Consider the following 144,179-nt stretch of genomic DNA (forward strand, 5'->3'; position numbering starts at 1 on the left):
GCTGTGAGTTGGGGAGGGAGGGGGCGTCTTTACTGGCTGGCATGAGTAGCTGGTGACTTTAGTTCGTCTTGGCCAATACTTGCTGATGCAGGTGACACACTCATTAGGATGTTTGCTTGCGAATCGCCCAGGTGATGAAGGGAAGAGGGTGAAGGCGTTGGCTCAGGCTCCATGCACGTGCCCAAGGTGGTGATGGGGACCTGGGAGGGCTGACGGGGCTCGGCCTGGCACTGCAGCCGCCCCGGGGGCTAGATGAATTCTGGCTTGGACATGACCTGCATTTCGTGCCTGCTGACTCTCTCCCGCTGTCTCACTCTGGAATCCCATGATCTTTGCTTCCTAGAGAAAGAATAAAGCAGACAGGGAAAATAATTATACTTAATGAAAAGGGAAGCAGGAATGTTAAGAAAGAACGGTTATGGAGAATGTGTTAAGGATCAGACACTGCTAAGTGCTTCCTGCATAATACCATTGACCTTCCTTCCCCACCAATCACATCCCTCCTTCCCTCTGGTCAGATCAGAGCCCTGTGAACAGACATCACTGGCCCGGAAGTAGGTACTGCTGTTAGCCCCATTTTTACAGGTGAGTAAACTGAGGTTTGTGGCAGTTCAATAACCTGTCCAAGGTCACAGGTAGCTATGGATCCACAATGCCAGTATTGGAAACTCAGCCCCTGGGATCAAACCCAGCCTTAAAACATTCTATTGTTCTATTTCCTCTGAGCTTCCCTGTCTCCTTCCTGTAGCTTGTGCAGGCAGAGAGCTGAAAACCAGCGAAAGGATCGTAGAGTTGTGGGAGGGGCTCCTGTCAGCTCTGCTGCTCATTATTCCTGTAACCTCAGGAATGTCACTTCACCGGGGGAGCCTTCATATGTTTTTCTGTGATGTGGTACTCATCCTCGGTGTCCTGCTGTGTGTGGAGGCACCTCACCTGGAGATGCTGTGAACGCAAGGGAGGTCTTCTCGGGGGGACCTAATGAAGATGATCGCTGTCGAAGGTGGCGCGCTCCAGGACAGAGAGCAGGGGCCATGGCCCGGGCCTGGGCTGTCACACCAGCGGGACCTTTCTGGCCCTCCTGTGTCAGCTGCCTGCCTGGAGTGCTGGGAGGAGGAAGACACCTGTGGGAGTGGCCGGCGCGCCCCTCACCGGCAGGGGAAGCCCACGTTGCTGCTGAACATGAAGTAGATGAGAGGGTTGATGGCGCTATTCAGGGCGGGCAGGTTCTGAATGATCACAGAGGCGTGGACACGCTCCCGGGTGTCTGGAAGGAGGCTGAAGTTGTCCAACATGTCGAAGAGGAAGTACGGACTCCAACAGCAGATGAAGGCTGGGTGGGGGGAGACAGCCATTAGCACCCCAAGAGGCCACACCCCAGGGGTGTTCCTCAGCACCCGGGATCCCTCAGAAATATTTAAAACTGGTGTGTGAGAGCCTTCATGCCATGTTTACTTAAATGTACACAGAGACGCACATTTTGTTCACCTGCTCGGAAAACCGAGTCACGGCTTTGTTCCTGTCTCCATGGAAGCACACCTGTATTGCTTTGTTTTTGTGGTTGTTACTACATCTGGCAGACTGCTTCACTGCTCCTCCGGTGGAGCTGTGCCCAAGTCTTCAAATAATGAAATCTATTGGTTTATTATGAATTATTTTCTTTCTGTGCCTTTTTTATAGGATCATATATTGATTGTTTACAAATTATGTTAGGTCCATGTATTATGTACACATTTGGTTTCAGGATGGAAAGGGGCATTGTGCAATGTTTGTTCTAGAAAGGGCTGTCTTGGTCTGATTGGGTCGTTGACACTGGCTGGCCCTTTGTGGGCTTCCCTGCTCTCGGACTAAAAGACGTCCCAGGCCGGAGCCCGTGGCCCGTGGTCACAGAGGGCTATGTTGGCGCTGGAATGCACGTATGTGTAAGATATGCTTCCTAATGCCCCATCCAGGAAGTGCGCGTCTGTGCGTCCCTTTGTCTGGGAAGGCGCAGGAGACCGAGGTACTGCAGAGGCCTCTGGGACTGGATTCTGAGCCCTGGTGGGCGGCCTGTGCTTCATCCCGGGGCTGCAGCACTGCTGTTCTGCATCTGGATTCTGCTGGCGGAGTCTCACTGCGTGTGGTCTGTTTGGCATTTTGCTGTTGTGTTTTAAAAGGTGAGATCGACTGTTCTAGTGATTTGACATTCAGCTCACAGGAGGGCTGTGCTCTCAGAGCTCCAGAGGGCCGCAGGAGGGGTCAGGAGGGGTAGTATCTGAGCTACAAAAGCAAGAAATGGCACAAATCCCCCTCCTTCTTGGATATCCTCATTTATTCGTTCGTTCAACAAATATTAACCAAGCACCTAGTGTTGGGGGCGGGGGCCCTGCTTAAGGCCTTGGTGATAGTGTTGTAGGGAACATGAGCAGGACAATCGTCGCTCTCATGGGATTATTACTCCAGCAGATCAACACACATCTTATAACGTCAGATGGAAGTAGCAACATGAAGGAAAAAGAGGCGGGGTGAAGGCTGCAGGAGGGCTATTCAAGACTGGTCAAGAGGCCCTTCTCAGGAGGTGGCTTTGTTGGGGAACAATGATGGGAAGGACTGAGCTGTGCCACCATCTAAGGCAGAGTGTTGCAGGCTGGGAAACAGGGCAGAGTCCTCCAGGTGAGGACAAGGTAACATTCGGAAGAAGTAGCAAGAAGACCAGAGTGACTGCTATTGATGGGGGGCTCAAATATTGGAAAACTTTTAGTTTCAGGTAGTAGCTAATACACTTAGTAATCAATGCATGTGAAAAGCTATTGTTTCAGGAACTGAAGGTATGACCCACCCTGACTCCAGGGGACCCTAAGCAGTTTCACCTTTGTGCCCCAGGAGGACTGCAAGCCATCAGGATGGTATCTGAGCCACTGTGCTCCAGGGAGAGATGCCTACCGCCTAGGACACAGATGAAAGAATGCTGCAGCTTTTATCTGATTGAATTTTTCCCTGAATTCCAAACCTCTTACCTACACTTTTCTTCTCCTTATGAAAAGGGGCTGTTTGAAATGGAATGTAAGATGGTCTGTTAGGGTACAAACCCACCATCTTCTTGCATTGCTGACCATCTGAATAAAGTACCCATAAAGATCCAATCCCTGTCTCTGCCTGTTGGGTCTGGTAGGTGACAGGAAGGACAAATGCTGGCTTTTCTGGTTTCAGTATAGAGTGAGCAAGGAGGAGCATGGTGGGGGTGAGGCTGGAGACTGGGCAGGGGGACCGATCAGCAGCCTTGTAAGACATGGAATGAAGGTTGTGCTTCGGTCCAGCACCGTGGGAAGCCACAGGTGGGTCTGCAAGACAGTGACAGCATCTGGTTTACATTTTGAACAATCACATCTGTAGATACAGAAAGGGCTGTGTGGCAGAGAAGGAACACGAGGAGACCCACGCGGAAGCTGGTGGATGCTGTGGTCAAGGACATTGTTGTAGAGATGGTGAGGAGGGCTGGACTCGAGATCTGTCTTGTAGGGAGAACCTCCATCCCTTGTGCACGGACTAGATATGTGGGGTATGAAAGAAATACAATAATGCCAGATGGATAACCCTTAGATTTGCAGTGTGGGCACAAGATGGTGTCATTTATTGAATTGGAGGCATGGGAGTCCAGAACGAGCCACCCCAGGATGTGCCCCTGTGGTGGCAGGTTGTTCTGAGCTAAAGGCAACTTTAGCCACAGGCTCAAGAGAAACTTCTGCCCTGCTCCCCGCAACCCCCCAACTACCTAGAAGAATTTGAATTAGAGGCATTGCTCATAAGCGTTTATCAGAGGGGTTCCCTTACACATGTATGCATTACATTTGGTTATTTTGTGTTGCTAATCTGCTCATGTCTATTTGATTATTACACCAGCCCGGAGAACCTTGAAGGTAGAGGAAAGTTGGCTCATCCCCGACAGGGACAACACGGGGAAGAATCCCTTTGCAGGGGGCAGAGCCTGCCGAGACATCTGGCTTGCCATGCCGAGTTTGAGAAGCTTGTTGGAAATAACAATTCGAACTCTGGAGTGGAAATAACAGACATCACTTCTAAGCAAAGAAAGTGAAGGAGGAGCCAATCAACTGTTGCTCAGAAGTCAAATGAGATGCAGAGCAATGATTGACATTTGACATTTTGGAGGTTGTGGTGACGCTGATGAGGGTGGTTTTACTGGAGTGATGCTAGCAGAAATAGGCTCCAGGGAACGAGAGGTAAGAAGTGGAGAACTAGTGATAGCAAAGAGTGAGGGGAGGTGGGCCTGTTACAAAGTAGGTCCTTAAGGAGGCTCTTACAGTTCATTTATGTGCGTGCGACCCAGTCAAGGGAAAGCTGTCAGGGGCGGGGGGAGGTCACTGGAGGAACAAAGTTCTCGAGTCTGCAGGAAGGGATGGGATTTGGGCTCAGGAGAACAATGTGGATGTAGAGAGAATCAGTGCCAGTGTATCCCCTGTCAGAGGAGAAAGGACAGAGCCCGTGGTAGAGATTCATCCCATCTGTGCATGTAAGAGAAAGAGAATAACGAGGACATTCTATTCTGCTTAGATGCACTTTCTTAGTGAGATAGGAATCGAGGTCATTAGCTGAGAGGGCCTCAGAAAGAGGCAGTTTTGAAGGTTTGAGGGTAACAAAGAACACAGACTAAACTGACACAGATTAGGTGCTCCAGAAATACCCTTTTTTTTTCCCTTAGATAAGGTAACTTTATGGGTTGTAACAATAGAAAGAAAGGAAACGGGAGGGAGAGAGAAGATTCGGGAGGAATTTATAGTGACCTGGAAAGGAACTGTCCAGGAGAAATGAAACGTCCTCCAGTCTTCCTTTTGCTCGTCCACTTTAGCCCTGGGGGAGAGTGTGTATTAAAGAAAGCAACTGGGCCAGCTGGGTGACGGTGGGCATCCGCTTCAGCAAGTCATCAGATTTTCTCCAAATTCTGCACCCCAGGGCCTTGGTGGACAGCTACACTAATGAAGAGAGAGGTTAGGAAGCAAATGTCATCCTTCGAAGGAGCCACACACAGAGAGACTGACAAGTCCTACACATCCCCCTCCAATTGGACAAGGTCCCTTCTCCCGTGGGCTCTCCACCACCAGGCCCCAGGTACTAGTTTGCTTTCGGAGTGTCCACTCAGTGCTGCCACACAAGGAGGGACGTTGCTCACCAAGAACGATGACCATGCTGTACTTGATGGCCTTGACTTTTGCCTTTGAGAGGAGCCCTCGGTTGTAACTGGTGCACAGCTTCCCATCTGTAGACACAGAAAAGGGAGACAGCAGAGTGTAGAGCTGTTTCTGCCAATGCGAACATCACAAGTTAGTCCCACAGCCTTCGTGGGACCACTCAGATCCTGCTCACCCATGCCCAGGAGGACCTCCCTGGACATTTTCAGAGTAACGATGGCTCTGGGATGGGTGTTGGAAACTGCTCAGTGTGCAGCTTAATAGAGAATGCAAACGTATTGGGCCATCCAGACTCTCTCAAGAGGCTGTCTGGATGCCCTGAGTCGGCTGAGGCTGGGATTAGCCACCTGACTACCCGTCTGGTTGCCCCAGCAACCTCGGGCACAGCCGTTTTCTTAGAATGGTTACCCCAGACTAACTCATTCATCTAACTCAGAAATGCCACTCTTGGCAAAAGCTCAAACCAGGGAGATTAAAAAATAAAAACAGAAACATCCCAGAGCATAAATATAAGAATCCATTAGGAATATCAGCTTGATGGAGGCAAACTTTATTTTCCACTCCTGTATCCTCTGAACTTCGTGTGTAATTAATATTTGTTGGATGAATCCATACAAACCTCTCTCTAGTGGAGAAGTGGTAAAGGACAGGGTGACGGGGATGGGCAGAGCTCAGTGCAATGGCGCTCAGGAGCAGAGAGCTGGCAAACAGGGGGGTGGGGTGGAGATGTTGGGTGCAAGGGCCCCTGGTGCTGTGGAAGAACTTTTACTGTCAGGGCCTCTGCCTGTCAGCCCATGGGGTGCTGCTGTGAACACTGGGGAAGGCGCCCTCTCTCGGCATGCACTCGGCCCTGTCCCGAGCACCCCCCAGTGGGGCAGCACGGAGAGGCTGCCAGCCCACGCACTTCCAGTGGGTTGCCGCTGATTGGGGCTCAGCAGGCATGAGCTCAGTGGTAGCCCAGGCCAACTACTGTGCTCATGGGTCCCCACTCCATTGTTCGGATTTCACGATGAAAATGTGTTTTAATCTCCTTGGGAACTGGTACATTTACCTTTGCACTATTCTGTCCCCTCTCCAGTTCAGTTCAGCCCAAACCAACAAGCCCAGCACATCTGCTAAGAGAGAAGCACTGAACAAAATAGGCTAAAAGACAGTTCTCATTCTCCAGGAACTTTCAATCTGGCGTGAAGGATCACACACGCCCCACAAAGCTGGAGGACATGAGAGAGACAAAAGCCAAGGACAGACAGAGAAGAGCCGCCCCCCAACTTCTATCAGGAATAACAGGGACATGGGGCTTTTTCATGTGTCATGAGCTGAAATACTAATTATAATTCATTTTTTATTTCTTAATGCATACCCTGTAAGACCACTCCTAGACCTTCAAATTATTCTGTGCGTTTCTCGGAGCTGTGAAACTTCCGTGGTAGAAGCTTCAGAAGCATTTACAGCGGTGGTTCTCAACTGGGAGCAATATTGCCCCTGGAGGTTATTTTGACAATGTCTGGACACATTTTCATTTGTCACGTGGGGGAGAGGTTACTACTGGCATCTAGTAGGTAGGAGCCAAGAATTCTGCTAAACATCCTTCAATGCACAGAACAGCCCTCCCCGCAACACGCTCACACAGAGAGTTATCCGGTCCAAAACCCCGATAGTGTGAAGGTTGCAAAACCCTGGTTGCTATGGTGGTGTCTTGGGAAAGATACAGGCTTCAGAGTGTGACCTGAATGCATTCCCAGCTATACTAATTACGGACTGTGAAACTATATGCGAACTGCCTAATGTTCCCAGCCTCGGTCTCCCAATTTTAAAAATGAGATGTGAAACACCAAATTCACAGTTATTTTGAGGATTGAAATAAAATAATGTCGTCAAGATGTCAAGCCCCATGCTGAGCATGTCAATTCCCTTGTTAGTTGGGATGAATGAGGTTTTAGCTATTTTGGGAATATGAGCTGCCTTTATGGAAGTGAACAGAAGGTATTACAACATTTAGACAGATTATTATACACTGTTGTTATCTGTGTATAGGAATTATATTACATCCAAAAATTATCAGGGGTATTAGACCTACCAGAGGCAAGTAAAAAAGATAGCAGACCAAATTGTATCCTTGCAAAGGATCCTCATTTGCTGGAGTATCAGCTGACTCCTGAACTGAACGGCTCTAAAGACTTGGTTTTTCAGAAAAGTTCTCCAGAATGACACTTGTGCTCTGAATTCTGCTTAAAACGGAAACTTTCAGTCCTTCTCACAGGGCAACGCGCGACAATGAAATCAATTCCTTGCCCTTCCACCTCCCAACGAGATCAGCGAAAAGCATCTTTAATCTGACCACTCTAGGAAATGCAAAGCCTCCCTCTCCCAAAGAAGCTTCTTCAGAGACAGCCGGGCTACAAAATGCCGGTAATTCTCCTTTATTGGGAGATAAAAGGATTAATTCCACCCCGGCCCTGGGGCGAGCTGGAGTGGAAAGCAGTTAAATTCAGTTGTCATTGTGCATTAATGGCTGGAGGAGCCTACAAGCAGCAGGTCCATTAGATTCAGCAAACTGCCTTAGGCTGTTTTAGTCCAAGTGTGAGTCCCGAGGGGGCCCAGGCTGGAAATTAGTCTCCAAGTGGCCAGTGCCTGCTCCTCACCTTCCCCAGCTTGGTGCAGACACTGGGAATCCATTTTTCTGGGCGGAACCCTGGAAGTGAGGGCTGGCGGGAAACAGCTGTTATCCTGGCATTTTAAAATGAGGCAGAATTTGTTCGTGAACCATCTGTGGACTATAATGAGTGCAGGTGACTTGTTTGTTAACAGGGAAGTCTACCTAGTAATATTTTAGAATAAATATTTTTCATATGTTAGGAACTTTACATACCTCAGGATAATTCAAAAAAATTAAACATTTTTAGAAGGTATGTCTGATTTCTAAAATTTTTTTAACTTGATTTTTTGATTTCTGATCTTTGATGGCCTCTTTACCTATAAATATAACCTGCATGTTATATATTTTTTAGCACATTATATCTCATCTGGTTAACTGTAGAATTTTGACCATTTCCTCCCCTTGGGTTTTTTTGTTTTTAACCTTCTGGCAAACCAGTGGTCACAGCTACTATGAGAAGGTATGACCTAACTCACCTCACTCACCTAACTCACAGCCTTTTCTATTCCTCAGCTCCTCAGCTCAGGCAGAACTGAGACCCCTGATAGCCCTAAAATCATTGTGGCAGGAACAGGGTAGCTTTCATCAAATCCTTTCCTTTTCCCTTGGGCACACAAGTAAACTACATTTCCCAGCTCTCCTTTCAGCAGGGTGTAGTCACATGACTAAGATCTGCTTATGGTAACATGGAAAGAACCCTCATATACCAGACCCAGGCCTAGCTTAAACAAACCGCCTGGGCAATCCTCCACTCTCTCTTGTCCCCACTCCGCTGGCGGGATGTTGATGCCGAGGGACATCTTAGTGGCCTTCTGTTCTGGGTGGCAGAATATTCATCTGCTTGAGTCTTTGAAAAACTGTGCAACAGTACCCTTCCCTTTGACCTTTGTTAGCACTTGGACATCAACGGAGCAAAAAACAAACTTCTGTGAAGGCTACTGTATTTGGGGTTTCTCTGTTGTAGCTGCTGGTGTTTCCTTAACGAAAGCAGAAACTGGTTCCTCATGGGAAGTGCTGTCACCACAAGCACCTAATACTTGTGGCAGTGGTCTAGTGGGCTGGCCGCGGTGGCCAGAAACCTGAGGTTGGAAGCTGGTACACCAGGGATCCCTTTGGTGGGGGCGTCGCACATGATGCCTGGGAAGGCAGGTTGTGTGTCTCCTGAGCCCCAAACCCCAAGGACAAGGTTGGTGCAGCAGTCCGTGCTCGGCACCAGAGAAACGAAACCCGTAGGAAATACACAGGGAGAGGTCTCAGGGTCGCAGGTGCAGGGCGGCAGAAGCGAGGGCTGCTTGAGTGCGGCTGGGAGGGTACGTGAGTGTCTCACATGAGCTGGACAGCAGTTGGAACATTCCACCTAAAATGTCATAGGGTGCGCTTGAGTGTGATAGTGTCATGTTACAGAATCCCATGCTTCTGATTTTGTGATAAAAAAGGGGCATTGCTTGTGCTGGGCCCTGTGTATATAATGGCAATGAAGCTGGCCCTGGTCCACAAGTTAAGCCATGACATTGTGAGGTTGTGACCAGCAAAGATACATTATGAGTCATTCCCGAGACAAAGAGCAGACTGGGGACGTAGCCTCTCACCTGCTTCTGATGGCCTCAGGCAAGCAGAAAGGGCCAGGGTAAGGGAGCACAGGCCAAGTCAGACCTGAGGGTGGTGGTGATAAAGACTATGGTTCCCCAGACAGGAAACTGACGGGAAGCAAGTAGACCAGAAGCCTACTAAGCTTTTGAAAATAATATTGCCAAATAAACCGTGATCTTTATATCTTTGTCAACACAGAAACATCAGACTTTAAAATTGTTATTAATCCTGTGGGTAGAAAAGTATATCTAACTAAGATTTGAATGAGTTCTTTTCTGATTATCAGTGAGGTTGAAAATCTTATTTTGGGCCATTGCTCTTTTCCTTTCTGTAAGATGCCTGTGTCTGGCTCATTTTTTCCTATTTAGCTTTCAATTTTTTTCTTTATTCATTTTTAGGTATTCTAAAAAATTCTGAATAATAATGTTTTCCCAGGTAATACGTTACACAAATTTCTCCCCCTTTGTGGTCTGACTTTTTAAATACTAACAGAGTCAAATTTATCCATCATTCCTTTTGTGGCTTCATGTACCTTGTACCTTGTTTAAGAAACTCTTCCTTACTCCAGTATCATAAAGGTATCACCTTTTTTTTGTTTTACAAGTTTTAAAAGTCATGTATTTCATATTTAAGTCTCGAATTGACCTGGAATTTGTTTTGCCTATGAATTGAGGTGAAAGTCCGATTTCATTCCGTTCCTATGATCTTCTGACGTCTATGGAGTTCTGGTCTCTGTGTTGGTCTGTCTGCCTTGGGGCTGTTTTATTTTCTAGTTGCCTGTGGTATTGTGTCAATACCACATCCTATTAATCACTCTGACTTTAGGATAAATCTTAATATTTAGTACAGTAAACCTCTCTATCCAGCTCTACTTCACCAGGGGTGCCCTAGCGATTCTTGGCTCCTGAAATTTCCAGGTATCTTTCAAAACTGGTTTGTCAAGCTCAATAAAATGTCCCATTTCAATTTTGATCGGAACTGTAGATTAAGTGGGGACCTGACATGTTTATGCTATTGAGTCTTACTATCAATGAACGTTTTGTAAGAGTCATTTATTTATGTCTTTATATCTTTTCCACGGTGTTTTTTATGTCTTTTGCTAAATGTAGTTGTCTGCAGAGAAGCCATTTTACCCACACGCACCGATGAAAAAAGGTGCTTGGGGCTGGTCATTGGGCTTGTCTTTTTTTATTTTGGATTTTTTTTTTTTTTTCAGAGAGAAAGAGAGGCAGAAAAACATGGATGTGAGAGAGAAACATCAATTGGCTGCTCTCCATACGTGCCCCAGCTGGGGACTGAACCCACAACCCAGGCATGTGCCCTGACTGGGAATCAAACTGGCGACCTTTCGTTTTGTGTGACGACGCCCACCCCACTAAGCCACTCCGGCGGGGGCAATGGGCATATCTTAAGCTCATTCAGCTAGAAGTCAGTAGGACCCAAACCCAGTTCCTATTCCAAAGCTCTTCTCTCCACCTCATTCTACTTCATTTAACATGCAATTTGGATACAGCGAGAATCATGTCATGGCTTCCAAGTCATAATGGCCAGATACAGTTATATCCAGATGTTACACTTTGTCCCTTCCCTGGGTGTGGCTCCCTCACCTCCTGCCCCCATGCACTAAACCCTCTATTCCGCAGGAGCAGACAGATACCCTGGGCGTTCAGAACATGCCGGCTCCTGAAAGATAGCAACACACAAGCTTGGAAACCTCCTCTTCCTACCTCTTGTCCTCCACGCTTATTTGTGGGAAAGTCTTCCGATCATTTATTAGTTATTTCTTTCTCTCTGACAGCCTTTCAGAGGGAGAAACTAGACACGTTTGCCAGTGAGAAGAGTGGTTGTCAAACTAATGACGACTTGAATTTTGCAGCCCGTGTTTACAAAGTGAGCTTCTGTTCACACTGCTTATGGCTGACGTCCCTGTTGCCGAGCCGTCCTCCTGGCGTGCTAACGCCACTGGGGAGCCCGACTCCCAGCCAACACCAGAGCTGCTTGGCTGTGATGCCAGATAGGAAGTGAAGCGTGTTCCATTTGTGAATAAGATACAGAGAGTATACGGGCTTCTCAGACTACCATCTGCTCTGCACTCCAGCAGGGGCGTCGCTGATGGTGACAGGAAGATATGGACAACAGAAATATAGGTAGAAGGGAGACACACATTTGTGTTAAAGAGTGAAAACGGACGGTCTCCCCTTCCACCTTTGGGAAGGGGGAATGGTGTACTGTGTGCCAGTGGGGAAACTGGCCTCCACGTGGCTTTGCACTACTTCAGACCCGTGACGATGGGGGACCCAACAGCACAGGGGCAGGAAAATCTAGTGGCAGGGCCAGGGGGACACTGGGGAGGAACCAGGGTCCTGCCACACTGACGAAAGGTCTGCCGAGAATGGGGTGCGGGTGGTGGGAGATACCCTGGGTGGTGGGGTAGTGGATACAGCATGGAAATGTGATGCCTCACACCTCCAGCAGCATTTGCTCTATTCATCCACTGGGGCTGAAGGAAAATGAGGTGGGTTCCACCGTGGTCCTTTGGACCGAGAGCAGGGGGATCAAAGAGCTGTAGGTGAGACAGTGAGGGTGAAAGCACAGAGCGACGGGCAGGGAGGGACACACCACCCCCCTGGAACTGGCACAGGACAGGGATTTAAACCAACCTGATCCCAGTCTGAAAGAACAGGAAGACCTCAGCCCACCTAAGAAATATCAGGCCCTGCACCTGTCTTTATCTGACATTGGATGGATGTGCTCATCCATCTTTATTTTTTTAGACAAATATTCTTACTTTTGGCTAGAGCCACTCACAATGAATAAAATAAATGCACTTGTATTTATCCTCTCGGACTGTTCTTGCTGTTCGAGAAAAACCAGGGCGCAGAGACCAGACAAGCAGGAGGTTCTTCACAGCTGGGCTATTTCCCAGCAGCCCTGTGTTGGCACAGCGTGCCAGGCTTGAAGTCCCCCAGCCTTCCCCCAGTTCCCAGGGAGGCCAGGTGGAGCAGGCAGGGCTGCCTGGGGCAGCCTTCAGGAGTCCCATCTGCCCGCTGGGCCCTAACATATCCAGAGCCCAAGCTCACATTTGGGTTACTCCCGGGACTCAGTGTGAGAGCCAGGTGCTGGTGACTGTGTCTCCTGCTGGACCAGAGGTTGTCAACCCTGGTTGTACAACAAGAGCATCTCAAGAGCTTTTCCAAAGTAAGGATGCCCAGACCACACACCAGGTGGAGTGAATCAGGATCGCTCTGGCAGTGGGGTCTGGATATCGTGTCTCGGAAAAGCTTCCCGACAATGCTCTTGTGCAGCGGGGGCTGAGACCCAGGGCACGAGACTGGAAGCTTCCTGTAGGAGGAACCAGGCTGTTTATTCAGTGGGCATAAACTGGAGAAGCAGGGCAGACCTCCAGGTGCTAGTGCATGCCGCCTAGCTGTTCTGGGTTCGGTTTTACTGAATGGACTTGGGGACCTTTAGTGGCCATCTCAGGCTCGGTCTGGTGGCAACTGGTGTATGGGGAGGGGAAGCACAGAACGTGCTTCAACTGGCTTGGGGTCCCAGATCTTTCTGTGGACTGATGGCAGCGAACTTAGCCCAATACGAATGTCTACTCGGGTGTTTTGGTGAATGATCGGTGTTTTCTTGGACAGGCCTCTCTTCATCCCAGCATCCTCCTCAGGCCCAGGCCTGAGAGACTGGGGCGGCCATGGACTCTGGTTCAAAGGCTGCTTAGCAGGACCCTGTGCTGGCACAGCGTGACCAGGCTTGAAGTCCCCCGTCCTTCCCCCAGTTCCCAGGGAGGTCAGGTGGAGAAGACAAGGCTGCCTGGGGCAGCCTTCAGGGGTCCCATCTGCCCGCTGGGCCCTGACGTAATGGTGCATATCCAGAGCCCAAGCTCATGTTTGCTGGGGAAAACCTCTGCAGAGGCAAAATGAGCCAAGAGCTGGGTGATTCAGATAAGAGATTTACCTGAGCAGTTGGAAATCACCGTCTCGTGGGCCTTGCTTTTTGTCCAAATGGTTCGGATCACAATGGCATAGATGACGCTGTGGAAAGGAGCACAGGTAACGTGAACGTGGTTGGTGGATCCCCATCGGGAAGACACAGAGAGAAGACCACTCCCACTCTCTGAGCATGAGGTAGGGAGGAGGGGTCGCTCTGTATTTGCGGATCACAGAATCACAGCAGGTGGACACTGAAAGCCCCCTGAAAGCAGCTCCTTCTTTTTTAAGCCAGAGGCTAAGACTGGTTGAGTTAAATTTCTGTAAGATGGCCCCAGTGGTTAGAGGTATCGCTGAGATTAGAACCCAGACACAGGGTTTAGGGTCAGAAAGATTTAGATTTGTAACCGGCTCTACTACTTGCTGGTTGTATGACCTTGAATTTACAGTCTTTACTATGGCCCCATAATTTTGGCCTCTGGGGGGCAGGCATTTATGTGGTCCTCTCCTGTTGCGTGTGACGGGGCCCATGACTCGATTCCAATCCATGCATTGGGATGAAGGTGATCAGCTGTGCGTGATTACATAAGAGTGTAGCATCTGCCTTGCTAGTGTCTGTTTCCATCACCGGCTTTGAAGGATCGATTAATTTCCTGGGGCTGCAGGATCATAAGTCCTACAGTCCCAGCAAATTAATTCTGCCAAGAACCCATGAGGGATGGGGAAAAGATCCTTCTCCAGGTGAGCCTCTGATGGGCACCCCGGGCCTGGCCGACACCTTAATCATCACCTTGCCTCAGCAGATGACCCAGAGAAGCCGTGTACAGATTCCTGATGCACAAGTACTGTGAGATAATAAAGTATGTTGTTCTAAATCACCAGGTCCATGATCATTCGTTATCAAGCAAGAGATAACGAATACACGGAGTGATACAGGCTGAATGTCTGTGTCCCTTCAAAACTCATGTTGAAATCCTAATGCCCAGGGTGATGGTGTTTGGGGGTGGGGTCTTTGTGAGGTGCTTTGTGAGGTGCCCCCACCTTTGTGAGGTGGGGCCCTCAGGACTGGGATTAGTGGCCTTGTGAAAGGGACCCTGGGGAGCATTCTCACCCCACAACGACACGGAGAAATCTGCAGCCTGGAGGAGGGCCCTCACTGAGCCCTGGTGGCAGCCTGGTTGCAGGCCTCCAGCCTCCAGAACCGGAAGTGAGAGGCACTTTGTCGTGTATAGTCTGTGTGCCTTGTCGTAGCCACGCGAATGAACAAAGACAGCGGGCCCCAGTTGAGACTGTAAAGTGGAATTAAAAATACAAACCTCTGGAGAGTTTTTAGGGATCAACTGTGACATCATTTAAAGTGCCAATCACAGTGCTTCAAAATTAGCAGAGACCCAGTGAATGTCAGTTCTGTCCCTCTTTCTTCCCCGTTTTTCACGTAATGTCACATCTACTCTCATGAGATATAATCTGCCTAGCAGGAAATCAATGTGTTAATGATTCAAAAGCATCAGCAAATTTTGTATCCTGTGTTCCCTTTGATAAATATAAAAATTAACACCTTCTTTCATGTTATTTGACATTTCAAATACATTGAGTATCTTGACTAAAAACTTGGAGAGAAAGCACTACTTTATTTTTTTAAAGGTTTTGTTTATTTACTTACTTTTTAGAGAGAGGGGAAGGGATGGAGAAAGAGAGGGAAAGAAACATCGATGTGAGAGAGAAATATCGATTGGTTGTTCTCAAAGGCGTCCCAACCAGGGACCAAACCTGCAACCCAGATATGTACCCTCACCGGGAAGCAAACCAGCAACCTTTTGCTCTGTGGGATGATGCCCAACCGAGTCACACCAGTCAGGGCAGCACCGATTTAGTTTAAAACCACACCAACTTCCCTCTTGAGAATCACTGGTTAAAAAAAAAAAATCCGAGCTCCAGTTTGCAGCCACTGACAAAGCACTAATTGTTTTTAATGAATTTTAGAATATAACTTAATTAATGACTGTTAAAATGCTCTGCTTCTTAATGCTTTTCCTGTCTCGTTCAGCTAACTCCTCCGAGTGCTCCAAGGAAGCTTGAGGCCTTTGTGGAACATACCCCCTTCTTTTCATACACCTGCCCAGGGATTTTTGTATGTCTACAGTAAAGAAGAAAATGAGAAAGAAAATTACTAATGAGTCTACTCTTTGCTTTGAGTATTTGTTAGAGCAGGGAAACTTGTCCCCAGGTAAAGGATATAAAAGGCATTTGTATTTCAAGTGCCTTGAAGTGCTGTGTGTTATAATTGCAAGCCCAGTACTTCATTGATCAATAATTCAAGTATTTATGGACCATTGACCACATGCATGAGGGAGATTAAGAACAGTCTTCTGTGTTAGGGGTTTGGGTCTAAGTCACCCCGGCCTCATCTTTAAAGGACCAAGCAAGTAGAAAGCCTGTGCCAACCTTATTACTAGCCCGGAAAATGCCCAGTAAGTAGGGCACCCTTTAATTTGTGGCCTGAATCAGGCCACATCTCAGAGTGTAACAGTCACGTACCAGAGACCTATGAATTATTTGTCTCCTCTTTCTTCTTCATTTCTTTCTTCTACTTAATCAGCAGGTTCCGTGGATTGCTCCTTCAAAACGTCTCTGCTGTCTATCCCTTCCTCTCCATTCCTGTTCTTCAGGACCCTTACAATCTCTTTTTGTCTATGTTGATGAGCTTTTATTGTGATACAGTAAATATAACACGAAATTGACCATTTTAACCGTTTCCATGTATAAGGTCCTGGGGCACTGAGCACATTTACACTGTTGTGTGACCGTCACCACCGGGCACTGCCAGAACATTGTCATCATTCCAGACGGAAACTCTGTATCCATTAAACACAAAAATAGGGAAAGCTTCATGGATGTATGTGTCATTCTTACCCAGAGGCCATACTAATCCCGGCATCACTCCAATGCTAGCGCACTTGCTGCTGAAGTGAGCGCCCCTTATGACCTCTTGCCTGATTATTGCCATAATCTTCTGAGGCCCCTGCTCTGCTACCATCTGGAAACCTCAGAGCCAATGCGCCGGGTGGAGAGCCATGCCCTGGCCTCAGGGCCCGCCAGTCCCTCCACTTCTCTACAAGAGAATGATATCCAGTCTCTTCTGCAGGGCACCCAAAGCCTCCTCTAGTCTTCCTCAGCCTCCCTCCCCTTGACCATTAGCATCCTGCCTGTATGACAGACTGTATGTACTTACAAAGGAGCCGATGCTATGAACATATAATGGAGGGTGACATGCGAATAAACGATAGGGGCCCTGACTTGTTCTGGGGTTCAGGGTCATCTTCCCAGAAGAGGGGAACTCTCAGCTAAGATCTGACAGAGAAACTGGTGTTTCAAATGCAGAGAAGGGTGATCATCCCATAGAGGGAACAGCATGTGCAAAGGCTCAGAGGCAGGAGGGAGCATGGCCCATGGGAAGAACTTAGAGAAAGCCAGTGTGGGCGAAGACTATGTGCAGGCGGTTTGTGTGACCCTAGGTGGGGGTGGCCTTGCGCACGGGGTTTGAGGCTTTGAACTTTATTCTGAAACAATGGAAATTTCCTGATGGGTGTTGATCAGGAAGGTGAAATGATTGATTAACATGGCTTTCAAAGATCAGACAGTTTTTGGTATGGATACATTGTTTCTATATAGGTATAGATGTCAGTATCTGAACTGAACAGTTCTGGGAAAGTATACAAAAAATTCTTAACAGCACTACCTCTGAGGAACAGGACAAGGGTGGGGGGAGTGGGAGGAATATTTTTATTTTTCATTTCATACTCTTTTGTATGCTTAGCAATTTTCCAAACAAAGTGATGGCTCTGGCTGTCGTATGGAATAGAAACTTAAAGGGGTAAGAGCAGATAGGAAGCTATTGCACTAGACAGAATGAAAGATGGTAATAACCCTGGGAGTATATACCGAATCAATCGTCCTTGAATTTTATTCCATCTCTTAGTGAAATGACTACTGTGGTGTGGCCTAATGATAGAGAGGACAGAATACGCTCCAGAAGCAGCTGAAGCCATGTGGTGCAGGCATCCTCAGATGGGAACAGAGTCCTGTGCCTCGCCTCTCGCCCCAGTGCCCACATAGGGGGCAGGCAGTGGGGTGGCAGCCAGCGTGGAGCCCTGCTCTGCACTTGTCCCTCTGCAAAGTGCCTGACACCTTGTGTCATCAACTCTGTTGGTTAACACGGGGCTGGGCGCCAGATGGTAACTACTTCCTCCATATTGATTTTGGTTTTTGTTCCCTACAAGTTCTTATTTTATGATTTTTATGATTTTGTATGTGATCAAAGGGAAGGAGAGTTTATTGTCCCCATTGTATGGATGCCAAGGCTGAAGTCCCATGACTAGGAAGTCTCAGAGACCAGAGTCCAATCCAGGTCTGCTGGCCACCGAAGCTCTCACAATGACATTACATGACAACAGCAGCGATTTGCTCACTACAACAGTCGACCAGTAATCGTGCCAAGCCCTTTACGGAAATGCTCTCATTTACTCTCTCCAGATACTTTACAGGGTTGGCCATAGCATTACTGCCGTTTTCTAGCGGGAAGGCTTTGGGTTTGAGAGCTTCCATGACCTGTCTGAGTGCACACAGCTGGCAGACAGCAGAGTGGGGCCACAGTCTGGGGCCCCTGGCTGCAGAGTCTTGTTCACCAGCAGGGGACACTGTCTCTCAGCAGGGGAGGTGCGCAGGCCCCTTTGTGGGCTGTGTTTGGGCTACACGTGCTATTGAATCTATGGTTCTCATTACTCCCTGAATGCTTTCTTTGATCTCAAGATCAGGCTAGCACCCCCTGCTCGGGTCCCCTGGGACTCTCTTGTACACTGCAATAACACTCAGCACCCTAGGTAATGACTCCTCTCTTAGTTGGCAGCCCCTGTGTCATACAAGAAGTTTCCTGGACTCGGACACTATGTATGTCTGGTCACTTCTGTCATCCCCTTGCCCAGCCCCACATCTGGCAGAAGGCTGGTGCCCTACAGGTATTTCTAGAAATAATGAGTGAATGGGCAGAGACGTAAAAGTAACAGCATATAAGAAGTCACCTCCTTCACTGATGTGGGGGGTCGCCACCCTCCTTGGTCTTGGACCCCATGCCCATGGCTGTGCTGGCCAGACCCCTGGCCCCCCTTTTTCCACCAATGGCCTTGTACTCCACTGGGCTGTAACCACCGCGGCATGGGGCTTTCCCAGTCTGAGCCCTGTTCCCTGAGCAAAATAAATGGATTTGTTTCATATAACACCAATCAGTGCTCCGTGACAAACAGGCCTTTTTCTACTTACTCCTTCGCAATTATCGGCCATGGATCTTTTCTGCTTCTACCTTGATCTCACAGAGACAAAAATGATAGGGGAGTGAGAAATCAGCTAGGTATCAAGAAAATAACCACAGCTAAAGCCAAGTAATTACACCAAGGGCTAATAACCACCCCCAGCGACGGTGAGACAGTTATGACAAGTGACTTTGGAAACAGCAGAAGCTGTGTTAACTCAGAAAAACATCGTACGGCCTTTGCTGTCGGTCACTGTGACTCCAAGTCCCGGAGCTGAATCCACTGATGACAGAACAGTGAAGTCTTTTTCTGTCCACCATCTCCTCACCAGTTTGCCGCGGACAATGCGGCTCCCTCCCTCCCTCCTCTCTCCTGCCTTTCTTTCCCCTCCCTTCTTCCCATCACTTGTATATCTGGAGGATCTACCACAGGCCAGAAGTGGGTCTGGGCACTAAATGGCCCATCATGTCCCTGTCAAGGGGGTGTGTGTGTACCAGTGGTGTGACTCCGGGGTCCTGCGACAGGAGCGGTGTGTCTGTCAGGCCTGTGTTGTTTATTCAACCCGACATGAACAAAGTGTCCCCGTGTGTTGGATTTGGAACCCAGACATTAAGAGACACCAGTTCTTGTACTCAGGAGCTATGGGCACACAGCAGGCGGTGACGACACTAGCTCAAAGCCTTCACAGTGACATGACAAGCTGAGGGTGGAGGTGAGCGGGTTAACCCGAAGCAGGATGTGGCCTCAGTTGGCAGGGACAGCTCCACACCCAGTGGCGTTTGATGTCAGAGCCGAAGAAGGGGGACTAGCCTGTCGGAAGCAAGGCCGGTGAGTTTGGAGGAGGTTCAGGCAGAGGGCAGATATGCAGAGAGGCTCGGGGCGACAGGAGTTGGGGGGGCACCCGGGAACGACAGATTATCTGTGGTGGCTGGAGGACTCGGGGCAAGGGGAGCGTGTCCCCAGCACCCCCTGGAACAGCCAGGAATCTTTGTGAGAGACAGCAGTCTCGTCCTAGCAGATGCCGATGTATATAAACCTACAGTAATTAAAACAATGCAGCGCTAGGGGCAGGAGAGCCGCTACTTCAGTTGTTTGTGTGTCCTCTCCTTCATTATGTCAACCGCTCTTAACTAAAAATTTTAAAAATACATGTTCAAAATTAGGCAGAAAATGGCAAACAGGGAAATATTTACAACACATAACAAAGGTGATTGTATAAGATATATCGCTAAAGGTGGAGCACACAGAAAATAAAAACAAAGTGAAGAGGATAAAAGTTCAGAAACAGAGTATTTATAATATAAATATCTATGATAGAATTGCCACTTCATACTATAGAGAAAAGATAGATTATTCAGTACGTGGTGTTGGGACAAATAATATAAATATGCACATGATAGAATCGCCACTTGATACCACAGAGAAAAGGCAGATTATCCCATAAGTGGTGTGGGGGCAAAGGGCCTGGCACTATGCAACAGAGTTAACAGACCTCTACTTCATCTCTACGCTATGCAACAGAGTTAACACATTTCTACTTCATCTCTACACTATGCAACAGAGTTAACAGATTTCTACTTCATCTCTGCACTATGCAACAGAGTTAACAGACCTCTACTTCATCTCTGCACTATGCAACAGAGTTAACACATTTCTACTTCATCTCTACACTATGCAACAGAGTTAACACATTTCTACTTCATCTCTGCACTATGCAACAGAGTTAACAGATTTCTACTTCGTCTCTGACATCAAAGGTAATTGTCATTGGTACAATTGGCAAGTCAAATCAAATGTACTTTTTAAAGTGATATTTTTAATGTGCTTCCAACACTAAGATAATTTTCAAATAATTCATATAATAAATCATAAAAGGTTAAATCAAAGCATAGATAAGTATGTGGAAGGGGGAATTCCCTGAAAAAGAAATGAAATGATAAAATGGAAACAGAAGCACGAGTAGATGTGAATACACTAAGCACTTCTAAACCTCTTTCATCTCAGGGCTCACATAAACGAATTACCAAAATTCTGTGACACGCCAAAAAACATATTCTGCTTTTTGCTGATCTGACCATAAAAAATAGGTATAATTTTGATTCATTCACACCAGCTGACTATTGTTGTGCTGGCCGTTGTCACTTTTTTCTTTGACAATCTGAGGGAAAAGAGGTCAGTGCCCCCGACTACACAGTCAGGTAGGGCAGGCTTTACAAATTCTTCCAGCGCACCTGTTGAAAGTTGCTTCACTAAAGTTTAAAATGTCTACATCCTACACAAAAGCCACATTCATTTCATTCATATGTTCACATGTTCTTATACAAAGTTTTGCAAAGTGCTTTTCTCTGATTCTTTTAACATTTTATTTGAATTTCTCATTTCCAACTTTGGTTATTCACGCTTCCTCTGCTTTTCTTAATTATGTCAGTCTTATGAACTGAAAGCAAAATAAAACCATATTCAACACAAAAAGGCAAAAGACAAATTAGGGAAATATTCTCAACACATAAAAACAGGAAGAGTTTATTATGTAAAAAAGAATATCTTTAGTTAAGAGGAAATAAAATAAAATAGAGAAATAATGGGTAAAAGAATATCAACTGGTAATTTATTTAAAAAACAAAAGTGGTAAATGTATAAAATGTGTTTGGTTTCAATGAAAATATGCAAATTAAAACAACCATATCTATATTTGCCTATGAATTTGGTAAGATATGTGTATATACACACAACATATACAATCCATGAGGGACAGTGAAGCACGAGACACGGTTAGTAAAGTGAGTGATACCCTCGTTTGAGTGTTGCCTACTCAGGCTCAGGATGGAGAGTTTCATGTTATCTAAAAGAACCACAAGCAACAGAATCAAGCAAAGGGAGCCAGAGTGTGGTCAGGGAAGAAAGAGTTGAACTTCAGTTCTGAGAGAGAGAAAATTGTAGCACCTTCTCCCAGGGATCAGTTGGAAAATTCGCTCTGAGCCTGGTCTTGTTTCAAGAAGGGCTGAGGAGGGGGCCATACGGCACCCCCATCCTCCCACCCCACCAGAGGAGACTGACCACAGAAGAGTGAAGGTCATGACTGAGCAGACAGGAAATGCTTCCGAGAAGCTCAAGGGTAGAGGGAGGCCACTCAGAGTATTTGCGGTTCAGCCTGGGCTGGAAGCAAGGAACAGGATTTAAGACGGTCTTTGCTTGATGAGGGCTTAGGGGGGCCCACTTTAGAAATCACCCTTCTAATCATCAAGTTCTGCTTTACTCTTTCCAAGGACAGCACAAAACCACACAAGCTGGGCTGTCAGCAAGTCTGAGGAGCCGTCCGGGGGGGAAGAAGTAGCTGAAATTAATGGGGACACTTCAGAGAGTAAAAGACCTGCAGGCCACATCCGGCTGGACAGCACCGTGGGAGCCATGTGGTCCATGCACGTATCCCCCCAGCTGAGCAAGGGTTTTGACTGATTTCAGAAGCTGATAGGAAATCAATCAGGAGAGAGGCAAGGACCTGCCCTGCCACCGAAATCGATCAGTCAGCTGCCTCCTTCCAGACACATCCTTGCGGCTGGGACAAGCTTCTCTCCTCACCCTCGTGCCCCTTCTGGCGTTGCTATAACTTCCCTTTGACTGGTTGTCTGCATAACCTTCATCTCTCCTCCAAGATTCCTCCCAAAGTCAGCGTGGTGGAGAGGAGCACAGGAAGTTGAGGAACTGCAGATGTTAATTTATTGACTGAGCAGAGATGACTGGGCAGTCTCCAGTCTCAGCAGGACTGAGGGGCTGGCTTACCTGCATCACTCCGCTCAGCCTGAGCTGTGATGGAAGGCAAGTCATTCCGCTTCTCTTAGCCCTGAGTCTGTTCTTGCGAAAACTTCAGGGGCTGAACTATGGGATGGAGAACATTTCTCTAGCTTTAGTATTTTCTGAGTCTAAAGGTGAGCAACAAGCAAGAGCAAGTGATTCCTGTAATACCAGACAGCCCTTGAAAAATGCCTAACCACTTAATGATCGAACAAAAGCATATCGGAACAACGAGATAATTTGTCTTTAAATTCTACAGTTGGCAATGATTTGATGAAGAAAGGGTACCACCTCCCATTGGGTCAGGGAGAAAAGTCGGAGTTCTCCTTTGCTACTGGCAGGCATACACCTTTCCCAGAGGACAGTTTATGAATATGCATCCGTCTTGGAATGAACTTCATGTTTGATCTAGCAATTCCGCTAGGATGAGTTCTGAGCAACAATCACAGACTCAAGTAACTCGAAGTGCAAGGATTTTTTTTTAATCACAGCATTATTTATAGTACCAAAAACCAAAGGCCGATCTTCCTTTGTTACAAATTACGTGACACACCACGGCAGGCTTGGGGACGCTCAGAGGATGCAGGACTGCAGGATCAGCATGGCTTGTGTGCACACCGAACACCCAGGTATCTGCCCGCGATCCCTTCCGGAGGTGACCCTGCCTTGTCCCGGTGGCTGCGGCCTTCTTCGCTGAAAGACCAGCTCTGGCCCACTGTTGGCCATGCGACAACGGGAACATCCTGTGGCTTGGTTGCTAAGGCCCTTCACAATCCAGCCTCACCCCACCCAGAAAGAACTTTTTGTCACCTTCTCTCCCTCTGGCTCTGCCCACCTGTCCTCTCCTGTCACCACACTCACATTGGCTTCCGGTCACCAGGGGCCACCTGTCTCTCCCACTTTCCCCTTCCCCTACCCGAATCCGTCCATCCTTCAATGGTGGCTTCCGAGAAACGCTCGCCGCCATTACCTGACCTCACTGCACACACGCTCTAGCATATTGGTGGTGTTACTTGTTCAGTTTTGTTTCAAGTGTGGCTCGCTTTTCAATGAGAAGATCTCTGACACTGGTACTAGTCTTATATTTGAAAGGCTGGAGAAAGAGCAGGGTATGAGACCAGACAGACCTGGGTTCAAATCCTGTGTGATGTTGGGTAAGTTACTTGACCTCTCTGAGCTTGAGGTTTATGTATTACATAAGGATAGCAGTAGTTATTTCAGAGAGCTGTAGCGTGCTTAATGGGGTAGCTGGTAGCCATTTCACACAATGCCCATCCCGTAGTACACACTCTGAAAATGTTAATTCCCGCCCCTTCCTGGACTTTGGAGCAGCTGGGCTTAGCACAAGCTTTAGATAAGAGTGCGTGGCCTGGCCAGTGGCCCCAAGAACACTAGGAGCAGGGAGTGATGGGCAGGGGAGGGGAGAGGCAGTGGGCAAACTGGCAGCGCTCCTGCGGGAGTCGGGCCTGGGGCCTCTCACCTGATGATGGTCAGAGGGATGAAGTACACCAGGCAGGCCACGATGGTCATGTACGGCGTCCAGTAGGAGTCATCGGGCCACAGGGCCCAGCACTGCACCTCGCCGTTGGACAGTTTCCTTTTCCCAAATATGATCAGGGTGGGGATGGAGAACAGGAACGAGAGGGTCCAGGCCGTTGCGATGAGCAGCTTGGCTTGCTTTTCTGCTCAAAGGAAAGAGAGGGAGGTGGGGCATCTGGGAACATGGCTGGGGAGCCCCCTGGAGTCTTGTGCAGAAGAGGCTCACTGTGTGATAGGAACTCCGGGCCCCTCGGAGCCTCCATTTCCCCATCTGTGAAATGGGGGTCGGAAACCCTGCGTTTAGGGCCGATGCAAGGATTAAAGAGAGAGGGTTCGCACAGAAACCAGCACGCTGCCTGGCATAGGTCTGCGCTCCCCAATTTCTGCTTCTCTCCCCTGTCCCAGATTTAACTGCCTGGCTTGTGCTCATTGGGGCATCTCTTCTCCTGGCCCCCACCCCTTCGCTCAGTCACATACAAGCCCAACCCAGCCCCTCACAGCTGCTGTGCCAAGCTTGTGTCCCTGTGAGCTGCTGTACCAAGAAGGCTGTAGCGTGGGGTCCCTCTCATGCCACATTCTCACCTACTACCTCACCCTGTAACCATGAGGACCTTTGCCACTTTCTACAAGGCCACCCAGCTTTCCGGGGGGGTGGCATCCTTGTTAAATCTGCCCCCTGTGCGCACCGGTGCCTTGAAGTTTCCGGTACTGGGATGGCTTCTCTCCTGGACCCCCGTCCCAGCCACAGGTCTTTCTGGCATTTGCGTTTCCTCCAGGACTTCCGTGGGGCTGGGCGGAGGAAGGGAAAACGGCTGAGGTCTGTTTCCTCGCTTGCATCTTTCCCGATGCTATTGGAAGTGACAGTTTTCCTAGTGCCTATGCGGAGCCTCTGTTCATTTTGTAGTGGGGAAACAAATGGCTTTACATACTGAAATGAGCACTACACTAATACCCGTCGCTGCCTTCCCCGTACTTTAGGGCACTCTTCAGAATATCATAGCTTGCCTCCCAGAACTCATCACATTTGCCCTGAGCTAAGCAGTGGATTGATTGATTTATTGACCCAGTGAATTTGGGGAGATGTGTAACCGGCCATGTTTCCCCCTTGGCGATGGGTCCCAGGCCCTCCGCCTCCAGCACAGGTCCTGAAACACCCCTCACATGTTTTCTGATGCTTACTTTTCTTCATCTCCTATTTCTTCACCCCTAAAGTACTCTGGTGCAGGAGACTTTTTGAATACCGCCCTCACTACTCCCTGCAGCCTGCTGGGCGTAAATAGACAGACGGATGAGCGAGTGTACCGCACCTCTGTGCTCACACCCCAGGGTCTCCTCCGATTCCCCTCATCCCACTCCCCGCCTCCTCCTGCACCACAGTCACCAGGGCCGAGCAGCGCCCAGAAAGTTCGATGCTGTTCGCAGACTCAGGCACGCACGCACAAGTAACCTAGAAAAAGCCTGAGAAACAGGTGTAAACTCTATTTTTAAGTTACTTTTAATTGCACACAACATATCAATATGTTTCTGTTTACACATTGCCTTGTTGCCTGTAAGTCCCTGCGGTCACTGTGGCTGGTCCAGCCCCCGCCCCCAGAAGTCCTTGCAGACCACTGTATACTATTCTGGGCTCTCTCCTTCCCGCGCACACTCTCCTCTGCCCGTCTCTCTCTCTGCACAATATCTAGCATTGCTTTGAGTTTTTCTGTGTGTTAGTTTTATCATCCTGCATGGATTATTCTGCATGTTCTTTTATGACAGAAAATGAGATGTAGTTTTTTTTTTTTGTAAATGCCCATGACGGCCCATGGGTCTACCACATCCTTGTTGAGAGAGCTAGGGCATGTACTAGTCAAGGGCAACTGAGCTAGACCCACACTGTCTGTGTTCAAATCCTGCCCCTGCACCTACTAGTTGCGTAACTTCGGGCAAGTTACTTTGACTTTCTGAATTGTAATTGCCCAGACCGGAAGATGCAGATAATAATAGAACCCACCTCGCAGAGCTGTTGTGAGGATTTGAGCGTCTAACATACGTAAAGAACTTCCAGTCATGAAAGGCACCCAGCATGCAATCGACACACCTGAGCATAGCTAGGCATCCTTCCAAGGTTAGCATCGAATTCCCTGCAACGCTAAGCCAACGCTGCAAGACGCAACGCATGTGTGCGCGCACATGAGGGTGCTTCTCCGGAGAGGGTACCAAGAAGTGGAATTTCTATTTGAAAGGGCTGCACATTTTATATTTAATTAGATCTTGTTAAGTTGCCATTCAAAGTATCTGTGCCCATGCTAGCTGATGTATTCCATGGTCTCTGATGATATTAATTCTACTTATTCTAAAATCCTGCTTGCTCTATGAACTTCGTTTGCTTAGGTGTAAATTCTGAAGAATGGTATTCTAAATATATTGCCTATTTTCCACAGTTTGGCTTTTGTCACATTTTTAAAAATGATATTTGATTGCACCTGTAGTCAAGATTTTATGTAAGGGTCTTTATCAGTTTTCACAGCCTGCTTGGAGCATGTGGTACGGGTTGCTAAATGTTGGGTTCTTACTTGCTTTGGGGGGTCATGGAGCAGAGCAGGCCCTACCTGTGGGTAGAGTAATGAAGAGTAGTCTGGTGACTAGGTACCCACTGTCCCTCCAGGGCACCTTTGCTCCCAGGAGTGCTGTTCTGCCTCTTCAGATCCAGCATCACCACTACTTGGAAGCAGAGATGAACCCTCCTCACAGTGCCCGGGACCCGCCCTGCCGGTTTCCTGGAGCCCTTCCTGCCCCAAGCACCTGCACGCTCTCTAGGAAGGGCTCTAGGAAGGGATCCAGGAAGTACTCTAAGCACGCGCCCACATTGCTGCTCCATCATCTGCAGGTATTATGGGCTGTTTGTGGTTTCAACCTTCCCTCCCTCCCCTCTGCTTCCTTCTTGCAGGAATACCTCACTATCCCTGGACCAAGGGGGAGGCTCCTTCTTTCCAGGATGATTATCAGTTAAAAACATCTCTCCAATTATTTCTATGGTTTGGGGGTAAAAAGGGCAAGGTGCTTGTTTCTGGAACTTGAACAAGTTGAAGCGGGAGCATTCCTTTCTTTGGACAGGTGTGTGTATCATCACGGCTCTGAAGGAAAAATCTGCAGGCATTAGCAGAAGGTGAATGGGCAGCAAACCACCTTCCCTAGTGGCTCCTGGCCATCCATGGGAACCACCAGCATTTTCCCAGGCACCAACCTTTATTTATGTATGTATGTATGTATGTATGTATGTATGTATGTATTTAGGACAATCAGACCCAGAATTGCAGGAGATGGAGGAGGAGAAGACAGGGGGAGGAAAAGAACCATTATTGAGTATAACTGTGAAAACAACCCCACCGTCCCCGGAGGATGATTCCCTAGGAAACAGCAGTTGGCTGAGGCAGCTCACCTCCTTGCAGGAACTTCATGGGGTAGACGATGGCGTGGTACCTGTCTATGCTGAGCGACACCAGGACATAGGTGGAGGCGTAGAGCAGCACAACCTGGGGACAGAAACAAGAGGAGCTGTGTGACCTCACACAGTGAGGGAAGGCACACAGTGGAAAGGTGAGTGTTTTGTGCGGTGGAGAACCCTGGGCGCTGAACCCAGAGAGGGATGGGAACTGGGTTGGGGAGAGGAAGACTGACTCCAGCCCCAGGATGCAGGTGCCTGCTCTTGCTGCTGCATTTGCATTGTTTGTGGGGACCACTGAGCATGCTCCCAGCTCACTCCTTGCTGCCTCGCTCCCTCAGCTTCTTGGAGGCTCTGCATTTCGGGACCAGCCCCTCTTTGGACATTCACATCGTACACTTGTTGGTGACTGACTTTGAAAGCTAAACTAATTGTCTCTGCCACAATGGACACCCCAGAATAATTAGAAACAGAGGTTTGTTTGCCTTGGATCAGCATGAGCCGTTGAGAGAGGAGGAAAGAAGGGTCTGGGTTTGGCAGGGCTGGTTTAAACCACTCCTCACCGTCTGCACTGACTGACAGCACCCCTGCCCCATCTACATCTCTGGCAGAGCCGTTCCCCACGGTAGGTCCTTGGGTCTCCTCTTCCTCCTCCCCACCCTCTCTTTTATTAACCTTACCCATGCCCTTTAATTATCCTGTTCGCAGTGTTATTTGCATACTTTGCAGAGAAGGAAATTAGGATATAAGACCTTCATATCTCTTATGTGAAGAGCACACTCAAAATGTAATTAAATGAAAAAGCTCTGAAAGGAGGGTCAAGGTGAAGAATCGTCAGCTAACTTTGGGCCTCTGTTTTTTAACCAGGAGTCCAGCCACATCTCTGCTTTGTAACCTTTGGGTCAAGTCCAGAGCACACTGAAGAGAAACACGAAGATTGAAGTCGGAAGGCAAGTGCCTGAATTTTTTTCTAAAATAGAAATAATGTGACTCTGGCAATAACCTCTGTCTGAATTTGTGCCTTTTGGTTTTTTTCCCCCTGGCTCAGAAAAATACCAAGCAACTGTACTGTTGTCCTTCCTCGTTTTTATTTCCATATCACTTCCGCAGATGTGTTACGGGGGACGGTTCTGAGGACAGATTGGAGATCGAAGCCTCCGTTAGGAGTGTAAGGAAAAATTCTCCTCTTGCTTAAACGGTGCCATAGGGACAGAACGAAAAATGACGGCCAAGTTTAACTCCCAAAACCCGACAACTGTCTCCCTAGAGAAAGTTGGGATTTCCGTGTGTGACCTACAAGTTCACAGTGGCTAAGGCAGGCCACCTGCAGCTGAGGAGGTGACAGCAGAGAGAGTTTTGCCCTTGAGAGCTCTCTTCCCCATCCCCTCTCTGATGTCACCTCCTCAACCATACACTGTTTAGAAGAAAAACCTCTAAAACCAAATGTCAACAATGATCAAAACCGAAGGCGACACATGGAATAATGTCCAAAGGTGTATCAAGCAAGTAGAAGGAGGCATTCATTACAATGCTACTCTTAGACAAATTAAATTCAAAGCGAGAGCACTATGTGGGATAAAGGGATTGTTTATATTAATAAAAAATATGTTATAGCAAGAAAATATAAAGAAACTTATACAAAATACAATACACTAAATATAAACTAGTGTACTAAAATGTTCATAGTTTTACAGAGGAAAAACATAGTAACACATAGAAAAAATTAAACAAACTTTAAAAATTATACATGATTATAAAATACCTAGGTAACATTTTAAAAATTGGTCATAAACTAAACTATGAAGAAAAAACCCTCACTAGATCCCAAAAAGTGGAACTTATACGATTTACATAGTTAAAACGAGCAGTAAAAGCTGAAGTTAGTATTATGTTTTTTAATCCTACTCGAAAATTTAGACACCCTTATAATTAAACTTGAGTCAAGGCGGAAATCAAAGTACAATTCTAGTCGATTCGTAAATGCCAACAATGAAAATTCCGCACATCAACAACATATGGGGCAGCATTTGCAGAACAGGCGGCAGTTTCAGGACATATGTTTGGGTTTTCGCTACCCCACCCCTCATCTCTGACAAAAATGACCCAGGAAATGTAAAACCAAATAAAATCTTAGAGATGTGAGACTTAAATAAAAGAAACTTAGAGAAATTTTATTTTTTAAATGCCAGACTGGATTCCTTTAAAGGAGGATTCCTGGACTAACTTTAAAGACATTTAATGTACATTATGTTTTTAGAACAATTTTAGATTTACAGAAAAAAAAATGAGCAGGTAGTTCAGAGAGTTCCCACATTAACCCTCCGCCCCCGCCCCTGCCCTACGCACTTTCCCTTATTTATGAACATCTTACATTAGTGAGGCTCAGTTTTACAGGTGGTGCACCAATATTGACACATTGTTATGAACTGAAGTCCATGGTTTACCCTGAAGTTCGCCCTTGGTGTCGAGCCTCATCCAGGGTTTGGCAAACGCATAATGTCAGGTACCCACCATCGCAGTATCGTACGGGAAACTGGCCTAAAAGTCCCCCACGCTTTGTACCTCATTCAATCCCTCCCAATCCCTGACAACCACTGATCTTTTTACTATCACCATAGTTTTTTGCCTTTTCCAGAATGTCGAATAGTTGTAAACACAGTAAAGTAGCCTTTACGGATTGGCGTCTTTCACTTAGCAATATACATTCAAGATTTCTCCATGGCCTTGCACATCTTGATAGCTTGTTTTGCATTGTGAAATAATATTCCATTATATGGACATGTCATAGTTTACTTAACCTCCATTTTTCTGTGGCTTGATAGCTTATTTTATTTTATTGCTGAATGCTATTTTATTGCATGGATGAACCAAAGTTTATCCATTCAGCTTTTGAGAAACATCTTGCTTGCAGTTTTTGGCAATTATGAATAAAACAGCTATAAAGATTCTTGTGCAGGTTTCTGTGTGGGATAAGTTGTCAGCTCAATTGGATGAATACCGAAAACACAATTGCTAATCACGCGGTAAGAGCATGTTCAATCTTATAAGAAAATGGCAAACTGTCTTCTAAAGGGCGGTACCATTGGCATTCCCACAAGGAATGACATTCCTGTTGCTACGCTTTCTCTCTAGCATTTCATGCGATCCGATTTTTTGGATTTTGTCTATTCTAAGCGGTATATAGTGGTATCTCATTGTCATTCTAATTTGCAATTCTCTAATGCCAGATGGTATTGAACTTCTTTCCATATGCATGTTCGCTACCTGTGTATTTCGTTAGTGAAGTGTCTGCTCAGATCTTTGCTCATTTTTAAGTGGGTTCTTCATTTTCTTATTGTTGAGTCTTAAGAGTTCCTTGTTTATTCTGCATGTAAAACCTTCTTCAAATAAGTGTTTTGCAGATATTTTTCTTACTGTGTGCCTTGTCTTCTTGGTCTCTTAACAGTGTCTTTCACAGAGAGGTTGGAAATTTTCATGAAATCCAACTTTTTGATTTTTGCTTTCAGGGGTTGTATCCACAAAGTCACGGAGGCACCTGAAGTCCCCAGGTTTTCTATGTTATCTCATAGTAGTTTTAAAGTAATGCATGTTTCGTCCAGGTCTATGGTCCATATTGAGTTAGTTTTTGTGAAAGGTGTAAGGTTAGGTCCTCCTCCACCCCTCCCTCCTCCTCTTCCTTCTTCTTCGTGTTGATGTCCAGTGACTGCAGCTCCATTGCTTGAACAGGTCCTATTCCTTCTCCACTGAATCGACTCTGTTCCTTTGCTGTATTTGTGTGCCTCTATTTCTGGGGTCCATTCCGTTGCATTGATCTGCTTGTCGATTCTTTCAGCAATTCCAGGCTGTCTGGGTTATTGTAGCTTTATAATAAGTCTTCAGATCAGATAGTGCCAGTCTTCCAAACTCGTTCTTCAGTATTGTGTTGGTTGTTCTGTGTCTTGCCTATCCTATAAACTTTAGTTTGTCTGTAGCTATAAAACACCCTGGTGGTGTTTTGATTGGGATTGCATCAAATTTATGAATCACATTGGAAAGAATTGACATCTTAACAACAGTGACTCTTCCTGTCTACGAACATGAAATATCTTCCCATTTGTTTAGGTGTTTGATTCCTCTCCTCCGAGTTTTGTAGGTTTTTAATATTTATCTTGCACACACTTTGTTAAATTTATATCTCAGCATTTCATATATTGGTGCTAACATAAAGGCGATTGTGTTTTTAATTTTAAATTCAAATTTTTATTGCTGATATATGATAAAAACAATGAACTTTCAGATACTAATTTTGTACTCTGAACCTTGCTATTTTCACTTAATAGTCCTTCAGATTTTTCTGTTATTTTGGGTTGTTTTTATAGGCAACCTTGTCATCTGTAAACCAAGTTATTTTTGTTTTGATTTTTCCAACCTGCATACTGGTATTTCCTTTCTTGTGTCCTGTGGACTGTGTCGCTGCGGTGCTGAATGGGCGTGGTGAGAGAACACCCCCTTGCCTTGTTCTCAGTCTCAGGAGGAAAGCTGCTCGTTTCTCACCATTAAGTATGAGGTTCTCCGTAGGTTTTCTGCGCATAGTCTTTATCGGGTTGAGGGAGTTTCCCACTCTGCATAGATTTCTGAGTAGTTTTTCTTTTTCTTCTTTTTTTTTTTAATCATAAATGGGTATTGAATTTTGTCAAATGCTGTTCTGTGTCAGTGGACTTGGCCATATAAATTTTCCTCACCTTTTTGATTAACAGACTATATTAATTAATTTTTTTACATGTCTTGTAATTGTCCCACAGTTCTTGGCTATTTTATTCCATTTTTTAAAATGCACTTCTTTAGCCTAGCTTTAAGTTCACAGCCAAACTGAGGGGAAGGTACAGAGACCTCCCATGAGCTCTCAGCCCTCACATAGCACAGCCTCCCTCATTATCAGAATCCCACACAGGAGGGTTCGAATCAACGAACAGGTGCCTGAGACCAGTATGTCTTCCTGTCACTGCCGAGAGTCTCTGTGGGAATGTGGGGGCATAGTTTTGACGCTCAGCCAGACAACCGATGGCTCTGCCTTTGCCTTCACTTCCTGCTTGCACGAAGCTTCAAGCTCAGCCAAAGGTAAGAGCTTTGTCCTCCAGTGTTTCTTCCCAAGCACCAGCCCAGTCCTGAGCCTGCTCTTGGCCTCCAGGTCCTCAGGGCTCTGTCAGAGGTTTTCAGAGCCTCTCTGAATATCTCACTACTCTGCTTATTTTTTCAAATGTGTTTCTTTTTCTAAATTTTATAAAATGTATTGGGGTGACATGGGGTAATGAGATTATATAAATTTCACAGGTGCAACTCTATGACACGTCATCTGTCTACTGCATTGTGTGCTCACCACCCAAAGCCAAGTCAGCTCCTGTTTTTAGGCTTCGGGTCAGTCTATTGTTTCCATCAACTCCTATCCAACACCTCAGGCGCTCACAAAGTTAATCCATCGCCTGTAATTGTTTTTGACAAATGCCTCCAGGGGAAGGCTTTTCTCAGTGGGTGAGTTTTGAATCGAGTGAAATACAGGCAGCTGGGCAAGTAGGGTCTTACAGAGAACCACCAGACAATCAAATAATGATGATTTCCCAGGAATGAGGTATTTAAAGAGCTCTGGCCCTCTTCTGCTCTCTAATGGCTGCTGGGCTATTTGTTTTCACTGTAAATGCAAGCTGTTAATTCCCAAGGCTGCCACAAAGCCGGAGACTGGGGGATGAGACCAGTGCAAACTAAAACACCACAATTACCATTTTCTTACTGAGATTCAGACATTTTACTGAATAAATGCTCTCTGGATTACTGCGAACCTTTGTTTAATTTCTAGAATGCTTACAATTTTGACTGACAGGTTTTTTTAAACAGTTTCTTTTGTCTTTACGGAGTAGAGAATTGTCAGAGTTTCCTATGTTAACTAGAATATATTTTATATAGAGTGTTGTTCTGATATTCATTACACAAACTATTAGAAGGAATATTACTGACCCAAATAACTCTGGATCTAAAGAGACATATTGAAGTTAGCTATTGGGAAAAACATAGGTTATTATATGTTTTTGAAAAATGTGAAGTTAAGCATGGCAGCCCTCCTCCAAGACGTCCCCAGGGACCCTTGCCTCCTGGCTTCACTCCCTTTTGTGGTTCCCTCATCTCCGTTGGGAATCAGGCCGGACTCCTGCCTGACTCTCGATAGAATAACTGGAGGTGATGACGTGTAACTTGTGGGATGAGTTCATATGGCTCTGCCACTGTGCTCCTCTGGGTCGCTGATTCCCAGGAATGCTGATTGCACGGTTGTGAGGACACAGGAGTATTTGTGGAGAGGCCCGGGGACAAAGAACAGAATGCCTGCTCTGTGAGTGGCCACCTGGAATGTGAATTGTGCAGAGTCCAGGTCAAACTTTCCAATGACTGCAGTCCTGCGCGGGCACCTGACGAACTTTGTGATAAGCCTTTAGATAGATCTGCCAGGTGAGGCTGCTCCTGAATTCTTGACTAACAGTCACTGGGAGATAATAAATGTGACTTGTTTTAAGCCACTAAGTATTGGTGTAATTTGTTTCTCATCAATTGATAGAATAAGCAGTTGAAAACATTTATCTACAAGGAAGCAAAAATCCTCAAGAAGAAATATGTTTTAAAACATTACCCCTGAGAAAATACCAGCCCCAGAAAGTAATAAGGGCTCTTTTATGTCTACTAAACTTTCAAGGGTAGGCCCAGAGCACAAAAGAAGATTTTTAATGGTAACTATTGTTTATTTTCTGAAGATGGAATAAGTCCATTACCGAGATCTGAAAATGATAGAACAAGTGAAAATCATAATGTCACTTATAAATATGATGCAAAGATTCTTAAAAAAAATCATACCAACAATTGGAATTTAATAGGATAGGGTTTTCCAGAAATGTATTATGCCCTATAAAGCTTCAATAATTTAGACATGAAGTACTGGCATCAGAAATAAAATGTATTAATGGAAATCATTTTAAGACCTCAGGAACAGAACACATCATCCTAATACCACTTATAAAATATTCATTCTTTCCATACTAAGTGGAAGTGTCTTAATCTATTTTAGACATGCATGATGTATTAATAATGAAATATATGTATACAGTACACAGGTAATATTTTACACCAAATATATATATTTTGCAATTATATTTTTACATTGAAAGTTTTTCAATAGGCAAAGTGTAAATGCCTTTAATCTAAAAATAGACATCAGCAATAACTGAGAAAATAAGTAGGCCAGTTGTTAAAGAATTGAAGAAGGATAATAAGCAACGTAAAGAACAAGAAATTCAATTCAATAGATACTTTAAAAGGTCCAATTTAGATGGTAATACCAGAAATGCAAGTTAAAACTACTAGAGTTAACACCTATTTTCTAACCAGCTGCTAACATTTTTTCAAAAAGAACAGTAGCCAGTATTGGGTTAGTTTGAAGGGGAAAAAAAAGAAAAAAAGACATTACAAATTTTTCTGGAGATTACTTAGTGCTGTGTATGGTCCGAATGTTTGGGTCTTCCCCACGTTCACTTGTTGGAATCCTAGAGCCCACAGTGATGGCATTAGGAGGCGGGGCCTTGGTGAGGTGACTAGGTCATGGGGGTGGAGCCCTTATGAATGGGATTAGTGTCCTTATCAAAGACAGCCCTGAGCTCCCCTGCTCCTTCTGCCACGTGAGGATACCTGGGAAGCCTGCATCCTGTAAAAGGGCCCTGACTGGACCACATTGGCCCACTGGTCTCAGACTTCCAGCCTCCAGAACCGTGAGAAATAAATGTTTGTTATTTATAAAGCCACCTACTCTGTAGTATTTTCGTTATCACACCCTGAATGTACTGAGACAGCCAGCCTATGTCGAAAGCCTTAACATTAGCATTAACATTCCATTAACATGGAAATTGTATTTAATGCTTGCATTATGAATGTTGATATTCTTATTATTGCTTGTTTGCATTTTCTTTATGTGTCTTATTTTTAGCCAAAGAAAAACATTTAAAAAATCTTACAAATGTTGCTTGTCCTTTCAACTAGAAGGAAGTGAGTGGTTTGTTGTACAGGAGTGTGAGCTTTTGTTATTTTCCCATGGAAATTCGCAGAGCTGATTTTGCTGCCAGTGTGTCTCATCACGTTTGGAAGGTGCCACCTGCCTGAAAATAGCGGACCACTCGACAAACCAGGTCGGGGGCCATGAAGTCTCCAGTGAATCGCCAAATAATATCCGTCAAGATGTTAACCAGTCCTGTGAAAGAGTCTGAAAAAAAAAACACAGAGATGATTAATTGTAGTCTCTTTCAGATTTGCAGCCATGCCACAGTAGAAATGAATTCCTGGGAGATTTCCCCCCTGATTTATCAGGAGGCTATTGAGGGAAAAGTAAGGTGAGGCAGGAGGCCCTTACTTGACCTTTGTTATTGGAGCTTGTTACCACTTAGATGTTGCCACCTAGGAAGGACTGAGGTAGTGACTGAAGAGGAATCATACTCATCGTGGAGTTGACATTTTACGACACAGAAGAGAAGACTTAAGAGGGGTCAGACCAGTGCTAAAACAAGGACTCTGTGTGGGTGAATAAAAGGCAAAATTGAGCAAAGAAAAATATTTATCTTCAAAAAGCCCCTCAAAATTCTCTTTTTTGTACCCACTATTTTACAACTTGGACTTCTTATTACCTCCCTACCACCCATTGCAGCACCTCTCTTCCTAGGTGCCTCTGCTTTCTTTCCTTTTTTAATATCTGCCCTTGGAAAAAGTGAAGCACGTGATCTACCAATTTAATTCACTTGGTCAAATTAGAGAGGAACCAAGGCCAAGGTCAGAGCCTTTGTGCTCTGTGATCATCTTACTCAACCCTATATTTGCAGACTGTAGAAGATGCACAGATGTCTGCGGTAGAAATAGTAAGATATGGATGTCTAGAAGCTCTCTCTCTCCCCTTTATGACAGATATCACTGTGGATCATGTGACCCAGCATCTTCCTCAAAATAGTGCCGCAGGGATTCTCTGCTGATTGATGGATAGGACTGGAACTTCAAACTGGATAAGCAAGAATTCACTGACATGGGGCCACTTTCTTGGGACATGGGATATAATACTGTCAAGGACCCAAGAACCAGGGCAAACTCATTGCTAGGGTAGGTCTTAGAAGCTTGGGGAGAGCAATGATCTTTCCTAAACACAATGGAAATGCCTGGGTTGGCCTGGTAGACAGTGGAGAAATGAATAAATAGGCCAAGGGAAATGGACATGCTGCAATTGATATATCCTGTGAAGCCGGAAGTCCCACCAGAGAATTGTCTTCCCTGGAAAGTCTCAGAAGACACACCATTCCCCAAGTTCACCAGGAAAGTACTGGGGAGAGGGGTACCGGCATTATGAGGAAGCTCAGTGGTGGCTCCCACTCAGAGGCCAGAGCAGCTGGTGGGAGAGGTGGTCATAGAGTCGGGTCTACGTACTATAATGATTACCCTCGTCCTTCCCCAAAGGCACCTGTTGCTACTTATCTGAGTGACTTTACACTGAGGGAAGATGAATGTTTAGATATTTTGAGGAGTGTCAAGCAAAGGGTCTATGTTGAGACCCGGAGTGTCATCACGGCCCCACTAAAGAGGAGACTCTCCTGGGGCCAGGTGCTGACCAGAATCCCGCTCGCAGTGGGATGCTCTGCTTGCTCTGAAGACCTATCACTGGCCATTTCCCCATCCTCCGAGTATTTAATTGGAATGGATACATTTGACAGTTGGAACAACCCCATGTTGGTTTCCCCATGATAGTGAGGAAGGCCAAGTGGAAGTCCTCAGTTCATTCGAGTCCTTCAGTTCATGTTTGGTGCCTGCAGAGATGGGATGGGTCCTGGAGGCTGACTGCAGACTCAGCAGCTCGGCCGCTTGGACAGACAGCGGTGCAGACCCTCACTCTGAAGTAAAGAGGATGCGTTTGGCTGGATCCGGGCCCTCACAAAATGGAACAGCTGCACGAAGAAACTCCCGCTTTGGGGACGAAGCTAGGGCACTCACACTTCCACTTCTAATGGTTTATGTTTATTGCTGTGCTTCTGCTAAAGCGGACTAGCAAAGCTGGAAAGTCACACTTAGTTACTCCAGCGAACAATGGAAAATGTGTTAATGTTAGAAGAGAAGGGAGGCCGGCATCCTGAGCAGCGTACGGCATGCAGTCGGTGCTCAAAACATACCCGTTGAGTGAGTTGTCGAAGTGGTTTGGCAAAGGCCCCAGGGCATTTTCTTTTAATTAAACTTTTTATTTTGAAAGAGACTCACAAGAAATTTCAAAATCATTACCGAGAGATTTCATGTACCTGTCACCCAACTTAGCCCAGTGGTGACATCTTACATAACTAGAGTTCTTCCCGTGGTTTAAAGGACAATTGTCACTCTCAGTCCACAAAGAGCAGACTCAAGCTCTTAAGGGATGTTACTAAGCAGTTATTCAATTCTCGGATACATGCTAAGTATTTGAAGTATTCAAGATTATTTAATCTAATAAAAAACTACAAAACGAGTCCCCCATTTTATGAATGAGTGAACTAAGTGAAGATAGAACATTGTCTTGAGATTTAATAGCGAGTTAGAGGCAAGTCAGGCTTGTAACCCAGACTTTTGGGTATCGGTGTCCATGGTCTTCACCACACACCTGCGGCTTCTTCCCTTTCTCTTTTTTCTCTTCTCTTACTTCCCCCTCCCTGACCTTCCCTCCTTCCCTCTTCTCTCTTTCTCCCCTTCCTCCCTCCTTCTCCTTCCTCCCTCCCTCCCTCCTCGCCCTTTCCTTCCTTCCTTCTTTCCTTCACCCCCCCTCCCTCCTTTCCTTTGTAATTCTCATTGTATCTGTTCTCTTTCATTCCCTAAGCTAAAGTGCAGGTGTAAGTCTTCCTTCCATCCCCTGTTCCTGCCCTGGCTGCCCTGATTTCTCTTTCGGTCCCTTCTACTTATAGGGCCACTCTACCCACAAATGTTGCTTTCATTCCTGTAGAGAACTGGGGAGGTAAATCTTCCCTTTATTCATCTTCACTGTGGACAGGATAATCTGAGCCAACCCACCCCCCACGCCTAGCCGGTCAGTATAAAAGCCTTCTCCACCATCTGGCCTTGCCAAATCCCCCACCTGGCCCTTTGGATTGGACACCATGTGGCCCACATATTTGTGTTTTCAGATACGCATCCCCTCTGCCCGGAATGGCCTCCCTCCACCGATCAGGTGATTGAATTCTTATCTAACTTTCACTGTCTAACTGATCTAACCGTCGTGTTCCCTTCCCCAGGCTCTTCCCTTGATCATTCACATGACAAAGTCTGTGCCAAAAGGGCGTTTGGCCCTCCCAGTCCTGTGCCTGTCTGTCCCTTCCTCTTCATTTCTCTGTAGGTAACAACAATTGGAAGCACTGGCAAGCCCATGGGGACTGCAACAAAGGTGTCAGAAGACTTGAGCAGGGTGTTCGAATTCTGGGTTGTGGCCAATCACATAGAAATTTCATGTCACTTTTCCTGGTAGGAATGGACTGGATGAATGGACCCTGGAGTAACTTGGATATTCTCTCTGGGTTTATTTATTCCTCAACTTAAAATAATGGGGGGAAAAAACCTTAAGCTTGTGTGTCTCCAGATCAAAGTGGCTATGTGAACAATTATAATGCATGCAGTGCAATTTCTTTTTCCCCCTGGAGCTCAGCCTTAAATAAACCCACACCTGGGAGAAGACTCTAAATGGAAATAAGCATTTGTTATTTGCTATTAAGCAAATGCTGCTCTACCTGATCAGTAGAAAGCTATTTAGTTACCTAACTAATTGAGTACATGGCAAATAAACCTTTCCTAAATGGTAATTAACAGGGCCTGGGGAACAAAAGGTACACTTTAAAGGCTTAATCACTTCTATGTTATTATTCCTGCTTTAAAAAATTTGTTCAGTCAAAGATCCTAGGAAACTAATACTCAGAGAAGCCAAAACAGGCTCACAGCAGGCTCTATCTTTGATGCAATTTCTTGCCAACGTGCGTGGGGGTCCCAGTTGGGCAAGAGTATGGGTGGAGTGTGGGGAAGTGCAGAAGGAAGCCTGACTCCTGAGCTGAGCCCTGAAGGGCCAGCAAGGACAGGTCAGGGGGAAAGGGAGCGAAAGACAGTGACTGTAGGCACAGGTGACAGCAGGAACAGAGCTCAGGGGGTGGGAGAAAGTGAGAGGAGAAACTAGACATGAAACAACCTGTGTTTGCTGCTGCTGCTGCCTCGAATAGGAGCGTGGCCATGGTGAGAAACGGGGCTGGAGAGAGAGGAACCCAGGCCTTTTCGGGTCCCGCATGCCAATGAAATGTGCTTGCATTTCTCCTGAATGCTATGGGGGCTGTGGAATGTCGATGTAGTCAAACATGTGTGTTGGATAGATTTCTTTAGTTACTGGTGGGGGGCAGGTCATTTTGGTGGATTCAATACTGAGATTACTATTATACCTGTCAGGGAACCGAGCAGACTTTCAGGAATGAGATATACAGAGGACATAGGTTTGAGATATACTTTATCAGGTAAAATGAGGAGGGGTTAGGGTTAGGGTTAGATGTTTTCAGCGTGAGGCAGAAGAGGACATCTGCAATGCATTATGGGCTCCTGGCTGGGGTGTCCCTGGTGGGGACTTGTGCCTCCTGAGAACACAGGAGAGAAGCTCATTGTGCAATATTTGGGTAGTTTTCAGTTTTGGGCTATTCCAAATAAAGCCGATAGGAACATTCATGTGTAGGAACTAAGTTTTATTCCCCAAGGACGGATACATCCCCAGCAGCAAGAGTGCTGGCCCATAGGGTAGGTGCGTGTTAAACGTCATAGGAGACTGCCCAGCAGCTTTCTGGAGCTCCTGCATCACTGTGTGTTCCCACAAAAAATAAAAAAGTAGTATGAGGGACGGAGTGGTTCTGCATCCCTGCCAGCACTTGAGACAGTTGTCCCCCTATCCACAGGGCACATGTTTGAAGACCCCCAGTGGGTGACTAAAACCACAGATAGTAATGAACCCTCATACACTGGGTTGGCCAAAAAGCCCCTTACATTTGTTCCCTACGATGGCTCTAGTAGCACTTACTTGTCTTTAACTTCACTCAAAACAATTTTGTTAGATTGTATTGTGACAGCTGGCATATCAGCATGCATTAAAAAAACGTATCAAAATGTGTGAATTTTTGTGCAGCCATTTTAATATTGAAGATGGAAGAAAACATGCAACATTTTGGCGCATTAAGCTTTATTATTTCAAGACAGGTAAAAACACAACTGAGACACAGCAAAAGATTTGTGCAGGGTATGGAGAAGGTGCTGGGTGCTGTGACTGATTGAATGTGTCAAAAGTGGTTTGCAAAGTTTCTTGGTTCTATTGACATTTTGGGCAAAGAATTTTTTGCTGAGGGGCTGTCTTATGCTTTGGAAGATGTTTAGCAGCACCCCTGGCCTCTACCCACTAGCAGCCAATAGCAGGAGATAGCTGACATACTCAAAATGCCCAAATCAATAAAGTTATTGGTGAAAATGAAAAATGTGTCTTTTATTTTATAGCAAAAACATAACAGCCTTCTTGGCCAACCCAATACTATGTTTTTCCAATACGTAGATACATAGGATACAGTTTAATTTATAAATCAGGCACAGTAAGAGATTAATAACAACAATTCATAATAAAAGGAACAATTATAACAATATACTGGAATCAAAGTCATGTGAATGGCTTTGGGGCCATCACCAAGTAGAATAACGGTACCGTGAGCGCAACACTGTGGCACTGTGGCAGCCAATTTGGTGACTGAGACAGCTAGGAAGTGTCTAAAGGGCGGGAGCTTGGTGCAAGATTTTATCGCACTCCGCAGAATAGTGTGAGATTTCCAGGTTATGAATGGTTTACTTCTGGAATTTGCTGCTTAATATTTTTAGATGGCAGTTGACTGTGGGTGACTGAACCTGCAGAAGATGACCCTGCAGATAAGGGGGACCCCTGGAGGGTCGGGCTGTTTCCTTTCTGTCACTCTCCCAGGTGTCTCCTGTCTCGCCTTGTGGCTTCCATTTGCATTTCCCTGCTGGTCAGTGATGGTGAACAGCTGTTCACGTGCATATTTGCCATCCCTATTCCTCTTTCATGAAGTGTTCTCTTCAAGTCTTTTCCCATTTTCCTAAAGAAGTCTCTGGAGATTCCAAATACAGCTGATACGACCATTCCCATCATTATTTCAGAGTTTCTATTTCATAGCTCCGACGTCTGAGCCAGCTCTCCGGTCCTGGTTCTGTTGACTACTGTGGCTCCTGACAGCAGGTGTCATTGCCTTTAGTGCCCCACACAAGTTGACTGAACGGTGGGCATTGTGTGTAGAAGATCGGGAGCGACTGAGATGCATAGCAGTTAGGGCTGGACACCGCACACGACTCTGAGGCCGCTGCGGCAGGGCGCTGAATCAATGCCCTCAGGAGCCTAGCTGGGCCTGGGTTTTGTGGCTGCTGCGGTTGTTGTCCGCCCCTACAGGCTTCAAATTCCTCTTTGGATGCTCTCTTGGGTGGGCGCCTGGGGGTCGGAGGGTTTTAAGGCTCCACTTTCCACTTTCAGCTGCGTTCTTGTTCCTGGTCCATTGCTGTTGTGGCCGCTCAAAGCTTCTGGGCTGGAGGTCGCAGGGCTCCGCCTTGTCCTGGCTCAGCCTCAGCCTGGCACAGACCTGTGTGCCTGGGCCTCAGGGCAGGGGCGTCCTCAGTGTTCCAATTCTCCCCTCTACGGCAGTCAAACACCTACCTTGCATCTGTGCGGGGCTTCGGTGGAAGAGAGTCTCATGCCTTCCTCCTGGGGGTGGAAGACTTCCAATGGAATCTATGTAGCATTCTGGGCCAGCGTCTGATGCCTCCATCTCCAAGAGTTGAGGGGTTTCTGTGGTTTATTTCCCTGTCTTTCCTTCTGCTCCAGGGCCACAGTACCTTGTCCCTCAGCGGTGTCAGGCTTTGTTGAGAGAAGGGATGGGGCAGAGGGCAGGGTCTCGCGACTTCCTGCAGGCATGGCCTCAACCTTCCTGTATTTATTCCTCCACAATGGCTGTGCAATGACTCCCCAACTCTGCTGTTGGAGCACAGCACCAGCCACGGGCAGTCCTTGGACTGAATGGGCATAACTGTGTCCCAATAAAACCTTACATATAAAAATAGGCTTCGGGCTGGATTTGGCCTGTAGGGTGGGGTTAGCCAACCCCTGGTCTGCACATGAACTCCAAAGTGGCTTGGGGACAAATGACTTTTGGAGTCCTCCTCAGCCTGATCTTTTCTCACCCTCCCCCAAATTCACACTATAAGAGAAACGCTTTCAACTAGCATATCCCTACTGGCAGCTGTTCAGCTGATGAAAACATTGATTAAAGGCAGAAGCACACACGCTCCCATTCAAACATTTGACTATAAAACGTTAATGTGCATTTATTTGTCCTTTATTGAAAGCAGGGCCAAGGCTTTGATTGGCTGCATCGTCTTTTTTTTGTGCATGAAAGAACCCCATAATTTCTGGTTTCGGTTTCTTTAAATTGGAGTGAGAAGCTGAGATATCAGCAAAGTAATTTGAGGTGGAATCTCATTGTAGGAGTTTTTGTCATTGTCCTTAATTCTTTCCTAGTTGCACTTGCTGAGTTTCATTCTACTGATACTTCTTTAAGTGACAGTAAAAACAGAGAAACAAATGAACTCAAGTCTTTCCAAATTATCCACATTAATTTTCACAGAAACAGCCACTCTTCAGTGTTCTCTATGTTAGTTATATAATTTCAATAACGAGTGCAACAGACATAACCTGGTTTGAGAACAACTGACTCATAGAACCTGGGAGGTGGGGACAGAAATGGATGGGCTCACTTAGGGACTATCCTGCTAATCCTGGGGGCTCAGCAGTCAGGGTGTTTGCAGAAAGAATGGAGGGTGTTGGTTAGTCCAGTGAGGCACGTAAGAAGAATGGCTGAGAGAGCTTCTGTTGGAACCCTTCCAGTTCCTTGACCAGCACCAGCTGTTCACTCTGCCATCCTCTTTGTTTATGTCGCTCCCTCGACTTGGAGGTTCTTTATACACCTCTACCTGAGATACCTCCTAACTCCTCTTTGGTTGAATTCAAGGTTACCTCCTTTATGAAGGCTTTTTTGACTATAGAGTTTGGCCGATTCCCTCCTCTGGGTCTCTCCCTACTGTTCTATTGAAGTACCTGTAACACATTAATACATTTTGTGTTCCTCTTTAGATCCACTACTATATGGAAGGATAGGGATGATTTTATATTCACCTCCTGTCTTTGGATCCTAACATTGTCTTGTGATGTAGTGAGAGCTTGGAAACTTCCTGTTAATGAGGGACCATGTTATTACCACAGTTGCTGGGTCGGTGGGAAGTGGCTGAGCCAGTTTCACAGAGCAGAATGAGCCATAGGACTGTTTTCTAATGTGGATTAAGATAATGATTACGAGTCAGGTGCTGGAAGAGGAACATGATTGGAAACTTTGATCCCCTAGCAGATTTTCAGAAGCGTGCTCTGGATTCTAAGGTCTCTGCTGGATTCTAAGTTCCTAGCTGGCAGGGACAGTGCTGTTCTCCTGTTTATAGTCTCATCTGTTTTCACAGGGTTGTGTGAGATGCTCATTGCTCGCTAAAGGAGGAAATGTTGGCCCACTCAACATTGGGAAACTTCTTAAAATGCAAGGTCGTTGGGGCAGAACTCACTCTGCATAGAGAGCAAGTTGAGGACCATTTCTTAGATTCCTACTTGCTCTCAGTTGATGTTTGAACTTTTCCACACAGAGCAGAACTGCAGGAATAATGAACAGCTAGCAAGCTGAGTAACTCTTTTTCTTGGCAAGCGAGTAGCACATGAACATTTATTGCACTAGGTAGGAGGCTATTGAATGCAAACACAACTTTTATGGCGACATTGATGTTTCTAATAACATAAGATCATTTTAGCTCTGACTTCAGAGAGCCTCTGGTTTTCGTGCAAGGCCATCGTGGGCAACAATGTCAACAGTGAACCTCCAGGGTGTACAATGCTCCCAGCTCAACTCAGTGTCTCCAGTGATGGTTTTGTTTCCAAAGCAAGGGTGTGATAATAGCCTGTACCCTTGCAGTTGCACAAGAAACTATTTTTGATGTTAAGGGTCTCTCCCTCTCCCACTTTTCAAACAACTGTATGCTTGAGGAGACTGTAAATGGAACAAGATTTGAAGACTTTATGCAAAAGTCTGTTTAATGATAGAATTCGCATTGCCCAATCTGATGTCAGGTACTCAGCTGCCAATTAAAATTATTTCTCAAAAACAGTACCTTCTTGTGTCTCTAACCTTTGGGCTCATTTTACAATAGCAGTATGATCCTGGCACTGGGCCCTTCACCAAGATTAAGTGCTGGCTGAGTCAGTGGCCCAACCTGTCAACTCCCCAACTCTTCATTAATCCCCAGAGAGTGGCTCATACCTCAGCCATCAATGCTCAGTTAGGTAAATAATAATCACATTCATTGTCATTAGAGAACTCTCTTCACAGAACGCTTTGTTCCTGAGATTTTGAATGAGTCTTATCAAGTCATAAATGTCATTAGTGTCTCTCCATTGCTCCGCCAAAAGTAAAAATCATGTATCTAATTTAAAAAACCCAAGTCCTCCTAAAACCTATTCTCTTTGCTTCTGTTGTGTGCAAAAGCTAAGAATCTCCCTGAATGAGGCCAACTGGCCAGCCTGGGACGTTGGTCACGGCAGAGTTGGCGAAGAACTCTTCCACCCGCGCAAACATGGGCTCAGCAAGAGCGAATGCTTCCTCAAAACGAGTGAAAATCAGGTGCTGAGTCACTACCGTTCCTCCTCACTCTGTTTGAAGGCGGACTTTCCTGAAGGTGGTCACGTACAGTCAGCCCCTCACAAAATGCAGCCCCCAGTGGTCTCTGAGCTTCAATAGAAGAAACGGACGACTCGTTTCCTCCTTTAATGAGATTTTTGGTTTCCTAGTAAAAAGAATTGAAGCCAATGGTCTGGGATGTTTAGAAATCCAAGTGAAGGAGAGGAGCATTCCATTGGTAATTACCCAAGAGATGAGTGCTTTGAATGTCTTTTTTTCTTTGCAGTTCTTGCCCAAGGACAGCTGCGTTGTAGCAGGCAGGGGCGGAAGTGGTAGACTGTGTGCGACAAGAAACCTTTGATTCGCATCTCACCTTGCTGCAGCCAGGAACGAGCTTGTGCACAGGGAGATGAGGCAGATGTGGGGAGATGCTGCTCAGACGTCCGCTGGAGAGAAAAACTCGCTGTCCAACTGCGAGTGTGGTTCTCGGGCACCCTCTGGCTGTTAGGTGCCTCAGGGTTAGCCTCAGCTTTCTAGCTGAGATCATGTATCATTAGTGCAAACTCAGACAATGATGGAGCGAGGTGCAGGGAGAAGGGTCTAGTCATTTCCATCCAACGTGGGAACCCTTTAACGAGCTGTCAGAGCCGGGTAGCTTGCCGTTGTGCCCTGGCGGCTCTCTCTCTCCTGTGTCTCCCCTTTTCTTTTCATAGGTGTCACTTTCCCCAAACCTGTTGCGTGGCTAATTCTGTGTTAGCATCTGTTTCCCAAAATATCCAACATGCGATAGGAGGTAAGGCAGAAAGGGACGCAGATCCTTCACTGTCTGGCGGCAGTCTTAAAGACAGCCTCTGCCTGATCTAAGATCTTAGCACAAATCTTATTTGCTCAAGAATAAAGCCACCACAAAAGCCACCAGGATCTGGGAACTACTATGGATGATAACTTCTGCGCTCAGAGCCCATCGGCCAAGCAGCCTGCCTGCCTGTGTGTAGGGACTGTGTTACCGGCCCCTGTTGTAGGTCTGTGAGAGTCTCTGACTCACCCATTGTAGGGATGTTGGTGAGGATATTTCATTGATGTGTTATCGAAGTCCTACATATAAAGCTCTGCAGATCCATGTTCATGATCAGGAAATGTCTGTCCGGGCATTTTTCCTTGAGGTTAGAATTGTATCTGATGAGTTTTTAAAAAATAATTCAGGTATTTTTATTTTTTAATTTTTTATCCTCACCCAAGGACATGCTTATTGATTTTAGAGAGAGGGGAAGGGAGGGAGCATGACAGGGAGAGAAACACTGATGCAAGAGAGAAACATTATGCGCTGCCTCTTGCACATCTCCTCACCAGAACCGAACCCGAAACTCTGGTTTATGGGGCAATGGTCCCACCATCCGAGCCACGCCGGCCAGGGCGGGATCTGCCGAGCTGTGCCCTTAGTCTCAGCCACGGGAAAGCACAGAATGAAATACGCTCGGCTGCAGTAGCTTGGCGGTGCCTCAAGCCTGACTCTTTGTCTCTGTAGTAGAGTTGAATATTTTCTGTGACCCTGTTGTCTTGCATTTTTCATTTGTTGGGTGTGATCTTGCATGTCGAAGCTGTGTGTACAGCGTGGGTCCTGGAGCCTGAGTGCAGGGTTTCAAATGCTGGCCCTGCCACACAGTCACTATGCCATCTTGGGTGTCTCACTAGCCACCCCAAAACAGCTTCTTGGTGAACATTTGAGAGTAAGAGCACCTGCTTTTCAGGGCTATGGCTCGGGTGAAATGAGCTAATGCATGTGAAATTCTTAGTAAGATGCTTGGAACATAAAACCTGGGGACGTGTTCTTGGTGCTAGTATAGGGAATAGAGCTGAATGACTAGACAGAGAACTGCACGGGCTGGAACGAGAGGGCCAGTTTCCCTGTCATCCCTGAGCTCCTAGCTAATGTGTTGGAAGATAGTTTTCTGGAAAAAAAAAATTTAAGTAAGAAGTGACATCTTTGTTTAAACTAGATCTATGATAAAGACTGGCTCTTTTATTTTTTATGATGCATGCTAGTTAATTTAACATGTTTGACATCTACTAAGAAAACAGTGGTGGTTAAATTAACTGATTGGCTGTTGAACCAAGCAAAACCTTGAGTGAACAGAACACAGAAAAAATCCTGAGTCATAGTGGCTACCTTAGAAACCCGAGATAAGTATACTTCCCATGTCAAGGTTAAATGTCATTTAAGTGTCTGGAACATAGAGGCTCTCAGTAATGTAAGCTTTCCTTCCTCCCTTCTCTTCACTTCCCTTCCTACCCCTTTCCTTGGAAGTTTTAAGAAGAAATTGCTGGAAAGAGAGCTTATGAAACAGGGAATGGGGGATTGTGAACATCTGTTGGCACTTGGGGAGAGGTAAATGGGTACATAAAGAGGAATTTGAAGACATTTTTCTGTGTTTCGTGCAGTTTGTCACCACTGATAGGTGCCAGAGCCTCTGAGGGATTTTGTGAAGACTGAAGTTGGGTGATTGTTTGGGGCACATCAGGCTGAGACTGGCCATAAGGGGACTCCGCTTTGCTGGGGTTGCCCATGCGGCAGAGAAAAGATAGGACACATTGATCCGGAAGAAGATCCAAGGTCACACTCTTGACCTTAGTGTATAATTCCCTAAGAGCTGTCACTTGGGAGAAACAATAGACTTCTGGCTAATTTGGTGCTGGGCTCAGGGTCTTTTCTCAGTGATACCTTGGTGCTTCCAAGTAGCTTGCTTTCAGGGGGAGGCGATTATTCCCATTGCTAGAAGGGATTATGTAAAGCTCCTCAGTCCATTTGTTAGGGATTCAGGCACTGGGGGGAGATGGATGCAGTGACCCAAGCCAAGTCTCACAGACCTTTGTCTGGTTCCATAATGACCCACTAGGTTCCTGTCCTGTGTCCCCCCTAGCCCCCAGGAAGAAGATTCCCAACACTGCAGTTAGCCTTCTCTCACCTGCCCCCACCTCCACGTCAGCCCTCCAAAACCAAAGAGCTCTTGGTTGTAAACAAATTTAACTGACTGAAAATTAGTCCTAAAATTCCAGGGCTAATGGCTAAAGCCACTTATTCTCTCAACAGCATTTTGATTTTAATGAGGGCATCAACCCTTGGCCCTGGAGAGACTGTCTAATGGAGGGATTCCAGGAAGTGTGAAATGCAGAGAGGAACAGCATGGGCTGGCAGCTTGCCCAAGGTCACACAGCAAGGTGGCGGCAGAGCTGTGACTACAACCTAGCTGTCCCAACTCCCAGCCGCCCACTGTTGCCCCCGCCTGAGCCTGCTGCCCGATGGGTCCCACTGGAGACTTTCCGCCTCATCCTCGAGCTGTGTTAGCGCGACTGTGGCCCAGCTCGAGTGTGAAGAGGCTGTGACGTGAGACCCCCACCATCCTCCCTCACTGCCAGAACCGCACAGGAAAAATAGGAGGAAGCTGGATCAATAGATATTATGCAAATGCCTAGAGCAATAACATTCCCTTCCATTACCAAGCTAACAGCCCCAGTAAAGAACATGCCTGGATGCTGACAGTTTTATTTTTCCTGGTCTGTCAAACTGAAATCAGGGCCTGACTGATGCCCATATGAAAGCATAAAAGGTACATGGCTGGCCGAGGCCCAGTTCCCTTCTCTCTGAATCAGAGGCCCTGGCTCCACGAGCTGGCAAGCGCCCCGGCTTTGTGCACATCAATTACGCTCTCTGGCTGAGAGCCTTGTGAGCAGAGCTAGGCGGGAATCATGCCTACAGCCACAATGGGCCTCATTGGAGATGTGGTCCCCATGGGGAGAAAGCAGCCAGGCGGTGGTACCCAGAACCCTTTCCTCCATCCCTGTTCACCCTCTCCCACTGGTCACTCGGGCTCAGGGATCCTGGAGTCTAAGCAGGCATGATGCTTTTGTTTGAAGCCGTATGAGAGCAACAATGTTTTTCGTCTTCTGAAACTGAAATTAATTGCTAGTATAAACTCCTACTCTGCTGGATGTCAAATACTTAATTGCAGACAAAAAATGCTATAAACAGAAAACAAACAGCAAAATGGCAGATGTAAATCTTTCCTTATCAGTAATTACTTTAAATGTAAATGGATTAAACTCCCCAATGAAAAGGCAAAGAATTGATAAAAGTCCTTATCCAACTATATCCTGTTTAAAAGAGACTCATTTTAGATTCAAAGACACAAATAGGATGAAAGTAAAAGGCTGTAAAAAGTATTCCTTGTGCCCTGGCGGTGTGACTCAGTGGATGGAGTGCTGGCCTGAGAATCGCAGGGTTGCAGGTTCCCGCTCAGGGCACATGCCTGCGTTGTGGGCCAGGTCCCCGGTAGGGGGTGCACGAGAGGCAGCCACACATGGATGTTTCTCTCCCTCTTTTTCTCCCGCCCTTCTCCTCTCTAAAATAAATAAATAAAACCTTAAAAAATATATTCCTTGCAAACAGCAACCAAAAGAGAGTTAGGTGGCGTTATTAATTCATTCACTCACCGAGTATTTCTTAAATGCCCACTATGTGCCAGGCATTCTTCTGAGTGTAGTGAATAAAATAGATAAAAATCTTCTGATGGAGTTTATACTCCAATGGTGGGGTATAGACAATAAACACAGCGTGTGTTGGACTTAGGAAACTTGAGCTCAAGAGAGAACTCCTGGGTGGAGGTAAAACTTGGGGCATCATTGGCACAAAGATATTTTAAAAGCCATGAGACAGGATGGTGCCACCAAATGCAGATCAAATCATTGATCTTAGAGCTGAAGGCATTCTATTGATGTGACACCAGAAGTAAGAGAAGGAGCCAAAAAAAGAGACTGAGAAGGAGCAGCCTTTAGGAGAGATGCAGAACCAGGAGATTTTTGTGGCTAGAAGCCAAGTAAAGAAGTATTTTCAGGAAGTGGTAATGATTAGTTGTGTGAAATACTACTGTAAGTTCAAATAAGTTGAAGCTTGGTAACTGGCCCCTAGGTTTAGAACACGAAGCTTATTGAGGAGACTTAATCCAAGCTGTTTTATAGGAGAGGCAAAAGCCTGCCTGGCATGGATTTGAGTGGGGATGGGAGGACAGGGATCCGTCGCCATGAGTATAGAAATACTCTTCTACAGCGCAGTGCAGAAACAGAGGAATGAGTGAGACGAATCAACTTTTTTGTGTGCTTTTTTTGTTGTTTGAGAAACAACAGCATTGCGAACGTTGATGGTTAATATCTAGCAGGTAGGGGAGAAGTAGCAGGGTGGAAGAAGTTGTCTGGAGTAACGAATGGGAGTAGTTATGTGATATCTGGAGCATGAGGGGTGGGTTAGCCCTGGGAACATGGGGAGGTCAGCCCCATCCCTGGGTGGGAGCAGAGCAGATACGGAGGCTGATGTTGGCAGCAGGTTGTAGACCCGCAGAGCACAAGGGGGAAGGTTCCTCCTGCCGCTTCTGCTTTCTGAGTGGAGCAGGATGCAAAGTCGCTTGTTGGTAGGGAGGCTGAGAGGGAAGGTGTTGGAAGTTGGAGGAGAGAGAAGGTAAGAGAGAGTTTAGGACAGTGAGCGATGTGGTATGAGATACCAACTTTCTTATCAGAAGGTCATATGAAAAACTGCAAATATTTTTAAAAATCTCATTACAATATTTGGTAGATATATGACATTTTAATTTTCATAATTGGGCATATGGCTGCCGGGCAGAATTAATAGCTTGTTTGAGTTCTGAGTTCTGAAACCAAGGAGAGTCAGCAGTATTGTGTGGTTTCGTTTTGTTTTTCCAGCCTGCTTCACCTAGAGATGGCAAAGCAATGGAAGATGAGATTGTACCAAGGTTGAGGTTTTGCCAAGCAATACGATAAAAAGAGGCAGGGTAGAGGGAATTGAGGATGTAAGAAAGATGAGTTAAAAATGTCTATGGCATTTACTTTTTTGATATAAGTGGAGTTCATTGTGTATGTATAATTTTCTGTCTTGCTTACCAGTTACTTTATGAAATATTTCTATATTGTTACAAATTTATTATTAACATTTTTAATGGCACATTACACGTTTTGAGGGGATGGATCATATGGTGTTTAACTGTCCATCCAGTGTTTACTGTTTAAGTTGTTCAGTTTTTTGCTGTTGGAAATAGCCCTGTGGTGAAAATCTTTGCAAAAAAGCCTCATCAGCAGTTTTAGATGTTTTCCTCAGGGTAGATTATCAAATCCTTAACTACTATTTCCAATAAATGAACATTTTTAAAGCTCTGTCTTGTGCTTTTGGAAATCAGCTCATTAAGCATTACTTTCATAGGCTTGTTTTGTTTTCTCTGGACCCTGAGTAGAAAGCTGTTACTTTTTCAGCTCTTGTATTCCCATAAACACTCAATATATATTTTAGAGAAAAGAAGGAAGTCTCATGTGGGGTTTGTGGGGAACATATGTGCAGGATCCAGATATATATTCATTCATTCCTTTGTTTATCAAAGTCAGCAAAACAGAGGCAAGGAACGGGCTCTGGGATTAGAGACAGGAGAAACGGCCCCGCCATGAATGGCACAAATTGGCAATTCTTTCTAGCTTTTACCACCATGGTGGTCTTTTCTCTGCAACTTCCTGAGCCTCGCCATGAACGCTGGCTGTCTGTGTCTTCACGCACGGCTATGCATGGGGTCCAGGGCGGGAGGGGAACACAGCGATCCGTGGGTCACTGCTGGGGTTCACCCGACCATGGTGAGACACACTGAAGTTTGCCTGGTCACCTGTTGTTTCTGCTTAACATACATTTGTGTCTTCTCTGGATGACAGTATCTCAATTATCCTTCCCCATCCAGGTCTTAATCTACAGGACTTGGGTGGTGTTCACTCAATCCCCCCTACCTAGGTTGAGCTCAGGACTCAGGCCTGGCCAGTCAGAGTGGTCCAGCCCACGGCCATAAGGACTGGGCATCCGCTCTAAGGATAATGGAAGCCTAGTGCTGCCGGGTCCCTCGTGGAGAGGTTGTGCCTGAGAGAAGCACCATCTCAGAGAAAAATACAACCATCAGACGCGGAGAGAGCAGCAAGGAAGAGCAGATAAGGCCAGGAGGAGATAGCAGAGACACACTTGTAGGTGGACATGGGTTTTCAAGAAGACTGAAATGTCAAAATGGCTGTGAAACTTTATTTAGACCAAGATGCTGAGAAACACGATCCTCTGAGGAGATGCAATCTCAGGTGGGAGCAAAATCCTCAAGATACAATGTTGCTCTTTCAATATCCAGATCTCCCTTGAGAACAGGCGTCTACAGTCAAACCATTTTTTTTGTATGACTTTTGAGCAGACATAATTTTTCCTACAGATGACAAAATGTTTTTCAAAAAATAGAGGCCTTCATTGCTAACGGCCACTCCAAATTTATAGGCTTATGGGGCAGGTTAGGTTTAGAAGAGACTCCATAGTACAGTATATTCAAAGCTTGAAGTGTGCTCAGCTTTGAGGAGGTCCTCCATATTTTCCATCTTACTAATGCTGCCTTCCCCCCTAAGCTGTGAAGTTGACATTTTGCACCTTGAAATTAGATGCTTCCCGTTCCTCCACTCCTGTTAGTCCCCATGAAGTCTTACCTCCTAAATGTTTTTTGAACATAGTCACATCTGTTGCCAGTGCCTGGTTGAGAGCAGCATTCTCAGCTCGCCTCTTGCATCAGAATCATCTGGGGAACTTTTACAAATGTTGTTGCCCAGCTGCCACCTTCAAAGATTCTGATATACTTGATGTGGGGTGGTTTTCAGGAACCTGTGGTTTCAAAAGCCCCCCAGCTGACTCTAACGTCCAGCCAGGGTTGAGAACCACTGGATTCCAGGCTAACTGCGATCCTTATCTTCTGGGGGGCTATTACAGTAGCCTCCTAAGTGGTCACCATGACTCCTCCAGTTGGGTTCCTTTACCTGTCTGTCTACCCCACCATTTCCAGGGGGCTCTTTTGGGGGGATTGGTCTCTGGGGGAGCCTGTCTAATTCTGTCACTCTCAAAACTGGGACTTTTCCACGACCCTAACCTGCAGGTGTGGCTTACAGCACAGCCTCATGGTGGGCTTCTCCCTCCCATCTTCTCCATATCAACTCCTGTGCCCTTCTCCCCACTAATCCTAACAGTGGCCCCCAATCTTTTCAGCACCAGGGACCAGTTTCATGGAAGACTGTTTTCCTATGGACTGGTGGCAGTGGGGGGATGGTTTGGGGATGATTCAAGTGTCTTATATTTAAGCTCACCTCCTGCTGTGTGGCCTGGTTCCTAACAGACCCCGAGGTTGGGGGCCTCTGCTCTAGTGCCCCAAAGTCATCTCATAAGAGAAAAATCTCTTGTGTTACTCATAAGAGAAATATCTTTACACAGTTGGGAAGCTATTTTCTTGAATGTCATATCGTTTCTTTTCATACAGTGCAGCACATAGTAACTGAAAAATCTGTGACTTCCGTGACTCTATAAATGCAGAACTGAGGTAATTTAAATAACACTGAGCGTTCTTTCTGTCATGAAAGTAACCTCCACACAACACTGCATCGCAGCTCTACAGCAGCACTAACTGAGAACGGTGAACAGGGTTCCTCGTCCCTATGAGTCCACATTGGTACAGAGGTGTGATTGAGGAGCCCTGTCCTCACAAAGGCCTGTTATCTAAATTCTGCAAAGAAAAAAATGTTTCCTAAAATGTCCAGCCAACACTCACTTTTCAGTCTGTGCTGTCAAAGCCTTAATGGAGCTTTTGTGGTGCCGGGTTCCTGCAGGGGCGCCCGCCTGCGGGCCACAGGCCACAGGCAGCCCGGGATGGCTGTGAATGCGGCCCAGCACAAAGTTGTAAATTTACTGAAAACATTTTGAGATTCTTTTTGTGATTACATGTTGCAGTGTATTTTTTAATGTGTGGTCCAAGACAACTGTCCTTCTTCCAGTGCAGCCCAGAGATGCCAGAATGTTGGACACCCCTGTGAGGCAGACACCTGCTAACACTCTGAGTCAAACTCCATTTCATCGCTCATTTATTTTACCTCTAACTGGATGAATGGTTTTTGAATTGGTTCAGGTAATCATGAAAACAGATTCAGGAGTCACCTTTGCTTCTTTCTAAATGCTAGACTTATTGTTCAGACTTTAACAAAGAGATGAGTGAATATTCTTCTTCTTTGTCATTTATCCAAAACTTCTTTTTTCTGCCCCAAAGCTATCACTCTCTTGCTCTTTAGGACCACCACTGGCGTTGGCAGTCAGCACCTTTTTGGTGCCTACTTCTCACAAATCACAGCCTCAGTATAAAAGTGTGCATGCTTACGTGCTGATAAATGCATGCAGAGATGTCTAGCAGAGACGTGCCTGCTGGGTGGCCCACCTGGCTAACTTGCTGGTTGAGTGACATACGCTGCACAGCACTCACAAAAGCACGGAGGTGTCAGAGACAGCCTCAGAAAAATTAAAATGAGTAAAATGTCATGGACCTCTAGGGTGGATAGCAGAAGGGCTGGAAAGTGACCTGGGGGTTCTGCTATGGATGAACAAAATGGCCCAAAAGCTACCCTAGGAATGCTCACCTAGTTATCTGGATGATGAGCCAGTGGGGAAGATGGATTTTTCCCATATCGGGAGGTGGGGCCCAACCTGAACTCAGCTTCCCTGGGGCCTCAAGCTGGCAGCTGGCTTCCCTGAACAACAGCTGTGAGCAACTGGCACCTGAGTCGCACTGCCTGGTGCCCCAAGCAGTCCTCCTTTTGTTGCTACCACTTCCTTCCCTCCCTGCCACGGATAAGCTTGCCCTATTCCTTAATAAATAAGAAAGGGGAGCAAGGGTAACCTGGGGCCCTTCCCCCCCGAAGATACATTCATGACCCGTCCCAGCTCCCCCCACCACGGTGACCGATTAGAGAAATGCCTTCTTCTTATTGATCCTTGCTTTGCAAATTTCATCAAAAAACTGTCTTTTACCCCTAACCAGTGAGGTGAACTTCACCTTGAGCCCTGTTACATGGTAAACTTCTAGTGTCTGTTGTGAGTTCTGGAAAGCGAGAATTCACTTGTGTTTAGTATGACATGACCAAGCCCCATGCCATCCTCTCTCTGTGCACATTGTATTCTTCCGCCAGCAAGTGCTTCCTCCTCTGGCCACATGGAAAACCTCCACTGGGACTTGGAGATCCACCTGGGCAGTGTGAGCTCTAGTCCCCTGGCCCTTCCCCACAGCACGGAAGGACCACCTCCTCCCCTGTGCCGCTGGAAGGGGTAGCATCGCCCCGCTCAGTTCTGTGACCACGATCCTCTGCACTAGGAGCCAGAGAGTTGGCACAACCCTTTATGTTTTATGCATAATTCCTGTTTTTACATAAGTAGTATTCATGAGTGAACAATTAGAAAGGGCGAAGCAGCAAGATACGTATGACCCAGACATGCTTTGTAGTGTTTTGTTGATACCATTTCAGATTTTGTTGAATAAAAACAGCATGACACCCTACCAATTTCTTGAAACCTACTGTCTTAATAGGCCGACATGGTGGTGCATTGTTATTTTTGTTTGCATGTATTTTGTTTGTGGTGACATGAAATATCAAGAAGATAGGTTTCCTGGTGAATTGCATTTCCTTTTTGCATCTTGCTCAATTGCTCAGCTCTGAAATCCCTCAAACCCTCTGCAGGGTGCTAATTCAGTTAGGAAGGCCCAGGAAGGCTCACGGAGGAGGGGACAGGAGTGGTTCTCGCACAGGGTAAGTGGCAGGGAGGGGAGGCCAGGAATATCTTTGGGGGAAGGCTGTTCGAGTCAGAGGGACAGCCGAGAACAGGGGGCTGTGGGCGGCACAGAGGCAGGTATGGGCAGGCAGGCAGGAGCCTCAGTCTGAGGGATCCCATGGGCTTCCGCTCTATTCCACCTCTTATTTTTCCCCGCGCGTTCATTTCAGAAGCACTTTCGTCTCTCCTAGAGTCTAATGTGCATTTGGTGTGTTTCTGGCCTTTCATTCTGTCCCCTCCCATTTCAGATGGTGAGCAGATACAGACTTGTTTTAAAGGGTAGCAGCTATATATTTCACTCAGTTTCTTTTTTAATGTGTGGGTTTATATATACTGCTTTTTATTATTTATTATTTTTAAGGTTTAAAAATTTTAAAAAAATTTTTCAATTAGTTTCCTTCTACTATTATTTTGTATTAGTTTTATTCACTGTTTTCCTATTTGCAAGTTTCTTAAAAATTATCATGAGTATGTTTCCGGACGTGCTTTAGAATATCTGCTAGTTTTAAAATGAACAATTCAGTGGGAGTCTTCATTCCGCTGCACTGCATGAAACTAAATTCTAGTTTGGGGATAATTGAAATCTTTACAATATAGTGAAGATTACAATTGACCACAATTGTAATATGGTAAATAGGTAATATGGCAAAAAACTGCAAATATTTCTTCTCACCAGAAACATTGAATGGATTTTCCATTGCTAATTTTTCTGTCATTCAGTTAACTTCTGTAGTTTTTTTTAATAACTCACTACATTTATTTCAAACTGTATTATGTGCATTTGGTGTTTTGGCTGCTAATAAAAATCCCATCTTTAGTTTTTATTATATTTGTAACAGGCTATTGCTAGTATATTAAAAAGCTAATTGCTTTTTATGTTTGTTGGTTTTATAATGAGCTATTTTAATAAAATAATCTTGGGTTTTCTTCTCAGTCACATCAATTGCAAACTGATGATTTCACTCATTTTTTTCACTTAAACCTTTTATTCTGTTGTTTTCGTATTGGATCGCGCTTCCATTCCTTGGAGAGTTTCCTTTTGAACTACAGAATCTTTGTACGTGCTCATGGATTCTTGTCTCAGAGGTTGGCTATTTTTTCCCCCCAAATGTTTTAATATTACAAAATGCAGAGCGACAACCCTTCTCTAGGATGGAACACACGTTGATTCTTTTATTCACAAGGAGATGGATTTCCAGGACACAAAGAGGCTGAGAGGGAGCAATCAGCGGGGTTGCTCTTTCTTTGCTCCCTCTACGGTGTCAGGTTAAGCCTCCAGGGGTCAGGGCCCTGCCCGCCTTCAGGCAGTGGCAATTCTTGCAGAGCCGGGGCCCTGCAGCTGACGGGACCCCTGAGAGAGGAGGACGGGCTCGGGTTGGTTTTCCTCAGCGCTGAGAGGGGGACACAGGCAGTGGTTCTTGCACAGGGTAAGTGGCAGGGGCCTGGGCACCCGGCTCCATTTCCTTGGATCAGAAACTGTGGGCATGCTATGAAATCGAATCCAACTTTCCCTGTCCTCTTGGGTGGTGGAAGAACACGTTCCTTTCTTCTCTTTCGTGGAAATAGAAACAGCAAGCAAAAATGCTCTCTCAACAAAGAGAAACTGTACTGAGGAATGTATAGTCATGTCATGCTCTCTCTTTGCTCCTATCTGCAGCTTATCTGGGAATCACCCCAGTCTTCAGGGCTGGGAGAAGAAACCCCATGTGTGGTGTTCAGGGGTCTCGCCCTACAGAGGGATTTTCCTGGGGGTCTGTCATAACACTAGACTTGGAGCTAGATTATTTCTTTCAGAGATGATGTCACTCTCGTTCCAATACTTCTGTAGTTCCTGAAAACCCTTTGGTGAGCAGACAAGAGGGGAGGGGGAATTTTTTCCACCAGTCCTGTTGACCAGATCAAATTCCAGTTATTTTTAGAAACTAAAACAAGAGCACTAACTCCACCTGGAGTGTTGGCGCCTTTTCAGGGTCTGAGGCACTGCTGCATCCCTTTACTTGGCTTCCCCACCCCAGGGAAGAAGGGGCTCCACAGGCGCACACCCCACTTCCACACCCCCATCCCCCACCCAGCCCGGCCTGCCTCCTGCCTGCCTCCTTCATCCCAGTGCAGACTGGGAGGCTGCCATGGTCCCCACGACACAGTCTGGTGCACTGCTCCTTGAGCTGGAACTTGGAGTAGCTCTTACTTGCAGCTCCTGGTTTGCTGACTTCTGGGACTGAGAATGGAAATTTGATGGGTGTCCTTCCACGTACTACAGAGACAGGTTCTTGCTTTTCTTCCCACGGGCTGGCTTTCCATCTTAACCAGTTCCGAGTCTGGGAAGAAAGCCTCGGTTTTGTTTTTGTTTTTGGAAGTCCTTTCCCTTTTTCGTTCCTTTGTGAAGGGGAATGTAGAGAGCTCATCCACGGGGGTGGCTTGGTTACGCATGTCGTCATCGCCGTTAGGTGTCTGTCTCACCTGGCCCCGCGGACAGCAGACATTTGGGGATTTGTGCTTCATTATCTCTGCCCAATAAAATGGAGGGTTTTGCTGCATACCATATACAGGACTACCTGTTTTGTACCTTACTATAATAGAATAATAATGATAATTACTTTCATTTGCTGATTACCTGCTGTAATCCAGACACTGTGCTAAGTGAGCACTTTGCCTATATACATGATCTCAGTAATTTTTCTATATTATCCCCACTTAGTAAATGGGGAAGCTGAGACTTAACTAACTGACTTGTCCAATCGGTGAGACGTAGAGCTGGGATCTGACCCCAGTTGCTATTTCTCTATGTCCATAGCCGCCATATGCATGCTGCCACCGAATCCTCCACTCCAAAGAGTCCCAGGGGTGTCCAACCTTGTGGCATCTCGGCACCACACTGGAAGAAGAAGAGTTGTCTTGGGCCACACATTAAATGCATTACGACACGTAATCACAAAAAAATTTCATAAGGTTTTAAGTAAACTTATGACTTTGTGTTGGGCCACATTCACAGCCATCCTGGGTTGCATGTGGCCCACGGGCCGCAGGTTGGACACCCCTGGCTCTAAACCATCGTTCTAAAAGCACCTGAGAGAAAGCTGCTTGATTTCTCTCCTTTTCTGATCACACCTTATCCCCACAAACCTTTTACACTCCATCAGAAGAAAGAAAGCATTCAGATCCTGGGAGGAGAAGACAGATGCCTGGAAGTGAAGTCCTGTGGGCTGACTGATAGAACCGATTGAGCTTATAGCCAATGATGGACAGAGGCTACCAAAGTGTGGGGGGAAAGCTTATACAGTGTCCTTTCTTTCTCTAGAGTTCCTTGGTTTATTTTTCTGAATCTGTTTCTGTGGCAATATGGCTATACTTGTTTAGAGGTTTTACTTTATGCTAGCTATACCATTTTTCCAGATCTAGATATAGGAGGTGTTGAAAAGGCAGTTGTCATTAATTACACTTTTGGAGAAACCAGCTAGTAATTCAGATTTAGATGACTTTGAGGGCCAAGGTCAAAGTGGAAGTTTAATGGTTCTTTCTGGAAAACAGCATATTCCTTAAAACAAAACTCTGACTTTTCAGTGTGGGGAGTAGATGGGTTTTGGTTCAACCAAATGGGTACATTTTCTCTCAGACACCTGGAGGAATTAGGTGACCTTCTTTGGTGACATTATGATAAAACGAGATGGTTTCACAGTAGGGTCTGGCAAACTAGCAAATGTTCAGATTGTTTTATCATGATGGTCAGTATTATTGCTATAAGCTGTAACTGGTAAGAAATGTTGACTAGATCAAGCGAGCAAGAAGTCTTCTGACAAAGAACTTCAGTGAAGTTTGCCATGGAAATCCCAATGACCCTTCCTACTTCAAACGTCTGCAAAAAGCTGGTAACTACAGGCTGCCTCACTTTGTGCCAGTGAGGGATGGGCGCCCCTTCATCCTTCAGTAAAAGGATGCTTTCGTCAAATTCTCAGGCATGTGGAGTCCTCAGGGAGAACCTGTCAGCGTGATGAATTCCACCGTCTGACAGGGCCTCAATCTGCTACATAGCATTTTGGAGCGGGTCCTTGGGGAAAGGACGCTGCGTTCCCAGTGAAGGTCACAGCGATTATTGCATGACAATGGAACATTGCTCTGCTATCATAAGTCACTGGGGTCAAATGAGAATCTCCTAGAACAGTAACAGGTGCCACGCTTGGCTGATCCAGAATTCCCAGGAGTTCCCCATTCAGGAGTAAATGAGGCACTTAGCAGAGAATACCCCATACTGCCAAGCCGCCTTGGGATGCATTGCCTGGGGACCGGCTGCCTGGGCCAGGACTGATGGATTCGCTCTGACTCAACAGGCTCAGAGCTTCCGGAGGGAATGGTGCTTTCCCCTCCCTTTGAAAATGATGGTTTAAATCAGGTGTTTGCAGCCTGGTCGGGAAAGACCACTGCGAGACAGGTCCTTACTGGGACATACTTCTGGTTGCAATGGCTTCCCCTCCCCTCCATCTGGCTGGCTCTCCCCTGTAGTTTAAAACGCAGTGATTATGTGTGGCTCACTCCCAGATCTGACTGGCCTCCCACCTCATCAACTGCTGTCTTTAGGCTCACTCAAGGCTGCCGCTGTCGGCTGGGGGTTGCCACCGCCCCTCACCAGATTTGCTTCAACTCTCCTGTCCCTTGTGCTGACCCAGCAGTCCTGTCTCCACCCTTGAAAATCTAATTATGTCACAGCTTTGTTTACATCTCTTACATGTAGCGTGCAGGAAACCTAGGAAGTCCACGTGAGCCAGAAACAAACCAACATGCGAAACAGAAAATAACAAGCATTCCACACGCTCGCCATCCAGTTAAAGAACAATTAACATTTAACTGTCGGCATTGCCAGACTTCATTTTCTATTTATATGCATCTCTATTTTTTCCGAAGTGGAGCTATATTGTAAATATTGGGTTTTAACTTGCTTTTTTTTTTTTTTTTGCATAACATATCACAGCGTATCACCCTTTCCTATCATCCTGTTCCTTTACTCACTCTGTCTTTTTGCTGATGACACTTCCTTTTTTAAAAAAATATTTTATTTACTTTATTTTTAGAGAAGGGAAGAGAGGGAGAAAGAGAGGGAGAGAAACATCAGTGTATTTTTGCCTCTCACGCACCCCCTACTGGGGACCTGGCCCACAACCCAGGCATGTGCCGTGACTGGGAATCGAACAGGCAGCCCTTTGGTTTGCAGGCCAGCGCTCCATTCACCGAGCCAATCCAGGCAGGGCCTAATGACACTTCCTAGTTGTGTCTTCCAACACCTTTGAATGACACAAAAACCTTTACGTAAAATCTCTTTTCCTGGTCATTGAGTATGTATTTCTTCAGAGCTATCCTTTCCTTCAGAGCCTTCCGTATATTGGGTTTTTTTGGGGGGTGTACAGAGTATGCTTCTATAGTTCCAAATTACTTGATGGCTACCTTGTTTCTGTTCAAGAAATGACTAGATTTCTTGCCAGATTTGATGATTAGAAGCAGATATGGGCAATGAGTTACTCTGCTCCTGTTCTCTGTTTGGCAGATGGAGACCAATGATAAAGATCGCCTTGGGAGGTCAGGTCAGTGTGCGTCACCCGCTCCAGGCCACTTCCATGTCTCTGATGGGTCTTCATGTCCTTTAACTGCCTGCTTCTTTGGAACTCAGTTATTATAGTTAAGTACACACACACACACGGTACTCCCCCTCCATGTACCGTATACACACACGTGCACACCTACAACCACTCACACTAACACATACACACAGCACTCCACCTCCATGTACTGTATACATACGTGTGCATGCCTACAACCACACATACTACATATGCATACATACCCTGCACCCACATACACACAGCATGTCCAACACATATGCACCACATGCATCATACCACACACACATACATCACACCCACACAAACCACACACAACTCCCAACAAAGCGCTGTTACCAGAGAACTTTCCACCCACACAGCCAGCTCTTTACTTGGGGAACTGCACATCCCATTACATCCTGAGCCTGCTCCCAGTGGGCATCCTGTCCCATTCTCCCGGGACTTGTATCCCTCTCCAGGAAGTAGTGAATGCGGTAAAGAGCCCGTCCTCTGCCTGCATTGCAGCCCGGCAGCATCTAAACACGAGCCCCTCCTTGCCCGGTGGGTCAGATGAGGCCTCAGGGGTGCCACTGTGTCGCATTTGCGGGCCGTCTGTTTTGTCAGACTAATCCAGGTGTGGAGCAGAGGGCTCCCTGGCTTGGTGATTCTCAGTGTAACTGCATCTCCTTAGAAATGGTTTTAATTCCTCGCTGATTCCGACATTAGATTGTCTGTCCGTGGTGGTTTTCAATAGTAACAAGTTTGCATTTATGTCCGCATGTGTTTAAAGTGAGAAAATGGGACAGGTTCCATGGAGGGCTGTGAGCCAAGGCACAGCCTTGAACTGGAAGTCCATTTAGATTTTTTACCTAAGAGAATGGAAACAATCTGTCTGTGATTGAGGAACACGCGGAGGCGGCAGCCTGAGAATACATTCTAAATCCTCATGAGAGAATCAGGTATGAAATATGCGTTTGTTAGCTACAGTGTCAGCTGTGGGAAAAACGCCTTTCTTGTTTCCACACCATTTCTGAGTATCATTATTCCACAGTGCATAGAGACGGAAAGTCATCCTTAGCTGGGGACAGCGCGCTCTGATTTTTCTCAGGGCAGGTCTTTTCTGGGTCACCTACTGCTTCAATGGCTCTGAGCAATGTAACAGGCAACCAGCTGATGCCATTCTCCTACCACGTCCTGAGAGAGAAGCCGCGTTGCAGCGAGTTATGCCAGGCGTCCGTGTCCACGCGGAGGGAGAGGGAGAGGTGCAGGGGTGGGGCGTTTGGTATCCGGCGCGTGTGTGCCCGGTGCAACGCAGTTATTCGGTACTGAGAGCTCACAAGCTCCACCATAGTTACCACGTATCTCGGGCTCTGGAGAAACTTCCAGAACAAACTCCATCCCCCGCCTTTCTCTGATCCCTGCTGATCCTGGATGCCTTCTCACCGAGCCTGGGAAAAGCATGGGCTTTGTGGTCCAAGGCTTCAACTTGGGTTCAAGTTTGTGTCTACTGGTACTTTGTCGAGGCAGCGGACTCATCTGTTGCGTTTATTCCTGGGCTTACCCTCCCCAGACGGCCACAACAGCCAGAGAATCCCAAATTCTTCCAGTGAGTGAGAGAGTAGGCATTGACATGTCTGATGCCACTCAAACTATGCCGTGCGGGACCTCTCCGAAGGAAAATGCCTTCAGTCCCAGAGCCCACACCTGCGGGAGGTGCACACCTCCTGGGCACTGATGAATGTCTGCAACGTGCTCTGAATCCCAGGACCTGATTGTCCCACTGAGCCTTCGGGTTCCTGTCTCATCTCGGGGCCTGCTGATCCAGAGCAGGGGTAAGAGGAACCTCTGCCCCAGATTTACCCCCAACATGGCCATCTCTGGGGTTCGGGGGGAAGTGATGCGATCCCTTCTGCTCACATTGCATCAGCTGGACCCCATTCAATAAGGAAGACTAGGAGATGGCATATAGCAAACTTGTGGCATTACTTCTGCCACAAGTTCAATGTAAGGGCACACAGAGTGTTCTGGAAGGCTGACTGACAGTTCCTTGGTAGAGGCTGCAAGGGTGGGAGGGTTTTCTGACTCTTAAATGCTTCCATGGGTGGGCTACTTCACAATCCCCTTGGGCTGATTGGCTGTCAGAAAGAGGGTTTCTTTGGGAGGAGGTCCTTAGGGAATCACAGTCCCCTTCGCTGCTTCCAAGAGCAATGCTGGCCTCTGGGACAACGTGGCCTTTACACGCTTGAGCTTCTAGGTTGTACTGAGTCAGGCTTTCTTTCGTTACTGCCTTCCAAGCAGACCAGAGCAGGAGGCCATCGTATCTCTGTTCTATTCTGAGGCGTCAATCAGCAGAAGGGAGCTGGCTGCAAAGCAGACCACCTGCCCTGACAGCTGGGCTCCTCCCAATCGCTTTCTCTCACCAGGTTCCTCAATTAATCGTCCTCCAGACACAAGTGCATGATGGGACTTGTCATCTGTGCTCCTCCAAGCACATGTCTCTGCTGTGAATTGTGCAGCCTGGGGCTCCTTTTCAGATATCCCTGAGGTGGGAGGTTTGTGACCCAAGTGCAGCTTCTAATGGGCATGCGTGTGCTCTTATGTCCTTCAAAATAAGAGCACAGTGTCATTCACTTGGCTCCTGGTCTCCATGGCATGCCTTGATGCATAGCTGAAGTCACTGGATAGCCCCCACCACCCTCTGACCCATCCAGCCCTGACCCAGCTCTGCTTCACGCCTGGGTCTTGGATGGGGAACCCCGTGGACCCCCACGTGGTCAGCCTTGGAGCTCCTATCCCAGGTCTTCTAAGGGTGGGGTCTACCTTCTGTCTGAATCTGTCCTCTGGGGGCCTGTGATTTTGGGGAACTCGGCGAGAGTCCTGTGGGTGCTCTCATGCACGGAGGTCCCTCTAGGGGGCAGCTTTATGCGTGCTTCTGAAGGGAACATCAGCTTCTCATGTTCCAAACCCATGTTTCTGTTCACGCAGGGGCTCCACAACCACAGCCAGGTACTGGCACGTAGTCCCGTTCCAGCAGTGGGGCCGCCTACTGCCATGTTTCATGTTATTCACATCCTTGTGTGGCCCCCTCTTCTAGAGTCCTGGCCGGGCTCTAACTCTTGCTTGACCAGTGGAAAGTGGCAGAAGTGATACTTTGTAACTTCTAAACTTGGGCCCTAGACTCCTTGAAGCTTCTGCCCTGTGCTCTTGAAACCCAGCTGCCACCTTTGAAGGAAGCTCTGAAGAGACCACGTGAAGAGGAACCGAGAGCCCTCAGTCCTGGCTAAGTCCCAGTGGTTAGCCGGCGTGCACACTCCAGCCATGCTGTTGAAGCCATTCCCGGATGTCACGGAGCTAAGAGCTGCCTCACTGTGCTCCGTCTGCTTTCCTGATCCTCAGAAACATGAGGGGAGATCCACTGATGTTTTAAGTCATGCTGCCATCGATGACCAGGAGAGGGACACTTGTTTATGTGAATAGTGTTCCCCGCAAGCATCCATGGATGTGGGCTCTGGCATGTGTGCGCAGTGAATTTGCGATGCTATTTCGTGAGGTTCCTATAGGTGGAGGGACTTGGGATGAGGCCTAGGACAGATGGCTGGCTTCCTAAACAGTGGGGAGACTTTCTGTTTCCCAGGTACATGTGCAGCCCCCCCAGTTCCAACTTTGCTCTGGGAGGCCAGTTCTGTGCTCTGACGCCTGGACCTCCCTGCAGAGATGTGGAAACACAGCCCCTACATGGTTCCCACTCTGTTCTGCAGAGCTCGCTCCCAGTGCCTCCCTGCCCAAGTGTTTGCTCTTTAATCCTGGCAGCTGGAGGTTCCACTTTCTGCCTTTGAGCTTGACTGTTAATCATTATTATTTAAAATATATGTTTTTTTCTTCTAGAAGTTCTAATTCGCAGTGGAGGGGAGGGTGGCATGCAAAGGGGGAAATTCCAAAGGCTGCTCCATCTGACTTTTTACCTTGAAGTCCCTACTTTCTCTCTAGAATATTTTGGGGGCATTTGTCCCCGTACATCACAACACAGTGCGAGCAAAGCCATGAACGTGCTCACTCCTTGCAAAGATGCAAGGTCACTCAGAAAAATGAAATCATGCTGTAGATGATTAAACTCACAGTTGTGTCCTATTGTTCCACCAAAATGGATTGGACCCTTGGAATTCTGTTGCTGTGGGGACGAGCAATGGTAACTACTGATCAGGGAGGACCCCACCCCCTCTGCTTTGCTCTAACCACCTCTGAAGAACTGTGTCCCTGGGCTCAGACCCACTGTAACCCATCTCCACTGCAGACAACAGCTCACAGGGCCAGACCGCCCACATGGGTCTCCCAGGTAGTACAGAGGGGCTTTTTTTTCCCTCTTAGATTTTGATAAAACTGGCAAATGGGAATTCAAGCTGCAAAGTTCAGCAAGATAACTAACATACTGAGATGTGACTCTTTGACAGATACTAAAATAAGTGTAAGGCTCTCAGGGCAAGGGAATGGAGAAAAAAATACTTATGGAAAGAAGGAAACTGGAAACGGAACTCAGATGATGATGTGAGTCATCTGAGCAATGAACAAACACTCTCTCGTAAGCCTCTAAACACCACCGTCTTTCTCCATGCATGTGGACAAGAGAGTTCCGGGAGTCATTAGTAGGCATCTGTTTTATAGGTTGAATTGTGACCTTCCCCCAGTTTATTTGTGTAAGTCCTAACTCCCAGTACCTGCAAATGTAATAGTATTTGGGGATATGACCTTTAAAAAACAGTTAAGGTAAAATGGGGTCCAATGGGTGGGACCTAATGCATACAACTAGTGTCCTTATAAGTAGAGGAGATTAGGACACAGACCTTCAGACGCACAGAGGGAAGACCTCGTGAGGACAAAGCCAGGTGACTGCCATCTAAAAGCCGAGGAAAGGAGCCTCAGAAAAAACCAAAGTTGACAACACTTGATCTGCTCCCTAAGCCACCCAGTCTGTGGTGTCTGTTGTGCAGCCCCAGCAGACTAATCCAGCATCATGTACCCAGGATGTGGAATAAGGTTAGGGTGTGCCTTCTACCATGCCAGAGACAGGGTCTTTGGCAGCATTGTGGAATGGCTAAAGCAAATCAAGCCAAGGCTTATTTTGCCATTGAACTTTGTGTGACAAAAGCAAAATTGTCCCCTTTATTGCTCTATTGTTTGAACTGCAACTTATAACCAAATGCCCCATTGTGCCCTTAGTACAATGCCTGGAACCATGCCCCGACACAGGAAGTGCTCAATAGTGTTTATTGAATGGCTAGAGGAATGAATGAATGAATGAATAGCCATGCATGGAGTTACAGTGTGTTGACCTGGGAAGCCCAGCAAGGAAGCAGGACCCAGGGGAGTGAGTCCACCTTCTCCTGCGCTGTTGGCCACACTCCTTCTGTGTGGGCCAGAAGCCAGATACCACCATCACTTTAGGATGGACGTAATTCCCAGAGGTGACAGGCAACCATTAGAGCAACAGTTTTTTAATTAGCAGACACCTGAAGATGTAAAATGTCCCCTCAATGTTTACAGCTGGAAATTTCTAATTAGAGACACGGGATTATTAAAAACAGATCACTTCTGGCCTCTTAAGACCATCCAGGTACCTTGGACACACCTCATTTTAGAGATGAGGAAACCAAGGCTTAGTGAAGCTCAGTGCCTCGTCCAGGTCACACGGTTGCTGATGTTGGAGCAAAGGCAGGGAAGATCAGGAAACCCAATTCTCTGAAAAAGAAAAAGCTTTTCTGGAAGAATAGTTCATTCCTTTCCATTACATTATTCCCACAGTGGTAGGATAATACCTTCCTCTCCTGCTCGAGGACCGTGGGTTTCCTTTGTGAACATACACGGTGTCTTCTCTTGTCGGGAACAACGAGGGCGCATTGTGTAGCTACGGTGTGAATCTTCTAAATGAAAGGCATGGGCATTAACACGGGTGTTAGCCAGTTAAACAATGTTTGGTGGAACAAATGAGTCATGTGGTAGAGAGATTCTGTAGCATTTTGAGTAAGTAGAAGCGAACACACAAATATCAGAAAAAATATATCCACTCAAAAAATTGTCTTTAGCTCAGGAAATAGGCCTAAATGTTAAGCAGTGTGTTTTGTGTTCTTTTTACACTTTATGGGAAAAAGGTGGAAGATAAGAATAAGACATTAGGCAGTTGTCAGAAGGGAAACACTGAGAAGCTGACAGAATGAAAAAGGTACTAGATGATGTAAAGAACGAATGTTTTGAAATTGTCATAATAAAAACAACCTTTAAGATATTTTAGAATTGACAAAAGTAGAGTTAATACTGCTAGTAATAGTGGAATAAAAAACAAATAAATGATTATGAAAAGCTTAAATAATTCTTCCAAATATAGAGCAATAGAACCAAAATATTTAAATGATGTCAGAGAAGCACCATAGTTACTGACTTGTGAAGTGTTCCTAAACACAAGGTCAGGACAAAGGGAAGAAAATAAATATTCAGACATAAATGGAAGGAGCTAAGACATCACTTTAATCCGCAGATCAAAAGAGCTTACTTGGCAAGTTGCAGAACTGATTGAACAGGTCAGTAAAGAGATACAACAACATAAAAGTATAAATCTTCAAAGAAAAAACATCTAGAAGCAAAAGACAAAATTTGATAACTTATAAAGAAAGAACTCCCAGGCTAACTTTAGATTTCTCCTTTGTAACATAAAATGCCAGGAGTCTAGACAGCAACACCTACGGAGTTTTGAGTTGTGAATTCAGCACACCTATGCATACACCATCGACTCATATTTGACAAGAGATCCAAGGACACTAGATGGAGAAAAGGAGAATCTTCAATAAATGGTGCTGCAAAAGAATGAAACTGGACCCCTATCTTACACCGCTCACAAAAATTAACTCGAGATATATTAAAGGCAAATGCAAGACCTGAAGCCATCAAACACCTAGTAGAATGCATAGCAGAACGTCTCCTTGCCATTGGCCTTGGCAGTGATTTAATGGCTACAACACCCAGAGCACAAACAACAAAAACAAAAAATCAACAAGTAGGACTGCATCAAACTAAAAAGTTTCTGGGGAGCCAAAGAAACAATCGACAAAATGAAAAGGCAACCTAGGAAACAGAAGAAAATATCTATAAACAATCTATTTGATAAGGGATTGATATCCAAAATACATGAAAAATTCATACAACTCAATAGCCAAAAAAAATAAAAAGAAAAGAAATAATCCATTTAAATTGTCATAGGACCCGAAGAGACATTTTTCCAAAGAGGGGATTCAAATGACCACAAGGTGCTCAACATTACTAACACCAGGGAAATGCACATCCAATCCACAGTGAGATCTCCCCTCATATACGATAGAAAGACTATGAACAAAAAGACAAGTGTTAGTCTTGTTAGCAAGTGTTAGTGGGGATGCAGAGAAAAGGGAAACCTCATACGTTGTTGGCGGTGATGTAAAGTAGTGTAGCCATGATGGATAAACAGTGTGGAAGTTCCTCAAAAGACTAAAAGTGGAACTAGCACATGATCCAACATTTTCACACTTTGGTATGTATCTGAAGAAAAGGAAGTCTTCATCTCAGGAGATATCTGCATCCTGCCCCCCACCCCCAGGTCATGGCAGTATTGTATACAGTAGCCAAGACATGAAAACAACCTAAGTGTCCATCAATGAGTGAGTGGATAAAGAATATTGAGTATATAGACACAATGGAATATTATTTGGTCATGAAAAAGGAGCATCTCCCATCTATGATGGCATAGAGAAATCTTGAGTGCAGTGTACTAAGTGAAGTCAGACAAATACTGTGTGACTTCATTGGTGTGTGGAATATATTAAAAAAAACCCAAACTCACAGAAACAGAGAACAGATTGGTAGTTGCCAAGGGCTGGGTTAGGGGAAATGGATAAGGTGGGTCAAAAGGTACAAACTTCTAGTTGTAAGATGAGTAAGTTCAGAGGCTATCAAGTACAACACAGTGATTATGGTAAACAATCTTTTGCTGTATATTTGAAAGTTGTGCAGAGAGAAGTTTTTAAACGTTCTTAACCCATGCACATAAATTGCAACTATGTGAGGGGATGGATACTAACTAAAATTATTACAATAACCATTTTTCAATGTTGCTCTGGACACCTTAAGCTTACACACGTTCTATGTCAATTTTATTTCAAAAAAAGTGAAAAATACAAAAATTAGAAAATGAAAGAGCAGAATTAAAATAAATGGAAGAATTAAGGATGCAATTCAAAACCCCAGGGGGAAAAGGGACTGAAATCAGCACACGACAGTGGTCTTGAACTCCCCATGTGGTCTGGAACACCTCGGCACTCCTGGCCTCACCTCTGTGCTGAACCTCTCAATTTTCTGTTTTCAGATAATTAACAGGAGGGTTTGCGGGTGAAGCATTCCTTAGTTCATTAGTAAATTGCTCTCCAGAAAATGCTTTGAGGCAAAGCTAATTTCTTTTACTAATAAAAGATTGGATCCTTTCAGAAAAAAGGATGTTATTTGGCTGTATGCCAAAAATATGTTTTCTGTTCTTCCTTTGTTAAATGTTCAGTAGGAGTTAACTCTCATTAGCTCTTCTTCTTTAGTGCATTTGAGTAAAGCAGACAAGTCGGTCTCGAAGATGATAAATGACTAATAAATTTAATTGGCACTTTAGCTCATAAAAATATAAACAGTCATTAAATTCATCCAGAAAATGGTTAGAATTGAAAGTGCTCAAATTGCAAGATGTGCAGAAATAACAACTTCAAGATCTTCTGGTTTCCCTCTATTCTCAAGAGTAATCCTACAGCTAGGATCCCTAATAGGTATAGAGAAGAACTGGTTAAGATGCCTCTGTTTGAATGGGTCAGAAATGTGGAGAAGAGGAAAGAGAGTTAAACAGGTGCAAAACTGAAACGCTTCCTCCACTCAAACATTCTGGTAAGAGGAGTATTCTTTGTTTTCGCAAATACATGAGCTCTGCTATAGTCACTCTGAGACAAAAAGAGACAAATCAGGTTTGGATTCTTCTCTGACATGCTGGCTATCATGGAAGAAAATGCTCCTTTCAACATAAGCAAATTACACTTGAGAATGTGTGTATCATTGACGGTACTCCTGCCTCAAGAAACTACTTAGGATTCTGTAACTACTGCAAGCCAACCTGGTTTTTGTTTTGGGGAGGTTTTCAAACACGACTCTCAGTATGGTTCTCTGTGGGTGGCTTCTAGAGCTTTTGCCTTATGACATTTTCCATCATCTTTTAGTCCAGGGTGACCCAAAGGGGCGTTGGCCAATTTGAAGGCCACAAAAGTGTCTTTCTTTGAGGCAGTAAGTCCACTTCTATAAACTTTTCTAAATAATAAATAATGCTCACAAGATTTAATTGTGAGATTATTGTTGTGGATTTGTTTGTAATAGCCAAAATACTTTTGGAAAAATATAAACAGCCAACAAGAGTTCACCTACATAATGGGCGACCATCTGGTGGTCTCCCCCATGGTATGCGAGATAAGAGGCCAGAAGAGAGTGTGGCTCCCTGGAGGAATATTCCCAGGGCTGGGGACTGGGTGGTCAAACTCCTTTGTCTGAACTTCTTTCTCAGTGGACGTGTTAAAGACACACCGTGCCAGGGACTGCTACTTCCCTCTATTCTCTCATCCTCCCCCAGGAAAAGAAGCCTGATTTTATTCGGGCATAGGCCCAGGTGAAAAACAAACAACAAACAAGCACACAAACAGCTTTTTCCTTCCGTTAGAAATGGCAAATGACATGCAAGCAAAAATCAATGGGTTGGAGTTGTAGGAATGCCATCGAAGAGGGGGACAGATAGCTGGCATGGCCCCCTCTTGTCCTTCCTCCTCTCTTCCTTCCTGTCGACTAGAACTTGGGCATGATGGCAGGAGTTCTAGCAGCCTCCCGAACCAAGACGATTTGACCTTGAGGATGAGAATTTTCAGCAGGGACACACAGGATCTCTATTTGAGAACCACTGAGTCCCGCTGAGTGTAAGCCAGCTGCCTGTGTTCTAACGTTGCCCTCACAGGACCCTGTCTTGTCAGTGTTTTATCCCTCGTGTGGAGAAGCCCAGTCCGTGCCCTTGGGATGGGAGAAATTTAGTGATGAGCAGATACGAGTGTGAACCCATTTGACTTTTCTCCTTCACCTAAGTGATCATCTGCAGATCGTGAAGACTTCAGGTTACCTGAGTTGGATTTCATAGCATTAGAAAAAATTTCCTTTATGTTTTTATTTTCACTGTTATTGTTACCGAGGCATCTCTTGGTTCCAGCTTTAAAAATTCATAATAAAAGAAACTGGCAAAGAACGTCCTAACATAGCAACTTTTTAAAAGAGAATGAATTTTGAAACTTTGTCAAACAAGTGATTTGTCTAAACCGTGGTCAGTGTTGACTTCTTCATCTCCCCTACCCCAAAAGCTTAATGCTCCACCCACCTATGGAAGGTGGGGTTCAGACTGTAGGAGCAGGCTGGAATTTTATAATGGGACAAGGGTTAGGGTTAGGGTTAGGGTTAGGCTCTCCCACCTAACCCCAGTGAACCCACTCCTCTCAACTTTCCTCCCACTTAACTAGAGAAACTGATGAAGCTGCTTTTGAACCAGATTTGAATGAAGGTGACAGTGAAAGTAAAGTATGTGTAAAAGAAGAGGAAATTCAGAAAAACTTGCAAGGAACTGGACAATAAAGTGGTAGACAAACAATAGAGAGTGGGCGCCGCAGCAGTCGGCCGTCAAACCGAGCAGGCCCAGAGCCAAGGCAGCCCTCGTGCTGGTCCGCGCGAGGTCACAGCCTCCCGGTCGGAGGATCGATCACAGCTCCTGGAAGCAGAGCCGATGCCACTGCGGCAGCGCCAGCGCTGCGGGAAGTCAGGACAGCAAGAAGCAAACGCACAAGACGCAGAAACAACAGAGGGAGCACGCAGGCCCTGCAGCAGAATTGGAAAAAGGCCCCAAACAACAAACCAAGAAAATGTCAAAAAGCAAAGATAAAGGAGGAGGCATTTCAGACTGTAACCTTTCCTCTGTAGGGAGGTGATATGTTTTATAAATGGACTTTTAGTGAAACAAACCACACAAAGGCCACAAATTGTAAGTCCACAATTTGGAGAATTAGCACAAAGGGAACAAACACACCCATGGAGCTACGATCAAGGACATTCTGAGCTCCACTGGTCCTCCTGTCCTCATTTGTGCTCCCCCAAAGCAAACACCAAGACAAAACCTGTCATTAGATGGAGGGACACTTCCGGGAGAGGGGAAGTAGCAGAGGGAAGACGGGACACATGGCAGGAGGGAGGCAAACTGAGACGTTTCTGGTGGTAGCTGAACATTTTGAGAACATAAATATTAATTTTAAGATATTTGCTTTTCTGTGGTGCAGTCTCCTTTTGTTGCTTGAAACATTTGGTAACGCCTTTTAAACATAGAAAGTCATGTATCTGTGGATGATTTTAAAGAAAAGGGAACTGAGTGCCTCATAGAATAAAATAAAAACCAAGAGCCAAACTAACTAGAGAAGGCGAGATTCCCATAAGAGAGAGCAAGAGTTCAGTGGAGTGAGGAAGCAAGAGCTAGGAATGATGAGTAAGACTATTTGCCCAGAAAATTGGAAAAGTCTTGGGGAAAAGCATTAACATGGGACAGGGAACTCAAATCAAATGTATATCAATCTCAAAGAATAGTATCCTTCGGTGATACCTGAGTAACCTTTATAGACTTCCTTAAGACTCAGATATTATTCTCTACTCTCTTACTAAAAGATATGAGATCATGGGGAACTGTGTCGGAGGAAATGTTGCCATCTTAAATAAGAAGTTAGCTCAATCTGAGACCCATCGCAAAGCTCACTGCTTCGAGAATTCTTCACCTGAAACACTCCTGATCTGACCCCTTGCGTTTTTCCAAGAGGAAATGAACAGATTTATAAATGGCGAACTCTGGAGAACATTCATGAGACAGTAAGCCCCAGGTCATACGGTAGACAATGGATTTGAACAGCACACACGACTCTTCTGTTTGACAATAGATGGTGAAATTTTAATTAGTCATTTATTAATTTTGCCAGCACTTTAAATTCCAAACTGATATCTTTGCCACCTCTAGGTTGTTACCCTTTAAGATAACACACAGCTTGAAGAATGTTGGTTACGACTCGGTCATCGAAGAAATATAATGAAAATAAGTTATTACATCTTCATCCAGGGATTTTTTTTTGCATCTCACTCAGTATTTGCTGGACATCGCTTTTTAAGATTTTATTTATTTATTTTTAGAGAGAGGCGAGGAGAGGGAGAAAGAGAGGGAGAGAAACATCAATGTGTGGTTGCCTCTCACATGCCCGTCCCCTCGCCCCCCGCACTGGGGACCTGATCTGGCTGCAACCCAGGCATGTGGCCTGACTGGGAATCAAACCAGCGACCCTTTGATTTGCAGGCCAGTGCTCAATCCACTGAGCCACACCAGCCAGGACTGGGCATTTCTAATTACTCTTTACACACTGTCTGTCTTTTAAAATTTTTTTTATTTATTCATTTGGAGAGAAAGAGGAGTGGGGAAGAGAGGGAGAGAAACGTAGATGTGAGAGAGAAACATTGATCAGTTGTCCCTTGTACATGCCCCAACTGGGGACCAAACCTACCACCCAGGCATGTGCCCTGACCAGGAATCTGACCCACGACTTTTTGCTGTGCGGGACGATGCCCAACCAACTGAGCCCCACTGGTCAGGGCACTGCCCTTTACTCTTAAAACCCTGGGAAAGAAAAGGGGCTCCTGTCTGCGGGAGAGATTGAAGGAGTCTTCTCCCATCACAAGTCCCACCTGTATGCCTCGGGGTCCTCATCGCCATACTTGTAAACAGTGCCCGGCGGCCCAGCACAGGCGGGTGGGATGCCGCTCTCTGTTAGAGAGGGGGCATTTCCAGGTTATCGATGATGCACGCCGATGGCTCTCTCGTAAGTGACAGTGGCGTACCTTTCATATAAATGTGACTCAAGACTAAGTTCCCCCAAAGTCTCCACTGCTGTCGCTGCCACGCAGCACAACCTGGCAAGTGTGAAACGCACCAGACAGTCCTTTCTGACCCTCATGCACCATTGCTTCTTATTAGCACTTGATACTTTTATTTTATTTCATTATTGTTATTTTTGGCATTTGCCTTACAGTCTGGTTCAAATTAAACTTGTATGACAGCCATCTTGTTCCCAGAGCTCAGGGTACAAGCCCATCCTGGGCTGGACCATCTGGGAGTCCCACCTGCCCATTCCCTTCTCTGGCCTGTGGAATTGGACTCTCTCCTTGGTTATGTTTTCCTGCCCTTTTGAACTCAACCAGCTCTGTGGGTGTCTTTTTTTCATAGGTCATGTTTTTAACTTGAGAATGTTACGCCATTGCCCCTCTGGGTGGGATGCATTCACACTCAACTCTACTGGCCATTCCCCAGACCCACGTTTAAGCATCTGATCCTGGAATTATCTTATGTCCTCAGACCATGCCCAGCTGTGGTGCTGCATGCCACTTACATTTCAAAAGCAATGCCCACGGACGCAAATCTGCAAACTACTGGAGACTTCACATGTGTTATCGAGGAGAGATAATTCTGGCCTCTTTTCTAGGGTCTCTTCTTTAAGTTCACAATATGGTGTGATATAGAAATATTACGTAGTGAACTATGGAGGCTGCTGTATACAGGGAGAGTGGAACCTTCTAGAACCCTTTGGTAGCACTGATAATGGTATTTTCAGCTCTGATGTATAGTGAGTTATTTTTATAATTTTGTAATGTGTTAAGTGTGCTGGAAGAAACATTCAAATATGGATTTTATATCCCTACAGAAATTACTCCCAAACTTGCTGATGCCTTTCGGACGGATAGGCTAGCATTTCTACCAGTAAAATATTTGAAAGGGAGAAGCCTTAGCAACTGTGCAACTCACCTACTCCTCTCTCACCCGCAGTTGCTCACCTGTGATGGCCAGCTGAGTCACGAAGAAGGTCATTCTTGACTTCCTCTTCCTCCTCCACGTGGAGAGCAGCACAAGGGAGTTTCCGACAACCGTGAACACGAAGAGGACCCACAGTGTTATCAACTGCTCGGTCTGTGAAAAACAAGCACATAAACCAGCGCCCCGTGAGGACCAGGGTACTTAGCAGAATCCAAGGCCCTGGCTGTGGTGATGGAGTGTCTTCCTTCTTGTCTCAGGAACCTGTCCCCTCCATCCCGCCCCGTCAAAGCTCTAGCCTCACGAGACCAAAGACTTGTGGTCAACTAGTGGAAGTTGATGCAATCTTGACCAAAAGTCTATTTGGAAAAAATGTCAAGAGACCAAGAAAGTATATATTCTTCGGCCAAGCAATTTTAAGTCTACGTGAAAGAATTCAAGGCGTGCTGAAGAACACTGCAGTTGCAAAGATGTGCGTATTTATTGTTACAAGAATTGGAAACTGTTTAAAGATAACAGGATGGTTAAGTAAATCAAGCACTTCAATTCAGCGAGCGATTATGTAGCTATTAACCATGGCAGCCATGAAGATTATGTAGCAACATTAAAAATGCTCATCATGGTAAGTGGAAAAACATGATAAAATTATATATTGGGTATGATTACAACTGCAAAATTGTACATGTAGGAGAAAGACGGAAGTGTGCTAGAGTGCTCGCCACGGCTATTTTAGGATGGTGTAATTATGGCTTATCTTACTCTTTTTCCTTTGACAGAATTTTATAATATAGTGATATTAAAGTTCTACTGAATAATGTGTAATTAGTAAAAAGTGGGGGGAAAGAAAAGCAAGAATCCTATCCTACTCATTTAAAATGCTAAGCCCTTCATAAAGAGTTTTCCATGATCCCTTCAAGTGGAGCTTTTCACCTGTTTAAAGCCAGAATCAGCAGAAGCTCCGGGCGCTGGGGCAGGTTGGACCAGTCCGGGCTGGGGATGAGGGGATGCTGAGGCAAGCCCAAAATCAAAAGCCAAGAGACAGTTCTGGGCAGAGTCCTGGTAAGAGCGCAGGAGTGTAAGACCAGTCTGAGTTCTAATCTCTTTGCAGGAGATAAGGAGGGAGCCCGAGGGAGTCCCTTGTCACCATAAAAGGCCGAGAGTCAGCTGGGCCAGGCTGTGGCGCCCAGCTGTTTAGTCAAGCACCAGAGGAAGAAGTTGCTAGGAAGGTGCTGGGCTCTGATGAACCTCTACAATCCCCTGCCTTTGAATAAAGCCAATTACCTTCCACCGTAGGGATTGGCTTCATCCCAAGGGTTGAAAGTCTTAAGAGCAATAGCTGAGGTATCCCAGACAAGGAGTTCTTCTTCAGGAGTTCCTTGAGAAACATAAACCATGCCTGGGGTTCCAGCCTGCTGCTGCTTTTATGGATTCCAGGCTTGCCAGCCCCACGCTTCCTGTGAGCAAATCCCGTAAAACAAGCCTCTCTCTCCCCCTGGAGAGCCCTGATGATACACTCCCTGAGTGAGTGAGCCATCGCGGCAGCGCTTTTTCTTATACTGAATTAATTTTAACTTAAGCAATAGCGGCTGAATAATTTTTTCTTTAAAAACCATGGCGATTCAGATAAAGCTCAAATCCCCTTTGGCCACCTACTCTCCATCTTGAGCCACTCCCCTCTCCCCGAAGGGAAATAATTTTGATTCGACTGTTTTCCCCCAGTCCTTTGAAAAACACTTCGTAAGCACGCACATGTGCGCGTGTCTCTCTGTGTGTGTGGATCAGTTTGGTGTTTACTCTACACGTGGTATAACTTGCTTTTTTCAGTCAGGTGGAAGGATGGCTAAAGGAAGGGTGATACTTTCACACAAGGAAGTAAAAGATTTCGATGAAAAGAAATGGATTAAATTTACTGAAACAAAATACTATGTTGAAGATGCAGGGAAGCAGATGGGCTGGGTTGGGAGGACAGGGGTCGGGACCCCATAAGTGTGCTAAGCCAGCTCTGGTTCCCTGGCCCCCAGTTCTCGAATTCTCCCCGAGGGGAACACTAGTAGGGGGGGCATGGATGGCCAGGTGGAAACCCAAGCCTGCTCTGCCACATGCCAGAGCTGGGGGCAGGCTCTCGAAATTGCTTCTCCAGGCCTCCTGCTTTACAGGAGTTCAGGCTGGAGCTGGCAGCTGGTTCTCCAGCTCAGATTTACAGGGTACGGTCAGGACCTGGGAGCTGCAGGATGGTGGAAGTCCGGGAGGATGGCATTGTGGAGGTGCTGGGGGCAAGGGCAGTGCAAACCTGGAGCGGGAGCAGCACAGGTGACGACCTCTACTACTCTGAAGGGCACAAGTGGCAGGTACCTGATGCTCAGCCCGTGTGTGTCATCTCCCGAGGGGAGGGCAGAGCCTGTGCTCAGTGCCAGGCCACATACTTTGTCTCTGGCCCTTTTCTGACCAGAGGGATGACGTCCTGTGGCTGGTTGATTTCTCTAGCAGTCTAGATCTGGGTGGCACTGAGAAAGCATCAAGAATGGGAGCTGAGTCGGAGGGAAAGGGCTGTTCCGAGTGGATCGAGGAGTGGAGTTTGGTGAGAGAACTCTCCTGTGAGACAGAGTGAGGGACAGAGGTGCTGCCAGCAGCAGGCGCAGCAGGTGAGACGTTTGATGCACCAGACTGAGGGGCCCCACTCGGTAGCTGGTGGGTAGGTGGTGGGATATAAATAAATCAGTGATTTGAATTTGGATGATCTACCTTTTAAAGCTGATGAGCAACTTGGGGACCAAAGTATGAAACTAGGTGGTGTGGAAGTCCCCATCAGCAGAGGTCTCACTGCCTCTATGATGCTGACCGAGGACAGTGTTAAGGGTCAGGGCAGGAGGCAGCATCTCTGACTCCACTATGGTCCTTGGCTCTCAGGGAAGCAGATGGTGTCCTGGGGTGTCTGTGGTTCAGGACAAGAAGAAGGAGCTGGTGGCGTGGCAGGTCTGGGCATGCAAAATCCCACTGAAAATGCAAATGAGAGATTTTCCAAGATTCTCCCGTTTCTTTCAGTGAACCTGTTTCATGGGAAGAAGGATTTCAACGCTTTAAATTATTATTTTTTCAAATTATAGAACACTGTATCACGTCCACACATTTTCTCCGCCTGGGTATTGCTGGGGGAGTGGTGGGTTTCGTACTTGAGCAGGACTAAGTCAATCTCTGTGGAAGTCCTTCAGCCTTAGAGGAACAAGTGGAAGGGGCAAGTTGCTGAAGATGCTCCTTTTCCAGATCAGAAATCCAGACCTCAGAGGCGAGTTGGGAGGGAGCAGCATCTGGGAACAGACAAGGAAGGAGGCATGCTAGTCTGCTGGTGACAGCAGGGTGTTGGAAAGGAAGTGGGTCCTGGCTGTTTTCCTTCCTGACCTCTGTCTCCTCAGCACCATCCTCAGCTCTGCCCAGCTGCTCACGCCCCTCGGGCTGGGAGAGAGCAGCTGGCCGCCACTCTCCACTGGGAGGTCTGCAGCGCAGGGTGATCTTCTGGCATTCTGCTGGCTGGAGCCCTGCCCTGTCCCCTCCCTGCCTCTAGACTCTGTGGTGGAGCCCCCTGGGGCCAGCTTCCCCCCACCCCTCAGCTGGGGGCAACTCTTACTTCACAATAAATACCTACTGCAGAGTAAATGGGTCTGTCCGCCCTGACCTCAGAGCACCTGCTGTACCCACACCTTCCAGAGGTTCCTCCAATTTTCCAGCATTTTGGGGTAGAGGGGGGTCAACCACAGCTATTTTCCATTTCTCACACAAAATTGTTTTCAGCTAAAATGACTCTGAAGGCCATTCGGTTAAGAACTGGAAAGAGGAGGAGACTGAATCAAATAAACTCAGGTACTTTTGAACTAGAAGTCATGTTTTTTTTCCAGATTATTCGCTCTTCATGCTTTCCTTTCACTAACTGCCTGTGGTGTGGTTTTAGGCCCCATTTCCAGGAAAACAACACTACAGGAGGTAAGCAGTTTGCTTTTTGCACGGTGCGTTGGTGATGATGCCGCGGGCACCCAAGTTCAGATTTCCAGAAAACAGGATTCTCTCTAATGGAGGAGCCCTGTGGCCCCCGGTGGGTGTGGAATGGCTGCTTCCTTCATACCTTTGTCCTGAGCAATCCCCACCCAGGCCTCCCGTCTCTTCAAAGGAGGCCTGGGCTCAGGGCTGCTCTGCCAGGAACACACCACAACAGAGAATGCCAATCAAATTCCCTGGGTGGATGTAGCAGTGAATTGGAAGTCAGGCCTCCGGAGGGTAAGTAGATCTGTTACTGACATTTGAGGATGCCTATGGGACAGGCTGAGCAAGTCCCGGGAAATTGGCCCCTCCTTCCACTTTGGAGTTTTTTTTTTTAATTATATTTTATAGATAATGCTATTAAAGTTGTCCCAATTTTCCCCTTTTCCCCTCTCCACCCAGCACCCCTACTCCCTCAGGCCACCCCCAACCATTGTTCATGTCCACGGGCAATGCGTATGAGTTCTGTGGCTACTCCCTTTCCTATACTGTACTTTACATCCCCATGGCTACTCTGTAACTACCTATTTGTATTTCTTAATCCCTCACCTCTTCACCCATTTTCCGACAACCCCCTCCCATCTGGCAACCATCAAAATGTTCTCTGTATCCATGATTCTGTCTCTGCTCTTGTTTACTTAGTTTTTTAGATTCATTTGCTGATAGATATGTATTTATTACCATTTTATTGTTCATAGTTTTGATCTTTTTCTTAAATAAGTCTCTTTAACATTCATATAATGGTTTGGTGATGATGAACTCCTTTAGTCTTTTCTTGTCTGGGAAGCTCTTTATCTGTGATTCTAAATGACAGCTTTGCTGGGTAGAGTAATCCTGGTTGTAGCTCTCTGCTTTTCAATGACTTTGATTTTTCTTACCAATCCCTTCTAGTCTGTAAAGTTTCTTTTGAGAAATCAACCGACAGTTTTGTGGGAACTCCCCTGTAGGTAACTAACTGCCTTTCTCTTGCTGCTTTTAAGATTCTCTCTATCTTTAACCTTTGACATTTTAATTATGATGTGTCTGGGAGTGGGCCTCTTTGCATCCATCTTGTCTGGGACTCCCTGTGCTTCCTGGACTTGCATGTCTATTTCCTTCACCAAATTAGGGATTTGCTTTCATTATTTTTTCAAATAGATTTCCAATTTCTTGTTCTTTCTCTTCTCCTTCTGGCACCCCTATGGTGTGAATGTTGGAGTGTTTGAAGTTGTCCCAGAGGCTGCTTATACTGTCCTCATTTTTTTTGGATTCTTTTTTCTTCTTGTTCTGATTGGTTGTTTTTGCTTCCTTATGTTCCAAATCATAGATTTGATTCTTGGCTTCACCTACTCTACTGTTATTTCCCTGTAAATTGTCCTTTATTTCAAAAGTGTATCCTTCATTTCTGACTGGATCTTTTTTTGTGCTGTTGAGGTCCTCACTAAGTTCCTTAATCATCCTGATAACCAGTGTTTTGCACTCTGCATCTGATAGATTGCTTATCTCCATTTCGTTTAGGTCTTTTTCTGGAGTTTTGATCTGTTCTTTCATTTGGGCCATGATTCTTTGTCTCCTCATTTTGGCAGCCTCCCTGTGTTTGTTTCTATGTGTTAGGTGGAACGGCTATGACTCCATGTCTTTGTAGTATGGCCTAATGTAGCAGGTGTCCTGTAGGGTCTGGTGGCACAGCCTCCCCTATCACCCAAGCAGTGTGCATGAGGTATGCCCATTGTGTGGGCTGAGTACCCCTTCTTCTTGTAGTGGCTGTTGGCAGGTCAATGGGAGGGATTTACCCAGACCAGTCAGTTGCAAGGACTGGCTGTGACCACTGACCACCAACTTCCGCCCTTGATGGAGAATCAGCTCTGCAGGGGCAGGGTGGTGGTACTCCGATGTGGTTTGTAGCTGTCCACTGGTTGTGCAGGTCCTGGGGTTTCCCAGGTGGTGCAGGCCAAGGTCAGCCCCCACCTTTGTTCTGCCCGGGGCCAGCCTGCCTGAGCTATAAAGCAATCTGGGATGGCTGCTACTTGTGTTGGGCTTGGAGATTCCCAGGAGAAGCCAAGCTGTGAATCTAGTCTGGCTGCTGTTAGTGCCAGGCCTGGGGCCACTTAGCAAGAGGTAGAGTGGCTGGGGGCTCACTGAGACTGGCTATTGCTTATGTGAGAGGATTTAGGAAGTTGTGAAGCAAGAGCCAAGACCAGCCATTCATATGGAAAAGTCACTGTTAACAGCTTAGGTGGGTTGGAAGTTGAGTGGGACAGAGTCTCAGGGGATCTCCAGGGAAGGGCAAATTGTGTTAGCCAGATTGATGGAGTCTCAGATATGGCACCTGCCTGTCACTTGTGTGGTTCTGTGGCAGGAGGGTTCAGAAAGAGGACAATAGCCTTGGCCTATCTTCCTGTCTTGGAGAAAGCTGTCCTCCAGCTCTCACCCTGATACCAGACACTTTCCTCCCTGTATGCCACTGGTGCCTTTTTAGCTGCTACCCTGGTGCTGGAGCTCAGAGGGAGTGAGTCTGAGTAAGTCTGTGTGGGGTCTTTAAGAGGAACTGCTTGGGACTCCAGAAGCTTCTTTCATAGACTCAATCCCCACTGGTTTTTACAACCAGAAGTTATGGGATCTTATCTTCCTGGCACTGGAACCCTGGGCTGTGGGGTGTGGGGCTGGGACTTCTTTTTCCCAAAATATCCCTCCCAAGTTTTTATCCACTGCACGTGGATGTGGAACCAGCCCATTACGCATCTCTGCTCCTCCTACTGGTCTGGATAGATGTAATTACTATAATTCCGTAGTTGTCAGACTTCCAATCAACTTTATTTCTGACAGTTCTGAGAACAGTTGTTCTATAGTTTAGTTATAATTTCGCGGTGGTTGTGCGAGGAGGCGAGGCTTGTCTGTCTGTGCTCCCCTCTTGACCAGACATCTGTTCTGGAGTTTTCTGTTGGAAGACAGTCTCACCTGACCTCATAGTCTTCAGGAAGTTTCCAGATGGAGGAAGTCCCCCACTCTTGCTCTGGGGTCTTCCTGAGAGCCACATATACTTATTTGTTTATTAATTCATTCAACACCAATTCATTGTCTACAGTGTTAACATGTGGGCACTACAAGGGAGAGTAAACCATGGAGCACACACAAATTATACTCAGCCAAGCTCAAATCCTGCTTCATCACATAGGGTCATGACATGAAAACACTCAGTTTGAGTGTTTTTCATTTATTTATAGCGTTCTTACCCATGCACACATACACACACATACACACGAAGCCCAGGGGAATATAAGGATTTGGAAAATTATGGTAATGGAAGAAACAAGATCAGGGGCATGTGGACATCACAATCAGGTGAGCAATTTGGCATAAAAGTGGGGAGACTGTGTCACCAGCCTGACTTGGGGTCAGGCTCCTGGGTACTTGCTAGATGTGTGATACATTGGTAAGTGATAAGCACTCCGAGCCTGTTTCCTCACTTATAAAATGAAGATAAAAATAAAATCTGCCTCAGGATACTTGTGATGGATGTATACCTTGATGACAATGGAGGTTTCTCGTTCAGTGCCAGAAGCATAGCGCACCCCCAGTGAACATCGGCTTCCCGCCTTCCTTGGCGTCATGGACTGCAGACAGGCTTGAGGAGTGATTTATAAATAGCTCGCAACCTTTTTTACCCCATTCATCTTATCTTTCTACTGGAATTTCGCCTGAGCCTGCCAGGCACTCTATCCAGGTGTCCCCAAACCATGTTCAGAATATCATTGGGGACTAAATGCTCCCTAGTGGTCACATGAGGAAATAATCCAGCCAGATGCTCAATACTGAGTAGTAGAACAGGTGGAATTTGGAATTTTTCAACGACTAATGGCAGTTACGTGGTTGTGGTTTCATGGTTAATTTGTTTTCAACCTCAAGTTACTGAGGCCATGCAGTGACATCAGCTCTCTTCGGACCAGAGAATTCCAACGTGGGATTTAGACTCCAAGGGATGCTGCTGCTGCCACAGAGCCAATACCTGGGATTTGGCTCCAGGGGATAGGTTTCTGGGCCACAAGGGTGCCCAGCAGGGCAGACGTTAGGTCTGGGCCACCGTGCCAGGGTGGCATTCTGTTTTCCCTACAGGAGGTGCTTAATAACTATCTGTAGGGTGGCTATATGGTTGATGACAAGTGCAAGGGTACTTAGACGTAGCCTAGAAAAGGTTGTTTGACATAGGAATCATCTCAGGAAGTGCAGGACATTTAGTTGGGTGACTCTGATTGGAACTGGAATGGTCAGACTGGTCTGGAGAGGAAGACATGATTCCCCCAAAACCAAGGAGTGATGATCCTCTTTCCCAGCTGAGTCCTGGGGACTGAAAGAAACATGTCTAAAGGATCTCTGTCATCCGTGTGCTGAACGGGAGCTAATGTTATTCGACCGGCTCCGTGAATCTGGCACTGAGTTTGCACTGTATAGTAGGTGATCAATTAACGTGTGTTGTCCATTGGTTGTCACGAGCTGAGCATCATCCAAGATGCTGTACTTACTGCTCACTTCATCCTCACCACCTGACGGATGAGATGTCCCCGTCCTGTCTCACAGGGGGGAAGTGGGGCTCAGAGAAGTAACCTGGGCTACCTGGTTCAAACGTGATGCAGCTGAGGTTTGAGTATGGTTTCGCTTGACTGGAAGGCCCTCGCTCTGCTCCCTGCAGTGGTTCTCTGCTCCAAAGGAGGGCCGGAGTGTTGAAGTTGCCTCATTTGCTTCCCATTTTCAAGTGGGAATCAGATCTTCATTTTCCCTCCGACCCAAAACTTGTCTGAAGCTGGGTTTCTGGAGCTCGGTTGTTTTTGTGACTGTTTCTCCCAGGCTGAGCAAAAGGTCCATGTGTGTTTGAATGGCTGGGCACTGAAGCTGAGTCTGGCTTCCACACAACAGTCATCCTAAATGTCACACAAGGTGTAGCTACACCATCTGGCCCAAGGATCACAAGCTTTCTGTATCCCTTACATTTTCGTGGTTCATTGTATGATTATTGTTATTCCTGGGATGCTGAGGGTGCATGTCTCGAACATAGAAAAGAATAAATATATCTTCCTTCCCCAGGGAGGAAATGAAGGCTCCGAAAGGTTATAATTCAGCCTCTGTCCTCAGTGAGCAGGCAAGGAAGCGGTGTTTCTTGGCACTGAGACCTGGGTGCCACCTCTCATTCTTAGCACCCAGCCTCTGAGGCAGCTCACAGCCTCCTTACTTTGTGGGGGTGGGTTGCAAATATCAAGAGCAAAGATCTGAAACCTCTAACTCCATTGATGATGAATCACCATGTAACACAGGGAGCACACTATGTAAAGTGAGACAGGTAGTACCAGACTGCAAAGGTTTGGATTCCTGCATTTAAACTTGGGGAATGAGATAGAGTCAAAGGCTCAGAGACCCTAGGGAGGTAACCAAAAATACATATGCGTGAAGGCAGAGAACAGATGGGGCTGTCTGTGAACATTAAGTATGGGCACAGAGCAGAGAAAGACTTGTATATAAAATAAAAATTGGGCCCTGGCTGGTGTGGCTCAGTGGATTGAGAGCCAGCCTGCAAACCATAGGGTCTCTGGTTGGATTCTCAGTCAGGGGACATGCCCAGGTTGCAGGCCAAGTCCCCAGTAGGGGGTGTGCAAGAGGCAACTACATATTGATATTTCTCTCCCTCTCTTTCTCCCTCCCTTCCCCTCTACAAAAAACAAATAAACAAAAGCTTTAAAAAAAGCTTGTTTAAAAAATAATAAAACAGAAATTGGACCAGTGTCCTGAAAACCAACTATTTCAAAAATGGGGCAATGTCCACCCTGGATCTTTGTTCTGAGTTAGAAGAACTTGGTGCCAAGAGAAAAAAGTCTTCCTCATCTGGAATTTTCTCCACTTGCCTTCTTTGCTGGAGTGGCCTTTGCCCATCATCACAGGTGATAGAATACAACAGCTTTACCTCCTTCAAACTGGGGCTGAACAGGGGAGCCATTCACTGTCCAACATTTATTTCCTAGTTTTGCCTCCAGGACGTATTAAATAACTACATCAGCTCTTTCTACTCTGACCAGAAAGGGTTAGAAGTCTAGGGTCTGGAGTATTTCATCATCACTGCCATGGGTCACAGTTCATGTTCAATTAGCAAAGTTCATTTCCCTCTGCTTAACTGTTGTTCTCTTTCCACCAGAGTTGGGTGCGTGGGACTCCATTTGCCTAACTGTCTGATTCAGTTTTCTGGTTGCTAGTGAACCCTCAGATTTTACCAGAAACAGAAATGCCAGTGTCCCATGGTCATTTTAATGTGAGTCTCTTTTTGTGATTTGTTCTTAGATCACAAGAGGACCTCCAGGTTGTATCGGAAGCTTCGAGGCAATTAAATTCTGGGATTCCGACTGAATTCTCATAATACACCAGACCAGAGAGGTAAGAAATCACCGGAGAGCCCGTGGGGCTCCAGGTCCTGGTACTAATTTGTTGAGCAAATGAATGGGGACATCTGCTATGTACCTAGAACTGAGGTTAATGTTTAAATTGCTATTTGATTTCTAGACCCTTCAAATATAGAAAACTAACATATTTGGTTCAAATTAGGCTAAACTCTCCACAAGGTAGTAGAAATCAAGGTAATTACTATGTAATAAGAATATCAAGAAACTATTCTTCCTGATGATCCATGTAATCATAAAATAAGCCTGCTGGATTTTATTTTTCTTTCTGGAGGTGCTGATGAACAGAGGACAATGACTGAAAAGAACTCCGCCCTCACTGAGGGCTCATCTCAGCTCGGACCCTGATACTTTCAATCTGTAATTCCCAGTCTAGCAGGAGGTTTCAAAAGAATCCTGGGAAGTTAGTGTGTGGAAGAGCAGAGACAGATGCGAGGCCAGGGCAGGAAGCTGGTCATCTTGCTGGAAGACAGGCAGGGGAAGAGGGTACGGGAGTAACTCGGTATAAGGATTCTAGGCAGAATGTCCTAAATTACTACCCTTAACTGGTTTTATTTTCTGTGCACCTAAGTTGGGCGGCTGGTCAGCAGAGTTTAAAGTCTAATGAGTTAGTCTGCACCCAGTCCACAGAGTTGGTATCTGTCTTGGTTTCTATTTGTCCTCTCATTGCCTTGCCTGCGTTCCCAGGTCCCATACGTTCTATGTGAGTCTTGTAGTCTTGTAAGCCTGCCCTGCCCAGGATGGGACACTAGTCACCCCACCTCTCATCAGTCACTCCATGGGACCCTCTCTGAGGTCTGCAGAGGCAGCCATTCATTGCCTGACTCCAAGCACCAATCCTACCTGCGCCTCCTGGATTTGGATGGGGTTGGCCACACCACCGTGAGCCTATCCTCAGGGGCCCTGGTTACCCCAGCAGGGGTGGTCCCCTGGGCCAGGTTGGTCCTCTAGCCTGGTTCTTGCCCCTGTCAAATCCACTTTCCTGCTGTTCTCTATTTGGCATAGAAGTCTAAGTGTGCTTTGTGGTTCAGCCCATCCTAACCATAGTAGAAAATGACACGAGATTGGAAAAATGGATTCTCGAAGGCACAGACGATTCCCAGGTTGTGTGCCAAACCCAGAAATCACTGTTAAGATCTCATTAGGGGGTTGGAGTGGGAAAAAAATTGGAAGGAAGATGCCAGGAGGGGAGAAAGAAATGAAAGGCGAGAACCATGTATCACATTGCCTCCGTTAAACTCTCGGATTCTGCTGTGGCTCTGAAAGTGTGTAACACACACACATACACACACACAGACTATTAACATGTGTACTTTTTAATACCTGCACGGTGCCTCATGGCTTAGAGGTGGGTGGCCTCCAATACTCAGATGCGGAACCAGAGCTGGCAGTGTGCGAAGGGAAACAGACAGACCTCGGATAATGCTTGCTTTAGACCTAGAGATCCACCTACCCACTCTCCCCCTGCATGGCCGTGGTGTTGACGAGTCCCCCAAATCACGGTGTCTTTAAAATCCAAACCCAATGGCTTGTAGAACAAGGATTATGACTCCTTCCACTCTAAACTGTTCCCACAAATTTGTCAGGACCTGATGAATTAAATGTTATATAGATTGTTTCTTGATATGCTCTTAGGTTCAACAAAATATTTATGGGCCATCTAACCGCTGTACATCAGGCACTGTGCTGGCGGAAGTGGGATTCAGAGCTGCTCCTAAACGACTGACATCTAGGGGTTGTGTGTCCGTGTTTATGTCTGTGTGTGGTATGTGTTTCTGTGTGTAGGCAGACATGTATGTCGAGATGGATCATGTCTCACAGAGGTCTGAAGTGCTTTGGAGTAGCAATGGGGCTAGACTACTAACCAAACCTGAAGCCTTCACAAAAGAGGGGGGCATTGAGCTTAGACGTGATATCAGAAGACAAAGGTGTGAGAAAGGCATTTCCACCAAAGGTGACCAGAGCCTTGTTCCTTTGGAATATGGTGAGATGTCCCATGCAGTGTGGTACCGGACGGGAGGGGCAGAGCAGGGAGGGTGGCTGGGTCCGACTGTGAAAGGCTACAGGCCAGGTGAAGCATCTGGGTTTTATCTGCCAAAGGGGAAGATAAACCACACATTAAAGCAGCGCACTGTGCTCCCCTGACTAAGGGTACGCAGTGAAGCTGCGTGTCCCGTGCCCATCAGCTAATTAATTCTTGCCAATGGAACTGAAGTCCAACTCATGTGCCATTTCAGACCAAAGCAGGTAAAATTGCCATCTCCCTTGGAAACCACTTGTTCTAGAACAAGTAACCAGCTTGCAACTGTGACATGAGAAAAAAAAATAAACCCTTTGTGTGTTAGACCTCGCGGAGGTCACAGCTGCTCTGAAAGATGCAAACAGACGCCTCTTAATATTAAAGGGCCGCTTTTTACTGCTGCAGAGTCTAACCTATGCTGACTAAAATCAGCAGAAGATCATATTTACAATTTTCCCTTCCTCTCTCTCGTCCCCTTTCCCTCCCTCCCTCCCTCCCTCCCTCCCTCCCTCCCTCCCTCCCCTCCTTCCTTCCTTCCTTCTTTCTTTCCTATTTTGTTTTACTTTTTAAGAATTCACATCTTTGACTTCTCTTAGACTTCAGTTTCACATCTGGTTAAAAGAAACCAAGAAGGCTATTTGAAACCCTCCTAGAGCTGAAGGGAGTTTCCAATGACATCCCCTGAAATTGTGGTGCTAACTGCACAGTGCTGACTGGACTAAGTAAGAGATCCATCACTTTTAGGCAGCCATCAGGATTGCCTAAGTGAGAAAGAAAAGAGCCCTGATCACTCCTTAATGACTTCCCGGTGACCTTGGCTGGTTTTGCTTTCTTGTGACCTCGAGAGCCTTTTCGGCACTGTGGAAGCCCATCCGTCCTCTCTCTGAATAGGGCATAATTTCCCGTTTCTGTAAGTAGCCTTTCATGCAGTCGGCCATTAAGCTTGTCTAGATAAAAATCAGACATTATATCAGGACTGTAAAGTCAGAAGTGGAATCTTCTCTAAATATCTCATTGTACCCGGTCCATAGTCTAATTGAAAGATAAGAAACAGCTCAACTCACCACTGCTGTTTAAGGACCCGACCATTATTGAAAGCACCCCGGAGAGTCCCAACCTGCGGGGATCTCCCTTAGGGTCTGAGATGATGGTGGCTTGTCACCTCTCGGTAAGCAGCTTTGAGGAAAGAGTGCAAGTACTAGTACTGGGGGATATAATGACGCACATGTATTAACTCTTTGCTTCAGGCCACTCGCTGTTCTTCAACTCTTCACTCACAAGCAGTCAGTCACTTACTCTTTCCTGACCATGCTCTCGAGGGCATCATTTGTCAGATGAATAAACCAAGGCACAGGCAGAAGCCAACTGTCAAGGTCACATAGCCAGATGGTGGTGGCACCGGATTGGACTTGACCTCAGCCGTCTGGTGTTAGAGCCCATGCCGCACTAAAATGTTGAAGATCTGAGAGCCTGAATTTATTACACCAGTGGATGGCTAGGCTACATTTTCTACACTCGGGTGGACTGAGAGAGGCACCAAATTCAGTTACTTAAGTTCATGGCTGGGAACATTCTTACCCAGTACAATAAAAAGGAAATTATTTCATGGATGTTAGGGGGACGTTTTGAAGCATTAATGGATGGGTTCTATCCTACTTCCTTGATAAAACCTCCACCAGCCAGGCAGCCATCGGGCCTCAGGGGAAAATCTTCACTCTATCAATGCAGACAGAGAGAAAGAAGTCAGCGTCAGGCTTGCAAAATGCTTCTTGGAGGGCGAAGAGAAATGGCCTTTTCGCTTGAGAGAGGACGCATCTGTTGTGCATTTGGAGCAGGGAGCCGAGGATTAGAAGTTTGGGAGAACGTGTGGTCAATTACTCATGACACAGCAAGAGGCTAAGGACGTGGGAGTGTGAGGGGGCCACAGTGGGCCCGGTGTCAGGACAGCAGGGCCCTGATGAGAGGACATCATATTGCCATCTGCACAGGTTAGCACAGAAGGGAGAGGAAGAGATGACACCGCCAAGTGTTGGGGGCTCAGGGTTAGAGGGGGCTCGCTGAACAGAAACCCAGGAATGCATGCCCTTGGGGATTTTCCCAGCTGTTGCGGTGTGAGTGTTTGAGCGTCTACCCAGGGGGCAGAGAAAGAACCAGAGACAACCCCGCTTTGTTCTCTGATGCCCAGACGTGGGAGTGAAGAAGTGAAACTTTTCATTCCTGGTAAGGACACAGACACTCAGCCAGGATTGAGAGAGCTGTGACCGCCTGTGTCCCTGAAGGAAGCATGATAAAGGGACACTGTAGCAGAAGACAGTGCACACTTGACCTGGGCCAGGTGGGGGTCCATGTGAGGGTCCACGTGAGCGTAGGGGCCAGGATGATCACTTCTGAAGGCCGGAATAATGCTCATCTCAGCCAATGCCAACTTGCTCAGCTCCCTCCCTGGGCCGGCCTCGCCCTCATCCCTGCCACACGCGGGAGCGTGCTGCACCCCTGCACAGGCCGAGAAACTCTGTAATGACTGCGCATACTCTGATGAATGAGGATCATGTGCCCTGCCGTCAGATGCATTAGTCACACAAGGAGAAGTTTAATTGGTAAAGTTTTCCTTTCTGACGACTAGAGTATGTGACTTGGGAATTGTATGGCATCCTTGTGGGGCCAACCAGCAACATCTGTGCCTTTCTCAACAACACGGAGGGAAACTTGGACATGGTGGAGCAGACCTAGGGGAGCGGACTCGAAGAGGCATGTCGGGGCTGTGTAATAGTAAATAGCAGACCTATAAAAATTACTTCACTGAGCAAATGCATAGTAATTTCCATACAAACAGCTGCAGGATTCAACGGTAGGAACTGAAAATGAACATATCGAGTGGAACTAATTAGAAGAGGATAAAAAATGCATGATGCAATTGCCAAGACCCCTTGTTATAACTTGCAGGACATACACTGGAAGCCAAGGGGACCAGGGGGTCCCGGGTGCCAGGAAGGACGATGTGGTCCTGGGGTCCAGAGCAGGAAGGGGGACAAGCAAGTCCTGAAGGGGCGTGACAGCCTAAGAGGAGGGTTCTGGGAAGCAGGCGAGTGGGCAGAGAGGAGCTGAAATGACAGTCACTGAAGGTGAAAATACCAGTACTCAGTAGGGAGAATTTCTTACAAATAAATCATCAACCTAAATATAACAAAAACAAGCACAGTACAGCTCACTTAAACTTCTTAAATTGAGCTCTTGCTTAAAGCCTGGTGTGAGAGAATGGAAACGGGCTGAACTGGAATTTGCTTCTGTTACCTTAATGGAGGAGGGGCATGTTAGGAAAAGGGACGGTAAGACAGCAGGCTGGGAGAGCAGCAAGGGAGGGGAACAAGCTGTCTCCCGTCACCCTCAAGCACAGGGAGGCCACCATTTGCATACAAACAGCAGACTAATTGTGTTCCATTTGTAACTAACCCCTAAAGGAGATTCAGTAAAAGATCATCATTACGTAATACCTAGCAGTCTTGGTTCATGTTTCTCCCCTCACCTAAGAGCAATAAAACTGAATTCATTTGCATTATTTTATAACTTAGGCAATTTACTAACTGAGACAGGTTTCCCTCCCAGTTACTCTGAATTAATTTTCTCATCATTAAGAATCAGGGATTTGGAAAAGATGGCTAGCGAATTTTCCAGTAAGTGAAAGGCTACCATGACGGGGCTATTACTTCACCTTTATTTTTCACTTGCACAGCTTTCAAAATCTCAGATAAACAGCCTAACCCTACATCTACAAAAACTGGAGGAACAACAACAAACAAAGCCCAGAGGGAGTAGAAGGAAGGCAATAGTCAAGATCAGAGCAGAATTAAATGACATAGAGACTAAAAAAACAATTTAAAGGATTAATAAATCCAGGAGCTATTTCTTTGGAAAGATAAACAAAAGTGACAAGCCTTTATCCAGACTCATCAAGAAAAACAGAGAGAGGACCCAAATAAATAAAATCAGAAATGAAAGAAGAGAGATTATAACTGATACCACAGAAATACAAAGGATTGTCAGACATTACTACAAACAACTAACTATATGCCAAGAAATTGGACAATCTGGGCAAAAAGGACAAATTTCTAGAAACATACAGTCTTCCAAAACAGAATAGGGAAGAAGCAGAAAGCCTGAAGAGATTGATAACAGCTAGTGAAATTGAATCAGTAATCAAAAAAGCCCTGGACCAGATGGCTTCATGGACAAATTTTACCAAACATTTAAAGAAGAACTAACGCCTATCCTTCTCAAACTATTCCAAAAAATTCAAGAAGAAGGAAGACTCCCAAACTCTTTTTATGAGGCCACTATTATCATAATTCTAAACCAGGTAAAGACAGGTCAGTATCTCTGATGAAAACAGATGCTAAAATCCTCAACAAAATATTGGCAATCTGGATCCAGCAATTCATTAAAAAGATCATACACCATGACCAAGTAGGATTCATTCCAGGGATGCAAGCATGGTACAATATTCACAAATCAATAAACGTAATACATCACATAAATAAAATGAAAGGCAAAAGTCACATGATCATATCAATAGATGCTGAAAAGCATTTGCTAAAATACAGCACCCATTTATGATAAAAACACTCAGCAAAGTGGGAATAAAGGGAGCATAACTCAACATAATAAAGGCCACATATGAGAAACCTACAGCCAATATCATACCCTCTGGGCAGAAACTAAAAGCTTTCTTCTTAAGGCCAGGAATAAGACAAGGGTGTCCACTTTCACCACTTTTATTCAACATACTGGAAGTTCTACCATAGTAATCAGACAAGAAAAAAATAAAAGGCATCCAAATTAGAAAGGAGGAAGTAAACCTGTCATTATTTACAGATGACGTGATAGTATACCTAGAAAACTCTATAGTCTCCACCAAAAAACTACTTGACCTAATAAGCGTATTTGGCAAAATAGTGAGACACAAAGTCAGTATTCAGAAATCGAAGGCATTCTTGTGTACCAACAATGAAATATCAAAAACAGAAACTAGAAAAAAAATCCCATTTACAAGAAAAATAAAGTACCTAGGAATAAACTTAACCAAGGAGGTAAAACACATGTATTCAGAAAACTACAGAACACTAAGGAAATTAAGGAAGATACAAATAAACGTAAGCATATACTGTGTTCACGGATTGGAGAATTAACATCATTAATATGTCCATGCTACCCAAAGCAATCTATAGATGCAGTGTAATCCCTATTAAAATACCAATGGCATATTTCACAGATCAAGAACAAATGTTTCAAAATTTTATATGGAACAAAAAAGAACCTGAATAGCCTCAGAAATCTTAAGGATAAAAGAACAAAGTAGGAGGGATCACAACACTTGATATCAAACTGTATTACAAGGCCACTGTAATCAAAACAGCCTGGTACTGGTATAAGAACAGACGCACAGGTCGATGGAACAGAATAGAGAGCCCAGAAATAAACCCATGTCTCTATGGTCAATTAATATTTGGCAAGGGGGGCAGGAGCATAAAATGGAGTAAAAATGGCCTCTTCAATAAGTGGTGTTGGGAGATCTGGACAGGTGCATGTAAAAAAAAATGAAACTAGACCACCAACTTACACCATACACCAGAATAGACTCAAGATGGATAAAAGACTTAAATATAAGTCATGACACCATAAAAGTCCTAGAGGAGAACATAGGCAGGAAAATTTCAGATATTCCACACAGCAATATTTTCCCCAATTTATCTCCTGTGGTAGGGGAACTAAAGGAAAAAATAAACAAATGAGACTACATGAAATTAAAAAGCTTCTGCAAGGCTAAAAAAAAATCATCCAAATGAAAAGGGATCCACTCATATGGGAAAACTTATTTGCCAATGATACCTTGGACAAAAGTTTGATCTCCAAAATATATAAAGAACTTGTATGATTGAACACCAGGAAGGCAAACAATCCAATTAAAAAATGTGCAAAGAACCTGAACTGACACTTCTCCAAGGAGGACACACAGAGACACATGAAAAGATGCTCAACATCACTAGTCACCGAGAGAGGCAAATTAAAACCACAGTGAGATACCACCTCACACCAGTCAGAGTGGCCATCATAACCAAATCAACACACAACAAGTGTTGGTGAGGATGTGGAGAAAAGGGAACCCTAGTGCACTATTGGTGGGAATGCAGACTGGTGCAGCCACTGTGGAAAGCAGTATGGAATTTCCTCAAAAACCTAAAAATGGAACTGCCTTTTGATCCGGTGATTCTGCTGCTGGGATTATACCCTAAGAATCCTGAAACACCAGTTCAAAAGAACCTAGGCACCCCAATGTTCATAGCAGTGTTATTTAGAATAGCCAAGTGCTGGAAACAGCCTAAGTACCCATCAGTAAATGAGTAGATCAAAAAACCAAGGTACATTTACACAATGGAATACTACGCAGCAGAAAGAAAGAAGGAACTCCTGCCTCTTGTGACAGCAAGGATAGAACTGGAGAGCATTATACTAAGTGAAATAAGCCAGGCAGTAAGGGACAAATACCATATGATCCCAACTATAAGAGGAACCTAATGAACAAAACAAACAAATGAGCAAAATAGAACTAGGGGCAGGGAAACAAGGAACAGACTGATAGTGACCAGAGGGGAGGAAGGAGGGAGCTAAGGGTGGAGAGAAGGGGAAGGGACTAGTCAAGGAATGTTTATGAATGACCCACCGACATGGACAACAGTGTGGGAATTTACTGTGGGAGCGGGATTGGGCTGGGCAGAGGAGAGCAAAGGGGGAAAATTGGGACAACTGTAATAGAACAACAATGAAATGCTTAATAAAAAGACACATTATGATATAATTTACATACGAACTTTGATTACACATGGTTTTAAGAAGAGTTGGGGTAAAAATAAACTTATTTATTTTTCAAAAAAAGGCAAGAAAACATGTTGGTACAGCCATTCTGGAGAACAATAACCCAGTAAACCTACATCCCTGTATCTACTCTACAGAAATTCTTCCAGTATGTCTAAGAAGATATTCGAGCATTCTGTATAATTAAAACTTAGAGACAGTTTAAATCAGTCTTTCTTAAACTTCAGTCATTTTCATCCCACATTCTTTTTTTTCAAGATCTGAGCCCCACCAGGCAGGCCTCTGAGATTTCTCTCATACCCAAATACACCTGTACTACTTCGAAATAACTTTTTATGAGCACTGCAGTATAATACTCAGACTTCGGCCAGACTACCTGGGTTCAAATACTGCCTCTGTCCCTTCTTCGTTTTGTGATATTGGATAGTTACTTAACCGTTTTCTTTTCTGGAAAATGGGGTTCAAACTAGTACCTATTTGATAGCGATGTTGAGAAAAACTAAATGACTAATCTATGAAAAGAACCTAGAATGGCGCCTGGCACGTAATGTTATGTAAGTGTTGCTGACGGTTGTTGTGTATATGACTTGTGTGAATAAAAGACATTCTTAAAAACAAAACTTGCTCAGCTTTCTATTCAGGCCCCCAGTTTACTTTCTGAAGAGACAGGCCCCGTCCTCCTTGAAAACTGGTAGATGATTTCTTAATGCTGGGGTTTGGGACTTGAGGAAGGAAGTGGGATGGGACCCTGAAAGTATGAGAAGCTGGAAGCCATGAAGGAAACCAAGGCCTGAATTGGACCTTGAACCCAGGACCACACTGTGTCGGTCACTTGAAGTTCATGATAGAGGGAGAAGGTGGTGAACTCATTCCTGACGCCCTGCCGGGATGTGCTCAGGATGGCAGCAGGTCAGACCAGTGGGAGCAGGGCAAGGATTTGGGGGTGGAGATGGGAAGGAGGAAAAGGATCTAAGCCTATGAAGGAAGGGCTAGGAAGATCTAGGCAGGAATATCTTGCCTTCTGCCCAGAGAGCTTTGGGGTTCGGAGAAGAATGGGAGTGCTAGGCAGGGAGCTAAGTTAGAAGCCCAGGCCTGGAGACTGAGGCAAGGTGGCTGAGTCCAGGCTGCAATGCAGTGGGTATGGGTTCCCCGGGGCTAACCAGGAACAGGGGTACCGGTCCATGGTGCCACAACTAATTCCACAGCCCACCCACCAGGATCTACAAGTCACCCTGGGCACGTTGGGATGAGGATGTGCTGAATGTGCCTGCGGAGAAGGACCTCAGTGCGTGCGGCTGGCAGAGGCCGGGCGGGGCAGGGCTGCCCCACGTGGTGGTGTTTACCAAGACTTCCCCCGCCATCAGGGAGAAAGCAAGCTACCTGACGCCCCATCCGACAACATGCAGGCAAGGGACAGAAAGAGAACCCCACACTTCATTTGTGCAGTAAATGTTTGAGTCTGCCCAGGATGGTGCTGCTTTCTAGAAAGAATCTGAAACAAACATCCGGTGTTGCTTTTACTACTTGAGGAGCTTAATGACTGTTATACATATTGAAAGAGCAGATGAAGACAGAGTTGGATTAAGTGGCAAGGGGAGAGGCACCCTCCATGACCCTACTGGGACTCAGAGGAGGGATCAGTCAAGGGGGGCTTCATGGAGGAAGCAACCCCAAAGGAGCCTTAAAGAGTGAGTAGAACTTAGATAAACACAGATGAACATGGAAAGCAATTGCAGACGGAAGGGTACTCCATGAGTGGTGAGAATTAAGTGAGACCTGTCACAAAAGTCATTTAGAAAGATTCCTGTCACCAAGAAGAGAGCCTGAGGCGAGATGTGTGGCAATTGCTGTTGTTATTAGTTCTGCTGCTTTTCCTGCTGTCCGCATTTTTATTTTTACAACATTTTTACTGCTTTTGGTAAAGACGGACAGAGGGGTTTAAAAGGACACACTTGGAAGGTAGTACACAAACCCAATTCTGACGTTCTTCTGAAGAAGCTGGAAGGATTAACGCGTCACAGTGAACACGGGTATTTTTTCTTTTTATCAGAACTGTATCCATCTCAACCGTGCATCAGAGCTGCTTAGGCTCCCAGGGCGCTGTGGGAAAAGTTAGGCTAAGACATTTAAGCTAGGTTTCCAGAAACACCAGCACTGACTGCCGTGCAACTAAAAATCGCTGTGTTTAGTCAAGGCTTGCATGTCTCCAAAATGAACAACAACAACAAAAGAATATTGTCAGCTTCTGGCCTGCTCTCTCTCTGCTTCTCTCCTCCGCCAAGTGGCCCACGTGTCTGATGGCAAACATATCAACAGGAATGAGGTCAGAGCAAGGGTTCCCATTAGTGCTCAGAGACGCTGTTGCTAGGATGGAGCACAACACTAGTAGAGCGCGGGGGAGGGATTTGTTTGTCCAAATATTCGGAATGTCCCTTCAGGAGCTGTACTGGAAAAAATGGCTGCCCTGGTGGTGTGGCTCAGTGGATTGAGCGTGGGCTGCAGACCAACGGATCGCTGGTTCAATTCCCAGTCAGGGCACAAGCCTGGGTTGTGGGCCAGGTACCCAGTGGGGGCCACGTGAGAGGCAAGCACACATTGGTATTTCTCTCCCTCTTTTTCTCCCTCCCTTCCCCTCTCTCTAAAAATAAAAAAATAAAAATAAAGTCTTAAAAAAATAAAACACAAAAATGGCAAACGGGTCTCCGCCGGGAGTGGGTACTGCCTGAGTCTCAGAACAACCGCGTTAGTGCTGGTGGTCATCGCTTTTGCCACAACCAGTCTCCCTTCACCCTGTTTGCTGTCACGTTCGATGAATGTCACACAGGGTGCGGAGGCAGCGTGTCCAAGAGCAGCCCTGTGCCTCCTGGAGCACACAGCCTGCTTCTCCAAGGCAGAAGCTCTGAGTCTGCAGGCAGATTTCATAGAGGGGCTTATTCAGCCAACGGGTAAATGATAACAAGCTCCAATTTCAGTGTGCATTTCCTGCGGTGGCGCTGGGCAGCTGGGCTGTGCCTGTGCATGCTTTAGAAGGGGTTCCAAGGGGCAGGGTCCCGTGCAGCCAGCCTAAGTGACTTATTTGGGCTATGCTTTGCTACAGCGTGTCTTGTTCCTTGAGGAGCGTGAGGCTGGCTCTGGGGACGGCCCCCTGCTGAAAGTTTTATTCTGTGTTCTCACGGAATCAGAGCTCCAGTAGAGAGGTGGATGTTACAGTAATTCTATTGTGCCTTGGGTAAAAATGAAATAACTTCCAGAACACCAAGAGGGTTGTAAAAAAATTAAAAACTGCTAGAATTTTTCTGAGTATTTTCCTTTAAGGTCTAAAGGGACAGCTTGGGACCTGAGAATTATTGCCGTGCCTGAGTCTGCCGCAGGGCAGCGTGTGAAATAACCTGATGCCCCACGCATGCTGACGCAAGAAGCAGGAAGCTGTTGTTTTCCAGGTGCCCGCTTTAGCCCTGACCACTGTCTCGTTGCAGAAAAGGGAACAACAGTGTCAGCTTAATGAGAAATATCCCCCCATGCAGCCCTCGCATACACACGCGTTGAAAACTCATCAAACTCTGGTTCTTTTATTTGTTCTGGGACACCTGTTGCAAACGGTCACACCACCCAGTACAGCCCAAGAATCTATCTGTTACTGATGCCCAAGGCAAAGAATCAGTAACCCGGGACCACATCTCTCCTGGCCTTTCCTGTCCGGGGTGGGGGTGCGGGCTTGCCACGCCTCTGAGGTTCCCAGTAAAAAAACTTACAGCAATAACCCCTACAAGACAGACATTTCAAGCACAACTGTAGGGTTGATTAAATGAACTTTCACCTAAGGAAAAGAGAAAAATTTTTTTTTAAAATCCTCCATTCATACTCACACATTTCAGCAGCAGCAGGAAGAAGACCTGGGTTCATAACAAACTTCCCTGTAGGTCCTCTCTGGCTGTACAGAACTTGTTGCTCTAGCTTATCAGTGTGGTTTTCATTCATTCTTTTAAGTAAAGAAAACAAACTGCCCCTATTTACAATACTGGCTACTTATATTATAAAGGAGCTGGTCTACCTCTCCTGTTTTTTAAAATCAGTGTTTGGAGTGCAAGGTGGGACGCTTACCTTGAAGGAGGAGTAGAAGGATCCCCACGCCTCCTCCTCCACCACTTCCGTGAAACTTGTGGGGAAGCAGGCGGCTGCCTGAGAATCCGGCGTCTGTGCAGTCTCGGTGGTATTGGGGCTGCCCTCGGTGAGGCTGGCTGGCATGGCTGGGGTGGTGTTGAGGCTGGCTGTCTCCGCACCTGCAACCAAGGGAGAGAGTCCGGCTCCTCCCGAGAGCCAGGCAGCAGCTGCACCTCCTCTAACTCCCAAGGCTTCTGGCTGGAGCGCAGTTACACAGACTCACAAAGTCCCCCCGGAGCCCCCCTCACTGAAGTGCTCTGCCTGGCAGCAGCAGGGTCCACGTGCTTCTCTCTCCTTGGCAGCTCTGATCCGAGAGCAGGCGCAGCCTCTCACCCCACCGTCCTGCCCAGGGCCCCGGCCTCACCCTGGGAGCAGGACAGAGCCACCTGCTGTCATCCCCGTGGCTCTCCAGACAGGCCTCCCCGCCCAGATGTGCTTTTCCTTCCACAATGGACCCCTCCCACACCTCTTTGTGTTACAGTCCCAACAATACAGGAATTCGGGCTAATCAGCAGGTTGATTAATTCAGGTCATGCTTGCACATATGAAATCCAATCATAACTGTAAGTTTGTTTTCGCCGAGGATGCCTTCTAACTTAATACCATTTTCATCCAGCTATTTGCTCGGTAGCCTGCTCGGTACCCTGCACGTTATTCCAAGACACGTGGGCAAAGAGCACATTTGTATCTCATACCCACGGGTCCACCCTAGGTGTGCACAGGGCGGCTCTCTGAAAATCTGGCGTCTGTGCACGTCCACAAGCCACAGCCCCTCATCCTGACTGGCACTGTTGCCCGGGGAATACTTAGAACAGCCCAGCGCTCCTTCATTTGATACCCAAAACCACTCTGGGAGGTAGGCAGGGAGGGCGCCTGTGTGGTCTCATTTTACACCAGAGCAGGCTGGCTCCTGGGGTTGGAGTGACTTGTCCAAGATCCCAGAGCTGGTGAAGGAAACGAGATGATAACCCCTGCCTTCAGAAAGTTCTAGACGGTGGTGCTTTTACTGGGATGTGCACTGAACTGCACCAGATCCCAAATGCCTATGTAGGCGTGACGTTAACCTCGGTGGCGGGCCGGGTGTGAAACAGTGGGAACTCAGCTACTGGTATGGCCACCAAGTGTAATACTGGCCACTTACCCCGAAAACGCTCTATGAAGCTGAATAAGCACAGCCGCTGGCTAATGACACCTGGTCGAAGAGGTAGCAGGTGTAGTGATGATTGTAAAAGACTAGCCCCCATGAAGGTTCCTGGGGAAGCGTTAGCATAATCCGTGAAGCCTCGGAAGCATCGGTGTGTTAGAGATGAGATATTAAGCCTATAATGAAGGGGCAGGAAGCAGAAAACCGTGTGAGCTGTAGGCTCTCAGAGAAAGGATCAAAACAGGTGAACCACCCAACAGCAAAATGAGCAAAAAATATTCCCACTGGCCAACGAACGTGAAAAGATGCTCAATAATATTTTAAAAAATAAGGAAAAGCAACTTAAAACAACAGGAAAGAATTTCTACTTATTAGTGTAGTAAAACTAGGGTGTGACCACCCCAAGTGTTGACAAGGATGACAAGAAATGGCTACACTTTTTCCCTTCTGATGTGACAGTTAGTTGATGCGGTCACTTTGCAGAGCAGTTTGGCAGGGTCAGTAAGGATGAAATTACCTGTCCTGTAATGCACATTCCATTTCTCGATGGTGGTAATTGTCCATCTCTTTATCTGGGTTACTTACGTCTGTTCAATTTAGGATAATGCATTGCACCGCACACTTAAAATGCAAGCACTTTTTTGTGGTTATATTTTACTTCAATACAAATTTATGAAGCAAAATCTGTGAGTAACTTCTGGGAGAGGGCAGGTGCTGGTTAAGTCATATTGCGGTGAGGATGGAGAAAGAGAAATGGTAGTGCCGCGGATGGGGAATGGGTGCAGAGAGAACTTTCTGGATGTGTTGTTTCCTCTCCACTCACAGTCCAGGTGGTCATTTCTTGACCTGTGGCCGCCCAAGAGGAACCTTTATGTATATGTATGTACAAGGAGACACGCATACAGTAGCCTTTGCAACATTGGTTTGAAACAAACCAGAAGCAACTGAAGTATTTATGGTGACAATATCAACAAGACTCTCCCAACTGGAAACGGCCCCCATGCCTCTCAACAGGGGACTGGATAACTACGTTTCCACGTGGTCACCCAGTGAAATAGTGTGAGAAGGAGTGATCTGCAGCAAACAGTATTCATGGTGGAATACTATATAGCACTTAAAAGGAAGGGCTGCAGACAACATGGCAGACTAGCATGGTGTGGCAGTCATTTGTCAACTTGACTGGGCAGCAAGGTGTGCAGACATTTGCTCAAACATTATTCTCTGTGAGTCCATGAGGATGTGTGTGTGTGTGTGTATGTGTGTGTTTTATTGTTGAGGCTGTTACAGTTGTCCCAGTTCTTTCCCCCTTGGCCCTTTTCTACCCAGTCCCCCCCCTTCTATAGTTAACACCCACACCATTGTCCAGGTACTTGGGACCTTTACACGGGTTCTCTGACTAATAATACCTTCAGCCTCTTTCAAACAGTGCCCGCTTGGGGATGTTTTTGGATGAGATTATCTATTGAATCAGTAGACTGAGTAAAGCAGACTGCCCTGCCTATGGTGGTGACCCTCACCCAGTCACCTGAAGCCCTGAATAGAAGGAAAAGGCTGATCCTCCCACAAATAAGAGGGGACTGCTGACTGCTTTGGTCTGGGACTTTGATCTCTTCAGGCCTTTGGACTTGAACTAAAACATCAGCTCTTTTTGAATCTCTCAAGCTGGACAGCTTTTGGACTGGAAGTACACATCAGTTTTCCTAACTTGCCAGCTTGCTGACTACAGACCTTGGGACTTATCAGCTTCTATGAGCCAATTTCTAATATCTATCTATCTATCTATCTATCTATCTATCTATTTATCTATGTATCTATGTATCTATCCATCCATCCACCCATCCATCCCTCCTATTGCATATGTTTCTCTGGCAAACCCCAACTGATACACCTGCCATTGAAATCCTTGCCTGAATTCATCCCTAGCAATTCCACAGAAATGAAAGAGGCACTGATGGACCACAGGAGAAAGGACAGACATACACTACTGCGGTGATGTTAATTGGTACAAAAGCTTTGGGAAACTTCTGGGCAGTATTATCTACAGCTGAACATATGCATGTTCTGTGACCAGCAGTTTTGCTCCTCGGAACATTTGTGTGCACGTAAAGATGAACTGAGCACTGCTGTTCGTGATTGCCCCTCGCTGGTAACTACCTACGTGCTCATTAACAGTGAAATGGATAAAGGAATGGTGGTGTATTCATATGATGCGAACATACACTAATGAGAATGAACGGTCTACCACTAGACAACATGCAGAAATCTGACAGGCATAAATTTTGAATCATAGGAGAGGTAGACACAAAAGCACGTGTGGTATTTGATTTCATTTATGCCAAATAAAAGCTGCTAAGAAACCCTTAGGTGAGTGATGACTGCGATGGGCTTCACTTTTACTATAATTTGTTTAGGTTTTGCTTTTCTGCTCCTGTTTCACACTTGCTGTATTCCTTCCCTTCAAGGTCTCACTTCTCTACATTCCCTAGGAAACTGCATATGACATGTTCACTGCTCCGCGGGGCAGGGGTTCTCCCTCCTGTCTGCACACTGGAGTAACCCGGGGTGCTTTGAAAGAATACTGATGCTTGGGTCTCAGCACCCAGAGTTCTGATTAGATTATTCCCGGAAGCAGCCTGGAGCCTGGGGTTGTTGAAGCTCCGCAGGTGATTCCAATGCTCATCCAGGGAAGAGAAACCCTGTCCTAGGGGAGCAGCCTTCTCTAGGTCCCTACACCCTGCCTGCGATGCTGGCAGCCGGCCTCTGGTCTTCATCCCGGGGCTGCCCTCCTGCCCTCCTTGTCCGGCCTTGGCAGCCCCGCAGGCTGCCCCTGGTGCTCCGGGGACAGAGCGAGCCCCCATCATCCCTGGACGCTCCCTTCTCAAGGCCCAGTTTGAGCCACTGGACACCCCGTAGTCTCAAGCAGCGCGGAGTGGGAGGGACCTTTTTCATTTCTTTATTTTGGGGCCCGGAGTCTTTCTTCTCGCTCTCAAAACAGGAAGTCACAGTTAACGTCCATTTGGGAGACGTCCACACGTGCAACTGGATCACCTTTCCAGGACCATTGCGTTCCTTCAAAACTATCCAATCAGAGCCCGAAAGCAGAATTTCTGGGTAAGGAGGGGAGCGTGGCTTACAGAAGTCCAGCTCCGCTGGTTAGGTGTTCTCCGCTCTTGCGGGGAGGGTGGCTCAGGAAATGCATTCTGCCTTCCTGACCTCAGGGAATGCGGTGGTATGATGACTGCTTGTTCTTTAAGGCTCAGGCCTTCCTTTTCCCTTCGTGTTATAATTATGGCTATTTTTGAACGTGTGTAAATTGGTCTGGGCTCTTCATTTCGTCTCCAAATTCCTGAAGGGCAGGAGCTGCCCCTTTCCAACAGTGTCCTCTGACGCCGTTGAACTTGATACCTCTGCCCTGGGACCCTGGAGACCTTTAACCGCGTCTTTGCGTTTCCTTAACAGCTCACTGCAGTTAATCCCAGTTCCCCATAGGACTCAAATCAGACTCACGGGTGCCCCCTTGTGGGTCATCGCCGCCCTAGACAAGGCCAGACACAGACCCTCCAATTCCTTTTCTTTGCTGCACAAATGTTTAGCTGAACTGTTTAGTCCCCACGGGCCCATCGGAACAAACTGCCAGGAAAATACACTTAGGTGAAGACTCTGTCCTTCCCCTCGGCCGGAGCCCGTTTACAGCCGTTCGCTGGAACAGGCCGGCTGCTCGGAAATCGCCCCCGCCCCGCCCCGAGACTCCCCTCCACACCTGTTTCTGCCCACACCTGACCCCCTTTTGGCCTAACCCTCGAGAGGTCTGCAGAGAGCCCGGGGGAACATTCTCCCTGCTGCCGGGGTGCCTCTCCTGCCCTTGCAACAACCCTTTCAAACAAACAGTCTCCTCCTGCCGCAGTCCCAAGGTGCTTGTCCACACCTCCGACCTGTCCCAAGGTTTGAGTGGTACTGAACCGAACGTGGTGTCTGTCATCAAATCCGTGAACGCAGTCGCTGTGTGAGGAGTATGTGATGGCAGGCGCCGCGGGGAAGTTCAGGGTTTGGTTGGAGAGAACCGAGGGATTCAGTCCAGGGTGAATCCGGAGGGGATTCGGGCTGAGTGTGATTAACCTCCAAGTGCGTAGTCCAGAGAATGAATGCTCTGAGATCAGACGAGGAGAAGACCACGGTTTCGAAGTTTAAAGGGAGGCGTGGGGTTTCTAATCACTTTGAAAGAGGCGCGCGGCTTTTCCTCTCCACGGGCGTGGAGAAGCGTGAGTGCGTGCGGGTTTGGGGCGAAGGAAGCGAAGTTGCTCTGAGGGATTTCGAGCCTTTGATACCAGGATGTGCCGCCGCCTCCAGAGATGAACTTGCAGGTGTTAGTAGACACTCCACCCGGTGAATTCTCGCTCCGAGGAATGAGCTGGCAGCCTAGCTTGTGCTAGTCAGGCTGTCTCACGTGTTAGCTGAGTCGGATGCGTCGCAGCTGCTGCACTTGGACTTCTGTGAGCGGTTTTAGAATCGGGGTAGGAGTGGATCGGTGAGAGGAGTTTCAGTGATGCGCGCAGAGGTGGAAAGGATGTGGGGGAGGAACAGGAGGCGGGGGGATTCCCTCTGATTGCTGTGCTGTGTACCTGACGGAGTCACTACAGGTAACTCCCAGAATATTTGCGTGGGTGCAATATTCCCCATTTTAAAGGTGCAGGGAGCTCTGGGTAAAGGAGAGCTTTCAAGTGGAGAGACACAGTCATTGACTTCCACGCGGTTGACTTCCATCGTCCTTTTATTTTTGCCTCATGTTTTGATGCAGAGCCGAGGCCTCGCTCTAAATCATCTGTACGAAATAATAGTAGCCTCTGAGAGGAAATTGCTTTTTTTTTTTTTGAAGGCAGAGAGAAATCCTCGGGATCCTGGAGAAAAGATGGAAGTGCAGCACTACGTCTGGTAATTGCTTGCTCTAATAGGTAGGAGGGGTTGCACATGTTACGGTGATTTACGAGGTATGTCCGCTGAAGAGATGGAAGGCCACGTTCCATTTTTAAAGAGGGCACGAGAAGAAATAGGCTTTAGTACTTAGTGCATGCTTTTCGAAGTGCGTTGTTCTGATTTTAACGGTGAAACTTGCCCACTCTAAGTAAACACCCGAACACGCAAAGAGAGTTATATTAATTGCTAATGTTGTCCTCAGTCCCACCTGAGATCAGCCTACGCACACGGATTCGAATTCTCCTTTTCAAAATCATGTATGGTGGGCTTTTATGTCCGTGAATATAAGGGTTATTTCTCGTGGCTCTCTGTCATGCTAATACGTACTGTTGCCACGACTTACTCAGTCATCCCCATGGGACTGAGATTTCAGTTGTCTGGTTTTTCGAAAACTGCTTCGAACTTTCATTCTAAGCCCTTGTGTGGTCATTGCCTCAAAAGACTTTCTGGAGGTGCAGCTGCTGCGGCTTCATCCGTTCCTCCTCCTTCTTGTCCTAACTTTGCCGTCTTTTATTAGAACCCTTGGATTAAATGCTTAACGTTTATTTTCACTCTTTGATGTTTAAGGCAATGAATTTTCCTCTGACTATGCTTTTAGCAATGCCATCTCGATTCTGATACATATCACTGTTTTCTTCATTATCTTTGACAATATATGTGGTGTGTATGGATTTCTTCTCGGACCAATGAAGTACTTGTGAGTGATTTCCGAATGTTGATATTTTGTGTTCAGTCCAATGCCATTTCACATTTTTACTTACTTCTTGAATTATGGTTTGCAGACAAGTCCTGTATTTTGAAATATTTTAACATTTTTATATAATCCATTTCTGAGAAAACCATTGAATTCTCTTTACAAGACAATTACATAATCATACACAAAAAGCTCTCATATGCCAATGTGTAATGGGCACCCTTATTAATTTTACTATATTTTGAGGACCTCAATTTCCTTACTTACAAGTTTCTGTCCACATGCTTTTACAAAGACTCAGACAAGTTCGTGTATGTTTCCCATTAGCTTTGAGATCCCATAAGTTTCACTTTATGGGATCAGGGACTGGTAAGTTTCAGGGACTCTGCTCTTTTTAAAGGAGCTTTCCTGGACACGCCCTCCAGTACCTTCCACTCCTGGTTCACTGGTTACACCGCTGCTCCTATTTGCAAGGGAAGCTGGGAATATTGTCATGCCCCACACGGGGAGGGTTCTTTAATAAAGTCAGCTAAGCCTGGGTATTGGAGTTGGCAGATATCAGTCCCTGAACACATCGGCCTTTATTATTTTCCATTAATATCCTCTGTATGTCTTTTCTTCCTTATCTTTCTTAGTTATTGGCTGTAGGTATATCTGTAGATAGATTACATTTATTTACTTTTGCTCAATGTTAGAGTATCTTTTTTTAAAAGATTTTATTTATTTATTTTTAGAGAGTGGAGGGGAGGGAGAAAGAGAGGGAGAGAAACATCGATGTGTGGTTGTCTCTTGCACGCCCCCCACTGGGGACCCGGCCTGTAACCCAGGCATGTGCCCTAGACTGGGAATCCAACCAGTGGCCAGCCAGGGATATTAGAGTATCTTTTAACAGGACAGTAATATAACCATGTAGTTATTATTAAACATTTTGTGTTTGGTCTTTTTCTATAAACTGCCTGATGTTTACCTCTGTTTTTTGTCCTTTATCATCATATTAAACATTTTCTTTAGTCTTTATGTTATCTTTACATTTTTCTTTATGTTATCTTTTTAAAGGTTTTCTTTAACTTTTTCTTCTGTAATATGAAAGCTATATAAGTTTTTTTGTTCTAATAATATATATTTCTGTGTCTTTAAATAAATTGACTAATCCTCATTTTGATAATTTATTGACACTGGAAATGAGACATTATTTATTGTTTTCCCTTATGAAGAATGGGAAAAGCTACTCACATACATTTTTTTTATCACTCTGCTCCAACCATCTCTTCACAAAAACTTTAACTGGTAGGCACTGGAATTTTTGATGCTCTCAGTAAGTTGAATATGGTAATAGTGTTTCAAGAAATATAACATGCACATTTTGTCCAGACACAATATTTACCAGATCAATTTATAAATAATCTGATTTTAAAATGGATTCCTTACCCACTGCCAGTATACCATGGGTGCTCAATCCATGAGGACTGCCAGCAAATCACAGAGGAGTAATGAGCACCCAGAGCTGGGAAGAGGGACCCCTTGAAGATAGTGGAGGTGAGGGGTAACCCCAGAGGCTGCCAATTGCATGTGTACCTTGGAGAATGGCCAGGACAGCGGAGAGAAGGCTCGATGGCATCCGGATGTAGGGAGAACTAGAGAGAAGCTGCGGAGAGAAGAGTTGGAAAGCGATATTCAGAGAAAAGTGGAGATTTCAGGTTGAGAGTAGGGGAAGATAAGACTTAAAAACTAAATTGCTGGCCGATTTTGGAGGTTCTGAGGGACAGGCCAAGGAATGTGAGCTTGATTCTGGAGGAAAGAGGGAGGCGTCAGAGTCATTGAGCAAGGAAGAGGCATGACACTGTCGTGATCTGCTTGAGGGGGGCCTTTCTTTTTCCTATGTAAGGATTTTAATTGCTAGTTGATGGTTAGAAATAGGTGTTGGTTGGCTTATTCTCAGGAGCAACTTTCTGCCTTGTATCAAGGTGTCGATAATGTTGGTTTACTACATTTAGATGGTGGGGGTTACAAAGACAAAAACTGATTATTGCCGAAACATAAAACAGAACACGGCTTCCTTCTAGGCAGGTTGGCTGCATTGTTTGGCTGAAACAGTTCGGATGTAACATAGATATTGGAATTGACTTACACTCATGCAGACTCACACCAGATTAACTGGTTCAAATCCCAGCTCTGTCACTCTTCGTTAAGTGATCTTGGGAAGTTACTTCACCTCTTTTTGAGTCTGTTTCTTAACATGTAAAATAGTATGTGTCTTTACATATAAAGCACATGAGCAGGCGCTTGATACATATTAGTTATTAGTTAATAACAATTGTTACTTAACTTGTGAATATTTTTTACTCCATTAATGCTCATTTAATGACAGTCTCACTCACAATAAACCTTGATGTGATCTGGCTGGAAGGAGAGAAACCCGTGTTTACGGAGCGTCTGTTACACACCAAGGAGCATCCTCAGTACAACTACTTATTAAAAATTTAGGATTTTCTGGGAACTGCGCCAAGTGGTTTACGTATGTTATTTATTATCTTTACTTTGCTGACGAGGAAACTGAAGCTCAAGGAGAGTTGTAAGAAGTTTACCTAAAATCATGTCCACCTAGCTCGTTAAGAGATAAAATTCCAAGTGCAGTATGTGCAACATCAAAGCTCAAATTAATTCCACTCAGGATGTAATGGAAAATGTTGTGTGCCAGGCATTTGGAGGGTGGGTACTATTCTGTGCACCAGTCCTTGGTAACTCTGTAATTTGGGGAATTATTCCATCTTGTGCCGTTCATAAAGGTGGATGTGGTATTACCTGTTTCAGAGTGGGTGTGAGAACTAAATGAAGGGGTAAACGTGAAAGTGTTGTAAAGGCATCTAGTGTAAGCTAATTAATGACATTTGAGGGCATCGTCACCGTCACCATCACTGCCATCATCATCATCCTCATCATTGTCCTCGTCGATAAACGTAGGGAGTAAATTAGAAAATTTCAGGAGGAAATGGGAGTCACGTGTGAGCTTTATATTTCAGCTCCATGGTTTTCTTTAGGAAAATTAAAAAATGGAGCAATTGATGTATAATATAGATCAGGGCATGAAAGGACTTCCATGGAAAGTAAGACAGGCAAGACTTTTGAAAACAATAAACACAATTGACTTAAAAGGCTATTACCCATTAATTGGATGAAATTAATTTCTCTAAATAGTTGTCATCTGATTTTCCATATCAGTTAAATCTTCAAGTAAAAAAAATTAATTTCATTTTGTGAATCAAAAGATGGAACGCATGTTAAGAAGTAACATGTGCTGAAAATTTGAGCTGCTTGTAATATTTAGAAAAAGGTAGAAATTACTAAACATAGAACCTAATCATCTATCTGTTGTAGCTAAAGGCTGTACATTGTCTGGATAAGAATTCATTAATTTCTCATTCTTTTTCAGTTGCTTTAATGGGACTTTAATCATTAATCATGTGTGACCATTTTCTAGATCAGTATTACCTCAACTTACTTATTACAATTTAAATATCTTTTGGAAGAGAATAAGTCAAATAGTACATAGGTATATTTAGTATCTCTTTTAAGACCTTTAGGAACTGACAGGGCGACGTATGCTCTCAGAGTCGTGTTGAGACCGAAGAGTCCTCTTTAGTTCGAGTTTGTACAGTCTGATCTCTAGGACCCTTCCTGGAACAGGGCGGGCTGGGAGGGAGCAGCATGGGGCTTTGATGCATCTGGAAATACTCCTGGTCCTACACGCCCTGTGCTAACCTATAAATAGAGGGCATGTGTAGAAAGATATGTTTTCTAATTCATAATTCCAGTTTTTTTGGATTCTCACAACGGAGCCAGATGGCAGATGGAGTCTCTAATCAGGTCTAGAACTAACAAAAAAAAGAGAGAATGTAAGTATTGCATTTTGGAGATAGATTATCTGCTTTGCCACTGAGAAGCTTGTGCCAAGAAAGTGCCAACTGGGAAACACTTTACATCCTTTCAAAAATGGGAACAGTTGTAGTTGTGTTTCCTTTGTCTACGGAAGACTTTCTGGAAGGCCAGCAATGTCTAATCAAAGCTTGAACTCCGCGGCCGGGAAGATGTCCAGGCCACAGAAGCCGTAACTTCTGCCAGAACAGTAATTGCAACGACAGCTTTGCGAAGTGTGTTATCGTGAGTATCATCGGCCACCTGGCCTGGGGCCTGAGGGTCTTTCCCGTGGCAGTCCCCGGCTGGGCGGGGCGTGTTTGCTGTCTGCAAGAGCTGAGTGAACAGCGGCGGCTCCTAGGTGGAGCTAGTTCTGCACTGCCTTTCGCTTCTGTGAGCCTGCTTAGATGTTTGCAGGACTCCCGCCCGGCCTTGCAGTGTCCTTGAGCCTGGGCTCCCATCGCTTTCTGTCCTTCAGGCTTGACCTCTACCCAACAGAAGGCATGGCACAGAATAACCATCTCCGTCACACGATTGGAAGCCAGACGTGTGTCTGAGATGTCATGAGTTCAGGGAGGAAGAACAGAAGGTCAACCGAGGGTACAATTATGAGAGGACGGTGTAGTCATGTTCTCACGGTTTTCTGTGCACAGCATACTCGGGGCGGGGGTTGGACTTGGAATGTGAAAGGGACTTAGAGATTCTGAATCCAATTAATTTCAGGATTAGAGGGGTCACCCCGTACTGGTAAGGCAGCACCCTCTCCAAGGAGGGCCCCCCTCCTCTGAGCGTGTACATTTGAATAATTCCCGTCCCTTCTCTTTGTCCTCCCAGCCCTAGGGACGGTGGCTACTCCTTGCAGTTACCGCCTCAGTGTCCTCATTTTCATTTTCAGTTCTCCAATACGCAATTAACTCCATTTTGTGTTAAATTATTTCTGCAAAAATAACTGGTGTGATCACCGCCTCCTTGCTGAGCACCCACAGAGACAAGCCTGGAAAAAGGTTATTGATGGAGAAGCGAAAGGTTCTCATTTCTCGTTAGCATCAGAATTATCCTCCCAAACCAGATCTGTATTCTAATACTATTCAAGTAATGCATAGTGTTTTGAGGGGGAAAATATTACAACCAAAAGGATGGAAAATCCATGTTGTAAAATAAATGATACTGAACTATGAAAACCATAAAATAGAACTGTCTGAATTACAGAGGTTAACATGATTAAAAATGAAACAAATGTGAAAGGAATTCTTAAAAGAGATGATTTAGAATGTATTAAGGAGAGAGATAAAAATGAATCAGATGTAATATACCTTATTATTTCAATTATATGTGTGAGGAGAAAAGGGCAGACAGGTAACGGACATTGGATGTTTTGTCTGATGGGCAACGTCAGCAGATGTAGCTGCCTGCATGTCGTTATCGGAAGACAAATTCAGTTCTTTTTTCTCTGAAATGAAGGCTGTAAACACGATAGACGTAGCTCATCTTCGTGTCCAGTATTCATGGGGCTAGCGATCTCGTTGCTCTTTTCATTAACACAGGAACACAGTTATCCTTTTCGTATTTAAACTCACTAGCGTTATATATTTTAGAATAACTAGACGATACAAATAACCCAAAAGTAATATCATCTGGGCAAATGCGAACGTTACTCTCTCGGTGTATGTTCTCTAGACATTTTTCTATGTGGTATGTATGTATGTGTGTTCCCTATTTCTAGGTTTATTTGGACACTCTAAATGCTCATGTCCTGTTTCTTTCCTTGAAATATATTCCGGGTATGTTTTCCTCATCAGTGAGTATTACATAGTGGTCATGTTGCCTTATTGCTGGTTTCTCTCAGGTTCGCTCCCCACCTTTTACTGCTCTGACCTGATTCACCGGGATTAGACTCCCTGCCTCTCTGCTACATTCCCGGTGGACTCACCAGTGGGAGGAAAAGCAAGGGTATTTCTGTGTTGCTCCCTCTGCGCTGGGTTACTTCTGACAGTAACTGGTCTCTCACTGGCCCAAGCCAGCATGGGGCAACCCTTTCCTCTGTAGTCCCAGTTCCTTCTGGAACCCTGTGGTCCCATGAGAAGGCCTCCACGTCCAGCCCCAGGGACAGCACTGCCTGTGTCCTCAGTCCAGACTCAGGGCAGAGCAGCTTCCTGCTGCTGCCCGGCGGCACGCTACCTCGTCACCCCCTTGGCCTTCTCCCTTCCTGTGTCACCTGTGCAACCCCGTTCCCTGACCGGACTGGGACTGATGGTGATTCTACTGCAGAAACCTTTTCCATTTTATGGATCGGCCATGGTATCGATGAATTTAATATTGCTGCGTTACTGAATACTTGGACTGTGTCGCTGTCACACCATTATAAACAGAGCTACAGCAAACATTTCGGTCATTAGTGTAATGACGTCTTTATAGGAGTTTCCTAAAGATGAACTAGCCCTGCTACAATTAATTAATTAATTAACCAAGTTTTGCCCAATTTCCCCCAGTAAAGGGAGAAACATTTAAAACATGTTTAAAATATTTAAAACATTTTAAATACCTATGAAAAGCGAGTGGTAATAATGAGAGAGGTGATGATCATAATGACTAATGTTTTTATGAGTGCTTAGTACATGCCAGCCTTCCTTATATAACACCACTGTATGATTTATAGTATTAGTCCATGCTAGAGTAGGGTGTTTTTTTTTTTTTTCTTTCAAATTTATTTGAGAAAAACTCTGTTTCTCAAAATAAATTTTAAGGAGCCTGTAGAGGCATTGAAGTTAAGTCTTCAAAGATAACTCATTGATGTTTTGATTGAAATGATTGTAATTTATAGGCAAACTTGAGAAGCATCGACACCTTAATGACATGGTGTGTTAGCTAGGGTAGGCGGCCGTAATACACAGGCTGGGTGGCTGAGACAACAGACCTTTGTTTTCTCATAGTTCTGGAGACTGGATGTCCATTGTCGAGGTGTAGACAAATGCGGTTTTTGATGAGGGCTCTCTTCCGGGCTTGTGGATGGCTGCCTTCTTGCTGGGTCCTCAGCAAGACACTTGCTGGTCTTTTATTGGTGCGTGAATGCTGCAGGAGGGGAAAGAGAGAGACAGAGAAAGAGCTAGTGTCTCTCCTTATAAGGACACTAATCTTAAGGGGTCAGGGCCCCACCCTTATAACCTCATTTAACTTCAATTATTTCCTTACTCCAAATACAGCCACACTGGGAGTTAGGGCTTCAACATACAACTTTTGAAGGGAGGCGGCACAAATTTTTAGTCTATAATACATGAAAACTTTTTATCGAAAGACCTCTTGTTTCTGCCATATATTCATGTTTTCCCATTTCAGAAAGGCCTTTCTAGTATTTTTGCATTATATTTCTGTTAAATTATTCATCTAGTATTTGGCCGCATATGAAAATAATGGTAATTTGTGTCCTCTTTTCTGACATTTATCACTCTCAATTTTTTTTTCTTTCCATTTTTTCTTGCTTTTTAGTAGGGAGCAAAGAAATTATTGCATTGGCCAAAATATCCAGAACGATATTTAATAATTTAATTGCAGCAAACTGTCAGATCAGTCTTGACGTCAGTAGAGCTGACCTTAGTATTCAGCTCAAGTCTGATTGTTTCTGTCCTTTTATTGCTATTTTCAATTGCCACTTCATTTTTTTATTATTATACGCTTTGATTCATTTATATGATGGATTGCCATAAGTGATTTTTTTATATTGAGTTATATATTATTTATGAAATAAATAGTACATGATTATTGTGCTAGTTTGCCATTTGGCTCTAAAATCCATTCCCTGCCCTTGACCTACTCGTTAACTCTGAAAGTGACCCTGTAAACCACATTTCCCAGGCTCCCTTGCAAACAGACTTCCCATTAAATTTGGCTTGTGGGTCTCTGTATTCATGTTGCTAAGTTCTCAGTAGCTTTTTTCATCTGCAGGTGAAAGCTTCCCTCTAGCTCAGGGAATTTTATTTTATTATTTAAAAAATGATTTTAATTCTGTCTCTTTTATATGCTCCTTCTCTAACTCCTATTATAGGTGGATAAAATTGCCTTATTTTCACTGTGCATGTTCACCACATTCATCGTGATTCTTTTTCCCTCATTCTGAGAAAACTTCTGAAGCTGTTCAGACAATTAACCGATTTTGGTGTTTAAAAATATATATCTGTCATTCACAGCCTCTCATATTTTTACCCTGATTCTGTTGATCATCCAAAAACAACTGTTCCTCGTCCCAGCTTTTTAACTTCTCAGAGATACAAGTTGCTCTGGAATCTTTTTGAAAATATAAACAGAAATTGTTAACATATATTTTTCCTTGACCTTCTCTTTAATGGAAAGCCTTTATTCCGTTTTCTCAGAATGGTCTGTTTCTTTGGAACTATTGACTGTTTTCATCGATTTTCATCTTTTTCTCTGGTTTGCCCATTCTAATGGAGAGCCACCATAGCCACGTGGCTTCTAGATGGGTTCAGTGAGAGGTTTAGATACCTGTTCAAATACTTTGTCCCAGACAAAGGGAAAGGTAGGGTTTGTGAGGTGTCTGCCTTCCTGTGAGGAGAGAGGTTGGATTGCTTGGGAGGCAATGCAGACTGCTGAACACGCCTGTGCCCGGCTCCCTGCCCACGTGCGTGGGTGCAGACACAGGTGCTGGTGCTGAGCTCCCTGCTCTGAGTGGTGTTGGGAGCTCACTGGAGGAAGTACTCAGGCCCTCCCTTCCCTGAGCATGGGACTTCTCCTCAGTGCTGCCCCCGGGGCTGCCTCCTGTCACGGAGGGGCTCAGCTGGGCCCCCAGCTCCAAGGCTGGTAGGGTTGCAGTCAGGGGGTTGGGAGAACTGTGTTCCTGTCTGGAGTCTCGGGGAATGAGCTTGTGAGCTCTTTCAGGCCCCTGAATGAACCCACTTTCCTGTGGTTGTGGGACTAGGTCCCTCTTTTCTTGCTGGCTGTCAGCTGGGGCAGATCTTTGCTCCTAGCGGCTACCTGAGTTCCTTGTCACATCTCCCATGTGGCCCCTCCAGTAATGGCATGTGAAGTCCCTGTCACATGTCACATCTCTTCCACATGCCTCTGCCACATCCTTCTGACTCTGGCTGAAGAATTCTCTCTGTTTCTAAGAATGTGCTACAATTTGCCTGGAATATACTCATTTGGCTCCCTACTAATTAAATGGAAATGGACATTAGATGGATAACAGAAAGGAAATTAATGAATAAATCCAAATTATCTTTCAGAACAATTTCCCACATACCAGGCTTTCTCTAGCCATCTTTTCACGCTTCTGGGATGGATAACATTTTGAAAGTTTTGTCTTAGAGCATTTTCTTTGTCGCCTTTCCTTTCCCCCCAGGAGCCAATGACCTCTCTGAGACTTGCCTGATTTAGTTCTTAGAAATAACGGGGAAAACCGGGGCCTTGGGAGCAGAGATTGACAGAGGGAGGGGGGTTGGAACTCTCATCAGCTAGCATCTCCCTTACTTGATGAGTTAGGACTGGCAGGGTGGTCTAGTTTCAGTCACTTACATACAAAGGACGAGAACCTGCAGTTAGGCTATTTGGCCAAGATGGTGGCAGTGCTGGCTTCTGGGTGGCTGTGTGTCAAGGGGTGGGGGGGCAGGGGGATAATTGGGGAAAGAAGGGGAAAGGTCAAGTCAAAGAACATGTATAAAGGACTCATGAACAAGGACAATGGAGGGAGAGGATCGAAGGTGGGAGGGGGGAGGGCAGGGCAGGGGAGAGTAATGGGGGAAATATGGGGACAACTGTAATTGAACAATGATAAAAAAATAAAAAATAAATAAATTGGGTATGAGAAATTGCCATTCCCTTGTATAAAAACTGAGTACATACTTTAATGTAATTCAATCAAAAAAAAAGTTGATACTGCTAATAAAACAATAATATGCTTTCTCCATGCTTTCAGCATTTTAGGTACTGTGTTCAGCACTTCTTACAGGGTTATTTCATTTAAACATCACCCTGCCTTTGCAGGGAGGCATGGCAGTTTTGCTGATGAGGGTCCTGGGGCTCAGAGAGATTTTTTGCTCAAGACCACAGGGCTAGGACGTGAGAGGACAGCTCCCTGCCTTGGTGTCACATTAATCTGGAGAGAGTTGGAAAAAGAAAGCAAGAGCAGCAAACAAATCGGTCTGAGCTTTTTTATATAGATTAATTTTTAAAAATTGGGTGGAACTCAAGAATGCAAATTTTGAAAACTCGGTGAGTGTTAAATTGCCATAATTTGCCTGAGGATCAAGGATAGTGTCTCAAAACAAATGCTGATTCATTAGATCAACCGGACATTCCACTTACAAGATGCTGCCTTGGTTTTGATTAAATTATATTATTTTTAATTTTCCTTTAATTTTGTTTAATTGTGCCATTTACCTGATCCAAGAATTACTGGTTTACTCTATATGCTAATAAAGTATTGTGTTCAAAAGAAACCAGTTTGAAAATTCACACCTTTACTTATTGCCTGGATGATTAGGAAGCACCTATTGTATATTTGGCCATCTTGGGGGTGGGGACATTTGGGAAAACACTACCCTCGCCCTGAAGGACATCAGGCCAGTGGTGTGAGCTTGAAAGAAGCTGAGAATATAATATACTGGCGTGCTGAACGGATTTACTTTCTTTAGGTTAATAGAATTATTGAGCGCATGCTTTGTGCCAGCCACAGGAAAGCTTTCAGGAAACAGGAATGAATGAACTTTACATTCTATTTGGAAAGATGACACATGATAACCAAGTAGTGGAAATGGCACATGGTAGACCCTACAGTAGTTATGAACAGGAGCTGAGCCCCCCAGGAGGGAGTATCGGCCTCCGCCCGATAGGGTCATCACGGTGGCTGCATCCAAAGACGGCCCCAAGAAGCGTTCGCTGGCCGGGTGAGAAGAGGCCAGGAGAGGCGAGCCGCGTAGGAGCCTGGTGTGCACCGCTCCAGAAGTGTGAACCGGTCAGGACTGTCCAGAGTGTTTAAAGAAGTGATGAGAAATCCCCAGTCACTGCGGCTTAGGGTGTGGTTGCCATTGCCAGTGGGCGGAGCCCATGAGATACCCAGGCGGCCAGGCGGAATCAGCCCAAGCAAGCTGCCGTCTTTGGTTCCAGTCCAACCGTAGGACTGGGGGAGCGAGGGTAGACATGCCGCTCCCCCAACTGAACAGCACCTCTGACAGCTACGGTGTATGTGGTCTGTGTTCGAAGCAGTTTGTGGTTACACCACTTACTATTCATAGCAACCATATAAAGCGGGTGCTATTTTCATCTCCATTTTACGGATACGAATATGAAAACCGAGGCGTAGGAAATCAAGTAACCTGCTTAATGTCACATGAAAAAAACACAACCGTAAAGCCTGGATATGAACCCAGTTTGACTTCAGGGTCCACACTCCTTGCCACCATTTTTGTCACTTTTGTTAATAGTTACCTATCAGGTGGCCTAAGGTGAGTGCTCCTTGCACGTCAGGTACTGTGCTGATCACTTTATGTACATTAGCATCTCTTTTTAAAATGCAGTGCAGTAATGTTACCACCCCTTTTTAACAGATGCGAAAACCAAGGCCCCAGAGTCTGCAGCTGGTCACCAGCTTAGCCCTGATGGGGCCACGTCCGTTCTGTGCTGAAGCCTTTATATTTACTGCACAGTTCTGCCTGTATTGAAAAATAACCCAGGGGCCAGGGAGGTACCAATCGCCGTCCTCTGGGTTACGTCTCAGGCTAGGCATCATGTGTAAATCACCTGGTCCTTCTATTTGCAGCAAGGTTCATGGGGAAGAGAATGAGATTATGCTGTTATCACCTGTTAATTGGACTCATTTGTCATAATCTCATGCAATTATTAAGACCTTCCTCTCCTCTATGAAGCAACAGAGTAATAGGCAAGAAAACAGCTCTTCAGCTTTTCTTCTCTGTGAACCTGTCTGTCCCACTGGGTCCCTGTCCGCCCTCCTCGTACTTATTCCTGGATTAAGGTCTCGTCTTGTCCTCGGGTGTTTAGGGACAGTGGGGCGCCGGTAAGGAGAAGGCGCAAGGACGTTGCTGCAGAGAGAAAGCTTTCCTTTCGGGGGTTTTCAGAAGTCTGTCAGCTTCCAGCCCACGCTCGTGGGCGACACCGTGGCTGCTGTGAGGAGCTGTGGGGGCTGCTGGTGCTCCGGAGCTGAAGTGCCCAGATCCTCTCGTTTCATCAGCAATTAGAGGCAACCACATAGACGAGAGGTCAGTCTGCCACCGGCACGCGGACGCTGAGTGAGAGAGAAAGGCAGGTCTGAGCTATTTCGGTGGGAATTGCAGCAATCTTGAATTTTTTTTTTTTTATCTCAGCCAAGCCCACAGGCAGCTAAAAGTACTCATTTTTTAAAAAATAGAAAGTTTCAAAAATGAGATGTTATATTTATTATTTTCTTTCAAATGGCAACTTTGTCATTTTTTTATTGTATTGTTTTCCATTACAATTCACCCCCCCTTTACACCCTCCTCCCGTCTCCCCCCAATCACCACACTGTTGACAACTTTTTTTTTGAGGTAAGTGCCTAATTTCATTGTATTTATAAAATGCTTAAAATGCCATGCTAAGTAATTTTGGGGGGATGATGCTGGTCAAGGTTGAGTTATACCCATGGGTTTGTGTTGTACAAGCGAGCATCACCCTACACACGTGGCCCAGGAGAAGAACGTTGAGAACAGCTGCCTTAGGAGAGCCCGCTGAACGGCATCTCTGGCACTCCCATTGGCCCCCAGGTCCTGGCCTCAGGGTGGCCAGTTCTGGTCAGCCTCCGTCGAAAGGGGAGGTCCTGTTCTGGTCAGCCTCCGTCGAAAGGGGAGGTCCTGTTCTGGGATGCCCAGGCTTCCAGCTGGGCTCCTGCCAAGAACAGTTAGCTCAGCCAGAAGCAATGGACAACTCAACCATGCTGGACCATGCTGGGTGGCAGTGGATGGCGCTGGGTCTGGGAGCCTGGATTCTTTACTGCGACACCCTGGTCTGTGGTCTGGCACCTCTGCTCTAATGCTTGACTGAAGCCCCCAGCACAGGACTGCCCAGGCGCCCTGTCAGAAGGCTACCCCTGCAGCTCCTGGTCCTCCCGGTACATCACAGGGGAGAGCTCATTATTGCAATTTTCTGGGCTCCCCTGTCCCTTATTTTCTAACACCAGCCTGTGTTAAACCCTGGGCCCCAAAGGGGCCATCATCTCCCTGAGGTCAGGGACTCCTTATTCTGTCTGTTTTGAACCTTCACTCTGTGTAAAGTGATGTCGATGAGTAGTAAATACATGGACTAATATTGGCACATGTTATGAAAAAGTTAAAGTTAATTCTAGGTAGTGTTATCAAAGCGCATCCTAGTTTTGCCCCGACAAGCAGCTTTTCTGATAACTTGGCCTCTGACAGTCCCAAATATATCTGTTCGTACTTCGTACCTGCCCTTGGCTTCGCTCCCAGCCTCACAGTCACGGGGGACAAGTGGGCAGCTTGCCCCGAGCTGACGAGTCTGAAAGGCCCATCTTGTAGCTTCTCCCTGCGGGGCGAAGACCGCAGACTTGCAGTGAACTCCGGGCCTTTGGTACCACGAGGCCGAGCCAGCAGTTGTGGTTGCACACGCAGGCAATGGCTAGGCAGGACTTCTCATTGACTCTGGGCTTGGTTGTCCCGCGTGTCGGGCTGGCGTAATGGGAGAGCCGGGGTTTTGAGAATGCTCTAACCAGCCTCACTCCCTGTTTCTGAGTTCCCGATTCCTTTTCTTTCCATCCCTGAGCCATCGTATGGCTGGCAACGTGTAAAGGGTGTTTTCCGGTTCAGAAGAAGTGATTTTTTATATCAGTACAATGTGACTGGGTTAAGTAACGGAGTGTTTCAGCCTCGGCCCGTTCTCTCAGTAGCCCTGAGGTCTTTCACCCCTTTTCTTACCGCAGGTTCTCCTATTTTCCGAGTTACTCCTCGAGTGTGTACACCACTGCACTTACTCACTCCTGACAAGGCAAAGGGTGTGTGATTGACAGGAAGGAGCAGCCTCTCCTAACTCACTGGCACTCACGGTCGCATGGGAAGGACATGTTGACAACACAGCCTAGTGCAGGGCAGAATGTGGGCAGCCCTGTTTGGGACCTTAAAGCCAAAAGGGAAAACCCTGTGCCTGAAGCCACTGAAGAAGGCGGCACCCAGAAGAAGGGACTTCTGTGCAATGGTGAGAGGAAGGGAGAAGCCACCAGAGCTCCGAGCATTTCGGTGTGGAGGTCACTGTAGAGGCCGCCTAGGCGTGTCTTCTAGTCCTCAGCCAACGCCAGCCACCGCTGCTCGAACCCGAGAATGCCCCCAAGCTCCCTGGCAAACACCGGTCTGTTTGGGCCCTCAATGCGGGGGGGGGGGGGGGGGGGGGACTTCCTCCCTACACAGGCGGCCTCTCTTTGGTCGGGACTCTGCCTCACGCTGGTGTGCAGCAGCCAGCCTCCCGTGGCAACGGTAGGCGGACACGTCTTCTCTCCTCTTTGTTTCTCTTTCGTTTTTATTGATTTTAGAGAGAGAGAGGAAGGGAGGAAGAGTGAGAGAGAAACATTAATTCGTTGTTCCGCTTATTGATGTATTCATTGGTTGATTCTTGGATGTGCCCTGACCAGCCATCGAACCTGCAACCTTGGTGCATCAGGGGACAACACTCTGACCAACTGAGCTACCTGGCCAGGGCTCTTTGTCTCTTCAGTAGTGGCCTGTGGGACAATACTTCGATGCCTTGCCCTTCTCAGTTGTCCTCCTCTGAACGGGTGGCAGTTGGTTTGCCTAAGCTGTTCGTGATGGTGAGGAGAGTCCAGAACCGAACCCTGTCTTGCAGCTCAGGTGTGTGGCGGGCCCAGCACACACCGCTCTCTGGCTTTCCTTGTCCCAGAGGCAGTGCAGCCTCAGACGTACATCAGCTGTGGTGGACGCCACGCAGGATGCTGCTTTCCACTGCACCCGTGACTGGATAAGCACTTGCCTGGCTGATAGACAATGGCTCCCAGCTGATATTTGGGGTCCATTCTGGACCCTGGATCCACTCTCTTATATAGTAACAACCTCTGCTTCTCGAGCTGGGGCAGCCGGGCTGATCCCCGCCCCCCAGCCCTGCCGCGTCGTCTCTGGTCAGGGTTGCTAGATCGGCATACTCTTTCCATCCACGTCCATCACAGAAGTATTGACCACAACAAAAATGAGAACAGAGCAAACCATTAAAGACATCATTTTCTTCAAAACTCTATTCTCAAAGATAAGGGCTTCAGATTAATTGTCAGGCTGAGAACAGACTACTCACTTAGAACATGTCCTTATGATTTGTGACCTTCTATGACAGATGGTGTCCATGTGATCTTTCAAAATAATGCATTTTCAACTACACACATGCAGCTACTTGTCCGCTTTTTATTGCAAGAAAACAAAGGAGATAGGAATCTGGCCATCGGGTGGTTTACTAACTGAATACTTATTAAGGTAATCTCCAGCTGTCTTTCATTTGCAACTTTCTTATACTGTTTTCTACAGTAACCTTTGATATAAGAGGGGACATAGTTCTTGATGGATTTTTGCAATTGTTTCTTAATGAGACTAGAGAATAATTTTTAAAGAGTTTCATTGAAAATGTGTTTCTTTCCTCCCTAAAGGAGGTACATAAATAGAATTGTTTTACCAAACTAAAATTTTTCATCGACTCAGGTACTGAAATCTCTATTTTTCTATTGTAGATGAAGAGCTGAGTTCCCAGATGATTCAAGTAACCCAATGAAAGAGAGCAGTGGTCTGAAGCACATTTTTAAATCCAGAGGGATCTCAGACTTTAGCCTAACCAGCAACCATTTCCTAGGAAGTGATGTTCTGTTGGATAAGAGCCACCCTGTCTCTCTTCTAAGTACACTGGTCTCAGCACACACCTGTCACTGGACGTTGAGAGGTAAAGGGGAAACAGGAAAGTGGGGAGTGCCTGCCAGGTCAGTGGTGCTTGCTTCCCTGCTCTGTTCTCCAGGTCTGATCAGCGTTGTCCGTCCCAGGCCTTCTCGAATATCCCCAAGGCTCATTTTCCAGGGAGGAATTTCTCTGCTGAAGGGGCTTCTTTCCCTTTCCCTCCTTCTTCCTCCACTGCAGGAAATGCTGAAGGTCTCCTCTTACCTTTTTCTAGAACTTTCCTAGGATAGAGGCTGCCCAAGTGTTTATTCCTGATCTAGTGCTTTCAGAGAAGTTGAAGCCAGTTACTCTCTGAACCCAACTTTGCAGGTCACAGACTCCTTACCCTTTTCCCTGTGACCAATCTTTGATGATGTCTCCATTCCTCCCGGCACGTCCCTCAAGGGGTGTAATAAGCCTTGGGAAAAGGGCAAAGTGGTTGACGTAAACTCACCATGGAGAGAAAGCGCAGTCACTGCAGGAGCCCAGAGGCAGAGCACAGAAGACTTTTAGGGCAGTGAACATACTCTGTATGATGTCATAGTGGTGGATTCATGCGTCTTCATAAATCTTTGTCCAAACCCATAGAAGGTACAGTATCAAGAGTGAAGCTGAATGCTAACTATGGACTGTGGGTGATTATGATGTGTCAGTGTGGGTTCGTCACTTGTAACAAGTGGACCCTCTGGTGAATGATGTGGATTGCAGGGGAGGCTGTGCATTACTGGGGGGCGGGTGGGGAGGGTGTACGGAAAATCCGTGTGCTTTCATCTCAGTTTTGCTGTGAGAACCTAAAAGTGGTGTTCTTCTCCTTCTTCTTCACTTTTATTACCCATTTTAAATAACTAGCTTTGGCTTTTTTGATTTTCTATATTGTATTTTTTGTGTGTTTCATTGAATTTTGCTCTTATCTTTTTATTCTATTCTCATTCATTGGGTATGATTTGCTGATTTTGTTTCCTTCGTTGTTTTTAGCTTGTTGAGATGGAACTTTAGACATTAATGATTGATTTTTCGGCCTTCTCTCTCTCTCTCTCTCTTTCTCTCTCTATATATACACACACATATGTTCACACACCTATATACACACACATACATATATATATTTTTTGTTTTTACATAGACCTATAAGAAAAAGCATGGGATGTTCATTGTTCATTGTCTGTGATAAAGAGGTCTTAGAGACCATTTAGTGACCCTACCTAAAAGCACGAATTGTTATAATGTGGGGCGTGATCACTGGGGAAAGAGGAAAAGGGCAAGAAGATTGGAGATCTAAAGGAGCAAACTAATAAGCAAACCAAAAATAAGAGACGGCGCTTCCGTGTGCAGATGAAGTTGTTGAGCTGCCATGAACCGAGACGAGCGATGAATTCGAGGCTCTGCACCCGCGGTTCCAGAACAGAGCAAGCACACCACTCCAGAGTCCGCTGACGTGTGGCTTCGCATCCCGGGGTTACCCTTTTCTAAAGAAAGCTTCCTTAAGCTGATTTGTTAGGTCACAGATTATATGCATTTTTAATTTTAATATGTACCACCAGGCTGCTTCTTTTTTGGCCATTTCAAAACTTTTTTTTATGTAGTCTGACCCATTTATACTTTTGGTGAAATTTAGAGTGAATTAGTTCTAAAATAAACCTATGGGAATTTTTATTAGAATTGCATTCTAGTGAAAAATAGCAATTTCAAATTACATTAAATGAATAGCTTAATTTAATAGGGTAATTGACCTATTTTCTATCCAAAGAAATACTTTATAAGCATAAAAATGAAGAAATCATAAATGCAAGCATTAAAATGTTAACTGTTTTTTTCTGGGGTAATGAGGCCAAGTGTGCTTTTTTTCTTGTCTCGCGTTCTGGGTTTTCCAAATGTTTTTTAATATGCACATTTTAGTTTTATAGTGAAAGCATTTATTTAAAAAGTGAACCATCCACTAATAGGGCCAGGAGGGATGATTATTTCTAAAACTTCCTTTTTTTTTTTTTTCCTTTTTAATGAGAAGGGAGATTGGAGAGCTTCCTTTTAAATGTCAGAAGCTATTTATCAAAGTTGGTTGTAATGATTAGAAAAGTAGAAAAACTGGTATTATGGTTTATCGCAAGTTAAACTACTTCCCTTATTTATGAAGCTGTGCTCCAGTCCCAGGCGGGTCTCATTACGTGCTGTGGTCCCTGAGGCCTGTGTTACGAAGGTTCTCTTAACAAAGCCTGGAGCAGAAACAGCCAGTTTTTGGTGGAACACACTGAAAGCTCAGAAATTCCCGGAGGGGAAGAAGTAGACTCTTGCCAGGAGACATCAGTGCACCTAAGTGGAGGGATGGACCGTAGAGAACTGTGCTTCTCTGAAAGTGAAGGAGAAACCTTTGGGGGTTACCCTCATTTAGGGACAGAAAAACCTGCGTATCATACGTTCGGTTTGCTAGTTCTTTCTGAACAAGGGCGAGTATCCAATGAAATCTGTGACACAGAAGGAGTAAGTGAGACAGCGTCACATCTGTCTCACATCGGGAAGGGGCAGGGAGATTCAGAGAATGAGAAAACCGAAGGGCCTGGCAAAGTGGGAATCTGAACCAGTGCACCTGGGGCCTCCGCACTGCTCCCTGGGGGCTGGGAGGCTGGAGGGAGGCGACTCAGCCCTGTGAAAGGCTTCCCCCACCCAACTGTTCTGGGCCATTCTGCAGGAAGTTGCTCCAGGGGAAGGATAAAGGCTCTTTACTCCTTTATCTGAGGTGAGCAGAATAGGAAATCAGAATAAAAACTGGACATTACCAAGCACGAGTGTTGATAATCTTGGAACTTTAAGTTCTCCCTGGCATTGGATTGATTAAGGAAGACGTTGGACTAATCAGATTCGGGGTGTGTCTATCTGGTTGGCAATTTATTCATTTGATTGTATTGAGGAACCTCCGGTATATGATGAATGGACACAGTTTGGCGTGGGGAACAAAATAGACACCAACTTTTATCCTCAGGAACTGAGTGACTTTGGGGTTGTTCTAAGTAATTAACTAATTTCTGAGCTTCGTGGAGGCGAGTGGTACATTGCCCGTCAGCAGTTTTAGGAGGATACACCAAGAAGCAGAGATGGGTGCTTGGGCCCAGGCTCATGGGGGTGGGCCCGGGTCTCCCCTGTAGCCCGGAGGGAGCAGCCACACCCCTAGCTGATCAAAAGCTTAATAAGCTCAGTGGACAAAGACAAAGGCTAGGCAAGGTAAGGAAGTGAGGCTAGTACCTCTCTCTCCTGTCCCGTGGAGGGACATCCAGTAGCGTGATACTCCTGGGCTCTGGAGTGTGTCACCTGGTCGGTGGGTCCTACAGGGGAAACGTGCCCAGACTCCCCCTCTCCCTCCTTCGGGGGATAAGCTTTCCTTAGGGGCAACACCACCGTCCTCGCCCCTTAGTGGCACCCTGGGTCCACGGGCAGTTCAGGAGCCCGCTCTCGTCCAGTGTTTCTACACGGAGTGATGATAGCATTTTTTCATTTTGCTGTTGAATTACATTGATTTTCAGATGTTAAATCAACATGCCATTTCTGGACTAAACCGCGTGTGGTCTCCATGCATTAGTCTGTGTAAATCCAACAGGACCCGATCGGTACCTGCTTACTTTGGGTCACAGTCTCCATCCCTTCCTCCCTCTGAACTCTCTTGGGGGATGGCCTTCCTACAGTGAGCATAGATCCCGTGACTCTCCACCATGCTTCCCATCTTAAAACTGTGCTCCTCCAGACCCCTGACTTCCAGGGAATTCTCTGTTCGGAAGCCCATTGGATCGCAGGTACAAGCTCTGCTCTCCAGGCCAGCCTCTGGCAGGCGTCTCCAGTAATGAGGGGTCCTGCGTGCTCTCTGACCGATTGTCGGGTTGGGTGAACCCAGCACTGGGGTGTTGTGGAAGACTACTTACCTGGCCTGTGTGAATGCTGGGGCCATGGCCTTGATGCCTCAATGTGTTTTATGCTTATGATTTGGGGTTCTCAGACAAGCGTGGCAGGGAGGGGCAGTTCTCCTTCGTTCAGCAAAGAAACAGACAGATGTGGCACATTTCAGTGCCCTGACTCATTACTTCAGGCAAGTCCACCGTGGAGCCAGCCTCGTAAGAGAGATTTTCTCTAACGGAGAGCGGAGAGCCGCTGCAGCCTTGTGTTCGTAGTGCTGAGTGCAGCTGCTGCTCAAACAGCTTCTGCACAGCCGGGGGAGCCTGCTGGAAGGGACCGCTCGGCAGCCCTGAACTCACTCCCCCACCGCTCTGCTCACGTATAGAGTGCAATTAAAATCCAGCTTTGCTGGTAACAACCACTTACTCCATCCCTTGGAATGTTTAGGAGGCAGCCACTTGCTAAAGCTTAATACTCAGAAAGAAGAGGATTAGATGCTTCACCATTCCAGCAGTCAGGAGGCATCGAAGGAAAATCCTTCTGCCTTTTGACTCTCGGCTCCCAACTACCATCACCCACCCCGCCCCCCGGCCCTGGCCCCCCTCCCACCCCGTATGTAGTTTTAAGGCGGTGTTTTAATTTGCAATTTGTACACTGTCAAGAAACTTTTTAAAAATAATAATTTACTTCCCGTGGTGCTCTATGGGGAAGAACAGGAACTCTGGCGTCAGGTACCTGGGTTTGAACTTCAACCCTGTTACTGACTGGTGGTGTGAGCTTGAGAAGGTGACTTAACCCTTATGTGTCTCTGTTTTCTAATCTGCAAATAGGGAATATTTTGCCTCATAGGGTTGAGCATTAGATAAGTTATTATTTATAGAGCTTCAAAAGAGTGCCTACATATGGTAAGGCCTATATAAGTGTTTTTGAAATAAAATACACTTAAAAATGAAATAGTCATACTAGCAGTACACTTACAATCCCCAGCTATTACTTTTAGCAACAAAGCCAATGAAAATCTTCCGTGACATTTGATGGATGGGAAACTGAGGCTTCTCAAGGTCAATTAACACTTTCCCATAGCTGGGAGGGCAGTCGAGTCCAATGGGGGCCGGATCTCCAACCTCCTAACTTGTGGTCACATGCTTTGTCCTCTGCATCATAAACAGAGCCGGAAAAGACCGAGTCCCCCATGACATTGCCTTAGGGGTACAGAGGCGATGGGTTGGACACCCCAGGACAGGAACCTGGAAATGCACATGTGAACACTTCAGATTTTCAAGCCTATTTCCTTGTCATTTTTCCAGCCTGAACGTGCCCCTTTCTTATATTCACCCTTCCTAAGAGAAAGCCTAGTACTGATGTGAGTGAAAATAACATTGTTTCAGCTTGTGGGTTCTTTTCTTTCCTTCTGCCCAGGGATGGAGAGGTGCCTTGGGATTTGTGTGTGTTGAACTGCTTTTTAAAGCGTAACTCTTAACAACTAGTATTTTCTGGTTACATATTACTTTTCAGAAGCACCTGCACACACACACACATTTATTTCAAACGTTATTGTTGCATTTTGGCAAAGTGTTTATTCTTCACATTGAGGTTATTCTGCTTAGCTGAAGTAATTGGCAGCAAATGTAACTCTGTATCTCTACATAGTTTCTTTCCAAGGACTCTGATGCTTGGATTCATCAGTGACTAGACATCAGGGCTCTCTCAGGCAAGGCTGGGAATTCCAACTTCTAGAACGCTCTGGACAGTGAAATGCTGGGTGGCTCATGGTTTTCTGTCCGCAGCCCTGCTGACACAGTACAGTGTGGTGGCCCTGGGGACAGCTGTGGTGATTGGTCCGTATGCATTGGTGCTGCCCAGTGGTGATGGACAGATGGCTTTTGATTGTTCTGTGCTTTTTTTTTTAGCCGGTCAATAAATATTCTTACTCTCAGCTTCCCCAGAGTCTTACGGCCATTCCTCAGGGCTGGGGGTCAGGGGAGGACCCTCCAGGTGGGTTTCCAGGCCCTACCTCTCCTGTGAGTTCATCTTCTTTATGTATGTTGCCTTCCTCGTCCTATTTCATCTGCAGAAGGAGCCCAGTAACTGCAAATGTTTTGAACCAGTGATGTGTGGGGGAGCAGTGCGATGTTGAGTCCGAAATCAGGAAAGATCTGTCAAAACAAGTAGTGACACCTTGGGGAAACCACGTACGTAACTTTCTGAGGCTTGGGTTCTTGATTTTAAGGAAGGAAGGGGTTTGACCAGGCGTGCTCTGCATTTTTTCTCCCACGCTATCTTTGTGCGATGCACTGGGACTAACTGAAAAGCACTCAGCTCAGCAGCCCAAGCTGTTATCAAAATAAAAGAGCAACACCAGAGGCGAAGGTCAGTGGGAATGGGAGTCAGGGAGGGAGAGCTGGAAAGGGAAACACAGTATATGGTGCACGGTGCATTAACACAACGGGCCCATGTTACAGGTGCGGAAACAAGGCTGCCTGACCGACCATGTGCGCCCGGGTGGCCCAGTCATCCCAGGAAATACTTGAAATGTTAGATGTTTGTCTCCATTTTTTTATGTCAGCCAGCTATTCAAGCTGATAAAGGTCTCGATGCTGGAAATTTGGAATAAAATCCCAGAACTCAATGAAGTAGCAAGTTGGGTCCCTCAGAGAAATCCCAGCAGTTGCTTATCTTGATTTACCATATACTTCCCTGTGAGTGAGACTCCCAAATTTCTAGAATTTTGTTTTCAGATGATTAGGCAGGCCTGCAAGTCTCAAGGACTTTCTTAATTGAGATCAGGGGAAATAAATAGTAGGATTTAAGTATGTTAACGTAGGATTTTAAAAAAACTTTGCTGACACCTGAGTTTCTATGTTTGCTTCATTTGGGGAGAGAAGTTTAGAATTTCTAACTTTCTCTGCCTCTGTATTTTTTCACTCACTTGGGAGGAATAAGTGCTGAGTACCCGAGGCTCAGCTGGGAGCTTTTAATCTTTCAAAAGCCAATTAATATCCAAAACAAGCTGGTGCACCACTGTGGAGACAGTGCAAACATTAACAGTTAAAGAAAAGTGATTCAAAATGTATCCGGCCAAGTATGGTAACATCCTGGTTCTTCCAGACGAACATTTTCATTAAAACTCCTTGGAACTCTACATGCGAGCTAGGTACCGGCCACATGAGCTTTCAGAGTTAAATCAAGAGCTCGGCCTAGCCATTTGTGGTCAGCTCTTTGGAAATTTCGTGATTCCGTCCTTTCCTTTGATATGAAGGGAAAAAACTCCCTCCGTGTTGCTTGCATAGAACTCATTTACTTCACTCCCACGCAGTGATTTTTCATTTTTATGACTATAAATTATTGGGGTTCTTCTGCAGCCCAAAGGCGGACCAGGTGGTCCTCAGAGAGCCAGCCACAGACTGAGGTAAACAAATGCCCTGCTGATTAATGGGCCCTGGCCCACTACTTTGTCTAAGGTTTCTCAGGTGGGCAGTTACCTCATAATTCCATTTTAGCAGAATGAGGGCTAGGGGACCTTGACGTAAGCACTCTTCAATTATTTCATCAGAATAGCTCTCTATTTGCAGGCAGTCGTACAAGGAAAAGGAGGAAGCTTGGACTTCTCAAATTCCTGGAAGGCGATGCACATTTCTAGACGCCATGTTGTAGAATGTAAAGCTGTCAAGTGAGTGGTTTCTTTTCTTCCTTTCTTTCTTTTTAATCCTCACTGGAGGACATTTTTTCATTGCTTTTTTTTTTTTAAGAGAGAAAGAAAGGGAGACAAAGAAACATCAATGGGTAGCCTACCCTATGCACCCAGACCAGGGATCGAACCCAGAACCCTTCGGTTATCTGACAACGCTCCAACCAACTGAGCCACAGCGGCCGGGGCATGAGTGGTTTCTTAATAAGTCCACTTTGCCTGCTGTTTTGTTCAGCCCTTTGTCATGGCCCATCTTCTACTTGCTTGTGAGCAGAGGTGCGGGCCGTGCCAGTGGAAAATGTCAGAGAGCTAGACACACCTCAGAGAAGGGCTTCCAAGAACCACGATGAGTCAGTTGTTGGCTGGGGGCCATTTAACGGCAGATCCTTTGCTTCTGCAGCTGACCCTGTCAGTGCCCTGTCCAGAGGCCCTCGCCTGCCCCAGTGTCCCTTAAAGAGGGGCCCTGTGCCTCAGAAGGGCCTGTCCTGTCCGCAGGAGCGTGCTCTGTGCCTGCCAGGCCGGCTGCACAGAGAGAGTCCAGGAATGACCCTTAAACGAAGAGCCGTGAGAACTGGTGTCGTCGGTGTAGCATCGAGGTGGGGGACGCCTGGCCATCCTCATACTCTGCTGAGAGTGAAGTGCTTCAGAAAGACACCTTGGGTGAGACGGTGTCGTGGAAGGCACAGCATGGCGGCGTGCCCCACGCGCTGTTCAGGAAGAGTGAAGTGAAGATTGCAGAGCAGTGCGGGCTGTGGCCATAACTTTGTAAATACGAAACTCATATATATATATATATATGTATATATATGCGTCAAGAACACACACACACACACACATCCAAAGAGAGGCTATCCATAGCTGTGAGTGTGCCACTTTCCATTCCTTGCCCTGTATTTCTGGAAGGAAGGACAGCAAACCTATAGCAACTGTTAGCAGTCATGCAGAGAATTTTAAAATAAGTTTTATTACTTCTTGGTAACTTTCATCAGTTCTGTGATGTATCAATTTATATAGTCAAATGTAAAAACCTGTTATTTACAAATTGCTCTTACGAGTTTTTTTGAAGAGTGTTTGATGACGGGAACGTAAAGCTATACCTAGATGGTGCTTTATCCTATGATTACAGCTGAAAAGCAGCACGTGATTCGGAAGGTTTTAAGAACTTTTTATTGCTGGTAACTAAGGAGAAATAGGTAAGAGTAACAATGCTTATCTCTGAGATGTGCTTTTTGGGGACCATTTTTTCTATTCTTAAAGCATTTTGTATGGCCAGATTTTCTGTAAGAACATGCGTTATTTTTACAAACAAAACATGGATTTCAAAGGGAGAAGACCTACGTTTCCATCCCAGAGCCAACACGTGCTGTGTCTTTGTCTCACAGAACCGTCATGGGTTTCAGGTGGGTGAGAAAACACTTCCTTTACAAGAAAAAAGCAAACAAAACATAACCAGAGACATTGAAGTTAAGAACAATCTAACAATAGCCAGGGGGGAGTGGGGAGGGGACAGCGAGGAGAGGGGATTACAGGAACTACTATAAAGGACACATGGACAAAATCAAGGGGGAGGGTGGAGATGGGGGGAGGTTCGGCTGGGTTGGGATGGAGGGATGGGGAGAAAAGGCATACAACTGTAATTGAATAACAATAAAAATTAAAAAAAACACTTCCTTTAAAGTGTAGAAATGAAGAACTTGTAACATACATTAAGGTAGTTTTCCTCCAGCTTTTCACATTCGTGGGATTATCTTAGGTATTAAGAATACAAATAAATCTTCAGGCCGTACCGATTCGCTTCTCCGGAGACCCACTTTTCATCGACTGGGCGGAGCATGACAGACTTCACACGCTATTCTCTAAATTGGAGAGCAGGAAGAATCAATAGCAGGGGCAATTTTATTAAAACGTGCGCACGTCAGGGCTCTGCTTCCACTCAGGGCCCAGGGCAACATCACTCAGGGGAAACATGCAGCCGGGTGGATGGGCTTGCAGCTGATGCGCAGCGGCCCCGGGATGCAGCCAGGATCCCTCAGGGAGAGTGTTAGCTCTGTCTGTCCATGCGAGCCTGTCCTCCATTGAGCAAGGTCCACCCCACCCACTGGGTTCCGGGCTGGCCTGAATGCTTTGAGCAACAAAATATGATAGAAGGGATGTCCCAAGTTTGGGGTTGACTTTAGGAGGACCGGCAGTTTTTGCTTCCTCCCCGTTGAAGCCCTGAGCTGTGTGTGAGAAGTCCAAGTTCGTCTTCTGGAAAGAGAGGTCAAGTGCAAGAGCACTGAGATGCCCAGCGTGTGACTTCCTGCCACCTAGAACGAACACTCTGTCTCTCTTCCTCTGCCACGTGTAAAGCACCTACCTGAGTTGGGGAACCATGAGGTCGTCCCACTCTGTGGGTGACTGGGCTGGCACGTTTGGTGTTTGTTTGGAGAGTGGCAGCAGGTGGTTCAGGGTGCCCCTTGGGCACCAGCACTGAACAGCATCCCCCCCAGCAGTTTGGTCCGAGGTGGGGCTCTGGCAGGTCCTGTCAGTCTGCCCACTTTGTCTGATGTCTCAGCCTGGAGGTTGGGGGGTCAGGGAGAGGCTTGATGTCACTCTCGTCAGCCTCTGACACCTCAGAGGATTTTCCTTTATCTGTGTCATTAGAAAAGTCACCGGGATGAATTCTAGCGCCTGTCCCTTGTCATCGATCACGTCTGCATTTCAGGGAGCCGTTTCAGTTCCGTACAGATGTCTCCAGGGCGTCCAGCATATTGGGACAATTAGCCCTCCCTGCCGTGCACGAGTCACCAGCACTGAGGTTTTAGTAAGTGGGCGAAAACGTCCATTTCATTCTTAACGTGAATGTGAGAACTGCAGGCTTCAGCTCCTGTTAGTGGAAAAGAAAGTCAAGCATTAAGCTTTTAATATCGATAATGAGTGTTGGTAATTGCATACTGTAGGTAATTATCATCTCTATCATTATGCAATTAGCTTAAATACACCCGAAGTTAAAGAGATTTTGGTAATAGTAACATCAGTGTTTGCCATTTTGCCAGTTTTCTGTTCTGTTTTGTGTATTTGTCTGTGGAAACTGCAAGTGACAGTTAAATGTGTCTGAGACACAATTTTGTAACAAATTAAAATAGCATTAAAGATACAACTCCGTTTTAACCTTAGACTTGAGAAATACACGAGCATAATTTTATGTCACGTGCCTCTGAGCTGACTACGACCAGATTCAACATTGTAGAAATTTTGGACAATCCTGCATTGTTTAGCAAAGGTGGGCAGTTTAGAAATCTGTGGGCACGCTGTGGGAAGGTCATAAAAGTGGCAGAGGAAGGGATGCACATCTCTGAGCAGAGCTTCTGTTGCTGTGTCTGAGCTCTCATTCTGAACACCAGTTACTCACCCCTGTCCTCCGTAGCCATCAACTTCCTTATTGTTGCAATGTCAGTGTATTTTCTGAGTATTTTGGGAATCCGATTTATCTCTCCATCATTCCGTGTGATTCTTGCATTTTTTTGCTTGCTTCATGAAGATCATAGTTTCTTAAATGCTTTTTTTGACAGGTGAGAATGATGACGCTAAAGGTACTTTGATGACTGATAACGTGCTGTCCCCAGTGGTCATTGTTTTGCGTACATAATCCCATTGCAGGAGCTAGGAATTTGAGACCTAGGAAGGTCATGCCAATGGTAGAAGCTCTTAGAGTTATTGAATAATGGAACGGGAATGCCAATCCTTGATTTTATGATTTCAAATCTTACGCTTTTAACCACAAGATTATGTGATCGTGCAGGTTCTCAAGATTTTACTCCAGATCTGCCTAGACCACTTGTATGGATATTGCTTTTCTGAGTCGCCCATACCTAGGGCCACTTTGCTTTCCCTTCACCTAGTAGAAGCCCTAATAAGCTTCACAGATGTTTTCTCTTTCCTCTTCCAGGGAAAGCATACATTTCCTTGCTTCCATTATCCATTTGTGTTTAATTTGCCAAACATAAATTAAACCCATTTGTACTTCTTTTCCCCATTTCATTTTACAATAAAAGAGGTTCCTCATCTTGCCAACAGGTAATTTTCCCACCTGCCCTGCGTCCCACACTCCCTACAGCTCTCTCACCAGGGACTCGCTCCACAACGATTCTCTCTCCTCTCTGCGTGTCCCCTCCCGGCAGCGCTGAACAAGGCTGTCTGACATTTAAAACAAAACAAAAACAACTTCATTCAGCCTGTGTTTTTCTCTGACTGCTTTCCCTTTCTCTTCTGTCACAACCAATCCTGAGAGAATTTATTCTAAATTCTCCGTCACCATCTCCTCCGGCTATGCCCATTCCTGCTCAGTGACAGGCTTCTCCCTCTGTGACTCAGACGAACACCTTTTCCTGCTTAGCTCATTTGCCCTGAAGCCCTATCTGGCTTTATGTACAGCCCACTCCTGGAACGTCTCTCTCCTGGACGCCCTTCCTTGCACAAACATGCCCGTGTTTTCTTCCTGCTCCTCTCCATACTCCCTGAGTCTCCAGAGCAAGCTCTTCGGCTCCACCCAGCTCTTACCTGGTCACCCGCATTTGGTAGTGCCCGCCCCCACCTGCCACTTTCTGTGTCCACAGCCGGGAATGGAGACCCCAAGAGCAGCCTTCCACCTGGGCTCCCTGCATTTGGTCTTGCACGCTTGGTCACCCCAAAATGTGACCCCAATCATGTCACTTCCCCACCTAAAGTGCTTGAATGGCTTATTGTAAACTTAGGTGGAATCCAAAGAACTCCTCATGATACAACGGGTGAACGGTGAATTACAGAGTTATGGGTTAGAATTCCAGTGGTGTGACTGGTTTCCATGGAGATGATCCCTCGTTGGTGTGAGAAAGAATACTGTTTATTACAGATTTCACCCTTCACCCGTGTTTCTATTGTTACGAGTTTGAGGAGGCTGGGTAACCTTAACAAAAAGACAGTACATACAAAAGCATGTTTCTTCTTTATATTGGGGTATGAAGTGAGGCTTTCTGCAGACAGGCAGCTTTTCCCTGTGTGGGATTCAGGGACACCTTCCAGCCTCATCATCACTTGTGTCCAGCTGATAGGGAGGTACAGAGAGTGTGGGGGACCTGCAACACAATTTCTCCTTTCTGTACAGTCAGTATTCACTTGGTCATACGTGGGTGGAGTGGGTTAGGAAGTGTAGCTCCAGTATTGATATACACAGAAAAAATCAAAAAGAATTATCCAGGTAGGTCAGGCAGGTAAATGAGTGATCGTGGTCGGGTGTGATGTGTGTGCGTGTTTGGGGGGTGGGCAGGATGCTATGGAAACATGGGGAGGGGTAGGGAGGCAGCGTGTGAGCTTGTTCTTTATCGTTTTCACCCTCTCCGGAGAGAGCCTACTACTTGGCATGCATTGTCATTCCATATACAACATCATAGAATATTTAGGCTGAGCTTGCTGCCCCCCATTTTATGTTAGGCAATTGGAAAACTGAAACTTTTTTTTTTAGGGAGAAACATGTCATTCGCTACAAGAGTCCATTAAGCATAGCTGGTTGAAATATAGGAGCCCGGGCTCTCTGCTCTCTGATTAGTTTTCCTGGAACTCAGTCTGACCAACTCTGGCCAGAGTGGAGCTCTCAAATCAGGGAGTGAGTCAAAACCCCTCTGGGGATTGTCAGTCCCTCACAGCCTTGCTTCCAAAGAGAGAGCGAACAGCCTTCAACATTTTCCTTAGGTTTATTTATAACAAGGAGCTGGCCCTGAAGATGATTCTCCTGCAGTCTTGCATTCTCAGACAATGAAATACCAGCATCATTAGTGCTGGTAACGACCTAGTACAAACCCACGTCTTGCCACACAGCTGGGGCTGAGCACAGAAATTGGGTCTACCCGGGGCACACCATTCTGACAGGCTTCTACACAGGAGAAGCAAATCCTTGTGTGGCATTGGACGAGTCACTTCCCCTGGTTTGCACGTGTGTAAAGGGTCCTGGCAATAGCCCAGAATAGATGGCCATAAAGGTGAGATCCTCCCCTTCCTTCCTCTCTCTTTCCCTTCCCCTACTCCTTTGCTTCTTCCTTTCCTTCCTTTCTCAGCCTCCCCTCCCCTCCCCTCCCTACCCTTCCAGAGTGGAGCAGAATTTACAGGAGAGAACCGTGGTGAAGTAGACAGAGACTGACTCAGGGTACCACAAGGGAAAGAGAGAAAGTCAGAGAATAGGACAAAGAGCAGATAACAAGTGAGGGGATGGGGCTGCAGGTACCTACCCCCATAAAAAGAAAAAACGTTTTTGCCGTTAGAAAGGGTTAGTTGGCGCTGGCGAACTCTGAGGCTCGAAGGGGTCAAAGATGGACACAGTGTGCGTATGTGCCTCGTACAAGCAGCCCCTGCCGCTGAACACGAACTCCCGTCTGGGTCAGCCTTGCATTCGGCCTGGTTACCGTTTAAGGAGCAGAGGAGGTAGGTGAGTGAGCCCCTGTCATCGGACATGTAAGCCAACAGCTCAGGAGGAAAGGACACGAAGACCTCAGGCTTCTCTGGGCTCCTGCCCTGGTGCCTGGAATCTTGCTGGCTTGCTACCGTGACAGGGAGGCTGGCACCAGGGATTGGGCTGTGACAACAGCTTCCTCCATGTTCTGCACATGGAACCCTTTCTCCTACATGCATCTCATTGTCCTGTTCCTGCTCCTTCCACCTTGGATTCCTGGCTTCCCAGCCCGGCCACCTCCTCTGATGTCCTGTCCCTTCTTTCCTTGATTATTGCTCTCCTTCCTGCACTCTACACTTGGCTCTGTGTGCAGCCCATTCTCCGGGAGAGACCCCTCCTTCCAGACAGGGCAGGCCAGACCCACTCCTGCCACTGCGAGGGGAAGGGCTTCTGACCCTCTGTCCGTAATGTGTTCTGCAAAAGACAGTTCTGCCCCCAGTGACGAGCAACCTTCCTGGCATGCTGATGATGCCAGAGGCTCATGGGAGGCCAAGGGAGGCCTCCACCCAGGTACAGTGTCCAGGTTTTCGTCACTGTGCAAGAAATAATTTGAGACAGAAAGACTCATTAAAGCATGGACGTGTATTAAGGTGAAAGTACACACTCAGATAAGGAAGTACAGGCAGGCTTGAGAGGTGAGCTGCCCCCCAAAGTTTTAGGGGCTAGTCTTATATTTTAAGTCAGCAGGGAAGAACTCAGGAAGGGGCAGATTTTGAGGGGTCCTGGGTGGAGTTGGGGGCGGGCAGGCGAAGCACCTCCTTCACAAAAGGAGGGACTTGTTTTCCTTCTTTGGTCTTAATCATATACATTATGGCATCGTTTGTTAAGGATACTGTTCTATTTGCAATGCTAATGCTATTATAATGGCATTACAATTAGCTATAGGTTATTCTTCAGTCAGGGTGCCTAGCGGGGCTAGACAGAACTGGTTTTTGTTTGTCTCTGTGGCTTCCTGCTGGCCTGTTTCCTGTTTTTGTACAGAGGAGAGGGAAGGGGGAGCCCAGTACCCTAATCTAGCTGTCCCATCTCACTGAGATGTGCCCAAGGGCCAAACAAGAAGGTTTTGAGTAGCGTGGTCTATGGCTGCATCAATGGTAATTTCGGTCCCTTTGGGTGGTCGGCGCCACTCAGGAGACTGGAGTGGAAAACTTGGCTCTCAGAGCCTGAGCTGAAAGCCACCTTCTTCTGGTGAGTCTGGCCTGGAGACGCCTGAGTCAAGGGTGGACAGCCTCGTGCAGGGAATGGGCAGGTGTGTAAAACAAAATAAATCAATGCAAAAGGAAAACCCATTTCCCAAAGAGTTTAATATGGAGTGTTTAAATAACGGCCAAAAGGGAACACCAGGAAATCAGAGCCTTAAAACTAGAGTGTCTCTCAATAGCCAGAGACCATTGTGTGTCTGAAATACGGCCCTGAGCAGGGGTTATAACCCCGGGCTGGGCAGCCCTGGCTGCCCTTGGGACCGTGTCAGGGCCCTGTGATGGGTGGGCAGGTTAAGCCAACCCTCTTGTTCTAGCCTGTTGTCCCTCCCTTTCCATCATATCACCTGCCCCTCCTAGATCCTTCTGAGAAAAAAGGAAGAGAAGGAAACATTGGCAACTCTATGTGTTTCCTAGGGCTGCCATAACAAATTGCTACAAATTGGGTGGCGTAAAACAACCAAAATTTACTTTCTCCTAGTTTTGGGCACCAGAAGTCCAATATCAAGGTGTTGGCAGGATCACAGTCCCTGTAAAAGATATAGGGGAGAATCATTTCTTCTCCCATCTCCTGGTGGTTCCAGGTCTTCCTCGGCTTGGAGCAGCATAACTCGTATCTTCTTCCCTCTTCACTTGGTCGTCTTTGTGGGTTCTTTCCTCCTCTCTTCAGAGGACCCTTCTCATTGAGTTTAAGGCCCACCCACCCTAACCCAGAATGATTTCTTCTCAAGACTCTTGATTATATCTGCAAAGACCCCCCCCCCCCTTTTTTTTCAAATGAGGTCACATTTTCAGGTTCTGGTGGACATATTTTTTGGAGGATCACCTTTCAGCCCACAACAGCACCCTTCAGGGTTATGTCCCCTAAGCCAGCATTGCGTGCTGAACCCCAGGCCCGCTTCATAAGACAGCGCATCTCACAGGTTTACTCTGAGTGCGGCCATCGGTCTGGGGTGTCACCGGCTCCCTTCCTCCCAGCCGTGCAGCCCCGCCGGCCCTGTGTCAGGTCCTTGAATTCACCAAACCCCTTCCTGCCTTGGAGTCTTTGCGTTTTCTGCAAGGACAGCCCTCAACCGCACCCCGTTCACGTCACTCCTTCTCATTCCCTACTTCTCATCTCTAATGATGACCTCTTCCCGGGTAGCTCTTCTCTGGCCATCCTGTTATTTTTCTCATCCCAACTTCTGTTTGTTTCGTTAAAAGCTCTAACCACAATTTACAATTATTCACTCGATTATTTTCTCTTTTCCCCACTAAATTAAAGTGGGCAAGAAATAGGCCTACCCTGTTTACCCTGCGTACCCAATGCAGCGACAGGTTCTCAAGAACTAGCAGTTGGTCAGTAAGGACAGAATGCATTGAACGCATGAGCATAGAGGGTTTGTGACTTCGTCTCTCCCCCTTGTTGGTGCCTCTTTCATCTTTTTCTGGATTTCACTTTCTCAAGTGATTATCCAAACCCTATTCTTAGTTTTCTCTAAACCCTGTTGGGGTCATAACTGATGGAGGTCCCTGTGCTGCTCCTTTAAATGGGTCTCCGCGTATCTCCCTGACTTGTGTTGGAACTGAGAATGAAACAGCTAAGCAGTTGTTGCTATTGCACTAGGCACATGGGCTGTTCCTGTTGTGTGGCCACGACAGTTCTCTCCAAGGAAGGGCATTGTTCAAGAGCAACACTGAGTAATAGCAGTAAGGCAGGTGAGTGCCCACCAGTCCCACACTTCCGCCTTGTACAGACTGTCTTCTGAATTTTCTCCTCTGAAAGGACATCGCCCCTCGGTGGTAGCCTTCAGCTATAATACATGTCTCATGCTTTTGTGAAGATTCCTTGATTAAAGCTTTCTTCTTCATTGTCTTTGTGGAAGACCCATTCACACTGTTAAAATTCCATCATTATGCAAGTAAGTGTGTGAGGGTGAGCGTTTCAGAAAGGGACCCAAACCCCACCACTGAGAGATACGGTGAACATCAGTTAGACGTGACTCCAGGGAGCTCTCTGTGCATCTCTGTGTAGAAGGGTGTGTGGTTAGGTAAATAGTCTGAGAAATAACTTTCTGAGCAGCAGAATGGTACTTTACACAGTATAATGTTTTTGGTAGGAGGTATGAAATTTATTTTTACATGAATTAAATAGAGGGAAAAGAAGTTGATTTGAAATGAAAGTATTTGTCGAGTTTCAGTAATATGTTTTGACAATAGAAATATTATATTCTAGAAGATCCTTCTAAAATTATGGGGAAATTATTTTAAATGACATGCAGAATTGCCACAGTTGTTTGTTGTTGAATCTATATTTAAAGGAACCCACCTACCCAGCCAGAAAGCCTCCATTCTGGGTTTCTTTATTTGGGTTTATTTGGGCTGCATTCCTATGAGATTGGTTGCCTTAATTTTTTTCATACACAGTTGACATTTATCACCCCCTTAAGCTGTTCTGCATTATATGTCCCTAGGATCCACCTGTTTCTCAGACCCCTCCCTCTTGGACTTCTCTCTCCTCATCGTCCAATCTGTACAGACTGCCCCCTACCCATCTGTAAAACTGTTCATTTGGGGTCTTACTTTCATTACTGTCCTTTCATTTTGGACTCTCTGTTATTTTATACATTATGTCTTTTCTTTCCTTATTTTCTTATCTTGCTAGAGCATGTTTTCAGTCAATTGTCCAGTAAGGTTTATGGGAAAGAAAAACAGTTTCGAGTTACTTCATATGTTGAAGAGCCGTTGTGTGTTGGAACGATTGTTTGAAGGATACTTTGGCTGGGGTTGGGTCCATTGTTCTGGGTTCTCAGTGGGCCATCTCATCTAAAGGCACAATCTAACGACCCATTTTTCTCTGTAGATATGCTTCTGCATTATTATAATTTGGAACTTAACTCACTGTGTTTTCTTCTTTATGTAAATTAAGCTCTAATTTACATACAGTTTGGTGAATTTTAACAGTTGAATACAGATGTGCGACACCACCTCAGACAAGATACAGAATATTTATGGCCATCACCTTCAAAATTCCTGGGTCGCTGCTGCCCCGCACTCCCTAGGAGCAGCCATTTTTAAATTCCAACACCACGTGTGAGTTTTGCCTTTTCTAGTACCTCGTTTAAATGGGATCACACTGGAAGTGCCATTCTGTCTGGCTCCTTTTGCTCACCATATTTTTAGATAATTCATGTAATTGCATATTCCAGTATATTCCTGTTTATTGCCGAGTAATGTTTCATTGTGTGAATATATTGCAATTTGTTTATTCAGTCTCCTGCAGAGACACATGTGGGTTGTTTCCTGCCCCAGAGCACTGTGAACAAAACTGTTAGGAATGGAATATCATAAAAAAGAAGAAAATCTCATCATTTGTGACACCATAGGTGGACCTTTAGGGCATTATGCTCAGTGAAGTAAGTCAGATAGAGAAAGACAAATACCATATGATCTCACTTATAGTGGAATCTGAGAAATGAGAAACAAAAAACCAAACTTATACACAGTGAATGAGCAAGGGGTTGCAGTGGAGAAAATGGGCAAAGGGACAGATTTCCAGGTATAAAATAAATGTCATGGGAATGTAATCTAATGTAATCTAACCATTGTTAATAATACTGTATTGCGTATTTGAAAGTTGCTAAACTTTTTTCCAGCTTTTTGAGATAGAACTGATATGTACATTGTATAAGTTTGAGGTTATACAATGTAATGATTTGATACATGGATATATTGCAAAATGATTGCCACAAAAATGTTAGTTAACACGTACATCACCCCACGTAGTTACCTTTGTGAGCATGTGGTGAGAACTTTGAAAATCTACCCTCTCAGCAGCTTTCAAGTACACAGGGCAGTACTGTTAGCGCTAGGCACCGTGCTGGTGTAATAGGTACCCTGGATTCATTCATCTGGTAAGCGGAAGCTTGTACCGTTTGACCACCTGCAGCCATTCCCCTGGTAACCGCCAGTCTGTCGTCTGTTTCTATAAGTTTTCTTCTCCTCCTCCTTCTCCTCCTCCTTCTTTTTCCTCTCCTTCTCCTCCTCTTTCTTTTTTAGACTTCCTGATTTTAAAAAGCACAGTATTTAAAACTCCATTTAAAAATTAAGAAATGCAAATTCTGAAGCATGATAATCGGTAAATATTTTTGAAATAATTTAAAACAAATCCAACACCTCAACACAAAAATTGTCCACAGCCACCAAAGGGGCACCAAAGGGAAGAGCAGTCCATCCATGCAGGGACCCAGCTCTCTGTGCCTGCCTGCTCGTCCTTCCCCGTTCGTGCGAAGCTCCCCTTCGCGGTTTGTGCTCACACCTTCATAACCGGTTCTTTTTCCTTCCTTCTCTTTTCTCTCTTGTCTCATTGATTTCTTTTGTTTTCTTGCACAAGCTGATGAATAGATTATCAGCTCAGGAGAATAGGACTAAAGTGCTGTGGCTCTTGTGCAGAACCATCAACTTTCCCATCAAACCTGCTACCTGAGACATTTTGTGGGGGAAGGCCTTTGCATAAGTGCCCCGGATTTTTAGTGGGCGGGCCGCAGGGCAGGGGCGTGTGTCTGTGTCTATACACGTGTGTGGCCCTTCCCTTCTTTTGTTCATTTCCCTACCACCCATCATTATGGGATGCCCTGAGACATGTCCAATAATGACAAAGTTGCACGCACTGCTCTGTATCGAGCCATTCTCTCGGGACATGCACTCTTTAGTCACTGCGGCAATCCCATGAAGGAAAGAACACACACGTTCAGTGACGGGCTTGAGGTTACATAACTGACATTGATAAGCCGAGAAAGCAAAATAACCCATGTTGACCGGGCTCTCAGTTGGAGACCTTAGCAAAGTAGCTGCTAATGTTATAAATGCAGAGGCTCTTGGAAATATTTTCTGCTCCTCGAAACACTTTTCCTGCTCACCTGCTGATGCTTGAAGTTTTTAAAACTAGACTTTGATTTTGAGATCCGTTTCAGGGCCACAGCAGAACTGAGTGGAAAATACAGAGATCTCCCACACATTATCCCCACACACCCAGCCTCTCCTGCTGTGGACATCCCCACCAGAGGGCTGCGTGTGTTGGCCTTGATGAGCCTGCACTGACACATCACAATCATCCAAAGTCCATAGTTTAAGTTCAAGTTCACTTTTGTACATTTTATGGGTTTGGATAAATGTATAGTGACACACGTGTCCACCATTATAATGTACAGAGCAGTTTTACTGCCCTGAACGTCCTGTGTGCTCTGCCTGTTTGTCCCTCCCTTCCCTTTACCCTGTGGCAACTGCTGGTCTTTGTGTGGTCTCCACAGTTTTGCTTTCTGCAGTATGTCGCAGAGCTGGAATAATGCAGTGTGCAGCCTTTTAGAATTGTCCCCATTCACTCAGGTGTTTAAGGTTCCTCCATGTCTATTCATGCTTTGACAGCTCATTTCTTTTCAGCATTCAGTAATATTCCATTGTGTGGATGGAGCACAGCTTCTTTATCAGGGCACCTACGGAAGGCCTCTTGGTTGCTCCCAAGTTGGGCAACTATGAATTAAGCTGCTATAAATATCCGTGTGCAGGTGTTTGTACGCAGGACCCAAGTTGTTGAGTCGGGAAATATCTCCGGCTCTTCAAGATCTGTTTTCTACTCACTTTGGCTGTGCTTTTATACAGTGTCTTCATTTTTTCTGAGTTAACTGTTTAATTTTTTTAAATGACTCAATTATGTGCTGGGTAACAATCGGAAAGTATAAGAGTCCTTGCAGTTCTGAGAATAACTTCGGGATTTCATTCATAAATTACAGCTTAGCTGAGTGTAGAATTCTTTCCCCTCAAGAGGTATGCAAACCTCTCCTGCAAAATCTGATGGAGTTTAGTATTTAGTACGGTAAAGAAGAAGTTGGGTTTTGTCCTGACATATTTTTGTTCTCTATCAGCGCCTTCTTCTCTGTTGAAAAGCAAGCCTTTTTTATTATTGATAATGTCATCTAATATTTGACAGGTAAATTTTTCTTCAACTGAGGCAACTTTTACGTGAAGATTTCTTTGATTTTGCTTGTCTCTGTGCCGATTGCACCCTCCTGTACTGCACACATCATGCACTGGCTCTCCTGGTCATTTTGTACATTCTCTTGAATTTATTATCTGCATCTTTTTCCTCTGAGTTCTGAAACAATGGTCTGTGTTCAGGTTTTATCAACTCTCGGTTTCCTTCATTATCTAACTTGCTAGTGACCGCCTCCCTAGTGTTGTTTTTTAAATGTGGGTTTAGCATCCAAAGCCACATTTTCCTGATATGGGATATTTTTTCCCTAACATTTGCTTCCTACAATGTCATCTGAAACCTCATTGGAAATATGAATTACAAAGTTCATATTTACCCCAATTCCTTACCTCTATTCCCTTTCTTTTAAACCCCTAAATCGTTTCCTCTGGTTGTTTTCATTGATTTATTTTTACCTACAAGAGCAGAAAGAAACATCAGACCCATTCTACAGAATCTTTGTGTATATATGCGCCACTTAAAAGTAGCTGGCGCAAACTTCTTCCCCATACCTCCTCTGCTTGACCCTCAAGAAGGTATCAGGCCAAGTATATCTTCAGGGTGTGACCCATAGCCTTCAACATCTCAAATCAAAGTTAATTTTCTTCTCTCTTAGCGCACTCTTGCCTCCTACTCACACCTATCCTAGTTTAGAATTCCGCTAGTCATTTGCGTCCATGTCTCCAGCTTGTGTATGGTACTATGCAAGGGTTTGCTACTCACTTACCAATTTGCCTCCTCTCCAGAATTTCCAAAAAATGAGTAGTACTCTTTCTGGGATCCGAGGTCTCTATTACATTTTCTTGGTCACTTCGATGGGCATGAGTTAGAGAGAAGGGCACAATGAGAGAAATAACATTATCACCCTAAGGAATCCCAGGGTCCCTTGTACTGGAGTGGCTCTATAGCAAATTGGATGGTCCACAAAATTTAAGCTCTCTGCAAGCAAGCAGCGTCATCCACGGGCCGTCTTCCTGGGACTCTATGTAGAGGTTCTCTGCACCGCACTGAGGAAGCCTCTGAGATGATGCAATCTCGCCTCATCTTACTGGTCTGACATCATCCGGGTTTTATTTCTGTGCCCCTCCACATGTTCCTCAGATTCCTGCTCCCAATTTAATGACAACTAAAATAAGAATTCTATTTTCTTGCTGATTTCCAAGCTGCTTGGAAAATGATGCCAGTTTCCTGCGTGGACCCTTATTTTCTAACTAGCCAGGGGTCATGTGCCATCATAGACAGGCCTTGCATGATGTAAGCCCCATGTGACATTCTTCTCTCCTGTGGAATTATTCTGTTAAAAGTATTTGAAAATCTCACCCC

The 144,179-nt window shown here is 45.9% G+C and overlaps 1 protein-coding gene across 1 annotated transcript; it reads right to left on the minus strand.

Annotated features, from left to right (window-relative positions):
* Positions 1 to 208: 208 nt before the first annotated feature.
* NPSR1 (neuropeptide S receptor 1) lies at positions 209 to 99,215 on the minus strand. Its single transcript, XM_024563065.2, has 9 exons — positions 98,937 to 99,215; positions 75,527 to 75,659; positions 35,588 to 35,691; positions 27,420 to 27,513; positions 23,940 to 24,141; positions 13,390 to 13,466; positions 5,162 to 5,248; positions 1,150 to 1,330; positions 209 to 339 (listed from the first exon to the last, which is right to left on the minus strand). The coding sequence occupies exons 1-9, from the start codon at positions 99,078 to 99,080 to the stop codon at positions 249 to 251; spliced, it is 1,113 nt and encodes a 370-aa protein (XP_024418833.2). The 5' UTR covers positions 99,081 to 99,215; the 3' UTR covers positions 209 to 248.
* Positions 99,216 to 144,179: the final 44,964 nt, after the last annotated feature.

Source organism: Desmodus rotundus, chromosome 6, assembly GCF_022682495.2.
Source record: "Desmodus rotundus isolate HL8 chromosome 6, HLdesRot8A.1, whole genome shotgun sequence".
NCBI lineage: Eukaryota > Metazoa > Chordata > Mammalia > Chiroptera > Phyllostomidae > Desmodus > Desmodus rotundus.

Excerpts from the sequence above, each read along its gene's own strand:
- NPSR1 (XM_024563065.2), bottom strand. The coding sequence starts at position 99,080 with ATGCCAGCCAGCCTCACCGAGGGCAGCCCCAATACCACCGAGACTGCA. Across the intron at positions 24,142-27,419 it reads CATGAAGTTCCTGCAAGGAG|AAAAGCAAGCCAAGCTGCTC; the intron begins GTGAGCTGCCTC and ends TCCTTTGAGCAG. Across the intron at positions 5,249-13,389 it reads GGTGATTTCCAACTGCTCAG|ATGGGAAGCTGTGCACCAGT; the intron begins GTAAATCTCTTA and ends CTGTGTCTACAG.